The 124,720-nt window shown below is 44.6% G+C and overlaps 1 protein-coding gene across 1 annotated transcript; it reads right to left on the bottom strand.

Moving 5' to 3' along the window:
- Positions 1-6,726: 6,726 nt before the first annotated feature.
- On the bottom strand, positions 6,727-73,009 carry LOC147446213 (psbP domain-containing protein 7, chloroplastic-like). The gene is made up of 3 exons (XM_086525480.1): positions 72,573-73,009; positions 39,495-39,705; positions 6,727-7,082 (listed from the first exon to the last, which is right to left on the bottom strand). Exons 1-3 carry the CDS (start codon positions 72,967-72,969, stop codon positions 6,773-6,775), a joined length of 918 nt encoding a protein of 305 aa, XP_086381606.1. The 5' UTR covers positions 72,970-73,009; the 3' UTR covers positions 6,727-6,772.
- Positions 73,010-124,720: the final 51,711 nt, after the last annotated feature.

Below are 124,720 nucleotides of genomic sequence, written 5' to 3'. Positions count from 1 at the left end.
GCAGCTCACCTCGACTACCACTGGCTGCGCTGCAACTATACTACCTTGCGTCGACCCTGCATTCCACTTCCGCCTACGTCTCTCTCTCTCTCTCTCTCTCTCTCTCTCTCTCTCTCCACGCGCCATCCTGAAGCTACGTGCAAAAATTATTCTTCGCTTCAACGACACTCTCACACGTGGCTTGTCTTTCCCTCTCTCTCTCTCTCTCTCTCTCTCTCTCCCTCCGCATGTCATTTTCATTCACGTTTTGCTTCACTTTTTTGAGGGTATCTCACTAGATACCCCATAATTTGTCGTGCTACCAAGATTGCGGCAACATATATTGGCTTCAAAACAAAAGTATTTACTACATAAGTAGTGCAAGGACACGCTTCTTATGAAGTGCAATGACACTAAGAAAATGCTAAAGGAAAAAATAAGAGAAGGAAAACACAAATGTATGTGATGTGCACTCGACCATGTCTTATATATGGAGATGAAATGTCTTTTGACTTTTCATTTTCCATGACTTTCCATATACATGGGCTTTTCATTTTCTATACTCACTCTTCACTTATGCATTTGAAATGTTTTGAGAGAATTTTTATTTTTTTGAGATTGGGGAGACCTAATCTTGTAATAAAAACTAAACAAGAGATCTATCGTGTGTGTGTGTGTGAGCCCTCAAAGATCTATCGCACGCGCGCGCGTGTGTGTGTGTGTGTGAGAGAGAGAGAGAGAGAGTAAGAAGGGGAAAACAGAATAACCTTTCTGTGGTAGATTAATTATCCCAATTTCTATCACTCGTGTGATAGATTAATTGGCCCAATTCCCTCTTGAATAACTGGTCTTGAGTTCAAGACTTGTCGGATATATCTTTGAGGTCTCTTTGGATCTTTGAGGGCTTGTGCAATCATAAATGGGTTTCAAATGAACCTTATGGGGGGTTCTTATGGGGGGTTTTTCCAATGAGTTGCAAGTAAAAAGTACAAGGGCTATATAAAAAAAAGACTCTTATACGATAAGATATAATGTTATAGTGCATGTGTGTAACAAAAAACATTATCTACAGCAGCATCGAGTATGTCCCCTATGATAGTGAAACAATTGTATATAGCTGGTATCTACAAATTTCCATGATTTAAATCATGGAAGTCAATTAGCTTTGCTAGAACTAGAAAGCATGGGAGAAAGGGATGGTGCTCCACTCAATATGAATGTGAAGCATCTCTCTCTCTCTCTCTCTCTCTCTCTCTCTCTCTCTCTCTCTCTCATGTGCGATACTCATACTCTCGAACTTGCTTCCCTCACATTTTTAGCCATGACATAGACCTAAATACTTTCCTCTCCTAGTCACACTGTGGGGGTTCTCCATTGTTTGTGATTCTCATCACCACAATCCTTAAGCATCAAGAATTACTTATCCACCCCACACATAGTGCATCGCATGTATCTTTGATCCCATAGGTACTATCTGACCTCCAAGGATGGGGACATAAGCTCAGATGACATGTACATGTATGTGGAACAACTATATGTGCATAGTAATGCGGAAGAAATGCCACACATGCAAACCGATCTCCATGCCCAAGACCACTTTGATTTCGAAACGGTTAAAAAAGGCATACAGAAACGTGCAAATGGGAAAGCTCCGGACATACTACACTTGAACTCAGAAATGCTAAAATGGTCAGGTATGAGAGCCAGAGAGTGGATACATAGAACGCTAAACCAAGCCATTGTTCAAGGGCTACCCGAGGATTGGCAAAAGAACTGGATCAAACCACTTTACAAAAAAGGGGATGTAAATCAGCCTACCAACTACCGTACCATTATGGTAGGATCTTGCATGGCAAAGATTTTGGGAAGCATCTTAGAACAAAGCATAAGCACATGGGCGGAGACAATTGAGCAAAAGAACAAGCAGGTTTTCGACCAAAACATAGCACCATTGATCACCTTGTTTCACTCAGGGTATTAATGGAAGAGAGTCGGCTAAAGGGAAAAACATTATACTGTTGCTTTGTAGATTTCACCAAAGCCTTTGACACGGTCCCGAGAATGGGTATATGGAAAAGGATGGAATGCATAAAAGTACCGATGCATCTTAGGAGTGCCGTAGCACGTCTCTATGACAGAGTCATCTGTCAACTAAAAACCCACGAAGGGCTGTCCAAAGCTTTCTCGAGCAACATGGGGGTCAAACAAGGATGCCCTCTCTCCCCTACTCTTTTTGGATTGTGCATTGATCAAATAGAAAGCTTCCTCCCTCGACTAGAAGGGGATGAACCAGCCATCGGGATGCTTACACTTCTCATGCTCATCTATGCAGACGATGTGGCTCTTTTCGCCCATGACATTACAGCTCTACAGAAATTGGTCGATGCGTTACATGCTTTTTGTGAAAATGTGGGTCTATCAATCAATGTAGACAAAACAAAGTTCATGATTGTAAAGACCCGTAAGATGGATATCCACGCCCCCCTCATGTATCAAGGGAAACAAATTGAGAAAGTCGACAGTTTCAAGTACTTGGGGATTGACATCCCGTGCAACTATGCTTGGGGACAATGCGCACATAATAGAATTGACATCGGCCATGCCAAGTACTATCAATTTGAAAACATGTGCACACAAAGGAGTATAAAAAGATGGGAGATAAAAGTGACCATTTTTGAGACATGCGTGGTGCAAGCCATCCTCTACGGAGTGGAAATCTGGGGAGCAAGCATTTCAGCCCACACATAGAATGAAATTGAAAAAATTCAGAAAAAGTTTCTATGTTGGGGGTCAAAAAGACGACACCATACTCCGTGCTACTCTTGGAGACAGGCAAGAGACCACTAGAAATGAAAGCATTGTAAAAAATGTACACGTATATCATGAAGGTCAAAGCGATGCCTACTACTCGAATCCCCCGCATTGCCTGGGGAACGAGATGTGTGCCACAAAAGACAAAGAAAAGAAAATTTCTGTCATCGAGCCTCATACAGGACATTAAGAAATGGTTCGCTAAATGGAATGTAGAGGCATATGTGGACATGCTTATTGAGGAGGGCAAGGAGGGAGAACACATGCTGAATTTTGACATGGCTTTACTAAATAGCCTCCACACCAAGTGAAAGACAACGCAACACCGCTCGAAATTTGAATACTATTGCAAGCATGTCAACACAAAGTATTGGGAAGGCTATAGCACAAACCCAATGGAAGCCCAGGCCCACATACGAACACCCATGCCCCACATAGCACGAAGAGCCATCTCTTTGATGCGCACAAGGTCACATATACTCAAAATAGAAACAGAGGGCTGGCTGAAAATTGATGCTTCTAAACGGATATGCACATCATGTACAATGCAAGCTCCCGAAGATGAAGCACATGTGACATTGGAATGCCCAGAATACGCTCACATCCGGGCTAATTTTCAACCACTTCTAAGCGGTTTTTCTACCTTTGCGGACCTATTATCCAAGACAGACCCCTCCCCTACAGCTCTCAGAACATACCTCACCCGCATACTTGAGCATCAAAAGACACTCACAGGAACACAAAAAGAGAATAACACACACCACACCATACACCCCCGTGAGGGGAGACTATGTATCACTTACAGGTCCCATGGGTCATTTCTGGGGCCCCGCGACGTTAATACCAAATCAAATCTCTCTCTCTCTCTCTCTCTCTCTCTCTCTCTCTCTCTCTCTCTCTCTCTCTCTCGGTAGAGGAGGCGAGTGGTTGATGTGACAATTGCACAAGGGATGAGGAACAAATATGAAACAAGAACAAACTTCATGTATTGGTCATATCATTCCACAACATACATCATGCTGCCTTCTCACCACATATAACATTGCCATTCCACACTCCCGCTTCCTTATTTAGGCCACCATGAATCTTCACCTTATTTTAATGGCTACTTTGAAGATGACATCTATGTAAAGAAACCACCCAAGTTAAAGGAAGCAAGTTTATATAAAGAAATTTGCAAGCCTCAAAATGCGTTATATGGGAATCAATACTTGTGCACCTCTATTTTGCGACAATAGTTTGGAAATAATATCATTTTTTGTTCATCTCATAGAGTACTATGACACTAATCTACTTCAAAAAAACATTTGATGTGTCCCCCCAAGCCCAAATGATTGGTTACACTAAATGTAAGGCATACCTTGTTGGGGTATAAAGCCCAATGTGGTCGCCAAGGTAAGTGGGCGGGTTGCCAGGTATGTACACATATTCTTTTGTAAAAACCTAATAAGAACTCACTATGCTCTACACATTACAGTAGAGCGAGTTCACCATATCGTCGTGCTCTTCTTCTCGTACTCTCTCTCGCGTCGCACTTCCGCTCGTGCTCCTTCAACTGGTATCAGAGCTCAGATCGAGGCTTGGGGCAGCACTGCAGGAGGCTAGAGCCACCAGCTTAGATTGGAGTGAAATTCGACAGGCGAAGACACGGCCCCGAGCCTCGATCTGAGGTCATCTCGACCACCGTTCGGCTTCGACAAAGGTCTGCGCAGGCCATTTTCGACTACGTGGTCTCCGCGGGTGCAGATCCAACTCTGCAAATTTGGGGTTTTCGGCCTACGACTGCAGGTGCTGAGGATATCGACACTCTCAGAGTGTTGATTTGTGGCTGTCTACACATCGAAGGACGGCTCACAGTTCTTGGAGACATGTCACATACGACACGGGAGCATCTACACACAGACTGTAGGCGACATCCACTAGTTCATCAGGTAGCTTGTGTTTGCTGCTTGATATTCCAGATTTCATCCTGACATTGCAGGTACTTCCACATGGGATGTATTGTCAGAGATGATGTATGTCTGTTGAGGGTTTGCTGGCTGTGAGTCACGCAGCAAACAACTGCCGCAGCGGTTACAGCATACAGTGGGAAATTTGTGGATGTATGACTTTGTGGAAAGTCTATGTACTGTCAGATTTACTGCAGCCTTTGTTGAGGGTCGAGTGAGGTTTTATTGAGTTGGGGGATTCTCGAATGTTGAGATCCTTTCGGTGATACAGGTCTTGGAGCGATCCCTCGAGCACCCTTAGATAGGCAACTAGGATGTATTGACTGTGAGTTAGACAGTTGGGATTGCATCTTTGCTTTACTGCTGTTGAGGCATTGTCGCAGCCTATGCTTACAGGACAGTGACAGGACATTGAGAGACAGTACAGGTGTAGGACAAGTTTACCCGCAGCTTACAGTGTCAGAGAGACAGTGTTTTTTGAGCTGTTTTTTGGTCTGTTTTTAGTACACCAGAGCCATTTTACAAAGGAGACTCTGCCAAAATTTCTGCAGAATCTGAAGCTTTCTTGGTTCATTTGACAGGTTGATATTGGTTCAGAGGTCAGTTTACAGAGAAAACTCTGCCGAATTTTTCCCAAGAAAGTAAACTACTTTGAAGCGTAGCTATGGCTGGATCACAGGACACTGCTCTTTACAATATCAAGAAGCTGGATGGAACCAGTTTCCCATTGTGGAAGAAGCAGATTTGGCACATGTTGGTACAAAAGAAGTAGATAAAACCTATAAAGCTCAAAGGGACATGAAAAGTGGTTAAAGTTCTACGATGCTAGTTTGGGTTGGGTTTTTTTTTGGGGGGGGGGGAGGGGGGTTGACTTGCCAATGTGGTCTAATCCCACAATAGACACAATTTATTTTGTTTCCAATAGCGCAATGTAATACTTCATTAGACATCCGTCGGTGCATGCACTATTAGAGTTGTGTTGTAGGGATCAAACTTCGTATGGGCTATAATTGTCTTTTAAAGCACATATAGCTTGACTTTGATATGAAGTCACCTCTTATCTAGGTTATGCCTAATCTTTTCAAGCTTGCTTTGTTATAACCCCACCACAATGTGTTTAGTTAGGATAGCATAGCTTGTTAACTATTAGAAGTGTGATTTAGCTGATAGATGTATGACTTGTACACCGTTAACTGTGATGAACTTTCATTTATAATCTTTGGACTTACACATATAAAATTAGTTTTAGTGTAAAACCACGTAACTCACACTACAAGATGAATTTATAAATTCCACAAACAATGAATATACCATATCAGGAAGTAGAAGACCAAACAGACCAGTAAATCCCTCTAAAGATAAAACAATGGTCAAAGGCCTTTTCACCCAACGAGGCAATATCCATCATGTGTCCAATTGCGATGGCTAACAAGGCGAGTCTCCAATCTATCTAGACAGCTTTCCTAGAGATTGTATGCCACCATTCCAATCTACCTATCTGATAACCCAAGGCTATGTGTGTGAATAGAGAAGGAGTATATGTGTATGTGTACTTGCAAAGTGTACATGTGCACATATGTTGAAGTGAGTCTGAATGCGCATGAGCAAAGTGTGTGTGTGTGTGTGCATGCGTGCATGTGTAGAAATGTATCTAAATGTGTGGCTATCTATTTGACATTCCAAGTAGGGTTGTGGATGGAAAATGAGTATGATTGCATGTGTAAAAATATCTGCATGGAAAGTGTGTGAGCTAGTGTAGAAGTGAGTCTGAATGAGTGGAAGAGTTTTCATTTAACTAAAAAATGTCATTGTACCTGAAGAGCTAGGCATGTAAGGCGCAAAACATGCTAGAACAAAACAGGTAGCTACAATGCTTGCGGTTTCGCTTGGTCTGACATCAAGTATAAAAGACCTAGCAAGGAAATCCACAAAATTGGAAAAACCACTTAATCTCAAACAGATAGATTGGCACCTACTCAAATACACATGACCAAAAAATTGCCATTGATGCATTTTCCAACCAAAGACCTCCTTTACAGCCTCACTTTAAAAGAGTTGGCCATTTCGAAAAATTGCTGCTTGAAATCAGGCCATAGCTTCTCCGGAGTTTGTGCGTTCATCGAGAAAAGCTGCCCATTATATGCAGCATATACAGAGACATTATGCCTTAAGAATGATTGGCCCTGAACTGAAAACTCAAGGTTGTAATACAGGAATCTCCCGCCATTCAATAGGTCCTCCCTTTTCTCAGCATGAAGAAGCGTTGGAATAACCTTTGAGTTACTTGTAAAGCTCTTGAGAATCACATCTCCTGCCGTTTTAGGATCCCCTAACTTGTCGAGCCTGTGAAAAAAGGCTGATATCAAACTTTCCCATAGAACACAAGACTTTACAACAACAGCCCCCCAAAACGAAAAGGAAAAACAGCATTCCACCACTTTTTCTCACTTTATACTTCTCCATACGCGTATGGTGTCTGTCAGTAACCATTTTCCGTAATCACTGCGACTGCATGGCGACCGGTGGAGAGCCGGAAGCCATGGTGGGAGCAGTGATTACGTGGGAATGGTCACTGATGCACCATTCCCTGCCGTCAAGAATCGGGGGGAGGAGGGGGGCCAATTATTGTGAAGGCAGCTAGCCAATCATTGGTCATACAATCATTGGCAATGATTGGGGAGAATTCCATGCACTGACTTGGAAACGTATCGAAAACAGGAGTATGGTATTGAATGTCATACTCCGCCTTCAAAAAATTGGGGGCACATTAAATTCAATCAATTTTCGTCCCTTATGCGTTGTCACCTAAAAATGGACTTATTGTAAGAGCACCTAATTTGCAGGTCAATAGAGAGGCCCTCCTTTTGTGCAGGTCGACAGAGAGCACCATCTGCTCAGCAGAGAGAGCAAGAAAGAGAAGGGAGGCTCTACCTTCTTGGGGGTGCTCCTCTATAGGGGTGGTTGCTACACAATTGCCGTGAGTTCTCTCTTCTCGCCTCGCGATTTATGAGTGTTTGGACTCGGAGTCCCAAGTCATCTACACTCATAGTGTTTGCTCCCTTTTCACGATGGGGAGAAAAGTCGCAAGAGTGGGACTATGTGATTGTGCTCATGAATGCGATGGTGGTCCCTCGCACATCAGGACACACATTCTTGGATTGAAGGGATTTGGGGTTGACAAATTCTATCACCCCCCAAAAGAGGTAAAGGATGTAGTGCACGTGTGGAGGAAAAATTACAAGAGACTAAACTTGATGTTGTGGTTGCAGATTTAGGGGATTTGGGAAACATCTGTAGATTGTCATCTTCTGTGAATGTAGAAGGCTCTTTATCAAAGAAACGAAGAGCTAGTCAAGTGCATGGCAGTCTTGGATTTTGCAAGCAAGGAAGAATGCAAACATTGCCTTACACAGGTTCTGTTATGCGGAAGATATCCCAAGCAAAATCTCCATATTATATGGATATGTTAAGGGCAATTGGGGAAGTGGGTTCCAACTATAAGCCTTCTACTTTCAATCAAATATGAGAAAAGGAATTGGTAAGTGAGGTCAAGGTGCGTGAACAAAAAATTGTATGGTGTGTGAGGAAAGTGGAAGAGGTATGAATGTACAATTGCATGCAATGGTTGGGGTCTGACACTAAGCGGAGGCCTATTATAAATGTCGTGGCTACTTCTAACCACGGATCAATTTTTCTCAAGTCTATTGACACAAGTGGGCAATACAAATGAGGGGAATACATTTCTAGCATTTTGAAGAATGAGAATGTTGTCCAAGTTTGCATGGACAATGCCTGCGGATTGTGTATATGCATGGTCTCTTATTGAAGCAAAATGAACTTCTATCTTCTTCACTAGCTGCACATGCCATACACTTGATTTTCTCTTTGAGGACAAGGACATTGGGAAATTGCCTTGGGTTTTTCTTGTGCTAGATGAGGGTATTAAAAGTGTGAGCTTCATCACAAGGAAGCCCACGATTCTTGCTTTGTACAGGCAGTTAAGCACAAAGGAGCTTTTGAAGCTGGCTACCACAAGATTTGCATATATGTATATTGTGCTTGCCATCTTGCTAGACAAATGAGTGTACAACGGTTTGAGGAGGTTATACCTTCATAAGGTCGGAATATTCTGAACTTCCGAATTATAAGAGGGACTAAAAACACTCACGAAAATACAAAAGTAAGGGACACAAGAAACCAAATTCAACGCCCAGAAAAAAAACTCGATTTGCTACTAAACAAAAGAAACCATTATTTACTTAAAAATTCTTTTAGAAAAGGCATAAATTATAGCAACTTACTTCGCTAAAACTTGAAACATCTACTCAACTTCAAACTAACAAGGATAAGACATCTCAAAGACTTAATCCTGGAAATCAAACTCCACACAACAACTTTTAATCCTGGAAATCCTAATGTAAGCTGAATACTAGAAATGAATACGGCTACGAACCTACCTAGAAGAGGCTAAATATAATCGAAGAAGTATGAAGTTCAAAACTTGACAATATGCGACCTCGAAACCTCAACTTCGCTGATTGTCCAAACACGAAGAATGAGACATGATTTTTTGGCATCAAGTGGTTTAAAGATTATAATCCACAAGTTAGTTGGAAAGAAAACACTCTCTCTCTCACAGTTAAAGGAGCACCTCCCGTGGTTCTTTGCTGTGACAAGAACATTCTATCTTTGCTCCCACTCTCATGTTTTGAAAGAGGATAAAGCACACAGTCTCATAGTCTCTCTCTCTCTCTCTCTCTCTCTCTCTCTCTCTCTCTCTCTCTCTCTCCGTCACTGTCACTGTCACTGTCCGAGGCGAAACCCTAAAACGCAGCGCGCCCTCCTCCTGCTGCACCAGCGCGCGTACATCTCTGCTGAGCTGCACGCCACCTGCCTTCCTCCTGCTGCACCAGCGCACGTACCTCTCTGCTGAGCTGCGAGCCACCTGCCTGCTGCATCGCCATCGCCTTATTCGTGGCTGGACCGCCCCCCCCCCCCCCCCCCAAGCCCGCAGGTGCATTACAGTGCAAACAGCGCGCAGTCACACCTGCAAATTTTTCGGACCTGCAAAATTTTTCGAAAATTTTTCGGACCTGGAAAATTCTTTTCAGAGAGAAGGCCAACCTTCTTCAAATGTTTCTCAACGAAGGCGCATAGTGGAAGAAAGAGAAAGAGGACCTGCACGCAGAGCTACAAGCACTTAAGGCGGACTCCAAAGCACTTGAAGAAGAGGTCTCAGCTCTCAAGCGAGAACTTGTTGATAAAGCGAGCAGTGGACTAGAGGAGGGGGAATTCCAGCCTTCAGTAGGAGAGGAAATCAAGGTCATCAAAGAGCAGGTACGGATGATCAAAGAGGAGGAGAAACAAAAGATGGTAAAGACGTCTTCGTGGATAGATGTGATCACGAAGACGCAAAAGAAGGCGGATGAGGCCGAGAAGTGGATACAAGTCACTAAGAAAGGCAAAGGGAAAGAAACCACATCTGTCCCCACTCCTACAATCATCAACATGACTCTAGACGATGAACAAGGAAGGAAAACTAGAGTTTTGCATATAAGAGTAACCGGTCTAAGAGACCGAGATGATGTGGAAGGGGAAGTTGAAGAACTTCTCTGCATGATGGGTAGTGAGGCTACTCATACAAAGGCATGGAGGGTGGGGAAGAAGACACAAGGCAATGGGGAGACTTCAAAGGGGAGAGCTCTAATCATCCGTTTCTCATCCATGGAGTCAAAGGACTTCTTGAAGAAGCGTCCTACACTAAAGAAAACGGGCATATTCCTTGGAGATGACCTCACTCTCACACAGCTTGCGCATATGAGAGAGGTAATGCCAAAGATTCAAGCGGCAAGGGAGAAGGGAAAGACGGCCTTCTACAGAGATGGCCGGGTTGTGATTGTAGAGCGGCGCTCCACATGACGGTGCGAGACCCATGGGACCACCCTCAAAGTTGCCACGTGGAATTGTAATGGATCTATGCGACTTGATGTGGGTGCCTTTGAGGATAGTTTCAGGGGAAGAGACATCGCCTTCTACTCTGAGACACATCAGGCCCCTGGGCAGTCTATGCCTCACATTAGTGGATATAGATGGGAGACTGCCTATAGACAAGAGACAAGATCAGAGCGCAGAGGGCGAGGATCAGGAGGAGTGGCAGTGTTATTCAGGGAGGAGTTGCAGCCATTGATACATATAGCCCGCAGAGATGAGCAAGCTAGGTACATGTGGGTGAGACTGAGAGCAAAGATAGACAGATATCTTTACATTGCTATTTGCTACTTTCCCCGAGCACGTCAGTGTATGCACCACCCAGAGGACAGTCCCCTTTCTCTATTTTGGATGATGACATATGGGAGTTCTCTAGAGATGGTGACATCATCATTCTAGGGGATTTCGATGCTAGGACTGCCCATCATCAGACAGTATTTTATGATACTTCAAAGGAGATGCTGAGAGAGCTGGATGCTGTAGAGATAGGCCTATCCAGACTATCACAAGATGGAGAACACACTAAGTATGGACGACACTTGATAGACATGGGGACTGCACATGGATTGGCCATCTTGAATGGCCTACAGAGATTTCCCGCTTCAGGGGGTTTTACATGCTTTCCACACAGACATGGAGCCAGCACAATGGATTATGTCATGGCACAGCCGAGCCTCATCTCTAGTATCCAGGATCTCACGGTTGGACCCAGACCTGTTGGTGTGGCAGTGGATCATGCTCTTGTGTCAATGACGATCTCTTTTCAGTTTAGTGTAGCACACAGGCTACGGACAGCAGCCCCTACTCGCTACACCTTCACGCGGGAGACAGACTCTGTATACATAGATGGGATCTACAGACGCCTATGCACAGAGGAGCCAGGGCAACCTCTGGAGGAGCTTACTACTATATTGAAACAGACACTACATGATGCAGCAGCAGAGGCATACCCACATACCCAGCCTGAGCAAAGGCGCCGTTCAGGGAGCATGCCCCATAATAGTTGGTATGATGAGGAATGCCGGGACACTAGAGCTAGACTTCAGAGGGAGGTGCTTTTGGGGGACATCACTCACAGACAGTCACAGATTGACTTCCGACGCCTAGTGCGGCGAAAGAAGAGGGCATTTTTGGCTCGGCTAGAGCAGGATCTATATCAGCTGTTCTTGAGTCAGGACTCACGTGAGGCATGGCGGCTCTTTCAGGAGCACTCTCCCCCCCCCCCCCCCCCCCCCCCCCCGCCATCACTTCTACAGAGGACTGGGGCCAGTACACATCATCTCTGTACACGGTTCCTGAGCAGCCCCCCCTTCCCGACCCTCCCGATCCATGCCCACACACATGTGCTTTTTTCACCGCGGAGATGGTGAGGAAGGCCATTGACAGGATGAGGACTGGGAGAGCATACGATCATGATGGTTTAGTGGCTGAGCATTTCACACATGCCAGAGATCTACTAGCAGAGCTTCTAGCAGTTATGTTTAACCGTGCCATGTGTGAGGGCTTGCCTGATACTTGGAGCCTATCTACTATTGTACCTATCTTCAAGTCGGGAGACCCTATGGAGCCTGGGAATTATCGCACTATCATGATTGGACACACATTGGCACAGTTGTATGCATCTATTCTTGAGCAACAATTGAGTAGATGGGCAGAAAGAGAGGGGGATACGCGCAGCCGGGCAGGCAGGGTTCAGGAGAGGTTTTTCTACTCTTGACCATATCTGGACACTCAGAGCCATCATTAAGGAGGGTAGATCGCGTGGGAGACGGATCTATCGTAGCTTTGTGGATTTCCGCAAAGCATTTGACACAGTGCCTAGAGCTAGATTGATGCGCAGATTACAGCAGCTGGGAGTACCCACAGAGCTCATTTGGGGGGTCATGGCATTATACAGGTCAGTAGTGGGGCAGGTACGCACCTCAGAGGGTCTATCCACACCGATTCACTCCACTATTGGGGTGAAGCAGGGCTGCCCGCTCTCTCCTACTCTATTTGGTATGTATGTGGATGAGGTTTCTGACTAATTGAGAGAGATGGTGATAGAGGTGCACAGCTGGCAGGGACATGGATTCCATTATTGTTATATGCTGATGATATTGTGTTGATCTCCGACTCTCCGGAGGGGATGCAACTTCATTTGGATGCTTTGAATAGGTTTGCTCAGGAAAGTGGTTTGTCCGTCAACCTTGGTAAAACCAAGGTCATGGTATTTAATACCACCCCACAGTGGATCAGGAGGTCAGCGCCAGCATTCACATACAACCAGGAGACTGTGGAGTATACAGATGTGTACACTTACCTCGGAGTGGTTTTTAGTGGACAAGCATTTTCATTGAGGAGGGCAGCAGAGACTAGACTGACCAGAGCCCATGCAGCATTGGGTAGATTGGAAAGGATGTGTTCACAGGTTCAGTTTCAGGAGCCTCGGACGAAGCTCTAGCTCTTTGACACTCTGGTGGCTTCTGCATTGCTTTATGGAGCTGAGATTTGGGGACCATCATTAGATCATCACGGGAGGACAGGCCGCAATGATGGATGGGGGGACATGGAGAAGCCTCTAGTCTCTATGATCTCGCGGCTCATTAGAGCCAAGGCCTCAGTACCACGCGCTATTGTGCGAGCAGAGCTAGCTGCCCCACCACTAGTGGTTGAGGCGCTCACTAGATCGGTCTCCTTCATACACCGCATGTGGGAACTTCCCAAAGACAGATATGCCCGCCTTGCACTTGAGTCCTCTCGACAGTTAGCCATGCAGGGAGATACAGCATGCTGGTACGGGGAGATGACATCATGGTTTCAGGCGCATGGGTTCAGCATAGACAGATTGCCTCCCTTCCAGTACTCACTGGATGCACCCTCTCTGACTCTTACACAATCCGAGATCACCAGGCTTATCCGCCAAGACTTGACTCAGCTAGACACCAGGAGGACATGGATACAGCCAACACAGGAGCTGGGCACGAAGATGGCTTTCTACAGAGAGCATCTCCTCCAGCTTACGGTTGATGGTTTTGTGACGAGGCCCAGATACATGGACACCCACTTGTCTCATGGGATACGATGTGCTATCGGCCAGATACGTACATCTTCACACCAGCTGCGGATCGAGACTGGGAGATACAGCGGAGTACCAGCAGAGGCCAGGACATGCCCCCTGTGTGACATCGAGCCTGAGACAGAGTTGCACTACACATGCCACTGCCCCGTCTACTACGAGATACGAGGCCGCTTCCATTGCTTGTTCAGAGAGGGCTTTGGACCATTCTCCAGAGTCATGCAGTATGAGGATCAGAGATGCTTGGGCTTGTTTTTGCTCTGGCTACGCAGACACAGAGAGAGCCTGATGAGAGGAGAGGCTAGCCAGTCCCAGAGACAGATCACAGATTTCTTTAGAGCTGCCACTGGACACCCGGAGGAGTTACTACCGCAACAGAGCTCGTCATCTCACACCAGAGGCACGCTGATCGACGGAGCGACTGAGCTGGGAAGATCCAGACGCCCACGACTGCGAAGGACTACACAGCATCGGCGGAGGCTGCATCAGAGGATTCGGATCACTTTGGCTCGACATGCATGACGCCCGATCAGACTACTAACCATGGAGGAGATTGATGAGATCCGGCAGCGACCGATGCTGGATCTCTTGTGATCTAGCTATCCCAATTAGCTGCTGTTCACACCTAGTAGTTTAGGATTCCATAGTATTTTATTGTGACATTTGTCATTTCATTTTTGTCATTGTTGTCATCTTGTTACTCTGACTCTGACTTTGTATCAGATCCACCACATTGTAACTTTCTGGTCTCATAGGTCACTTTGGCCTTTTGAAGACGTTAATATAACATTTCACATTTCTCAGTACATAATCACATAGTCTAGAAAAGAATCAGTTATTGCATGAAAATGAACCTCTCTCAGTCGTTCATTCTCCTAATCATGACACACATTTTTTTCATTTTAGAGTTTTGATTGTTCGTAAGGATCATCAAGTTGTCAAATTGCTCCGGGTCGGTACGTGTACACCTTGGAATGACCATTAAGCTAGATGGTTCCAGTCTTGTGAGCAAGTTGGTGGTTTGATTGATTGTGTTTCTAGAAAAGCTAACCCAATTGCAGATACGATCAGTCACGCAGGACCGATCTTGGCTCTCGAGTCGACGTCCACGGTACATATTGAGGAAGTATTTTTTGTTTGTATGATTAGTCAGTATGCATTGTCCGAGTCTCTCATTCGTGACAATCTCTTGTATTTTCGTTACTGTCTTTGTGTGTTACCTTTTCATAGGCAAGTCATATTGCACGATGCACATGAGTCACTCACGGATGAGCACAAATGCATGAAGATCACTCTAGAACAGATGAAGAGTTTGCATTCAAGAAATTCACGATGTTTCATCATTGTTAGTTATCCATTCCATCTGCAGTCATTTAAAAAGCATAGTCTTTTTCTAGTCAAGGAACAAATGTGTATAATATTGCGTTTGAAGTGATTTCAAGGATATTCCTCAAAGGAGATTCTTGAAAAAGGTGAATCCGAGATCGTAGACGAAGTTGAAGCATTGGAGCTGAAGCAGATTATTCTGTGTCGCTTTCGGCGTGGCCCAAAGAAGCAAGCATTGCAGACTTTCCTGAAGTTCAAGTATCGTGGGGCCTACGCAGCAGAGTGGAATGACAAAGAGTTGTTGGCGGACTATATGGAAGCTATACAGCTCGGTACCAGTACCTCACCTTGAAAAGGGGGGGATGAAACGAACACGCGGAGAGGATCTCCCAGCTACACGAACCGCCTACAGACATGCGCCAGACAAACCACCCGACCATAGCCACCATCCGGTAGCACCCTCGTGCTAAGGCCAACGTCTGAGGACGTAGGCGTGCACCTGTAAGTAAGATTGAACTCCCATACCACCCGGCCTCACCTCCTTGAGGTGATGTCGCGCACTCCTAACCTCACGGGCTAACCACTGGCACTCTATCAGTGGGGGCGATAACTTCAAATGAGGCCTTGGCCTCCCATTTATAATAATGGCCGGCCACACTGGCCAGGTTCACATTATGCCCGTCCGAACACGGGACGCCCATCCCGACGACATCTAGACTAGATCCCCTCTCCTATAAGTGAGACATAACATACTTCCCCCCTTAAGAACCATTGATGTCCTCATCAATGAAGTGGGGATACTGAGCTTTCAAAGGTCTAACCGATTCCCAAGTAGCAAACCTTTCAGATTGACCCTTCCATTTAATTAAGTACTCGTCGTAAGCTTTTTGGTGCGAATGACGGTTACGATGATCTAAACTGCCTCTGGTTCTCGAGAAATATACTCAGTTTGCATATCTTGCCATCATACATTTTCCTCGATAGGCATAAAAATGTCGGATTCGCCTTTTTTTTTTTTAAGGTGGCTGACATGAAACACTGGATGCACACTAACAACCGAAGGAAGAGCCAGTTTATAGGCAACCTGACCAATTTTCTTTGTGATCAAGAATGGACCACAATATCTAGTTGAAAGCTTATAATGCTTTCCCGTTCGCATAGTCTTGGAATCCTTGGGTATCTTTAGATAGATCCATTGTCCCACATCTAGAGTCCTTGGAGATCTCTTTCGATTAGCATAAGTAGTAGCTCGATTGCGAGCCATCCTCTTACTATCCTTAGCCAATTCGAGCATTTCTTGCATGTCATACAAGAAATCACGAGCTTGGCGATCCTTGACTTTCTCTAAGCCAATAGCAATCAGGGATTTAGGTTCGAATCCGTACATCAACATGAATGGGCTAAATCCAGTAGCAGAATGCTTGCTACTATTGTAGGCAAATTCTAATTGTGGAAGGTACCGTTCCCAATCAGACTCCCTGTGAGAGACATAAGCTCCAACATGTCCTCTAACATATGGTTCATCCTCTCAGTTTGTCTGTCGAATTGAGGATGATCAGAAGATGACATACTCAACTTCGTTTGAAGATGAGCAAACGCATCTCGCCAAAATTGCCCAGTGAACTTAGTGTCTCGATCATTGACGATATCCTCTGGCAAACCATACAGCTTGTAAAACTGATCCACACATAAAACCGCCAACTCATGGCTTTTTACTGTCGACTTCGTTGGTATAAATTTCGCCATTTTTGTAAGTCTATCAACCACAACCCAAATGGCGTCATTGCCCCAACTAGTATTTGGCAAATTAACGATGAAGTCCATGGAAATACTTTGCCACTTGGCATCAGGGATTTCCAATGGATGTAGCAGGCCAACTTTCCTTAGGCGCTCTTCCTTATTGACCTGACACTAAGTGCATCTCTTCGCATAGCTCTCTATGTAAGAGCGCATCCTTGGCCAATACAAATATTGCTTGACCAATGCCAAAGTTCTCAGGATGCCTTGGTGCCCAGTGCTAGGAACATCGTGGCATTCAAACAAAATCCTTTGTCGAACCTCATTGGTTTCCGGCACGCAGACCTTTCCATTTATGAACATTAGTCCACCTCTAGGCTCTAATGAATATTGTCGCTATCTCGTCTCTCCAGCACAACTCGCTTGGGTCCGGATCACCCAAGCCCGTACACGAGTCATGCCCCACTTCGACTCGTTCCATATCTTGCCAAAATAGCTATCGGAATGACATAGCCCTTGGAGAGAGAGATAGAAATCCGTCGAGATTTCAGCCATAGACAAGGCATTAACTTCAAGAATCCAACTGAGTGCATCCGTAACACGATTGCTGGATCCTTTTCTGTAATGGATCTCAAAGTCAAACTCTTGCATAAGTTTAACCCATTTAACCTTCCGGCCTCTGAGATCACCCTGATCACAGACATAACGCAAAGAGTCATGGTCTGTCCATGCAACAAACGTAGAGCCATACAAGTAGTGCTGCCATTTCCTCAAGGCGTAGACTACGGCGTCCTCAGTTTTACTAAACCGATAGGGTTGCTTTGAGAAAGCCTGACTACCAGCCACTAACTCAATGGCATGATCTACTCCTCTTGAAGGCGGCAAGCCAGGAGATAGATCATCAGGAAAAGCATCCTTGAAATCAGTCATGATTTCTCGGGTAACGTCGGTGTAACAAACTGCTGACGTGTCAAAGCCTAAAGAATGGAGCCAACTTACAAATGCCGGCCGAGGGGCCTAAACCCTAAGAAGAACAAGCAACAGAAGAAGTGTCACAAAGTGATGACGTGGTTGCCCGAGTGCAGAAAACCCTAACCTAATTTCTGCCAGAAACCCTAATTGCTGAAACCCTAATTCTGAAAACCCTAACCCTAAAACCTGCAAACCCTAATTCTATGAAGGGGATCGGGGAGCACCACAGACGGAGAGTGAGAGAGAGAGAGAAGGAGACACACACGATGTGGGTGGGGAGACTGTGAAGTGGCAGCTCCCCCTATACAATATACTCACTATAAGTATAGGGTAACAGTGGGCGGGCGCCCATGACCTGGGCGACCGGTCAAGGCACATAGGCCTTAACCCCAACAACCTCCCACTTAAAGGCCAATGTGCCTTTAAGCAAGATCTACTAGTGTACAACTAATAGAAGGTGAGATATTCTCTCAACCTATGCCCACTGACTCTCGATGAGCTAGTGCATCCGGCTCTACTGATAGACAAACATCCCGCTGCGGAAGCCACACAGAGCTAGCTCCAAGCTCTGCAAATAGTCTACAAGAGCTCATGCACTCCTGCAAGTATCGATCCAATACTTGCAAATCTCCCCTATGCTCTATGCCGAGATCAATCATCGAACAACTAATCAACCCTGCTGCAAATGCTCCCACTGCAGCTGCTATGTCGGGCCTCGAGATCAGCATCTCGTACATGAGGACACCGAACGTTGATGCAACCCTGGCAACCTCTGCCACCTCCAACTCAGAACTCAACTCATGGCAATCCTGTCCCCTATCATAGAGACCATGGCACTCTGACTCCGAGCTCTGGAGTGACTCCTCGTGCCCACCACATATCACATGTGTACCAAGAGTATCCATCTGTCCTGAATCTGCATCAAGCTCTGGCAGAAGCATATCAAGAAATGACTCCACAATAGTCGACATCTCAGCATCCATGCGAGTCATCTCTGTCATCACCTCTGATGACTCATCCTGCTGTGACTCACTAGAGCTGTCCCGCTCTACCTGTGCATCCGTAGACGCAACCTGCACAACAAAGTCACTGCTCTGCACTCCATGCAAAGCATCCTGCAACCCACAAGCAAAAGAGACTCGCCTACTCTCTCGCTCTCTACCTGGCTGCATGATCACAGAGACAGCACCGTCTCTCGCGTGATCCACATGCAATGGGTAACCTGTACCACTCCTGGCACCTCTCGCAATCACTAGCGAACCCAAATGCATCACAAAATCTCGCTCTCGTAGCGAAATCTGACATCCACAATCTCTAAGCTGACCAATCGAGATCAAACTCACTGTCAAATCTGGTACATAGCGCACATGTCGTAACAAGTAAGATGCACCACTCGGTAATGACAATCTCACATCTTCTGCACCTGCTATCGCATGCACCGATCCATCGGTCAAACGTACACTGCCAAGCATCCCGCTAGAATAGCTACAAAACCATGCACGATGCGGCGTGACATGAAACATAGCATCTGCGTCTAGCAACCACTGCGAAGGGAGTGCACTATCCACATGTATAGCATCTCGTGCATAGCTCGAGGTAAAAGTGACATCCCCGTCACTAGTATACTCCGACACTACATCTGCCTCAACTGTCAAAGCAACTGAGTCCATGGCATCACTACATACATCTCTGAGACTGCCATGTCTCCTACGATGTCGCATACGACGAAAACAACGCCGTCTAACGTGTCCAGAATGACCACAATACCAACATGTCACCTGTCGGCGTGCTCGTGAATGTACATGTCTCACACGAGTCCGTGATGACTCAAATCTATCATACATATCATGTAATCTGCGCCAAAGTGCTCTCGAAGTAGTCTCATACATAACAAGAGCATATACAGATTCCGCAAGGTGCAAAGAGAGCGTAGATAGTGCCATCTCCTCTAGCTCCTGCCACTGATCGTCAGACATGTTTGAAGGTCTACCTGCATCACCACTCAATGGTCGATGCAACCCTCGATGTGTCAATGCATCAAGCATACACTCTCTCCATGTCGCAAAGTTTGACCCATCAAACACGCACATCTGTGAGAGGTCACAATCTGATCGATCACCTGTCTCTGCCATGAGCACAATGTAGCAAACTAGAAAGCAAAACCACCTCACCAACAACACCTTGAAACTGTCTACAAATATGGCCAGAAACACAATGTAAAACCTGTGAGACACACTCCAAAATAGAGCTCCCGCAATGTCAATACAAGCCTCGCCTGCTCTAGTATCACACTGCAATCTGTGAGCTAATCACCAAGCCCACACTGTGCGGTATCGATGCATACACACACACAAATCTCCCACCTGCAGAGAACACCGCACGCAAATGCTGAGTGCAACCCGCAATCTCTACCTAGATCACATAAATGATACGCATAAAACTCTTGGGAAAATTTCGCCAGAGTTTCGACGCACAATGGCTATCAACACAAAATAACCATTGTCCTGCAAGCTCAATACAATGAGCAATCAATGCGCATCAAACTACACTCAACATACATGCATAAGCTCTGCAAAACTATGGCAAACAATGCTCGAGATCACAAGACTCTCCCACCTGAGAGCAAACCACTGTCTCAAGCAAAGAAAGATACACAACTCCTCACTCTTGTGAGAGTGGATACAAAAACACAAAACTGTGTCCAAACTGACAAAACCTGTCAAAGTGAGAGTAAACACTCAATCACAAACTATGGCGAGAATCTGGGAAAAATCCGACAAAATTTTCCCTGAAAACTGAGCAAAAAACTCAAGTACAATCTCTACCATAAACCATAACACTACTCAATGCCAATGAGTAGAAATGCTAAAATGGCTCCACATTTTCACATACAATGGCAATCCGCACTCAACGTACATCAACGGAGTGACCGCGCATAAGCAAGCGCCAAAAGATTTGCAATCCGAAAACTTGATCAATGCGAAAACAATGCTCTCAAGAGAGCTCACAGGCACTTGAAAGTGCTCGCCAAAATGCATATATAATGGGCATCAACCATGCGCCATAACCATATGCAAACCATTCGCAAAGACCATGAATCCAAGCACAAAATCGCTGCCAAAGTATCCTGTGAAAACCAGTGAAAGAAGCTCCACCTGTGTGCTCCAAAAACCTGCGTCTCTCAAGAGACCACTTCGGTGGTGTGTAAATGCCTCCGTACTTCGTTGCCCAAGTCTACCAAAAAACCCTCAAACCACAAGCTTAACACAAGCTGCAATTGCATCTTCAGCTCAGAATTTATGCACTCAACATCAAGCATCTCCCGTGCTTCCAAAAGTGCATCAAACTCGCACACAATGCGGCAACAGAAAATCTGGAATTTCTGTATACAGTCAGTCTGAGCTGAATATCAGCAAAATGGTGAGGAATTTGCAAAAAGTTTCTTCTGCAAAGTTGTAGACCACGTCGAAACGGATGGGCCACGCGGACAGAATTCTCAGATCTGCATTCTACAAGGAGAAAAACGAATCTGAAAACAGTGCTGCTGCACACACAGTTTTAGGGCAGCACCTTACACACAATCTTCCACACTCCTTTCTGAGCTTCCACAAGAGCATACATCACTCTCAACTGAGCTCACAAGCTCCCATTGCATTCTCACAAAGCTTCCAAGCTTTCTTAATCTCTCTACCGTCGAGAGCGAGCGAGCTATCGCCTCGAATCTCTCAAAGCCGTCGTGCTCTCCGCGGTCACCATAGCTCTGATACCAATTGAAGGGGATCGGGGAGCACCACAGACGGAGAGTGAGAGAGAGAGAGAAGGAGACACACACGATGTGGGTGGGGAGACTGTGAAGTGGCAGCTCCCCCTATACAATATACTCACTATAAGTATAGGGTAACAGTGGGCGGGCGCCCATGACCTGGGCGACCGGTCAAGGCACATAGGCCTTAACCCCAACATTCTAGAACCTAACCCTAAAACTGCAACAGCGTGGCTGATTTCCAAAAATTGCGCTGGCATGATGACGTGGTAGGCTGTACGGATTTCCGTGATTTACGTTGGCAGCTTTTGACATTGCTTTTTGGCCAGAGTTTGAAAACTTTTCATGTAAACTGCTTTTTGGACCTAAAGCTTTTGATTTTGAAAGCTTTTCATGTAAACTGCTTTTTAGGCCAAGGGCCTTTAAATATGAGGCTAGGGCTCATTCTCTGGCATGCTTCCTGGAGAAGGTGCACAGTCTGGAGTACCGGCTTGTACTTTGATGATGCAATATAAAGAAATACCGAAAGGGGCGCCAAGGTTTGGGGCCAATACTCTCTGGGGTGGAATTCCGCCACTTCGTGTCGCGTGTCGTCTCTCTCTTTCAGTTCAATTGTTATTGAAGTGCTAAAAGTCTGTTCAGTCTGTTCTTTTCTATTGGCACGTGGTGCCCGCCTTGTGACAGTTGGATTCGTCGAAATCCCGAAATTCAAAAGAAGAATATGAAACTTTTCTACAAATTCAATGACACAAGTACCAAGCACTAATGAATCAAACCAAGCAAATGGTACACACTGATAAAAGTCAACATTAGAAGGCTTTGTATCTTTAAACCTTTGCAAAGCAGTAACAATTGGTATTGCAAATCATTATTTACAAAAATCTGATTACAAAGTGAAACAGATACACGAGGCATGTCCTGTTTAACAAAACAAGAGAGTGATGTACATAGTCCATATACAATGTGTCCTGTTTATCATAAAACCATGGAATTCCTAAAATAGCATTTGCTTTGTCTAGGTGCATGATGTGGAAATCCAGGTTCTCTTTGTAATCAGCTAGCTCGAGCAACAAATCAGTAACCATCTGATTCCATACATCCATATCCTCGCCACGAGCCATCTTCACGCAATACTCATGGTCACTGTCTCGCGTCTACAAGCGAAGAACTGCACCAATTTTGCATCCACAAAATTGTGTGAGCTTCCATTATCAAGGAGTATGGTCACGTCATGACCATTGATCTTCCTGGGAAAACGGAGAAGATCGTGCTTATCAAACACTTTGGTGCTAAAAGTACAATTAGTGTATGAATTGTGCGCTAAGTGATGGATTTCAACTTGAATAACATCAAGGTTACCTGAGATCCAAATTTGAACCGAAGGACAACCCTGCGGTTTCTTGGTCTTCTTCTTGGGGCAGTCTTTGATTTGGTGGCCTGTCTGCCCACACCCGAAGCAAGCCCCCTTCTTCACTGCATCAATGACCACAGCGTTCCTGGCTTTCTTCTTCTCCTGAGAAGACCTCGACGGTGATTTGGACCTTTGCTTGAATTGAAGTCGCTTCCTCGAAGTGCCCTCGCCGGATTGGTGGTCTGAACTTCTTTTCTTCTCATAATTCGCTCCATTTGTCAAATGGAACGTCTTGGCCTTTGCCACTGCATCCTCGACGTCAATCGGGGCTTTGTCTTTGATTAAGGCCCAACAGTAATCCTCATGTAGTCACATATACACAGCGTGCGTGGGATCCACCTTATAGAAGGTGAGCGCTTCCTTGAAAACTGTCATGTACTTATCAAAAGATAGAGTCTTAATTCAAAAGCTTCAAGTTCCAAAAGCATTTGGTCCAAAAGCTGGCAGTGTACAAGCTGGCGCTCGCTGCTGCTGCCCCCTCGCTGTGCCATCGCCCCCCCCCCCCCCCCGCCCCTCAAGCGCTGCCCGTCGTGCGTGGGATCCACCTTACAGAAGGTGAGCGCTTCCTTGAAAGCTGTCATGTACTTATCAAAAGACAGAGTCTTAATTCAAAAGCTTCAAGTTTCAAAAGCATTTGGTCCAAAAGCTGGCAATGTACAAGCTGGCGCTCGTTGCTGCTGCCCCCTCGCTGTGCCATCGCCCCCCCCCCCCCCCCCACGTTGCCTCCTGCCCCCTGCCCGCCCGCCCGCGCTGAATGCCCGCCACTGCCGCCCCCGCCATTCCCACACGCTGCTGCCGCGCTATCACTTTAGCCCCCCCCCCCCCCCCGGCCGTTGCCCGCTGTGGTTTTTCTCCGCCTAGTGAGCTACTTGCAATTCGGCCCTCCAGCACTGCGTCAGTCATTGGGACTGTTTTGTGCGCCTCATTGCAGCATCTTCCCGTCGCCTTCTTCTCACGCCACAGCAGTAGACACAGATGGAGGCTGCAGCTTCGCCACAGAGGGACTCGTCAGAAGCCCCCTCGCCCGACCCCGCTGAGCCCACCATTCGACTTGCTCTCTCCCCGAGAGAGCAAGCGAGCCTTGCCGCAGAGGTAGAGCGTTTGCAGGCGACTTCGGTCATCTGCAAGATTCTTGGCACCCGACCTAGCAGAGGAGAGCTGCGAGACCTTCTCCAGGCCCGCCTTCTCGTAGAGGTGGGCAAGATCTTGGATGTCCAGATTCTCGGACGGGGTTACTATCAGATCGAGTTTGAGACCTCTGAGATGGCGTCCAAGGTCATAGCTATGAGTCCACTGGCCATCCGAGCATCACGCGCCCACTTTCGACAGTGGCGACATGGTTTGACCCGGCTTCGGATGTTCTAGTAGAGGAGGCAGACATCCCCATCTCAGTCTGCTTTCCGGGTTTACGGAGGGAGTACTTACCACTTCTTTCTAGGATTGGCTCCGCCATTGGGACTGTCCTGGAGACACCTCGTACGGCAGCATCAGTAGCTGCCAAGGCGGCAGGCATCCCCTCAGTTCGAGTTTTGGTCAGAGATACCCACACGCTCCCGAAGGTTATCCTTCTGCCTCGGGTGAGTGGGGGTTGGTTTAGACAAAGTGTGAAGTACTCGGGCCTCATGAACTAGTGCTTCATTTGCCGACAGATAGGCCATCTAGCGAAGGCCTGTCCACGGAGGAGGCCGCGACCTGCACCACAGCCTCAGCCCTAGCCTGCCAGGGCTGGCCCGCAACCACAGCTAGCGGCACAGCGCACAGATGCAGAGCCACCCTCCGAGCCTGGGGCTCCAGCCGAGGAGGGGTGGCAGCAGGCCCGTGGCTGACGACGCCAGGGGCCACAGCGTCAGCCTGGCACTCAGAGTGGCCCTCGGGTGCCTACTCAGCAACAGTGGGTTCCCACGGGGAACCGCTTTGGTCCTCTTGAGCAAAAGGAGATCCCTGCGCCAGCCCCCACCTCCGCTTCACCTTCCACAGCCTCCCCCCCCCCCCGACTTCCCCCCCCTCTTCCTCATCCTCCCCGCCTTTTGCTCCTGTCACCTCTCTGCCTCGCCCCTCTATCTCTGTCGCCCCATCCTGCCCCTCTTCTCCTCCGCTACCCCCAGCTCCTTCCCCCCCCCCCCCCCCTCCTGCTCCAGTTTCACAGTCTACTCAGGAGACTGGTCCCTCTCTGGTGGCTAGGAGATCTCTTGGCAACGCCTTTGCCATGAGTCGCCTAGCGAGAGAGGGTCAACCCTTCTTGCGGCCCCCTTTGCAGATTCAGACATCCTCCCTTGCAACTATCCCTCGTGGACTGACAAGCATTGACATCTGACGCCGCTGGGACTTCTTTGACTACGGGTTCACTCGTTTTCTCGGCGATTCCGCAGCAGACCATGAGGTAGCCTGCTTCAGGGTCCATGTTTTGTTCCTCGCCACTAGGGAGAAAGAGGGCTTGGACTCAGCAGTTGGTTTCTCCTTCCCCCTTTGTGGTAGGGCCGAGACAGTGGTCCCTCGACTCAGTGGTGGGATGGTTGCATACACAGGTCTTAGAGTTCTCTCACCACGTGGGAGAACTTGGAGTTACAGATATGCTGCAGACTTTGTGGCCATTGGCCAAGTTTGCGGTGACACCCCCAGACTAAGCAGGATGTAGGCACATTGTGGTGTACTTCTTTGCTGATACGCAGTGTTTGCCTTGCTATGTATACATTCATGAGGACTCCAGGACAGAGGAGGTTGCTTTACGCACGGCTCGCTCTGCTTGGGCTTGGGCTTGGGCTAGGCACTCACTGCAGTCACGCCTATCTAGAGGACGCTCGGATGCGGATTACTCCCCATCCAAGCCTGCCTCGAAGATAGCCCATCTTGCTGCTGCGGCAGCATCTGTTCTCTCTCGCTCCCCATGAGGATCGTCTCATGGAACGTGCAGGGACTAGGTGGGCCCTAGTTTCAGCGACAGCGGGGCCGATTGCGTCAGGAGCTTTAGCGTTGCCTTGTGGGAGGAGAGATTGATCTCCTTATGCTTCAGGAGCACCATCTGTGTGAGAGCCACATTCGGCGATGTGGTCAGATTTTGCGTGGACGATATGATACCTTTTGGTCAACTACTTTTGGACCTGGAGGCATCCAGGGTGGGGTATGTATAACTATTGCGGACTCATTGCAGCAGGCCATTGTGGGCAGAGGGATTATTGTGCCAGGCAAGGCTCAGTGGATTACTATGCACGTTTAGAGTGGCCTTGTGGGCTTCCTGAACATCTATGCGCCCAATGTGGCGAGTGCTCGTGCAGAGTTTTGGTCACAGATTGTTGAGTCTTTGCCGCAGGCCGATCATTGGTGTATAGAAGGGGACTTCAACATGTTGGAGGACCCTTCTGACAAGATTGGGGGCAGCCATGCTACTGTGCATGGAGTCAAGTTGGAAGCTTGGGAGAGGTTGTGTATGACTTCGAGGGTCTCGCACACATGGCAGCACTCTGGTTTTGTGAGGTCCCAAGACAGTCTTGCCTTCTCTAGATCGGACTGCAGAGTGGGAGGAGTGAATCTATCGCGGATAGATCGCTTCTACACTAGTGACCACTTCAGTGACTTGGGGGGATCAGTGGGCATCCTGGCAGGGACATCCTTCTCGGACCATGCACCAGTGATCCTCTCGGTGGCAGACAGACAGAGGAGGGGGAGCACGATGCTTCGCATCCCAGAGAGGGTCTTGTTGGACTCAACACTCAAAGAAAGGGTTGAGGCTCTCTGGACAGAGTGCATGGACAGCCAGGTCTCACGTGCAGACACAGTGGCCTCAGGCCTAGCTCAGCTTAGCCACTTTTTTCTTCAGGACTCTCTGGCTCGCCGGGCTGCAGCGAGAGAGGCGGAGCAGCGTCTCAGACGAGGCATTGCTTCACTACAGAGGATGCAGGAGCAGCATCTAGACAGTCCATGGTTGGAGGAGCAGTTACAGCAGGCTCGACAGGAGCTTGCTAGCACAGAGGAGAGGCGTCATGAGTTTTCCTTTCACCGACAGGCATCTCACTGGACTCGGGTGGGTGACAGAGTGACAGGTGCTTTTTTTGAGACAGTGGGACCTCGGCACTCGCATGCCAAGGTCATTCAGTTGAGGAGGCCCGATGGGTCAGTTGCTTGTGAGCCCGAGGATATGCGTGCAGTTGCTACTGACTTTTACCGTGAGTTACTGTCGGCTGAGCCTCAGTCAGAGAGGCAAGATGCATGCAGGGAGTAGGTTTGGGCACAGATAACTTGTCTTGTGACAGAGGAGATGCGACAGAGGCTAGAGATGCCTCTTCAGCTTGAGAAGCTGCACACGGCTCTTAGGGCCCTCCCTCGTGGTAGTTGTCCAGGTGAGGATGGGTTGACTCCCAGCTTTTTCTTGGAGTACTAGGACCTGCTTGGCCCAGATCTTTGTAGTGCTTTTCAATACATTTTGCACAAAGGAGTGATGCCTGACAGCATAAGTGAGGGCATGATCTACCTCATTCCCAAGGAGATTGGCTCCTTGGATGAGATTCGACAGTGGCGCCCTATCACCATCCTCAACTCAGCCTACAAAATTCTTGCCAAGGCTCTGAGTTTGAGGATTCAGCCACTTTTAGAGAGCCTTATACATGGGACTCAGACAGGTTTTGTCAAGGAACGAAGTATCCTTGACAACATCTTTACTTTCTGGGAGGCTTCTGCCCTGGCACGGCTCCGTGGTGAGGACCTAGTAATTCTTCTTCTCGATTTTGAGAAGGCATACGACCGAGTTGACTGGGACTTTCTAGAGGGCACTCTCCGTAGGATGGGCTTCTCAGATGCTTGGATCAGAGGGGTGTCAGCTTTGTACAGACAGGCTCACAGTCAGGTGCTTTTGGCAGGAGGGAGAGGTGAGCGCTTCATGCTCACACGCTTGGTCAGACAGGGTTGTCCTCTTGCCCCCTTACTCTTTCTATTCTATGCGGAGGCGATGAGCAGATTTTTGGTGTCACAGTAGGTTGGTCTTCGGGGCTTAGCACTCCCTATTCGGGGAGATGAGCTACTGGACGTTGAGTTTGCCGATGACTCAGCCTTGTACTTAGATGGCCAGGAGGCCAATCTTCACAGATGTGAGCAGGCTTTGGAGACCTTCTGTTGTGCATCGGGCGCACTGATCAACTGGAGAAAGACAGTGGCTTTCTCGGTTGGTAGTGCTCCTGTGCCAGATTGGATGCCAGGAGAGGGTTTCAGGTGGATTCCCCCAGGGACTACACTTCGGTACTTGGGTTGTCAGGTTGGTTTGGACTTGTCTCCCGAGGAGCAGATTGCTCCTCTTCTCCTGTCCATTAGGAGAAAGCTGTTACATTGGAGCTCAGCACGACTTTCACTGGCTGGTAGAGTAGTTGTTGCCACCAGGTGCTGTTGGCGACTATGTGGTACATCACTTCCTACTGGATCTTCTGGAGTTCTTGTATTAGCCAGGTAGAGAGGCTGGTCAGGAACTTCCTTTGGTCAGGACGTGATAATCAGATGGCCCGAGCCAAGGTGGCTTGGTCGGTCATCACGCTTCCTTGTTCTCAGGGAGGGCTTGGGATCATTGGTCCAGCACAACACAGCAGAGCCCTTCTTGGGAAGTTCATAGTCAGAGGACTTCTCCCAGGTGAGGAGCCCTGGAAGGAGTTCTTGTTGCAGAGGCTTCGTGCTAGGGTGCCTCAGTCAGGAGGCCCTTGGCAACCTTCGACCGAATGGATCTTTACAGAGATGCGCCGAGTTGGTTTGAGCAGGAGATTGGAGGACCGCTTCGCTGTGAGTTTGCTTCGTTCTTGGGAGCTCTTACGACGTGGCCTGGAGCAGCGACAGCCAATGTCCACGGAGGAGCGCCTACGACAGCCCCTCGTCTGGAACCCCATGGTTAGCACTCAGAGAGGCCACTTGGTTGGTAGTCGGCCTCATGTTTCCTGGGGTCCCATGGCAGCAGGTCCAGCGCGCTCTCTAGGTGACTGGCTAGAGTTCGCAGGTCTGTTAGAGGAGGTGCAGGGTTTCCAGCTGCCAGACATGAGAGGGGTGCAGAGCATGTGTCAGGACATCTCAGGGTCAGTTCCAGCTGAGTGGCTCACGCCTCTCGAGCCAGTAGCACCCCGGTGGATGGGACACTTCACACGACTGGAGGTTCTCATTTCAGTCAGGGCCTGCTCAGAGACTGTCCTAGCCCTGTTCTTCGAGCTTCAGGGTGGGGGACGATTACAGCGAGTTGCAGTAGAGGCCCCGCAGGTAGCAGAGTGTTGTTTCTAGAGGATCCGAGTTGTGGGCATTTATGGGAGGACTTGCGTCATAGACCCTGACCCAGCAGCTCTTGAGACTGGACACTGGAGGCTATGGGCTTGGGAGTGTTGTCCACTCGCACGAGTACAGTGGAATCCTGGTGAGTGGCTATGGAGGGACCCCTTCTCTTCTGCAGACCACCCAGGAGTCCCCTTCTTTCAGTACACTGTTCGGTTTGGACGTCATATACTTGCACCACAAAGAGAGGCCCGCCCCGCTGCAGCACGTCATTGGCAGGAGGAGGGCCTCACAGTCGAGTTCTTGGCAGCCTTTTGGCAAAGGCTGTGGGACTCCAGACAGCCGAGGTGCGTCACTTTGTTTCAGTGGCTGGTTGCACACAGAGCTACAGCAGTAGGGAGCTGGCTTGTGCATAGTGGTCTCTCCGCCGCATGTGCAGCCTGTGATCAGTTGGAGGAGAGTCAGCGTCATTGTCTTTGGGACTGTCCCTCGGCCCAGCAGGTGTGGCTACGAGTTCTTCGGCTGATGCCTACTCTCTCCACGGCTAGAAAGTACACTTGGGGGGCAGCGGCTTGGTCCACTCTCACGGGCCTGGCACTTCAGTTTGAGCTATCTTCCACCAGCAGGATGATAGTGATACAGGGGGGGGCGACCTACACTCCAACCTGCTACAGAGCTTACTCCACAGGAGTGGTGCAGTGAGAGAGAGGAGTGTTGGGAGCTCATCAGTGGCCTCACACTTTGGTTCATCTGGCGGGCCCGCTGTTTCCGCATTTTTGAGGCTCGCTTTGTGCCACCAGCAGAGACTGTTCGTGACTTTTGGCTAGAGCTGATCCATACTCTCAGAGGACAGCTTGAGGGACTACAGGGCAGCTCCGACCGCATGCGGGAGCGCCGTGAGGCTTTCCTTCGACTCTGACGCCCTGGGCCTTTCTACACCATTGTTGTAAGGATTCTAGGTGCTAATCCTTAATTAAGTACTTAAACTCATGATTAAGACTTAGAAGACTCTGAACTTAGAACAGCCAGACTTAGAAGACTCTGTGTTTGATTGATTGAAAGTGTGATACAAGGGTTCCTTTCATAGGAATTGAATAGTCATCAGTGAAGAGGCATGTCTCTTTGTGAAGAGACATTACTTCAGGCGAAAAGACACATCCTTTCGGGGAAGAGCTGCAACCATTGGGTGAAGAGTCGCACCCATAGAGCAAAGGGGTGTGACCAGTCGTCGAACGAGTGTGGCTTTTGGCGAAGAGGCACGTCTCTTGAGCGAAGGATCGTGACCATCCAAGCGCAGGGGTTTTGCTTGGCATGGCACTTCGCATATCTGCAACTAGGAGTAGATGTATTGCTGTTAACATAGTCACAATCGTGACATTCCCTCCCTCTTTAAATAAAACCCAGGGTAGTTGTAGAAACTCCGGGAGAAAGAAATGTATTGTTGTTGTGCTTCTGCATCAAAAGCTCTTTCTGTTAAGTCCCACGTCATGGCACTGTTATTGACCATGACTATTTTGCCAAACTGAAAACTAATCATATCTGCAACTTGATAAGTGCCTTTGTCAAAGTCTTTTGTATCTTCGAGCTTTGTCGAAGAAAAGATTGAATCTATATCTGCTTCGAGTGGAATTATTGGAAACTGACTTGAGTTTTCTGTTGAGTGATGACCATTGGTTGAAAATCTATACGGTATTCCATTGGTTTGTCTGGAACAGTAAAATCCTCCTGAAGGGATGTCGTAGACTGAGACAGAGTAGTGTTTGGAGGTATATCCATCTGTAAAGGTTTATCACTGGAACAAATTGTATCCAACGATTCAATTGTAGCGACTGAAGTCGTGCTGCAATAGTCTCTATCTGCTTTATCCTTTGCACCATTGAAGACAAGGATTGGAGTCTTCAAGTTTGAAAAATTATCATTCACCACTGCATTTGGTATCTGTTCAAAAACAAAGACTGTATTCTGCAAGGGCGGTGATGAGGCGACTTTTTCTGCCTGGATCATGGCCATAGAAGGGTTTATGTGCTTGTCTGTTGTCACACAAGAACCTGAATCTTCTGAATCTTCAGCTGTTTCAGCGGGTATTAAGGCTTCCAGTTAGGAAGGGGGAGATTGAGGGAGATGTTTCCTCTTAGACCTCTGCAGAATCCTCTTGCACAAGGAAAGGATCAATAAATCTTCAACTTTATTACCATCAGATAAGAAGACTTAAATGTAGGGCATGGCTCGCGAGGGGGAACTTGTCCAACGTCACGGCATTCACAACCGAGTACTCGAGTAGGGTCGGATATATGTGCCACTAAGTAAGCCCATCTTGATATTGTTGATGATCTGTTGGAAGCTTCATATTGCTACTTTTGTTGCTGATGATTCCAATAAGAAGTTGGTTGCTTAGTACTGTAACATTTCCAAGAATATTCATGCTGAGACTGTTGCTGCTCGCACGAAGGTACTTCGCGTCTAGTTGTCTCTGAGAAACCATGCTGTGGGTGAGAAAATTTTAGTTCTGAAGGCTTATGTTTGAGTGGTTCTTTCTGGTCGACCACTGAAGCGTCGGAAGAAGATGCATGTATTGTCCATGAAGTTGTTGGTTGACTCCGAGAAGGGGTTTGCATTTGCATCTGATCCAAGCGAGTGTGAATCGATGCGAGGCTTGATGAAATTGTTGTCATCTCCTTTTTGAAAACTGCTATCAGGTTCTCGGGTAAAATATTGTCGTCGCCATCTTGTGGTTCGGCCATGCCGACTGTTCAGCGAATTCTGATACTTCGAGAATGGGTAAATCTGGCACAAATACCCTCCCGGAACAGGTTTTAACTTTGGGAAAGGAGAATCTTGCGTGCAATTTGCTGGCAAAATCTCTGTCTTGAACCTCGTCTACGTACGAGAGATATGGGATAGGTACCCCGGACTCATCACCTGGCATGGGTGTGGTTCCGATAGCGTAGAGGGCAACCAGAGCGCCAACGCCAGAAGGACAGCGTGGAAATGATTGCTGCCAGCTTTCATTATTTTTTTTATTGCGTAAAAGGGAAGGGGTGCTTTCACATGAGAGGCTGGCCAATATAACCATTAAATTAAAGGTGCATTGCTGGTGCTTCTTGTTTTTTTAAATATATTGCGCTGCTGGTGCTTCTTGTGTATGAAACCACACGCTTGGTTTTTTTTTTGTTCACGTTAAAAACCCACAAAGGGTTGCAGCGAAGGGTGACCAGCGATCAGCAGTAGAATGCCAGCGTTGAATGCCTGCACTTCAGCAATTGTGCAAGGGGTGGTCAGAGGTGCCTATGGCATGGTGTTCACACTGAATAATGATTGGGCTGCATTAATTAACCTTGGGCTGAGAGTTTTAAAAAAATATCGCTGGCTGTTGGTAGTGTAAGAAAAAAACTCACGAAAGGCTGCAGCCAGCGTGGAGTACAGCCAGCGCTTCAGCATGATAGAGTGCGCGCCAAGGGGTGCCTGGGGAAGGGGTGTGTGCAAGAAGGAAAGGCACGAGTACCACCATGCGAGGGATCCTTAGCCGAGGAAAAAGGCACAATTCAGCCCACTGATTCAGCAGTCCAGCATCAAGAGGCACATCCTTTCGCATGAAGGGGTGTGAATGCGAGCAGGTACTTGTCTGCCAGTGCCATCTCCTTTCACAAGAAAGGGTGCGAGCACACAAGCGCAAAGAGGTGTAATCCGACGAAGGGGGGCGCGCTTTTCGGGTATGCCGCGCACACACACACACAGCTCTTCTGTCTTTTATTTTATGTAATTGGAACAGATAAATTCATGTTACCTCATACCATCAACGAAGAAGTTGAATTCCATCTTTCTTTTGCTTCCATATAACTCCGGGAAGGGGGGGTAGAGTGTAGCGTCAAGGGTGAGAGGCTCACAATCGTAGGGTCCCGGGAAAAATTTTGCTCTGATACCACTGTAAGGATTCTAGGTGCTAATCCTTAATTAAGTACTTAAACTCATGATTAAGACTTAAGAAACTCAAACTGAACTTAGAACAAGACTTAGAAGACTCTGTGTTTGATTGATTGAAAGTGTGATACAAGGGTTCCTTTTCTAGGAATTGAATAGTCATCAGTGAAGAGGCATGTCTCTTTGTGAAGAGACATGACTTTAGGCGAAAAGACACATCCTTTCGGCGAAGAGCTGCAACCATTGGGTGAAGAGTCGCACCCATAGAGCAAAGGGGTGTGACCAGTCGTCGAATGAGTGTGGCTTTTGGCGAAGAGGCACGTCTCTTGAGCGAAGGGTCATGACCATACAAGCGCAGGGGTTCTGCTTGGCATGGCACTTCGCATATCTGCAACTAGGAGTAGATGTATTGCTGTTAACATAGTCACAATCGTGACAATTGTCCAGGGTGTGCTCAGATGGCACTACCGACCACCTGTGTGGCTGTTCCCTCCTCCCATCCCTTGATTTAGCCTCATTGTATATATGTTGTTCTTTCATTGGGAGAGTCTCCCCATCATGTTTGTTGTAGCCCTCTCTTGCAGAGGTGGTTGTAGCCCTACGGGCGTTTTCATTAACTAATAGAAGGATCTTTTTCTCGAAAAAAAAAAAGACGGAGTCTTCATCGAAAGACTCTGCAATTTTGCATAGGCTTTCAAAGGGTCCATCTTGGCGAAATCCTTCTTGAATTTCACACAAAAGTCAGCCCACGTCGTAGGCTTCTCTGTCATGTCGCGCCACCAGGAAAGCGCCTTACTACGCAAATAAGGAGGAATCATCAGAATCCTCCATTCATCATGCTCCCCATGGAGATCGAAATGCGTGGTCCACTGGTATAGTGAATTATTTACGGCCAGCTCCGTACATTCTTTCTCTTCTCCTGAGAAATTAGTAGTTTTGTACAGAATCGTGGCAATACGACCACCTTGTGAACGTCCAAAAGCGGCAACCTGCGTCCGCAATTGCTGGAGATTGGTTTCGCCCTTGGAAATACGTGCAGTCGTCGACTGAGCAGTATTATCTAGAGCAGTAAGCGAGGCGTTAAACCCCTGCACGGCCCCTTCGAGAGAGGTCAAGCGAATGTTCATCTGAACGTTCACGTTTTCCACAGCGGAAATACGATGGTCGAGGCTTTGGAAAGTGCCTGTGATCCATGTGTACAGAGCATGTGTGAACAGAATTTGAATGTTACCAGGTGTGTCATCACGCTGTGCATGCGAGCTGGAGGAATCCATGGCGAAATCCGGTGATAAAATTTGAAATTTCACGCGAGAACGGGCCTTTTCCACACTTTTTGGTTGCAAAAAGTTGTACAGTAAGGATCTCTACGCGTTGGTGTGAGCGTCCAAAGGCGAGCAGGTCATGGAGAGAGCATGTGAGCGCGAGAAAACGGGAGAGAGGAGCGGTAGGAGAGGAGTAGGGAGCTTAAAAAGTGAAGCTCTGTGAAGTTTTCACTCTCTGTAAGAGGTTTATTATCAATCAACAGGCTTCAAACTTTTTTTTTAAAAAAAAAACCCAAAGTTACCTGGCCATTAAAAATGAAAAAGGTCCTTAGAAAATAACTTAATGCAGCAAATCGATCTAGCGTTAAAAAAATTCGACGAAGGCTCCAGGTGTTGCTGACGCGTGGAGCTCTGCAGGTAGCGCACGTCGAGAGAGAAGATTTTTGGCTCGTGGACGCTTGTGTCTAGCATGCAAAAGAGACGCCATCTAGGAGCCAGCGCTGAAAAAAAAACTCCACGTTAGAGAGGTCAGCGCACGCTTTCTCTCCTCCCTAACGCTTGTCTACAGACTGCAAACAAAGAGAGGTAATTCTCTCTCTCTCTCTCTCTCTCTCTCTCTCTCTCTCTCTCTCTCTCTCTCTCTCTCTTCGCTCCACACTGGAGACAATAGAGGAGAGCCAACTCTTTCTCTTTCTTCTTTTCTCTGCGCTTAGCAAAGAGGAAGAGTACAAAGAACACAAAAGGTACTGTGTGCTGAATTCAGTCGTAAATCAGCAAACTAACAAATAACTAATAAAAATTACGTGAAATTGAGGTTGTTCATCCTGAACTGATCCATAGGTGTGCACATGATCCTTCCTGCAGGCAAGCCCGCTTTGATACCATGAAACGAACACGCGGAGAGGATCTCCCGGCTACACGGACCGCCTACAGACACGCACCACCCGACCATAGCCACCATTGGTAGCACCCCCGTGGCTAGGCCCAACGTCCGAGGATGTAGGCGTGCACCTGTAAGAGCAAGCGTCCCATACCACCCGGCCTCACCTCCTTGAGGTGACCTCACGCACTCCTAGCCTCACAGGCTACCCACTGGCACTCTGCCAGTGGGGGTCGATAACTTCAAATGAGACCTTGGCCTCCCTTTTATAATAATGGCCGGCCACACTGGACGGGTTCACACTGTCCGCCCGGACATTGGATCCCAACCCGACGGCGTCTAGGCTAGATCCTCTCTCTTGTAAGCGGGACATAACAGGGGATGTGACGTGCACATCTAACCCTACGTGCACACAAGCTGCACCTACTTCTAGGGTTTAGGACAACATAGAAGTGTTCTAGCACCTTAGTGAGATTGTACGCAGGACGTGCATGTCCGCGCACTTAGAGTAGCTGCATACCCCCTGATTGCACAACACATTAGCACTAGCATCAGTTCCTTGCACCAAGCATAAGCATTTTCACCACACTGGACTATTTTCTCCAGCTACACATGAACCACCTCTTAAAGTTCATTTTATTAAAAGGTGACTTTTCATGCATCCAAATCGTGGGGGGGTTTTGCAGGCTGCTCAACCCAGCCGGTAGCACCTATAAATGCAACCCTTTGTGCACCAAAGTCGAGCAGAGGAGCAGGAAGAAGAGCCTCTTAGAACCAGTAGCACCAAGTACCTAGTGATCAGCATCATCATCAGTGTTCAGCGTTTTGCATCAGCGTTTTCAGTCACAGCAGCGTTTTGCTTCGTCATCGGCATCCCGCCGCAATACCACAGTAGATCAACCATAACCTCATCGCGGTCGCCATCGCGGCCAAGACACCATTTTCAGATTTCAGCCAGCAGATCGGTTAGCATTTTCTAGTTTTCAGCAGTCGTCGTCGCCGACAATAACAAATCAGCCCGTAGCCTCGCAGCACTAGCAAGCTTCCATCAGCACCACCAGCGTTTTCAGATATCAACCATTAGCCGCGACATCGTCATCGTCAAGCATCATAGCATGTAGAACCATTGTACCAGACTTTGTGCAATCTAAAGCAAATACCTCTCTAGCAATAGAGAGGGGGGCCCTTGGAGGGGGGTTTGGGACTCAACATCTGGTGTTCTCTCTCTCTCTCTCTCTCTCTCTCTCTCTCTCTCTCTCTCTCTCTCTCTCTCTCTCTCTGCACTTTCTCTCGCAGTTTCCACTCTTTTGTTTTGGTCGTGCTCCACCTCTAAACCTCATCCAAGAAAGTCGGATGATCAAACAAAAAGTGGTTCTGGGGACATCGTAACCATTTAGCAATCACATCTAGACCGCACTGATCTTTTCACAAATGTCTTGATCTACTAGATCTTGTTACTATCAAATTCATATCCTTTCATTTCCGACGTCTTGATTCAATAAATCTTGTTACTATCAGATTCTATCCTTTCATTTCACATTTCAGTCAAGCAAACCATGCCCATGACTATCCCCACAAGAAAATACATCCACATAGCATGCAGTTCACAAAATCACACACTTAGTTCACACTAAACATAGTGTTTCAATCATTCAATCTAGCTCTCATTCCATTCAGAACTCTTGATGCATCTACATCACTGTGCAACCATCTCATCCTTCCGGAACTCTTGATGCACTCACAACAATATCCAGTCATTTCATCCAGATAGACATCTTGATGTACTAGAATCTCATTCATTTCCCATTTAGTTCTCATTCACTTAGCCGTCACAGCCAGATCTCGCTGATCTCTAACAAATGTCTAGATGCACTAAGTTCAAATCATTCATCAGACAAAATGCTCCAAACATTTTATATTTTTCTACAGGCCTCTAGCAATACACACATGAAAGAGCACATGTCTTTGATTAAATCGAGGAAATTTCCAATTCAGTGCACATACATTCATAAAGTCATTCTGCAAGATACCCTAAATACCCTAAAATCTCAAAGAGAAATATGTGACTTTATTCAATCTAGCCAATCTGTGACAAAGGAGTAAAGTGGCTCCCCTCTTGTGAAGTCCGCATCGCACCATGTTCAACCTGTTGATTCATCGGTAACTTTTGGCATATTGCAATGTCGCCTGTATACTCCCTTTATGCAACTATACATTATTTTTGTAAAGAACAATCTTATTGAGTTCCAAAATGGCTCCAAATGTCTTAGCAGAGAGTCGAAACTAAACACATATAATGACCAAGCTTCTGCTCTCAATACAAGTTTAATTTTATTTGGACACACGTACTACTTTCCAATCCCATTATCTTAAATTTCAAAAAGCTCTGAGAAATTGCAATGAGAAAGGAAGATTAACTCTTACAAATCTTATTGACCAAGGTAAGGTACCATGTGTGCATGTGTAGATGCCTAGTTGCGAGGATACCATCCGCTTTGATACCAATAATACGTAACACGGAAACGCAAAAGTCCTAGGTGTCCAAAGACATTCATGAAGAGCTCTAGAGAGAGTTCATTGACTTAGGAGCACTGCTTATGGATTGACCACCCAGCCACAGGGGGTCCTCTTTTAAAAAGACCGGGCCCTGGCCGTTCACACTTGGCCGGACAAGACCCAAGGCCTTGGTGTGCCATCCAAGGCCCCCTAAGATCCCGTGTGGACTCCACCCCCAAGCTGTGCACGAGCAGTGTGCACTAAGCATCCTACCTGCGCATGCCACGTGTGCTCCATGGTCCGATGCTATTGATGACGTGACAACACGCATCCAATCCTTGGGAGATCTATTCATTCCAAACCTTGGCTTAGCCATTGTGTACTCCAGACGGGGTCGTGACTTATGGATTGCTTTGGACAGACCTCTACACTTATTAGAGGACACACGAGATATGGATGTGACATCAGCAATGGCATAAGGATGTTCCCAAAGTCTAAACCACCACCTTGGGTGGATGGAGACTTACCACTTGACCTTGGCATGACTGTCACAAAATGATGATGTGGTTGTTCACCCGGAAGCTAATAGACTTTAAGTTGTTCCAATTTATAGAGTACCCGTCCAATGGGGCCCCTAGGGACACTAGAAAAGTTACAAAGTAACTAAATCGCGTGGGACTGCTGACGTGGCTGGTTGTACGGACGCCCACAAAACGCGTTGGCTGGCTCACGTGGCATGCTGTACCGCAATCCGCGATTTGCGCTGGCAGCTTTGGAGCACTAGCTTTTGGGCCAGATGCTTTTGAGAAGGCCTAAAGCCTATAAATATGTACTTAGGGGCTCACTTCCCTCAGTTTTGTTGGGAGCACTGATCAGAGAAGAACCTCTGACTTTGTACTTGATCAAGCATTAATATAAAAATAAATACCGGAAGGGGCACCAGACTTTGGGGCCAATACCTCTAGGCACGGAACTAGGTTGGGTTGTGTCGTCTCTCATTAAGTTGTGATTAATATGAAGTGATTTCCAGTTGCTCTCACGTGTGTCGTGCCCGATTTCTGACTTGGGGTGCCCAAGTCTGTTACAATGACACATCTCTTGAGCATTGTCTCAATCTATAGATTGGAGTGTGACTTCAATGCTTTAAACTCCTTTGGGGAGTTTACACCCAAGATGCGGGAGATCAATTATGATAACGCTGCATCTGGAGTCCCCCCGAGATTGGCTTAGATGGTGGTGCAATTACTCTTTTCAACATTGTTTACACTCACCCACCCTCTATAACCTCACAGCAGTCCTATCCTTTGACCTGAACAGAGATTCTCTCCCATCTCATGCAGATTGAGAGCCACACCGAGTTGCAGTTTGGTGGCATTGTTGACGTAGATCGTGTTTTGATTAACCAGAGCATTGCAAGCAAGAGATACAACCAAGATGGCTCCAGTCAAATCGGTCTGGCCTAGATAGATGGTCATTTGTTACAAGGGCCCTCAGCCCAAACGAGATGTTAAATAAAGTATGTCACGCTAGGCATCTTTAAAGGCAAGCACCCAAACTAATCTACCTAGAAAAAAGCACCCCAAATCAAAAATCTTGAATGTTATGCACACACAAGCATATCAAACAAACCAAATGGTACATGCCTTCACCATGAAGCAACAACTAAAAATATAGTTCAAAAGATGATTCATTTGCCTCCCGCAATAGATATCATACCTGAAATCTTGAGGAACAGGTGCAACTATCACACTGACATTGAGCTCTCCACTAGAGCCCGGTGGGCCAAATGCCACAACTGGTTCAACTAAGCTTGAAGTCCTTATGTTTGCTACACCTGCTTCCCCATACAAACGCTGCTTTTCAGCTTTCTCCACAGCACGGTATAATAATCGCTGATCTCCAACCCATCTATCAGGGTAAATAAACTCTGCAAAAGGAATTTTTAAAAACACCTCTCAGGTATGTAGAGATCCACAATGAGGTGTTCAGTAACCTGAAAAGAACCAAATCAACACAACGGGACCATATCATCAAAAAGTCAAAAGACTTTAAAGTTCAACCACCCTTGTTTATTGTAAACCTTGTTTCACTGCAAGTCAATATCTATTCTGTTAATTTGTTAACACAGCTTGGTTGTGTTAAGCTCCTCCCTTGGTTGTGAATCGTTCCACATGTATGTATAAAGAGGGAGGGAAAGAGGGAGAAGAGAAAGGGGGGGGGGGGGTTGAACAGTGGCTTACATGAGATGATGGGAGAGTTGTGTGTTGCCCAAAGAATAAACAAAATGATGAGAGAGAATGTGTGGCCCCCTAGCTGATGCCTCTTTTACATAATATATTGAAAATAGGGACTTTGTTGTCTGGCCTTATTCAACAAGCTTAATCCAATGGTCCACAACTGCTCAAGGAGTCTACTAGGCCAAAAAAGGAGCAAAGGTACCAGAAAAGAAAGTAAGCTACTAAAGCTTTAACTTTGATGGCAATTGGATCGAATTCTAGCCATTGAGGGACATGTAGAACTATATGCTCTAGAAACACGTGTATAGAAAGAGAGAGAGAGAGAGAGAGAGAGAGAGAGAGAGAGAGAGGATATGATTGTAAATTGGAGAATGTCACGTTCACTGTTGTAACCACATCAATAAGCATGCACAAAAGACATGTACCATTTCCCATTGTAAGGTTGTGGCTTGTTCTATGTTGAGCATCCCTAACAAACCAGATGGTCTTGCAACACCCCAAATAACTTTTTACGCATTCAAGCTTTCGAAGAAATGCACACCACAAGCTACACCACCTATATTTGGGATACAAAGAAGACAAGCAAGTTCCAAAGCTGTCACGGAAGTTAAAATGGAAACACATTAAAATGTCAAGTTTCAACTCACAACCTCAATGCATATATCTAGATGAATCCATGATAAGCCCAGATTGACCTTTAAAGGAAAGTGCAAGGTATAGACTCATGGTAGTCATCCACAAGACAATACAACCATCAAGTACATCATGCATAGTGTTGACTAAATACTACGACATCCTCAGACGGGGAGTGGCGGACTTCCACCCAAAGAGAGCATTGGCCCCAAACCCTGGCGCCCCTTTCGGTATTTCTTTATGTTGTTTCAACACGGTACAACTCCCATGGCTCTGCTCTGCATCTCCCACGGGTAGACTACCTGAGTGAGAACCCATGGGTCATATTTAAAGGCCCTTGGCCTCTAAAAGGAGTTTACATGAAAAGCATTCGAGTTCTAAAAGCATCTGGCCCCTAAAAGCTGCCAGCACCTTTCATGGAATTCCGTAAAGCTACCACGTCATCAATGTAAAACGCGGGTGTCCGTACAATGCCACGTCAGCATGTCAACGAAAAATTTGGAGCGTCCGTACTGGCTTGCCACGTCATCAGCTGGCTGCCCAATACTTTTTTGAAGGAGTGTGGGGTCTTGATTTAAATTCTAGTGATCTCGGCCCCATCGAACAAGGTCCCAAAAGTTGGTAAAACTTTATTATTATCACTTGGCCCTTCTTGGCGAGGATCTATAAGTTGGTGGGAACTTCTCCTCCTTCTAGGGTTAAGGCCCCTCAGTCGGGATCTGCAAGTTGGCTCTGTTCTTCAATGGCTTGACACGTTAGCCATTTGTGACATCCCCCCTTCTTGAAAGAAGAGTAATCGTCCGCGATTACCGTATATCTGCAAAACAACTCAAGTTAGCTCAAAAATTTCCAAGGATCATTTGAAGGGACAATCCGTTTTCTTATTCGGAGCTCTTGATATCATGGTCGTTGACTTTTAAAAAAATCTCATCCCTATAAGGAGTATATTCTCATTCAAGATCAAAGCTCTTGATAATTGGGCATAGTAAAATTAGCCATCACACCCAAACCGCACTGATCGGCACGGATGTCTCGATGCGCTAAACTTACATACCCAGGCAATCTCATTCAATTATGAATATTCAGTGGTTGGCACATCACAATGCAACACATATGCATGTTACAAGACATAGAAACATATAGACGCCGATGAACACTTCCCCCCGCAAATAATTCCACGACATGAGTTGTTCAACAACTCCCTCATCACTCCTCCCGCAAATAACCTAAAAAGGTCTAGGCCATGAGATATAGAGGCCTTTTACAACCAAACGCCTCCCAAACCGCAGCCTGCTTCGTTTGGAGGTGCTGAGAGTAACCACTACTCAGACTTCCTAATACTCCCCCCGTGAGTAACAACAACAATACTCCTGTCACAAACTGGTGACGTGGCTGCCCTGTACACACACACACACACGCAGCCTGCTTCGTTTGGAGGTGCTGAGAGTAACCACTACTCAGACTTCCTAATACTCCCCCCGTGAGTAACAACAACAATACTCCTGTCACAAACTGGTGACGTGGCTGCCCTGTACACACACACACACACCCCGCCCCGGGAAAGCTGGTTGAAATGCTGACGTGGCACTACCGTACGAAAGCCTGGAAATCACGATGCAAATCACGAAAATCTGTACGGACAACTGACGTAGCAGTTACGTACGAAAAAAAAGCATCTTTTGCGTGGGTTGTTTTCTACGCAAGAGAGAGAGAGTGCTTTTGGAGATTATTTGCTTTATTTCCTAAGCAAGGAGTTTGTGAGAGGATTGTTTTATTTTTACGCTTTTTATGGCAGCTTTTCGGGCTCTGCTTTTGGCATCCCTTGTAAACCTTTATAAGTGTGGTTTGGGCTCCCACTTCTCAGAGCATCTGGACGCAGAGTCTGAGAGTGAGACCCTCCCACTCCCTTGTACTTTGTTCAACAAATTTAATACAAAAAGGAATACCGAAAGGGGCGCCAATCTTTGGGGCCAATACCTCTTGGCATGGAACTCCGCCAGGCCGGTGTCAAATCTAATTGTGAATTGTTTTGAAGTGAATTCCTGTCGTGTCGCGGTAGATTCTTGGAGTATCCAAGTTTGTTACAGTGGTATCAGAGCGCGGCCGATTTCGCTTCTACCGGGAAATCTGATCCTTTTTACACGGCACTTATGGATTCAAGAGAAGGACAATCGACTTCCTCTGCATCCGGAGATGTGAGAGAGATCATGAAGAAGATTCACGGGAGTATGGCCCGCCTCGGCCTACTCAAGCGGAGCTTGAAGAGATGGAACATCGAAGATTGGTCGATGAGGCGACGAAGTTGATGAGGAATTTTGCAAAGGACCCTAAACTTGCAAAATTTTTTACCCAGACCTCCTTTGACGAGGTGCACTCACAGTGACGGCAAACCATGGAGCCACCCCTCAAACCGGCACTCAAACAACCTCCTACGCCGAGGATGTTTACGAAGCAAGAATTAGAACAGGTGATTGATGCACGGATTAGCCAGCTTTTTGACGCGCAAAACAAAGCCAAAAAGCACGACAAAGAGCAGAAGAAAGGCACTGACTTCCCGGGTTATTTGGATCGTCAATCTACTTTTGCCTCAACAAGAAAGCAGAAGAAGCGTGTGCGATTTGAAGGAGTACCTAGTTCTTCTTCTTCTTCTTCTTCTTCTTAAAGTTCTTCTAGCTCTTCCAACTCGAGTGAAGAAGACAGAAAAGGGAAAAAGCGAAGCAAAAAGCAACGCTTTGGAAAGGGCAAGAAAAAGGCAAAGAAGTCTAGATCTCGCGCAATTTCGGACAGTTCTCATCTTCGAATAGTTCGGACTCCAACGACGACGGATTTTATGCAAGGAAGAAAGATTTTTAGAACGCCAACCAGTATGACTTTCTGGAAGATAAAAGCAAGAAAGTCCGAGAATTTAAAGAAGGCCTGTCAATTAAATTTGACTCGTTTTCTGGATTTCGAGATGCTTCAAAGGCTTTGGCCTTCATACAACAGTTTGACATAGCTTTCTCTGGAGGACATTACTCAAAGCACTCCAAGATTCGGAGGGCTACCTCTTTCTTCAAGGGAAATGCTCGAACTTGGTGATCCACTCTTCTACTAAACAAGAAAGCACCACTTAAATGGCTGAAATTTAAAAGGCTTTTTATTTCTTCATGGCCGACTCAGGAGTATGAGCGCGACATACGCACTACTTGGAACAATCTTTGGATGACCAAGAATGATACATTGGACGCATTTTGTTAGAGATTCTGGAGCTCTTTTCTACTAGCTCCTTCATTTAAGAAGATCTCGTTCAAAGAACAGATTAAGTGGTTTACCTTGGGACTTCCTACAGAGATCCGAGATCATTGCTTAGAGCAAAAGTCAGATTCCATTCAGGAACTGATAAGTCATGCGAAACGGGGTTTTGCCATTCATCCAGGCAATTTGACCTACCCCCCAGATGAAATCATGACGCAAAGGACCAAATAGACTTCGAACAATGAAAGTAGAAAGAAGAAGAGCAACCCAGAAAAGAAAGAAAAGGATGCACGACCCAAGCTTACTCTTCAAGAGAGAGCTAACTATATCAAAGAAGGGAAGTGTTTTGGACGCGGGGAAACTGGGGATATCTCCGCGAAGTGCCCTGAAAAGGCACCGAAAGAACAAAACGACAAAGATGAAGACAGGCTTGAGGGTTCGAAAGCAGCTGAGGAACGTGGACGAAAAGGCAAGATGAAAGCAGGACTGGTTCCAGATTGCATGGATACTGACCCAAGCACAATTGACGAGAGTATAGAAATTTGCCGAGCTTGGGGCAAAGTGAAAGACCAGAAGCCCTGATTTTCTTTGATGGAGGAGCCAAGGCCAACTTCGTTTCACCTTATTGGCGGCGCGGCTCGAGATCACACCCGATTGGATGGGACCACTAGCATAGGCAATTCTAGTGGCACCCGGCAGGGACGTAGCCATTACATCTGTCATTGGCAAACTTCGGTTGCATTGTCAGGGGTATTTGGGGCACGAGGACTTCTACATAATGCCCTTGGAAGGTTGTGATGTCCTCCTGGGAATTCCCTCGTACCATAAGAACAACGCCGTGGTCGACTATCAGGCGAGAAAAGCGACTTTGACTACAGAGAGGGGCCGAACTATTATACTTGATGTAAAACTTAAGGGTGAGTCTGTCCCTATTGTATCGGCTTCGACTGTTTCAAAATAAATGAAATCCAATTTGTTTGTTTACTCGATCTTTTTGAAAGAGTTGAATGATGAACATAGGACGGATTTGTCGGAACTTGATAAAGAACGCCAAGATTTTCTCCACACTCATGTCGATTGCTTTTCAGAGGGCCTGCCAGGCAAGTTACCACCAACTCGTCCTAAGGATCATCCCATTAATCTGACATTGGGAAGCACACCACCGAACTGGCCACCTTACCGTGTGAACCGAGCCCAGAATGAAGAAATTATGAACCAAGTGAAAGACCTCTTGGAGAAGGGTCTTGTCCAGCCTAGTATTTCACCGTACTGCTCTCCAATGTTGTTGGTTTTGAAGAAAGACGAAGTGGACAATGTGCATCGAATATAGAGCTCTCAACAAAATCACCATCAAAAACAGATTTCCGATTCCTAGGATTGATGATATTCTTGATCGACTACAGGGATCCTCGTGTTTTAGCAGGATCGATTTGAAGAGCGGATATCATCAAATCCGAATCGCGCCGAGAGATGTCTACAAGACAGCTTTTTGGACGAGTTTTGGGTTATATGAGTTTTTGGTGATGCCTTTTGGCCTAACCAATGCTCCTGTGACATTTAACCGGATGATGGACAGGATTTTTTGAGAGTACAGACTATTTGTTGGCACTTTCTTTGACATCATTGTTTTCTCCAAGGATGAGGCAGAACATAGAGAACATCTGTTACAGGTCTTTCAGGCATTACGAGATCACAAGTTGGTGATTAATGCGAAGAAAAGTAAATTTTTCCTACCCGAGATACACATTTTGGGACACGTTTTCTAAGCAGTAGGAGTGCAGATGGACCCGGCCTAGGGACGAAAGCATGTATAGGTGGTCCAAAAAGGGGCCGTCTTGGACACTCCTTTTTTAAGTAGTTTTGGGGAACTTCTGAGTCTACATTTGCTTTTTGGGGGAGGAAACTCAATGATGAGTAATGAAGATGGAGGGAATTTTAAAAAAAAGAGGGGTATGCATTTTTTATCGCCCCTGTAGTTCTTAGACGTGTTGGACGTACGAGCACCCCCTGTGTGTCTCCTTCTCTGCGTGGGCACAAAGCATACAGGTTTAGGGTATCTGTCACAAGACGGGCACCACGAGCCAATAGAAAAGAACAGACTGAGCAGACTTTTAGCACTTCAATAACAACTGAACTGAGAGAGAGAGAGAGAGAGAGAGAGAGAGAGAGAGAGAGAGAGAGAGAGAGAGAGAGAGAGAGAGACAACACGCGACACGGAGTGGCGGAATTCTACCCCAGAGAGTATTGGCCCCAAACCTTGGCGCCTCTTTCGGTATTTCTTTATATTGCATCAATACAGTACAAGCCGGTTCTCCAGACTTTGCACCTTCTCCAGGAAGCATGCCAGAGAATGAGCCCTAACCTCATATTTGAAGGCCCTTGGCCTGAAAAGCAGTTTACAGTAAAAAGCCTTCAAACTTAAAAGCATCTGGTCCAAAAGCAAAGATAAAAAGCTGCCAACGTAAATCACGGAAATCCGTACAACCTGCCACGTCATCATGTCAACGCAATTTTCGGAATTTTGCCACGTCATCAGTTTGTGTGTGTGTGTGCAAGTCCTGCTTTATTTTAATCCTTTGTCACTTGGGGCCCCATCGAACAGGGTCCCCATAAGTTGGTAGGACTTCTTCTTCTGTTACTTCTTCTTCTTAGGGTTTAGGCCCCTCGGCTGACATCTGCAAGTTGGCTCCATTCTTTAGGCTTTGACACGTAAGCAGTTTTTTACATCTCCTCTTCTTGAAAGAGAGTAATTGTCCGCGATTACAGCATATCTGCAAAACAACTCAAGTTAGCTCAAAAATTTCCGAGGGATAATTAGTTTGCTCTTTTTAATAAGGAGTTAGCTTCTCCTTTCTGCTCTTTTGATCAAGGAGTTAGCTTCTCCTTTCGGTTGTTTTGATCAAGGAGTTAGCGTCTCCTTTCTGCTCTTTTGATTAAGGAGTTAGCTTCTCCTTTCGTCCAGATCGGAACTCTTGATATTCCAGCATAGTAAAATTAGCCATCACACCTAGACCGTACTGATCTTCCACGGGTGTCTTGAGGCACTAAAATTACATACCGAGGCAATCTCATCCAATTAGAAATATTCAATAGTTGGCACATCACAATGCAACACAAATGCTCACAAATGCATGTTACAAGACATAGAAACATAAAGTCGCCGATGAACGCTCCCCCCGCAAATAACCATCCAGGTCCGGGCCATGAGCTGTTCAACCACTCCCTCCTCCCGCAAATAACCTAAAAAGGTCCGGGCCATGAGATATAGAGGCCTTTTACAACCAAACGCCCCCCAGACCGTAGCCTGCGTCGTTTGGAGGTACTAAGAGTAACCACTGCTCAGACTTCTTAATACTCCTCCCGCAAATAACCATGCAGGTCCGGGCCAGGAATCACAACAACAATTATTTTACAAGCATACTGTAGACGGCTGGATAATCACCATGTGGGAACGTGCTCTTAGAAGATGGGCAGCGAATTACTTAGTAATTACTAGAGTAATTACTACAGTAAACCCGAAGTGTATAAATAGGGCCCATTACATCATTATCGGGTGGACAATTGTTATCACTTGTATTAGCGCTTTGGGCTATAATTGTAATTGAGCATCAGTGGCAGTGTTGTCGGCTATACTTTCTCTCTGTAATCATATTCGTTGTAATCTTGATCTGTAATCTCGATCATGGTATATATTTCAGTGATACTTACTTCTCGACCAGTCTTCTGAATCTGAATCTGAATCTGAACCTTATTCTAGTCTATGAGTCTGATTCTCATTTCAGCATCCACATTTCAGTCTAGTCTCTGACTTCTGTTTAGTCTGCTGTCTGAAATCTTCCCACACTAGTAGCTGAAATCCTTCAACACTGGAATTAGTTGTCTCAAGAGATCAGCTCCAATTCCATTTTGGCGATCACGGTGGCTCGAGCTGAAGCTCGTTGACTGAAAGACTCTTCTCCCAGTTGAAGTTTTCAGCAATGGCACCAAAGTCCAATCGTGGCCGGAAATCTACCAATCGTGTGGACCCCATTCTTGAGGAGTCAGGAAGAGAGTCTGACCCCAAGCAAGAGAAAATGACCGACACTGAGGCTCAGGAGGAGCATAGTCAGGCTGAGAAGGCGCAGGACTCACAGCACTCCAGTCGTTCTTGACGCCGACGGGCACAACGGGAAGCACGAAAGGCAAAGAGTTCCAAGAGTTCTCAGCCTCGCCAGAGAGATGAGCATACCAAGGGTAGAAAGGGAAGTCATCGTACTTCTAGCAGACAAAACAGAGAAGATACTGATACTGAAACAGAGACAGAGATTGATTGGGATGCCGACACTGACAATTGCAAGAAGGCTCCCAAGCGCCATTCTCAAGCCAAGAAGAGAAGTGGTGGGATCAACAGTAATCGAAATGATTACACAACTTCCCTGAAGATTTCCTTTCCCATATTCAAAGGAGGGAAAAAGGATGATCCAGATGTTCACATACAAGCTTTTGAGCAGTATGCTGAACTAAAAAACATTGATGAAGATGATTGGGGAGAACATTTTCCACAAACCTGGAAGGAGGCAGCAAGGAAATGGTATTACCATTACCTTGCATGCCAGCTGAGATCATATAACAAATTACTTAAGGCCTTCAGGTTGGAATATTCTGACAATCGAGGGGACGAGGATATTCTCTGTGAATTGGATCAGATCAAACAGAGGAATTTGTCAGTTCACAGCTATGTAGAAAAGATAAAAGAACTGACCAGGCAGTTGCAAGAACCGCCATCTGAGAAGAGATTGAGGGCATGGTTTCTGAATGGGTTCAGAAGCAAGAAGCTTAGCGAACAAGGAGTACCAGCCCCTACAAAAAAATTCAGTGATCTGGTCCAAAGGGCATTAAAGCTGGAACAGCAGGCTAAGAAAGAAAAGAGCCACAAGAAGCGAAGGACCAATAGCAGTAGTTCGGCTACTGAAGCTTTTGATTCCAGTGCAACGTCCAGCAGCTCCGAGAGCAACTCCAATGAACGGACAAAGGAGAAATCAAAGAAGGGATCATGGACCAAGAAAATTGAAGAAATGGCTAGGCAGATTGCAGAAATTAGCCACAGAAGACAGTCGGTCCGAAAGATGGAGACTTCGTGTTCAAGATGTAAATCCAAGGACCACATCTCCACTGAATGTCAACAATGTACCTACTGCAAGGCCTTTGGTCACCTATGGAATAATTGTGGCATCAGAATTCACCATTTTAAGAAAGGAAAGGATCTATCAGTGGTTGCCTACACTGAACCAGTGCAGGTAGAACCAATCAAAGTAGCTCAAGAGGAAAGACCAGGTACCAGTGGTACTGGTCAAGGACGTGGCAAATACCAACCAAGAATGGGCAGAGGAAGAGGAAGAGACAACTTTTAGACCAGGAGTATGAATTGCTATACCTGTGGGAAGTATGGTCATTTTGCAGCCCAATGTCCAGATGCACCGGTAACAACTGCTACTGAGGCTAAGGCACCAGAGCCAGTCCCAGTCAAGGTGGTTACCAAGAGCAAAGAAGTAATCATTGAAGAAATTCCAGACATTTCAGAAGTACCAATCAATCCTAGCAGCAGTAAGTGGGCTCAACAAAGAGAAGTTTGGAAGGCCAAAGGGAAAGAGAAGGTGGTAGATGAGTGGCAAGAGCAGCGGAAACTAGCAGCTAAAATCACAGAGGATTTAGCTAAGAAGCTGCCAGAGCAGCCAGAAAGTTCCGAAGCTAGAGTCATTCAGAAGATACCAGCCCAATCGACTGATAAAGATCAGTCAGTACCGGCCATGACAGAGACCATGCTGGCTGTAGTACATGGACTAACTGATGAAATGGGAGTGGATGGAAAGGGTAGAAGTACTGCTAAAGAATGGCAGTGTGAAGACACCAGTTCTTCAAGCTCTGACAATCAGTCTGACCAAGAGCGGGAGGAAATTCATGTGAAAATTTGTAATAGAATCCAGAAGCTGATTGTAGAGCTGGAGGATATAAGAAAGTCCTTGCCTGAGGTGGCCAACTTTATCAAACAACGTAGGAAGACAGAGGCAGAGGCCAGAACAGTGGACCTGACGGCTGTCCGGGATGATGAAGTTCCACTTATTCAGGTAGACTACAAGGTCAGGAAGCAGTGGGAACCTCTCTCAAGCGTCATACTGGATGGAGAAGCAGGAGTCAACATAATGGGAGCCCATCTTCAGCAAAGAATGGGTATCACTAACATGAAACCAGCACCATTCAAAGTAAGAATGGCAGATCATCGAGTCGTACAAGCGACGGGTATGATTGAAAACATGCAGATAAGAGTTGGGAGGGAGAAATTCAAAACCAGTTTCCTAGTCTTGGATGTGAAGGGAGCATATGGAATGCTACTAGGCCGCCCATGGTTAAGAACAGCACATGATGTTCATGACTATGCAAACCAAACTTTGACCATAGAAGGGGCCAGCGGCAGAATCAAATCCAGACTAACAATACCAGGAGCTGGAAAAAGGAACTGAGGCCGAAGGAGTTGTGTCAGAAATACAGAGCCAAGAAAATTGAGCGAATGCTAGCAACTATGAACATATTTCCTTTGGTAGAAATCGATTTGAATGCACTCCTGCTGAACAAAGAGCAAGCTGACAAGCAGAAGAGACAATTCCCTGATCAGTTTACTGAAGTCAATGCAGGGGAAAGAACAGTTCAGCTAACTGGAAGAATGGAGGAATCGGCTGATACTGGTATAATGAAAGAACCAGTATGTTATGAAAAGTACCCACTGGATCAAAATAATGATTCAGAAATGAATGGACCTTCTTGGGACTACGCTGAAGAATCGACCAAACGAAAAGGAGGCGGACCAAACTGGTTGCTTCCAGATGATCAGGAAGTAGAGCAGTGGAACCTGGGATCAGAGGAAAATCCTAGAATGATCAAAGTCAACAAGCACCTGAAACCGGCAATGAAGGAAAAGGCACGGAAAATGTTCCAGAACTATTATGATGTGTTTGCCTGGGAACATACAGATTTGAAGGGAGTAGATCCTGAAGTCTGTCAGCACCGAATACCACTGAAACCGGATGCTAGACCAGTAAGATTGCAAAGATACCGCATGAACCCCAACTATGCAAAGAAGGTCAAGGAGGAGATTAATAATCTTCTCAAGGCTGGGTTCATTACCGAACTAGCAAGCAGTGATTGGTTATTTCCCATAGTCGTCGTTCCTAAAAAGAATGGAAAATTAAGAGTTTGTGTAACTATAGGAAACTAAATGCCCAGACCATTAAGGATCCATTTCCCTTACCATTTACTGATATGTTGCTTGATGAGATCGCAGAATATGAGATGTACAGCTTCATGGATGGTTATAGCGGTTATAACCAGTTACAGATTGCTCCTGAAGATAGGGCCAAGACCACTTTCATCACTGAGTGGGGAGCATTCATGTATCTGGTGATGCCTTTTGGCCTGTGCAATGCACCAGCTACTTTTCAGCGGTGTATGATGGAGATGTTTAATGAATTTCTTCATCGGTTCCTCGCCATTTTCATGGATAACTTTACTATCTATTCAGATGAGGACCAAAACCTTCTATTCCTAGAAATGGTTTTTAAACGTTGTCAAGAGAAGAGGATTTGTTTGAATCCATTCAAATCGGTGTTTCTAGTATGGAAGGGACAGCTATTGGGACATGTGGTTTCCCGCAATGGAATAGAGATGGCCAATGACAAAATACAGTGTGTCCAGCAAGCTAAAGCACCCAGAACTGCTTCAGAGTTGAGTTATTTCTTGGGTTATGTGAATTTCTATAGAAGATTTGTACACAAGTTTGTTGCTCAAGCAATACCACTATATGAGCTTACAAAGAAGACCAGTAAGTTCAACTGGATTGCTGAGTGTGAGGAAAGTTTTCAGAATTTGAAAAAAGCCATTACCAGTAAACCAGTCCTTAGGCAGCCGAATTGGGATATTATTTTTCATGTACATGTAGATGCTTCAGAATTGGCAATGGGGGCAATATTAGCTCAGCGAGATGGTAGAACAGACTATCCGGTCTATTTTGCTAGTCGCAGATTCAGTCAGGCTGAACAAGGCTATACGACTACTGAAAGAGAAGCTCTCAGAATGGTTTTTAGCGCTACGAAGTTCAGGCATTACTTGTTGGGAAAATTATTCCATTTTTATGTGGATCATCAAGCTCTTCTGTTTCTGATTAACAAAGTCATTATTCAAGGCAGGCTAATCAGATGGATGATGTTCCTTATGGAATTTGAATTCAAAATTTTTCATAAACCTGGCCGAAACCACTGTGGAGCTGACTTTCTTTCCAGAAGTACGGAGGGATATTCAAAATCACCTCTGAGAGATGAGCCAGTGGATGCTGAGTTATTTCAGTTAGAAGCAGAAGAATCAATGGATCCTGAATGGTATGATATTTATCAATTCCTTTCCCAAGGTGCCTTTCCAGAGGATTGGAAACAGAATCACAAGAAAGCTTTGATTATAAAAAGCCTGAAATTTACCATCTTCGGAGGAGTACTTTATCGACTAGGTGTGGATGGTATACTTCGACGATGTGTCCCTATGGGAGGAAGAATGCAAGTGATTTCAGAAGCGCATAATGATGAGTCTGGTGGACACTTTTCCAACGAAGTAACCTACAAGAAGATTCTGCAAGCAGGTCTGTGGTGGCAAACACTGATTGCTGATGTCAGAAGTTTTTGTAAGACTTGTGACATATGCCAAAGAATGGGCCGACCAACAGCTGCAGATATGACTCCATTAATGCCAATACAACCATTAGGAGTATTCATGAAATGGGGATTGGATTTTATGGGACCTTTTAAGAAAGTGACTCCCAGGAAGAACAAGTACATTGTGATGGCTACTTGTTATGTTACCAAGTGGGTTGAAGCTAAGGCTCTTCCTGACAACACACCCAAGTCAACTGCAAGGTTTCTGTTTGAGAATATTGTCTGCCGATATGGATGTCCAGTAGAGATTGTGACTGATCAAGGCACACATTTTATCAATGATACTATGGAAATCCTATTGGATATGCTTTCAGTCAAGCATCGGAAATCTACTCCTTACTATCCTCGATGCAATGGACAGGCTGAAAGTAGCAACAAGACAATAAAGACTATTCTCACTAAGGTGGTGCAAAAGAAACCAGACCAGTGGGATTTGAAGCTTCAGACTGCTCTATGGGCTTATAGGACAGCTTATAAGGTAACTACGGGAATGACACCATTCAGAATGGTGTATGGTACTGAAGCTGTGGTTCCTATGGAGTTTGTCATCCACAGTCTGAGAATGGTTGTGAAGTATGGATTAGACTTCAACCATAATCTTAAGAAAAGGCTGGATGAACTAATGCAGTTAGATGAACTTAGGCAAAGAGCTATATTGGAACAGGAGATTGTTCAACAAAGAAGGAAGCATTGGCATGATCGCCGAATTAAAGTTCGAGAATTCCAGAAAGGAGACTTAGTGCTTCTCTATCAGTCTAGATTGGGTCCAAAGAAGCCGAATTTGAAGATTGTCTGGGCAGGACCTTTTGAGGTCGATTGGGTCTTCTCCAATGGCACAGTCAGATTGAAAGATTTATCTGGACTGATGTTGCCGGGAGTATATAATGGAGCAAAGATCAAACTTTATTATTCAGAGACCAGAGAAACTCGGTTGGAACAAGGTACTAAGGAACTGGAGGTTGTTGATCAAGAGATACTGGAATCAGACGTTTTTGGTCTTTTCCATGTGCAACCAGTTCCAGCTTCAGAACCAGTACCAGAAGAACCAGATCAGGCTGACCTAAGAACCAGTACCAGTATGGTCCAGCCAGAGTGGGAATCAGTTCAAAACCAGTATGGACACACTTTCCAATTTTTAAGTGGCCAACGGTCATGTGGTATGCTAGTGGTAATTATTACAAGGATGGGTCACAGTCTTGTCCAATGCATGTTTGCTACGACAGCAACGACGCACACAAGTCTAGGAGCGGCGAGTGGTGGAGCTTTTATGGCGCGAACACGTATAACAGTCAGGAGAGTTAACATTTTTCCTCATAAATCTCCTGCGCGACGCTTTTCTCCTGTCAACCATTCGCCATCGCCGAGCTCCGAGGTTTCTTCACTACAGCCGCAAACTTCGACCTCTGACGAGACAGCTGACTGTCAAACAATCTTGCTAGCGATACCACGAAACGGCTTCGACACAAGTAAGTCATCTTCTCCTTCGCCTGTTTCATCGTCCTCGACTTCACAGTGTATGGGTAGAAGGAAACGCTCAGAAAAGATGCAGGAAACTCTTGAAGAAACCCAGGCTATAGTTGTTGAGGCAAAGGCAAGCCTTCCCGTTCTTCCATACAGTAAAATCCAACGATATGTATTCACTGATCACGCAATGACTCTGCTACAACTCTGGGATCTGCGAGTTGTGTTGCAAGCTACAAGGATTGCTTTTGATTCAAATATCATCAAGCAAGTTCTTACTCCTTTGATGTTGAAACTAGCAGTGCTATGGTAAATAGCAAGAAGGTGTCAGTAACACCAGAAGCCATTGCATTTGCATTTCGGATGCCTAATGAGCCCAAACCGTCTGTGGCAACTGCGCAGCAAGTCAGTATCGCTCTGAAGGAGGATGAAACGGCTAGAAAGAAGCGCAAGGCAAGTGCTCAAGGAGTTCCAGTAGCAGGACCGGAAGCCTCAGCTGCTACAGGTTTGTAGCCGAAGCAGTAAGCCTTAAGAACAACCCAACATGTGTCAGAAAAATTGTTTGCTATGCTGTTGGCCAAGATACTTGATCCACAAGTCCATATCAACCTTTGTCAAATACTCTCGCATAATGTACTCCAACAGACTGCCAAGCTGAAATCTCAAACTGTTTTCAAGGCATGGTATGTCTGGCAATTCCTGTATTTGGGCTACTGCTGCAGATGTTAATGAGTAGGTAAAGAAAGCTTGGAGTGAGCATCCCATTTCTGAACCAAAGAAAATTGAACTGTCATCAGACGACGAGGAAACAGACAGTCAAACGATTTCCACTGACCTGAAAAGGAAAGCCACTGCAGAAGAAGCTGGCAGTTCAAAGAAGCCAAGAATCACACTGACAAAAAGCAATGAATTTTTGAAGCAAATAGAAAGCCAAGTTAAGGCAGTAAGCACTGAGAAAGCTGAGATGAGTAAAACTGAGCAGCAATTTGCTCAGAAGATTGTGCCTGATCAGCCAGTTGTCAAAAATACAGTTGCTACTGTATTTGGGAAAGATCATGTCAAGCCAATCACTGTTGAAAAGATACCAGACCAGTCAAGGGGACAAAGGCAAGAGTCAACTGGACAAAGGGAAAGGTCCAGCGTTCTCAACTTTGTCTGGTGGAGTCCCTGCCATTACTGAAAATCCTCTACAACTAGTAAAACGGGATAAGTTACAGCAAATGCAAACTGAGAAATTAAGAGGGCATCTTTTGCTCAGCAAAGCTGATTATGCAACTTTACCCTACGTGGCTCCAGTGGCAATATATGAACCTGTTGATTCTGAACCAACTACGGTCAAAGACAGATGTTCAGTACTGATACAGTCTTCTTGGAATACCATTGCCAGTTGTATGGGACAATTGGTGGAGGCTGTTGGATCAGAAGACGAAGTCAAAAAGCTTAAAGCTGACTTGGCAGAAGCACAGCATCAGATTGAAACACTCCAAAAAGCCCAGGAAATGCAGAACATACAACACAGGATACTAGAAGCTCAATCAGAAAGGACTCAGGAGTTGTTGAACAAAAAGTTGGCTAAGGCTGAGTCTGAAATTATGATTATGAAAAGTCAAAGGAATGAAGCACTGAGAGCTGCCGAGCGAGCTGAAACAATGCTCAAGATGAAGCGGGCAGAATTCAGAAAGCTGCTATTGCACCATACAGCTTTGAAGCGTTCGTTGACTGACAGATACATCTACAATAGCTTGTCTTAAATTTTAAACCCCCCAGGCAATGTTGTTTTTGACTTAGAAAATTTAAAGTCCTTGATGGAAAGTATGCAGAGCGATTTGCAGGACAAGGTGGGTGAGTTCAATAATGCTCTGATGAACCAAGCTATAATGGATTATATTGAGCAACAGACTTCCCCGGATGAGGATAAAGAAGATCAAGAAGATGAAGCTGATCAGGAGGAGGATGATCAAGAAACTGGGCATACGAAGGACGACGATGATGCCCCACCACCATCTCCACCTCCAGGACCGGGTACTGGCGGGACAGAGCCAGATGAAGGAGGCCAGTCACAGCCAGATCAAAATGAGAGTCAGCAGGAAGGACAGGATAAAGAGCACCAGTCGGGTAATCAGCAGACTGAAGAGCAACAGCCCCCCAGTAACACTGGGAATCAGCCAATTGATCAGTCCCATCACAGCAGAGAGGCTAAAGGGAAAATGAAAGTTCAGGATGAGGGACCAGTGACTGATCATCAGCATTCACTGCAGCTCATTACTCTGAATAAGCAACTGAGACATCAACAGGCTTCCATCACCAGACAGTATCTGGAAGATGATGCTCTCTGAACTGACTTGGAAAGATTTCAAAGACTATATGTGGGAGCCAGGGAAATGGTAGAACATTGAAAATCAGCTGCTTTCCATGATAAAGAAGCTTGTAGACTACCTGCGCATCCCAGTACAGTCCAGTTGTTGGAACGAGTTCCGGAATGGATACTCAATGCTAATGAAAAAGTGGCAAACCCGCACTGGCAAAGGCAGTCTACTGCAGATTGTCGGTCTTTGGCTCTAGAACTGGAACTTCTGCTGGGTAACAAACCAACGTACCGCTGCATGAAGGATGTTAGGGTACAACTCAAGGAAGTTCTGGTACAAATGCAAGCTGCCAGAGGTGTTTAAGATCACAGAGTCAAAGCCATCCTTGAGGACCAGACAGCCACTAGCAGAGGACCTCAAACGCGAATGTCAATAGAAGCACGGGCAACTGCTCTCCGAACCCTGTTCTAGCTAGTGAGAATCACCAGAAAGATGATGCAGCAGGAGAACCAGACTATTCTCAATTTCCTGGAATTTGTGTCTGATTCTCCAGTTCTCTTGTATGCTGTTCCAGCAAGAGAGACTGAGCTACCAAGATTCTTTTCAGCACTGTATCCTCAACATCAAGAACCAGTTGATCGACTCACATATTTCAAAATAACTGATGAGCTTCAGGATTGGTATAAGCAATCGACTGTGGAATGGAAGACTTGGCAGACATTGCTCAATGATGCTCTCCAAATCAATGACATTCAGGCAATGAAAGAGGAGCTGCATAGGATTCAATTGTGTATGGGCCAGTGGAAGATTCAGGTCAGAGGATTGACCAGGATTACTAATCAGTCGCTACAGCTTACGGTCGAATCTTCCAAACTGCCTGAGAAAGACATTGCAGCAAAGCCGGGTCTAGCACCACAGTACAGGGAGATGGCTGAGATTCTTTTCGAAGCTTGAGTCAAAACAAATCAGCCTCTTCCAGAAGGATGGATCCATACTGCTTCGCATTGTCATAAGCTGGCCAGAACTAGACTGAGTAACGGCAGGCGTACACTCTATGATCCTGACACCAAAACCTATCATTCTCTCACGCCTTATGAGGTAGAGATGACCACAGACTGGCGGGATCAGCTTGAGCAGGAGGCCATTTACGGACTGATTCAGAAGGAGAATGCTGGTGCTGAGACTTCTCAGGCACCATCCCGGTCAAAGAGCAAAGGCAAAAGGAAGACGGCCCAATGGAAGGATACTGGGTAGTTCCATCTCAGAATTCAGTGGCGACTTTTCTTCTCAGCAGGCAGGGAGAGATGACAGCTCTACCTTGGCCTGATGACAGCTCCACCTTGGCCTGGTGAGAGCTCCACCTTGGCCTTTTCCGCTGCCTCCCACAATCCTTGGTCCTTCTTGAACTCCTACTCGTAATCTTTGAATGGCCATTCTCTATGTGGTCAAGCTGGCATCCCAACATCAGAACCAGACGATGGATTTTTCAGTCTCACATCAGAATCAGACGGGAATTTTTCAGAAATTTTGGAATCTTGCCAAAATTCAAGAAAGAAGGGAAGGATGTAGACGGCTGGATAATCACCATGTGGGAACGTGTTCTTAGAAGATGGGCAGCGAATTACTTAGTAATTACTAGAGTAATTACTACAATAAACCCGAAGTGTATAAATAGGGCCCATTACATCATTATCGGGTGGGCAATTGTTATCACTTGTATTAGCGCTTTGGGCTATAATTGTAATTGAGCAACAGTGGCAGTGTTGCCGGCTATACTTTCTCTCTGTAATCATATTCGCTGTAATCTTGATCTGTAATCTCGATCATGGTATATATTTCAGTGATACTTCTCGACCAGTCTTCTTAATCTGAATCTGAATCTGAATCTGAACCTTATGCCAGTCTATAAGTCTGATTCTTATTTCAGCATCCACATTTCAGTCTAGTCTCTGATTTCTGTCTAGTCTGCTGTCTGAAATCTTCCCACACTAGTAGCTGAAATCCTTCAACACTGGAATTAGTTTTCTCAAGAGATCAGCTCCAATTCCACATACAACCAAACGCTCCCCAGGCATCGGCCTGCGTCGTTCCGAGATTCAAACAATACCAAAACAATATTTCTCACTTCTCCACCCAGGAGTAAAAATCACCAATCATTGAAACGAGTATTACAACCAGAGTCAAACAATTCACATCGGCACCAAGACAGGTTCAAAACAGATACCATCCATTTCAAACAAATTCCAAACAGGATCACCAAACAAGTCTCAAACAGATTTCATACTTAAAAAGCAATCTCGACATCAGTCGAGCTCGAAAAGTTGGCTGACTTTCCATCCTGAAACCTGCACCAAAAAATTAGGGTTAGGTTCATTCCATAGGGTCGTAGCTTTTGGACAAACAGTGTTTCTTTGGCGGCGATGGTAGTCCCAAGATAGCAATCGCACTCGATCTGCTCGTGAAGAGACATCTACTGGGAGATGTCGAGAAACTTCAAGTTATAATCTGCTAGGATTACGCCTCTTTCGGTATTTCTTTATATTGCATCAACACAGTACAAGCCGGTACTCCAGACTTTGCACCTTCTCCAAGAAGCATGCCAAAGAATGAGCCCTAACCTCATATTTAAAGGCCCTTGGACTAAAAAGCAGTTTACAGTAAAAAGCCTTTAAACTTAAAAGCATCTCGTCCAAAAGCAAAGCTAAAAAGCTGCCAACGTAAATCACGGAAATCCGTACAACCTGCCACGTCATCAACCAACACAAAACGCGGAAATCCGTATAGCCTGCCACGTCATCAACCAACGCAAAACGCAAAAATCCGTACAGCCTGCCATGTCATCATGCCGGCGCAATTTTCGGAAATATGCCGTACAACTGCCACGTCATCAACTTTGCGTGAGTGTGTGCGAGTCCTGCTTTATTTTAATCCCTTTGTCACTTGGGGTCCCATCAAACGGGGTCCCCATAAGTTGGTAGGGCTTCTTCTGTTACTTATTCTTCTTAGGGCTTAGGCCCTCGGCCGACATCTACAAGTTGGCTCCCTTCTCTAGGGCTTTGACACGTCAGCAATTTGTTACATCTCCCCTTCTTGAAAGAGAGTAATCGTCCACGATTACGCATATCTGCAAAACAACTCAAGTTAGCTCAAAAATTTCCGAAGGTCATTCCAAGGGACAATCAGTTTGCTCTTTTTGTTAAGGAGTTAGCTTCTCCTTTCGTCCAGATCGGAACTCTTGATATTCCGGCATAGTAAAATTAGCCATTACACCCAAGACCGTACTGATCTTCCACGGGTGTCTTGATGCACTAAAATTACATACCCAGGCAATCTCATCCAATTAGGAATATTCAGTAATTGGGACATCACAATGCAACACAAATGCTTACATATGCATGTTACGAAACACAAGAAACAGCGCCGCTAAGCACTCCCCTGAGACAAACAGTCTGCGGTATGAAGCTACTCAACGACTACCTCGTCACTCCCCCCGCAAATAACCTAAAAAGGTCCGGGCCATGAGCTCAGAGGACTGTACAACCAAACGCTCCCCAGACCGCAGTCTGCGTCGCTTGGAGGTTCAAACATACAACCAAACACTCCCCAGGCATCGGCTTGCGTCGTTCCGAGGTTCAAACAATACCAAAACAATATTTCTCACTTCTTCACCCACGAGTAAAATCACCAATTAATGAAACCGGTATTAAAACCAGATTCAAACAAATCAAATCGGCACAAAGACGGGTTTAAAACAGATAGCATCCATTTCAAACAAATTTGAAACAATACTTTCTCAAACAATGTTCAAAAGTATCTAACTAGAAAACAAGTAGAGAGGACCGAGGTCATTCAGGGTTTTGTTCGGACAACCTAACTTTGAGGACAACGGGCTTGCCCTTCTGCATCAAAGTGATGGTTCGGTTCCGGACCTCGAGAGTTGGATCATTCTTGTCGTGCCAGGGCATGCCCAAGAGAACGTCGCAATTGCCCAACTTCATAATGTAGAAATCGGCTTTTCCATGATAATCTTGTATAGTCACTGGAAGTGCACCAATGAGCGGTACCACTTTCTGAGTTTGCCCCGTGGCTAGCTCAGCTTCAATTTCTCCACCCTCTACATCATAATTAAAGTGCATCTGCTTTAAGAATTCTGGATGGATGAAGTTCTCCATAGCTCCAGGGTCAAAGGGTCAAAGAAATAAGGGCTTTCAAGCCGTTGACTTTTGCATAAGCTCTGCATAATTCGTTAAAACTCTCGAGGTGTATACCATAAATATCGAGTACTAGTCCAATAGCAAGTCTAGCCTTCTTGGCCGGAGGCGGCCCTTGGGATCTGTTTGTTGTGGGAGCAGAAGGTTGCACTGAGGACGTCGAGGCTCGCTCAGGACATGTATTGAACGTATGCCCTGTTTGGAAACATTCAAAGCATCGGCCTTCTTGTAACAAGCCGTCTCATTGACGTGTCAGACGAGGCCGTTAAGGTTGGTTTTCACGGGATTCCTAAGAATTTGTTCGTTGTTGCCGGAGTTCTGGTTAGTGACCGGAGGTTCTTCTGTGGTAAACTCGAACTTTCCTTTCATGAGCTTATAGCCGACCGCGGCATGGTCCATAAGCTCCTGCATGGTAGAGACTTGCTTGGAGAGAGAATATTCCTGCAATGGTGATGGTAGCCCAATGGTGTAGCACTCACACTGGTCCTCCAAGGGAATGAACTTAAAGGACACCGGAAGGTACACGTCGAGAAACCTTTGGTTGTAGTCGTCCATGGTTTCAGTGGCAAGCATTTTCAAGTTGCCCCACTCTGCCAAAATCCGAACTTCAAACATCGAAGCAATGTAACCACATCCAAAAACTGTCTCGAAAGCTTGCCAGGTCCTTGGAGCATGCGGTTGTGTCGTGATTGAACTCCACCATTGCATAGCATTATCTTTAAGAAATCCCGCTGCTCGAGAAATCTTGGATTCTTCTGTATAGTTCCCCAAAGCATAGATGTTGTCGAATTGCTGTAAAAACTGCAATGCTTTCTTGCGATCTTTCACCCCGGAAAAAGTGAAAAATTTGACTGTCGTGCCACCATCTTTGAAATCTTTGGATTGGTTAGGCGCATATCCAAGGTATGGATAATAAGGGTATCCATATGGGCTCCAACCATTGTAGCCTGGTGGCGGTGGTGGTGGAGGTGGGGGCAATGGCGGTGGCAAAGGCGGTTGCACTGGATCAGGGTCAGATGGTTGCACCATATTCCTGAAGACTCCCCCAATCGGAACAGACGGCTAAGAAGGTTGCCGGTTGAAGCTCTTGTACTTTCTGGTGCCAGAGGAGAAGGTACCACCTGGGGTATCAGAGGGGGTAACATGTAGCTCAATAATTGTTGAAAACTTTGTAGCATCGGAAGATTCTGCTGAGGATGCCGCAAAAGAATGTCGTGAAGCTTGTTGAGCAGAAACTGCAAATATTCTGTTGATTCCATGAATTCCAAGTCTTGGGTTCTTTATGGTTGTGATGAAGACGGGAGCGCGCCCGATGCGCGATGAAGACGCAGTGTAAGACACAGTGATGAAGACGGGAGCGCGCTAGATGCGCGATGAAGTAAGGGTGGGAGTGGCTAATAAGTCCGGGTTGGAGCGCGAAGATACCTCGAATAAAATTCCAATAGTTCAATCTGCTCTTTTGTAGGACCGGTATGCTTTCAAAAAAGCACACGCCTGATGCTCTGATACCACTGCCAGGATCAGAAACGCGCTGAGACACGTCTACAAGACAGCATTTTGGACAAATTTTGGGTTATTTGAGTTTTTTGTGATTCCTTTTGGCTTAACCAATGCTCCTGCGACATTTAACCGGATCATGGACAGGATTTTTCGAGAGTACAAGCTATTTGTTGGCACTTTCTTTGATGATATCATTGCTTTCTCCAAGAATGAGGCAGAACATAGAGATCATCTACTTCAGGTCTTTCAGGCATTACGAGATCACAAGTTAGTGATTAATGCAAAGAGAAGTGAATTTTTCCTACCAGAGATACACTTTTTGGGACACATTGTGTCAGCAGAGCAGAAGTGCAAATGGATCCGGCCAAGATAGAGACTATCCGTGATTGGCCCGATTTGAAGAATGTCCATGAAGTTAGAAGCTTCTTGGGACTGTGTTCGTACTACAGGCAGTTCATTCGAAAGTTTGTAGAGGTTGCTTCCCCTTTGCATATCTTCAAACAGAAAGGAGTCCCTTTCTCGTGGGGACCCACAGAGGTGACTGCCTTTCAGACTTTGAAAGAGAAATTGACTACGGGACCTGTTTTGACTCTACCGGACTTGCAGAAGTCTTTTGAAGTATATTGTGATGCTTGTGGTCGTAGTCTGGGTGCGGTCTTAATGCAAGAAAGCCAGTCATTGCTTATGAGAGCCGATTGTTCTCAAAATGACAGCACAAATTTATGAGAAAGAGCTTTTGGTGGTTATCCATGCTCTTACTCAGTGGGCGGCACTACCTACTCGGAGCAGATTTTACTGTCTTTACAGACCATCAAAGTTTGCGCTACTTCTTGTCACAGAAGCAACTATCGGAAAAGCAGATGCGTAGGCGAACATCTTGTCACAGTTTCACTTCCAGATTGTCCATGTTCAAGGACATAAGAATTTGGTGGCAGATGCTTTGTCTCGGAAGCCGTTGGTTCTGGCTATTTCCGCGATACAACCTAGGAGCTTCGAGGATATGGTCGACTAGTATGCCACAGATCCGGATTTTGCAGACGTTTTCACAAGGATACGGGATGGGGAGCCAGTAGCGGGATATTCCATTCGGGATGGCTACTTAATGAGGAAAACCATGTTGTGCGTTACACAGCCGTTGAGGGAAAAGGTTATGACTGAATGCCACTGTCCGCCTTTTACGGGTCACCACAGCATTGCTACCATCTTGAAAGGGGTAGAGAGAGAAGGTCAAGTTTTGACAGGCATAAAGCACAGGGATTGTTACAGCCTTTTAGCCATACTCACCCGCCCTTGGAAAAGGACTGCAATGGATTTCATCTCCAGAGAACACAGTGTGGGCATGACTGTTTATTGCCCAGGTCTTCAGATTACATGGCATGCCTGAGAAGATTGTCTCCGACAGGCACCCCAGGTTCACGAGTTTGTTTCGGATGGCTATTTCGGAGAACATAGGCACGCGGTTGCAGTTCTCGTCATCGTTCCACCTGCAGACTGACGGGCAATCAGAGATTGTTAATTCAGTGGTGCTGGATTTGTTGAAGTCTTCTTTGTTGGATCAGAAGACTACTTGGAAAAGGTTTTTACCTTTGGTGGAATATGCCTACAGAAACACATTTAACTCTTTGATAGAGAAGGTGCCATTTGAGATTCTTGAATTTGCTACGAAGGCTTCAACCTTCCTTAGCACGAAAGATAAGATTTTTCTTTGAAGCCGACCAATTCACGAGGGACTTGGTCCAGAAGGCTTTGCTGAAATTTCGGGAAAAGACAGAAAAAGGCAGCAGATCGCAATTGTCCGATTTGAAATTGAAGGAGAATGATTGGGTGCTCTTACATTATGGGAAGGCACTCTCGAGAAAGAAAAAGGAGCGGCTTCTTTGAAAGCTTAGCATGAGATACTTTGGACCTTTCCAGATTTTTCAAAAAATAAATGATATCTCCTTTGGACTGAAGCTGCCAGAATACTTGGAGGATTCACAATGTTTTTTATGTGAGTCTCTTGAAGCCTTTTGAAGGCGATGTACCCGATGATGGGAAGCCAGATGTGCAACCTGAATTGGACGAAAACGAGCAGATACTCGTTCCAGAACAAAAATTGGCACAGAAAGAAAGAAAGAAGGTAAAGCGAACTGACGGTTCTTGGTTAAATTCAAGACCTACTTCGCCATGGATGCGAAGCAAATGGAGAAGGAAGACCTAGCAGATATTCCTCGGAATATGAATCTTTACCTTGAAGCTTTTGGTTTAGCATGGTCTATTCCAAATGGAACCCAAAATTCAGCTTGGCCGAAGATCTGGTGCAATGGGATGCACAAGAAGGGAGTTACTCCGCTCCTTTGTCAATAGATGCCTCGATTTTTGAAGACTAGAGTCACTGATGTCTCTTTGAGCTTCAGGGATACTGAGAGCTGACAGTATTCTGTTGGATGACTTTATGAAATGGAATTCCGAAAAATATAAAACTGACTTCTTCTTGACTTGTTTAAGTGCAGGAATTGATAGATGAAATGACTGCAGCATTTCAGTCTAATTGATCTCGAGTATACATGGTTACAATAGCGGTTAGTCAATTGGGCATCGATGAGGTCCCGACTGGATCTAGATGCGATTGCTAGCTACATTGCCGATAAATCATGGTCTAAGATCCGAATGAATGTTGAATGTCCTGTGATGTCCTGTGATGTCGTGTGATGTGACTGTCAATTGGTACATGTGCTAGATGTGTGTTCCTAGTACGTAGGTACTAACAGTCAGTGTCTGCTAAGACAGTTTATGCCCTCTGTCTGTTTTGCAGGCGTAATCGAGGGCGATTACAATGCTTTCAAGAGGGGGGTATGTCACAAAGTGATGACGTGGCTGCCAGAAACCCTAATTCTGTTGAAACCCTAACCCTAAAACCAGAAACCCTAATTTTGATGAAACCCTAACCCTAAAACCAAAAACCCTAATTCTGCCCTAACCCCAACCCTAACCCTGATTTGCTGGACATCAACATGATTTATGGAAAGCTGGGCAGCTTTTTGGCCTTGCTTTTTCTACGCAAATTGCTGAGAAAGAGAGAGAGAACCTTCTTTGCTTTATTTTAGCAAGAGAGAGAAAGAGAAAGCCTCTTTGCTTTATTTATTAAAAGAAAGAGAGAGGAAGAACTTTTGCTTTATTTGCCAAGCTTTTGAGCTTTTGATTTTCAGCTTTTGGGGCTTTGCTTTTGGCAACCCTTGTAACTTTAAATAAGTGAGCAGGACTCCCACAACTCAGAGCATCTCGACGCAGAGTCTGAGTGAGAGCGTCTGCCCGCACTCTTGTACTTTGAACTCAGATTAATACAAAAAGAATACCGAAAGGGGCGCCAGTCTTTGGGGCCATTATCTCTAGACACGGAACTCTGTCGGGCCAGTGTCGAATTAAATTGTGAACTGTGAACTGTTTTGAAGTGGTTATTTGGTGTTGTCGCGGTAGATTCTTGACTTGGAGTGTCCAAGTCTGTTACATATTCTCTGCGTGCGGTTTTTGCATAGAGCAGAGCGCCTTTCTCTCCTTCTCTGTGCGGTGTTTCTACAGCACATTCCCTTTCTTTCCTCTGCACGCGGTTCTCTGCTATGTGCTCTCTCTCTCTCTCTCTCTCTCTCTCTCTCTCTCTCTCTCTCTCTCTAAGGATAGAGCCTTCTCGCCAGTTAGGTGTGTGTGAGTGTCTGTGACATGTTTGGTCTTGTTGATGCCTGGGCTCTTCATAATGTATGTTCATGCGTTGAGCTCTTTTTCTTCAGGTTTTCTTGATCCGGCTCTGTGCCCACCAGTACACAGTCGAGCAGAGTTTCCCAAGCAGTTCACAGGCTGCTTACGTGATTACTAGGCGGCAAAGAAAAGGGAACAAACTTCAACAAAGAGAGAGGCAAAGGCAGCAGACTTTCTGTGCTGACAAGCGGAAGGATGTCCAGCTTGATGAGAAGCAGAAAAGGAAGATTCTTCGTGCCATGTCAAGGTGCTTGGAAGAGCAGACGCAAGGATTGACAACCAAACTCCAAGGAGAGATTTTTGAACCGTTACTCCAACAACCAGTATTTTGCAACCTACAGAACTCGGCACATTCTATACAGAGAGCAGTTCTTTCCAACATTCGCAACACCTTGTCAGAAGTCAAGGTCCCGCACTCAACCACGGAAATGCTTTTCAAGAGGCCAACAGCGATGGCATGCATTAATTCGAGGGACTAAGTAGATGCACGTCTCTTACAGATAGAGCAGTTGCAAAGTCGTTGGGCATACATAGAAGAAACATCGGTTTTGCGAATGCACGACTCCATTTAGAGGATGAGAACAATTCTTTTCCAGTCTTAGCATGTCAACGGCAAGCTCATCATTCTACAAACATCACAGAGGACATTAAGGAGGTTGTGTTTGGTTTCTGGACAGCAAAGACCCGAGTCTCTCCGAACAAGAAGGACATATGCCAAAGGCGTATCCGCAGAAAGGCTGTTCTTATGCATCCATTGCATTTACTGGATCATCCTCGGGTATTATCAACCACTTCTAAGTAGTATATTGACCAATGTTCACCACTATCAAGCTGTCACAACCACAATCAAACTGTAAAAAACCAATGTCAAGTAGTATAATGACCACTGTTCACCACTTTCAAGCTGTCAAAACAACTGTCAAACTGTAAAAAACCTCTGAGAACTGAGAAAACAATTGAAAAGTGGTTGAATCCCCCTTCAAGTACTTTGCAAAGCAGGTGAAGTACTGATAGTGATTTAAAGTACCTAAAATACTGTTTTCAACCACCTTAGTGTGGAAGCTTGTACTTTGCAAAGTGCTAATGTGCAGGGACAGAAGAAATTGGTGGCAGATACTTTGTCCCGGAAGCTGTTGGTTTGGCTATTTTCGTGATACATCATAGGAGCTTCGAGGATATGGTCGGTCAGTACGCCACAGATACAGATTTTTGCAGATGTATTCAGTTGAATACAGAATGGGGAGGTAGTAGCGGAATATTCCATTCGGGATGGCTACTTGATAAAGAAAACAATGTTGTGCGTTACACAACCGTTGAAGGAAAAGGCTCTAACTGAATGCCACTGTCCACCTTTTACAAGTCACCACGGCATTGTTGCCACCTTGAAAGGTGTGGAGAGATACTTTTGTTTGGCCGAGACTCAAGAAGGACGTGGACAATTTTGTACGCAGTTGCTTGGTATGCCAGAAGGTCAAGTTTGACAGGCATAAAGCACAGGGATTGTTACAGCCTTTACCCATACCCACCCGCCCCTGGAAAAGTTTTGCAATGGATTTTATTTTTTATCTCCCGAGAACACAGTGGTCACGATGGTATTTGGACTGTTTTTAACAGATTTAGCAAGCAAGCTCATTTCATTCCAATGAAGAAAACAATCAAGCTGGATCAATTAGCGAGACTATTTGTGGCCCAGATCTTTAGATTACATGGCATGACTAAGACGATTGTCTCTGACAGCGACCCCAGATTTACGAGTTTGTTTTGGGAGGCTATTTGGGAGAACATTGGCACGCGGTTGCAGTTCTCGTCATCGTTCCACCCGCAGACTGACGGGCAATCTGAGATTGCCAATTCAGTGGTACTAGATTTATTAAAGTCTTACATCTCGGATCAGAAGACTCAATGGGAAAAGTATTTACCTTTGGTGGAATTTGCCTACAATAACATGATACACTCTTCGACGGGGAAGGCGCCATTTGAGATTATTGAAGGTGCTACGAAGGTTCGCCCTTAAGGCCTAAGCACGAAAGATAAGATTTTCAAAGCCAACGAGTACATGCGTGACTTGGACACGGCTTTTGCCAAGGTCTGCGAGGCTTTGTAGAAATCTCAAGAAAGACAGAAAAAGGCAGCAGATCGCCATCGTCGCAATTTGAAATTGAAGGAGAACGATTGGGCGCTCTCACGTTTTGAGAAGGCAAGCTTGAGAAAGAACAAGGGAAAGGAGAGGCTTTTACCAAAGCTTAATATGCAATACTACGGAACTTTCCAGATTTCCAAAAAGATAAATGATGTCTCCTTTAGACTAAAGCTGCCCGACTCTTGGAGAATTCACAATGCTTTTCATGTGAGTCTCTTGAAGCCTTTTAAAGGCGATGTGCCCGAAGATGGGGAGCCTGATGAACAACCCAAAGTGGAAGAAAACGAGGAGATCCTTGTTCCGGAACAGATATTGGCACATAAAGACATAAAGATTAAGGGTAAAGCGATAAGGCGGTTCTTGGTTAAATTCAAGAACTATCCTGCATTGGATGCGAAGTGGATGGAGGAGGAGGACCTAGCAGATACTCCTCAGATTGTGAATCTTTACCTTGAAGCATTTGGATTAGCATAGTCTATTCTAAATGGAACCCCGAACTCAGCTTGGGCGGAATATGGTGCAGCGGGTATACACAAGAGGGGAGTCCCTCCACTTCTTTGTCAACAGATTGCCTCGATTTTTGATATTAAATTCACTGATGTCTCTTTGAGTTTCAGGGATACTGTGAGCAGACAATATTCTGCTGTATGACTTTATGAAATGGAATTCCAGATAATATGATACTGATTTGTTTCTGACTTGTTTAAGTGAAGGAACTGATAGACAAAATGACTGCAGCATTTTGCTCTGAACGATCTTGATAGACATGGTTGCAATAAGGATTAGTCGATCGGGCATCTCTGAGGTCTTGAGTGGATCTAGATGGGATTGCTAAATACGTTGCCAATAAATCATGGTCTGAGATCCAAATGAATTTTGAATGTGATTTGTCATGTGATGTCCTGTGCTATCAAGTGATGTCCTGTGATGTGACTGTCGATTGGTACATGTGCTAGATATGTGTTTCTAGTGCGTCAGTACTAACAGTCAGTGTCTACTAAGACAATTTATGTCCTCTGTCTGTTTTGCAGGCGTAATCGAGGGCGATTACAATGCTTTCAAGAGGGGGATATGTCACAAACTGGTGACATGGCTACCCAGTGCACACACACACCCTCCCTTGGCAAGGACTCCCAGACATAGTTACCCGGAACGCGGAACGGGAACGGCAACGGGATCCCCGCGGAACGGGGGAACGGCTAGGGGTCCGGAACGGGAACGTCGCGGAACGGGAGGTATAAAAAACACCCAAATAGTGCAATTTTTAGCTCCTTGTGTTTAAATACAAGGAGTATTAGAGTGCTTTGACTCTAATACTCACAAAAAACTCGTTTTGAAGACCATTCAACCTTGCTATGACTAGATGATGTGAGAGAGAGAGAGAGAGAGAGAGAGAGAGAGAGAGGGAGAGATTTGAGAGAGTGGGAGGGAGAGGAAGAGAGCTTGAAGGCTTGAAGCCTTGACCCTTGAGAGAGTGAGTATTGAGAGGGAGAGATCTTGAGAGTGAGAGGGAGAGCTTGAGCCTTGAGGATTAGCTTGTGAAGAGAAAGGGGAAGGGGGGTGCATTTTATGAGTCCTTGAGGCCTTGCACACTTTCAAAAGAAGCCCAAACATTTACTTCAATTTTTTCAATTTTTGCCAAATTTGTTTGTAGCCGTTGGCCGTTCCAGGGGCATTCCGGAACGGTCCGAGGGCGTTTCGGAACGTTCCGGAACGGCCATTCCGGTTTGCATTGGCCACCCGGAATGTCAGACATTCCGGGACGTTCCCGAACGTTCGGGAAGAGAACTGCCCCCCGGAATGCCGGAACGGGGGCTAGGGGGCGTTCCCCGGTAACTATGCTCCCAGAAATGCAAGCTGAATGCTGACGTGGCACTGCCGTACGGTTCTCCGGAATTTGCGGCGGAAAACACGGCACGTTTTGCGGAATTCAGCCACGTGGCAGCAGCGTACAGACGGCAGCTTTTGGGCGTGCTTTTTGGCTACACAAGGCATAAGAGAAAGAGAGAGAGCTTTTGCTTTATTGATTGTAAGGCTTTTGATTTACAGCTTTTGGGGCTCTGCTTTTGGCATCCCTTGAAAAACCTTTATAAGTGTGGGCAGGGCTCCCACTTCTCAGAGCATCTGGATGCAGAGTCTGAGAGTGAGACCCTCCCACTCCCTTGTACTTTGAGTTGCAGATTAATACAAAAAGAATACCGAAATCTTTGGGGCCAATATCTCTAGGCACGGAACTCCGCCAGGCCGTGTCGAATCAATTGTAAACTGTGAACTGTTTTGAAGTGAATTCCTATCGTGTCGCGGTAGAATCTTGACTTGGAGTGTCCAAGTCTGTTACAGGCACCCACCTATCACAAGGGGCAAGGTTAAAAAATCCAGCTATTAAAAATTACCAAAAAAGAGTTATAGCTCTCAAGGAGAGCCCTAATTTGTTGAGAGAATTTCTTCAAGTCACGCAAGGTGTCCTCACCAAGAATAGTCAAAGTCCTAACAAAGCTAGGCTTTGAATAGTTGAGATTTGGGCCTAAGCTCTACAGTGTGGTATTTTTCTTGTGTGCACATAGCTCTTCCACAGGATTGCTGGATGGGTTTCTTACAAGCTCTTGGCCTCTGAGACAATCGGTAAGGCAAGGATGTCCTCTCAATGCTTTGCTTTATGCGATCGCTACTAACCCCCACTTTATGCATTTGAATTTCTTCACTTCCACTGGTAGATTGCATTGTCGAGCATTACTATCTGGGCAACGCTTTGTTGGCCAGGCTTATGTATATGACTCTTTATTTATGCCTCGCAATCACTATGATGATGTGGAGCAGATTATGCATACTCTTCACTTGTTTGGATTGGAGACGGGCCTCAAGGTTAATTTTCATAAACTCAAGTTATTACCTTTGAAGGAGTATGATCAGCATAAGCTATTATGGGCAGGGGAGATTGTTCCTCCACACATCATAGTTCACCATTTGAGTTATCCACCCGCTTGGAATGCACCAGCTGCGTAGAAAATGGATTGGGTTCTCCAATGTCTAGATTCCAAGTAATTGTCTACTTGGCCACTACATATGCATTTCAGGATAGTCGAATGCATTCTCATGGCTTATGTGCAGTTTTACTTACCTTTGTTATCTTGGTCTCGGTTGCGCTTGCAGTCCCTTATGTCTAGTATTTTGGAGCATTTTTGGCACACCTCGCCTCCCAGGAAGGGTCTCCGGTTGTTGTCTATGGACAAGTTGTGTTCTTCCAAGCGCATTGGAGGGTTGAATATTTTGGATTTGCGAAGTCATGTTCTGGCTCGGAAAGCTACGCTATTGCCAGTCTCGGTGGAGCCGCAACAACCCTAGACACTATGGTATCACATTTGTGTGCGCATATTATCACACCATCCTTTCGTCATTGGCAGCCAACATATTGGGAAGTCATTTTTGGGAAGCTTGATGATGACAACATTCCTGGCTGTCCTTTCACTTCATCTCTCATTGTTGATTGGAAGGTTATCACCTCGCATTTGGAATGCATGGTCGTCAATCCTCTCTCGGCAACTCCCTTCGATCGAAGAGCCTACACTGGAGCAAGGCTTTCTCTTTGACATTGGTCCAACGGTCTCCTCGCCAAGCATATTTTCTTTCTCAAAAAGAAATATGCCAAGTACATTAGGTGGTGGACGACACGGAACATGTTATTTTCGTTCTCTGATCCGGAGTCTCGGTTTTTATTGGGACTCCATTATTCTTTCTCTTTGGCGGGAGATTCGAAGGATGCTTGATGATCTCTCACCTATTCCTCCTTTGAATGTGAACTCCCGCCGCTCTGATTGGAATCTTGCTGATACCAGCCTGGAATACATTTCAGTCGACAATGTTAATGCCCTCTTGCAATCTGATGCGTGGATTGTGCATCATGATAATCAGTTGTGGTCTCTCTACAAGTCATCTTTAGGGTGGAAACGAACATTGTCTAGCATTTGGCAGAGACTTCTCCATCTGAAGGAACGTATATTCTTGTGGCGTTGCTTGTGGGAGCTCTACCTGTTGGCAGCATATTGCATGCACAGCATATTGTGCCTTCTCGTTATTTGTCAGATGTCATGAAGCCGAGGAGACTGTGCCACACTTATTGTGGGGATGTCGCTATTCCAGATCCCTCATTCGACAGGTGTCAGTTGTTCTTCAACTCCATTTTCCTTTCGACACTTCTCACAGACGATTTTGGATTTTTTGGATGCTTCAGTTCCCGCAGTCTCAATTTGTGTTCCTTTTTGGTTCGGTCAGATTTTGGGTTGTGTGGGTCATTTGGCACCATTGCAACCTCTTGATGTTTCAAGGCAGTGACCCATTTCCCTACTTCAAATTGTCGCTTGGTCAAGCGCTATATTTGCCTATGATGCTGGGGACATTACTCTCGATGCCTAAAGGATTTACTTTGTCTGTTTTTAGCCTTCGGAGCCTCATGATGCTGTATCTCTTCTTCTTTGTGGGTTTTCCTTGCTTGAAGGTTTCCCACTTGTACATTATATCAAGAAGATTTACAAAAAAAAGTGAGTGTGGTGTGTGCGACATTAGGAAGAAAGAAAAAGTGTGTGTGTGTGCTTGTGTGTTGCGACAACGTACCAAAATTCTTCTCGAGGCATCTCTTGTAGCCATTGATAGGGTAGACCACATCCAGTTTCAAGGACCGTGAAAGGCCAGTATTGAGACTGAGGAGGAAGCTTGTGATGCCAGCGAGATTTCCGCCAAGGGCGACTGCAGTGGATGTGGAGAGACCAAGTAAAGCACGCCGACTAAGAGAGGCAACGGCCAAGGGGACGTCTGCCGCAGCTGCAATGTCACCTTGTCGCCCTTCTGTCTCGCCCGAGGAGCCATGTGAAGACGCCCTAATAGAATGCACGGCTTTACCTGCAGATACGGAAATGTGGGTGCTCCTGCTGCTGTTGGCTCGGGTGGCGTTGTCAAGGTTAGGGGAAGCAGGCACAACAAAATTGCTGCCCAGCAAATTGCAAACTGCCATTTTTCAATCATACATTGGATAACTCTCAGGACCAATTTCCAAATGTTGAAGCATTGTGGACCATTGGATAATTCTTGTTGAGTAATGCCACATGGCAAACTTATGATGGTAAACCTTTTTCCTTCCTACTCTTCTAAAAGAGGCATCAACTAGGAATCGTATTATGTGAGCCATTGTGACTTGGTGGTTAACATTAGTATGTTCAACGACAATAGTTACTCTATGTGCATCAATGGGTAGGGGTATTGTAATTGATGTCTACTTCTTGTTGCCATTGGTATATTGATGGCCAAAGATTCAAAACGCTTTGCATTAGAAAATATCTTTGTTTTTTCAAGCTCAGTCAAGAGAACATTCATCTTTTGTCACGAAAGTCCCTATCCACATACTACATTCAACCCATTTGGCAAATTTTCCCCTTCCTCTTTCATTTTTCTTCTTCATCTTTTATTAGGAAAGTCCCTCTGCACAGTCAACCTCTTTGACAATGTTGGAAGGGGAGATAGGGAGAACGGTAGCTTGCTTCCAATTCCCAATTTTGCTTATCAACATTTCACCATCCCTTCCAATTACCAAGTACTCACACACATCTAGACTATGACACACACACACTCTAAGAGCATAGAATTGACAAAGACAAGTTGTAAGAGGGTGTAAGAACATGGAAGAGAAGATGTAAACTTAATTAGGGAGTACACAACAAACACGAAATAGCTTAAGAGAGGGGAGATGGAAAATTGAGAGCATCTACACACGAAAGGCTTAAACTCATAGCCCCGAACTCTACTGCACCTCTCTTGTGGAGTTTGGTATTTAATATTTTGATTTATTATTGGTGCCTAAAATTAGAGGCTCCTCTTTTACACTTTAGTTATGAGTGGTAGACACTACTTATTGCACGACCCTCTTAGCGTGAGTTCTCAGTGTCCTATTTACAAAGAAGCCATAGTGGCTTATTGATAAAAGATCTCAAATACTATGTTAGGATAAAATGACTGAGAGAATTATTTTTTACCGGCGCCTCCTCATCAACTCCCAGAGTTCCAATCTACAAACCATCATGCACTCACTGTTAGTAAAATTCAAATAGATAGCACATAATTAACCATTAAACCACTTATCCCAATTGCAATTAACCACATGCAACAGGAGGGTGCCCAGTCTCATAACATCCCTTTCACCAAGGATAGAGATTGTCCTCAGTTGCTCACTAAAGAATCAACGGGACTGTGAGTGATGGAAAGTGTGGAGGAGGTCTGGAAAGTTGCGGAAGGGTCTTCGGTTGTTGTGTATGGACAAGTTGTGTCCTCCCAAGCGCCTTGGAGGGCTGAATATTATGGATTTGCAATTTCATGTTCTGGCTCAAAAAGCTACGCTATTGCCAGTCTTGGTGGAGCAGCAACAACCCTGGACACCATGGTATCACATTTGTGTGCCCATATTATCACACCATCCTTTGGTCATTGGCCAATATATTTATAAGTCATTTTTGGGAAGCTTGATGGCCACATTCTTGGCTGTATTTTTACTTCATATATCATTGTTGATTGGAAGGTTATCATAATCACCTCGCATTTGTAATGGCATGGTCGTCAATCCTCGCTCGACAATTCCCTTTGATCCAAGAGCCTACACTCGAGCGAGGCTTTCTCTTTGACATTGCTCCAATGGTCTCCTCGCCAAGCATATTTTCTTTCTCAAAAAGGAATATGCCAAGTACATTAAGTGGTGGACGACATGGGACATGTTATTTTGTTTCTGATGTGGCGTCTTGGTTTTGATTGGGACTCCATTATTCTTTCTCTTTGGCAAGAGATTCGAAGGATGCTTGATGATCTCTCACCTATTCCTCCTTTGAATGTGAACTCCCGCCACTCTGATTGGAATCTTGCTGATACCAGCCTAGAATGCATTTCAATCGGCAATGTTTATGCCCTCTTGCATTCTGAGGCATGGATTGTGCATCATGATAAGTAGTTGTGGTCTCTCTCCAAGTCATCTTTATGGTGGAAACGAACATTGTCTAGCATTTGGCAGAGTCATCTCCCTCTGAAGGAACATATATTCTTGTGGCGTTTCTTGGTGGGATCTCTACATGTTAGCAGCATATTGCATGCATAGCTTATTGCGCCTTCTCGTTGTCTCAAATGTCATGAAGCTGAGGAGATTGTGCCACACTTATTGTGGGGATGTCGCTACTCCAGATCCTTCATTCAACAGGCGTCAGTTGCTCTTTGACTACGTTTTCCTTTCAGCACTTCTCACATATGATTTTGGATTTTTGAAATGCTTCAGTCCTCCGCGTAGTTTCAATTTGTGTTTCTTTTTGGTTGGGTTAGATTTTGGGTTGTGTGGGCTATTTGGCACCATTGCAACCTCTTGATTGTTTCAAGGCAGTGACCCATTTCCCTACTTCAAATTGTCGTTGGTCAAGCGCTACATTTTGCCTATGATGCTGGGAACATTACTCTTGATGCCTATAGGATTTACTTTGACTGTTTTTAGCCTTTGTAGCCTCATGATGCTCCACCTTTTGTATCTCTTCTTCTTTGTGGGTTTTCCTTGCTTGAAGGTTTTCCACTTGTAAATTATATCCCAAAAAAAATGTGTGTGGTGTGTGAGACATTACAAAGAAAAAAAAAGTGTGCGTGTGTGATGCGACAACATACTAAAATTCTTCTCGAGGCATCTCTTGTAGTCATTGATAGGGTCGACCACATCCAATTTCAAGGACCGTGAAAGGCCAGTATTGAGACTAAGGAGGAAGCTTGTGATGCTAGCGAGATTTTCGCCACGGGCGACTGCAATGGATGTGTAATAACTTCATGAAGATGACAATTCTCTCTCTCTCTCTCTCTCTCTCTCTCTCTCTCTCTCTCCCCCCCCCCCCCCCCCCCCCCTTTAGATCTAGACTTGTTGTATTGGTTTGGATTGTTCTTTTGACAATAAAAATTCTCTTCTCCCCCCTCCCCCACTCTCTCTCTCTCTCTCTCTCTCTCTCTCTCTCTCTCTCTCTCTCTCCGCATAGTTTCCTACGATGTTAAAACTTTCTTCTTCATCTTCTTCTTCTTCTTCTCTCTCTCTCTCTCTCACACACACACACACTGAATCGTTGATGTCTATTAGAATGTGAGTTGGAATTTTCTTCTTCTTCTCTCTCTCTCTCTCTCTCTCTCTCTCTCTCTCTCTCTCTCTCTCTCTCTCTCTCTCTCTCTCTCTCTCTCTCTGTGTGTGTGAGTACCACACACTACTAGAGTGCCCTCAACTTTTGGTCACATCGGAACTTGCTTCCCTCACATTTTTAACCATGACTTAGACCTACACACTTTCCTCTCCCAACCACGATGTGGGCTCTCCATTGTAACTCACATCACCACAATTTTGGAGGATTGAGAGTCACTCATCAGCCACACACATACTACATCACATGTAACTTTGGTCCCGTAGGGCATATTTGACACCTGAGGATGATAATAAAATCTCAATCTCAATCTCTCTCTCTCTCTCTCTCTCTCTCTCTCTCTCTCTCACACACACACACACACACACACACATCCATGTTGGTGTTCGACCCTCCAGTTACCCTTTCTCACCCTCCATCAATCTTTCTCTTCCTATGGGCAAATGAAAACCCAAAAGGAACTACAACCTCTCTCTCTCTCTCTCTCTCTCTCTCTCTCTCTCTCTCTCTCTCTAAGAAGAGGGCACCAAAATAACCTTTCTAATTGCAACTCCCTCTTGAATAACAGGATTTGAGTTCAAGACTTTGCTTGAGATTGTTTCTACGACACTAAAACTTCTCTCTCTCTCTCTCTCTCTCTCTCTCTCTCTCTCTCTCTCTCTCTCTCTCTCACACACACACACACACACACACACACACACACACACACACACACAAAATAAGAAGAGAGCACCAGAATAACCTTTCTAATTGGCTATCACAACTCCCTCTTGAATAACAGGACTTGAGTTCAAGACTTTGCTTGAGATTGTTTCTACGACACTAAAACTTCTCTCTCTCTCTCTCTCTCTCTCTCTCTCTCTCTCTCTCTCAATAAGAAGAGGGTACTGAAATAACCTTTCTAATTGGTCCATCACAATTCCCTCTTGAATATGAGGTCTTGAGTTTAAGACCTCACTCGAGATTGTTTCTATGGCGTTAAAATTTATTACACTCACATACTCTCACTTTGTCTCTCATGAACTCTCGTATTCAATACTTGTTGGGTAGTAGGATTGCCTCCAACGATCTAAAAAGTTTGCTTATTCCTTTCTCTCTTAATTATCTCTATTTTCCCCCTCTCAGTTTTGAATTGAAGACTCATTATTAGCTCGCTCTCTTCTCCCTCTCTCTCTCTCTCTCTCTCTCACACACACACACACACACATATGGAATTGTAATTGGAAGCATTTCATACAAATCGTCTCTACAAAAATGTACATGTACCTACAATTGTGACAATTGATCCTTGTTGGGAAATGATAAGATTTCTTCTTCAGTAAAGTAAAAAAAGTCTCAATTACATAAAGGTATCAAAGCCATCAATGCCTCTTTGCGCAAGAAATTTTCAAGAGTTCTATGATAAAAAGCATATCTGATAAATCACATTTTGGTTCTATAGAAGAAATGCAAGAGTATGTGCCTAAAGAAAGTTGTAGGCCCAAAGCTTACAATTTTTTTGTTGACATCTTTATTTGGATATCCAAGTTCTGGTGGTAATAACCACCTAAGCTCATAAGTCCAACAATTCGCATTTCCCTTAAGTGGACCACCCTTCCTCTTTTTGGAGAACTTGAAATCACATTACATACACCCAACCCCCATAGGTGGAGGTAGCCCGACTCTTAAGGTGAGTCTTCTTGGCCGGATAAGGTTGGCCAAACCACATAGGAAACACCCCTAAGTGCTAGAACATGTCTTTGAGTAATCAAGGGCTATTGAACCCCCTCTTGTCTTTGAGCTCATAGGCTATGACTCATTTCCCTTAAGTGAACCACCCTTTGCTTTGGTTATGCTAAAAAATATGACCATGATAGCCAATAGTGTAATCATTTCAATCTACCACAACAATTTCATCTCCTTTGTTGTTTGCAACCTCACGTCCTTGAAGCTATAATCAAGACTCTATCAATGTGTATTAGGATACTTCATCTTTGGCTTTCCATAGTCTTTCCCTCGCAAGGCTAGCATGTCTACAAACTCCAACACCGGCCCTTTTTTTAATTAATGCACTATTGAAGGCCAAAGTAGTGAGTGCTAGGTAAATAAAGCATTTCTCATTGTAGAATTATGAACTCCCTTTTTTCCTAAAATGGTATGTGGTTGGTTTTCGATGGCTATCAAGTTACCAGGAAATATATATATATATATATATATCTCACTCTCACTCTCATGCCTCTCTCGGTGCTCCACACATAGGTGAACCTCTCCTCTTTGTGCATAGCATATGCTTGAGGTGGCAAGAGAGTGACCATGGATGTACTGAGAATCCAACTTTTCAATGTTTGTCATGCCCTTCTATTTTGGGGCTTTTGGAGACCTATGTTTGTAATATCTACATTGTCGGGTTGTTTAAAGTATCCCACCTCCCTATAATGTATACATAAAAGTATACATTTTGAACTATTAGTAATCCTCTCTAGTTAACTCACATGATACGATGCACATTTTAAAATTGATCGCCCCACAAAAATACGGGGTTAGTGTGTTTTTAACTAGCTAAAATTGCAAAACCTACCAGATTTCAAGCTTTCCTTGAAGAAAACTCAAAAAGTTTTTCAAGTTTTAGTGCAAATACCGACAATGCTTCAAATTTTGACCAAAATTTTACAAAAGCTTGTTATATGTGACCCATGTGTTTATCAATTTAGTTCGATTAGGAAAAATGTTCTAGGTCAATAAAGTGTTTCTTGTCGTAGAGCTAACTCCCTTTTTCCTTGAAACCATATGTAATGGCTTTTGGAGGGTTGGGAGATTGTTGGAGAAACTAACTAACTAACTAACTAACTCTCTCTCTCTCTCTCTCTCTCTCTCTCTCTCTCTCTCTCTCTCATCAGTGCCCCACGTGAAGGTGTAACAAATATAAAAGGGGCATCCTTCTTCTCTTTGCATAGCTTGTCCTTAGGGTGGCAAGAGAGTCACTATGGATGTATCGAGCTTCAACTCTTCTATATTCGTTAATTCAATTTTGGGGCTATTTGAAACCAATGTTCACAAAAAATCGAGGTATAGTGTATTTTTAATTAGATAAAATTACAACATCCAAGCTATATTCCAAGAATGGCTCAAAGAAAACTGGAATAATTTTGCAAGTTTTGGTGTAAACACAGACAATTCTTCACACTTTGACCTATAACCCAGAAAACTTTCTATTGTGCTCTTATTTATTTCCATTGTTCGCAAAAAAACGAGGACAACAAATCGTTGGACTCTCATTGTTGAATCATCGAGCTTGCTACAGTTTATTAATGCAATGAAAATGTGGAAGACTTTGTGCAACGCTCCAACACCTCAATGAATGGCACATCGACTTTGTCTCTCATACACACACAAAGGCAACGTCTCTCTCTCTCTCTCTCTCTCTCTCTCTCACTCACACACACACACACACACACACACACACACACACAAAACATGAGCGTATGCATGTAGCTGTTTTAGCTTCAAGCGCCAAGGTCGAACACCATTTACAACATGGAAGGTCCGTGCAAGCGTACAAAGAGAGATTCATTGGGAAACACGTGGAAGGGAGTTCTCTATGGCCTTCAAAATGCAAAGAAGAACCACCCTTCAAAAGGCTTTCAAAAACAAAAGTAATTTAAGGGTTGGAGTGAAACTCCATGGCCTTCCAAAGACTATAAATATTATAAAAATAGATGGAATAGTAAGTTTTTTGACTTTACATTCCCATATCAAACTCAAAACTCATAATTCTTTTCATTTTCTACCATTTAGAACTTACGCTTCACTTTTGCATTTCAAATTAAATATTTCTTAAGGTTTTCTTTGGAATGAACCAAGTGTGACACATGGAGGATCTCTCCTTCCTTGAAAATTTTAAGCTCCATTATTTATAAATATAGATATGGATATAAACTATAATATAGATAATATAGAATATAGAATATAGACATAGATGATCTACTAAGTGCTCTGTCTATTCATCCTATCTTGTTTTGAAACTTTGCATCACCAAAATCCACTTGGTCTTCAATTGACAAGTGCTCCCCCCTTCATCGACATAGTAATGAATGGGCAAACTCATCGAGTGTCAACAACTAACTCACATGTCTCCCAGCTACAATTTTTGTTTAATGGACCCCGATGAATGTTCTACTTTCACTCAACAGGGGGAAAAAATGTTTTCTATTTGCTACTAGGCTTACTAATGCCAATAATAATATCTCCATAAACTAGGAGAAGTATTCTTCTAAAGCCTTATATTCCTCTTTTCCTAGTGTACAGATTGTCAAAGAGATTTGTCCATGCAACAATCTATAACCCTTATATAAAAACTTCTAGGTCAGCTATAACTCTACTTGTGCAAACAAAAATTAGTAGGATTGCAAAGGCAAAGACATGCACAAAGGCTAAAAACCATGAAAATCTCATTGCAACATAAACTTTTTGCCACATGTAGTAGTGCTTCCCAACACATGGATCTATAAGGAAAATCAAACTCAACATGGGAACAGAATGCATTGATTGAGTGTTGCCAAAAGCTACACAATCTGTCTTACAAGACAGTTGACGGCTACATAGAGTGGCCAAGGAAGTCCTTCAAGTTCAATTTATAAGGCTCAAAAGATAATCAAGGACCTTCCTAGGACTTTCTAACAATTCTTGAGAGCACAAATGCTCCCCAAATTGAACATTGTTCATGCTATACACATATACACCTTTGTAAGAAGGTCAAAGTCAATCCAAATGGAATCATGTCCAGGTGGTTAGTAGGAAGACCTATAATGCAACCCATAGAGCCTCTTCATTTAGCACCAAGGATCTCAAAGATGGCTATAAGGGCCTACCTAGATTGAGGTGATTTGCCTTGTTTAAGTGGGTGTTTGTCAATGCAAAACATAACCTTGAACATTCTTGTGCAATCCTAGCTAGAGAAGTTGCCTTTGTATCGGTGTGTAGGTCTTCCAATATGAGGGCAATCACCACTTGGACTATTGTGATGTTCATAAAGGATTCTCTACCTAAGGTTTGGCTCATAGTAACATTCTGTAGCAAGTATCCATTATCACTAGAAAAATGTTTTCATCAACTTAGTTTATCACTCATGATAGAAAATTGTGTGTGCAGTGCTTTTCATTAGCACTACAATAGATCCCTCTTATTAGTTGTACTTCCCACTTCTTACATTTTGCCTTTAAAGAGTCTACCAACTCACTTCCTCAATTTTGAGAGGTGTAGAGACTTAATAATTGGTAGCGTACAAAGGGCATCAATTACTACATTATATCGGCTCTCGTACTCTTGAAGAATATATAACCGTGAGGTTTTATTAGTGAATGCTTGATGGTCCTTTGATCAAACATGGATGTTCTAGTTGTCAAACACCACCCATATTGCATAACAGGGAAGTGGCATCCCTCATTTGTAAAATGCATGGGACCCCTTTCAAATGCAAAGTATTGACTTTGAGCTTAATCCAACTTTTTGCTACAAAAGCCAAGGGTCTACCATCTTATAATAGCCTTAGCCCAACTATTCTATTACCAAAAGTAGCCTCCACCACTCATGAATGAGGGTATAAATGGCTAGTATTGGAAAAGTGGGTGAAGTACCTTGAGATTATCATAGGTACATTACTATTATTTCTTGTAGTAAAAGCTCATTTCTTGAACTTTGATTGGTCACTCATAGGCACCACAATTTTGGTGTAATCCTCAATGAATTTTCTATAAAATTCAACCATCCCATGAAATATCTACAATTTTTTGAAATAGGTGGGATGATATCAATTAAGAGAGTCCTCAATCTCAACAACAATAGGCAATAAATGTCACATGCTTAGATAGTGAATTTCTATTTTCAAGAGAGCACCAGTGCTAGAAAAATATGTTTTTCCTAATCGAAAAAAATAAGGGCAAACTTGAAATCCTACCGATTTTTAGCTCAAAATTTGAAGCTTTTGCCAGTATTTACACTAAAACTTGTGTAAGTTTGCCAGTTTTCTTCAAGGCAAGCTCAAAATCTAACCGAGATTTTATGATTTTAGTCGATTAAAATACATTGTACCCCGGGTTTTTTCTAACACGGGAGAGCACTCTTGCTCTCTACCATTAAGGTGTTCTTGAGAAGAAAACCCAAGGACAAGTGAAGTAAAGTCAAAGTGCTTTGTGTTGGAAGCACTTAGAGATGATTCATAAACTATGGATAGAATGATGGTAATATGGCATGTTTCACAATCCAAACCTCTATCTTGGGATTTTAATTGGAAAAATAAGGGAGGAAATTGGTGGGTGAAAGCTCAAGGAGAGAATAGAGAGGGGAATTGTGGGCAAGTGTAGCCAAGGGTCTAAAAGGTTATTGAATGCACAAGTTAGAGTTTGCATGATGGAAAGGGTGGGGCAAGGGTTTGGTTTTTTTAAGGTGTTGGGATTGGGGCTTTGGATATTGATGTAGAAGTCTATTTACCCATTCAAAAATGTGACATTGTTTGTGTTTCCTAAATCGACAAGGGTATAACACAATTGAAAGTTTTATGGGGCTTAGGTTTGCAAGTGAGGTTGATCTTGGTCCGGAAATTTGTAGGGGAGAGAGCTGGCGCAATAATAGTTTTCCTCCCGCTCTTCCTATTGGAAAACCCAAGTATTGCTCAGGTGTAACCTCTCTAAGTCACGGGAAAGGTATACTTTGGGTGAGATGAAAATTAAGTAAAGAATGGGTAAGAGAACAAGGACTGAAAGATGTTTGTTACTTGACATGGAAAAATGAAAAGTTGAAGCGGGGAGAATACCTTACTCAATGAAGAGGTTTAACAAGAGGTTAGAATTTATAGAGTTTGGAGATGGTGAAGGGGGAAGGTATCTTGAGAAGATAGTCGAATGATGTAGAGGGTTTCGTAGTGCAAAGAAGAAGAAGAACGAGACCAAGCAACCATTTCTCCTAATTCCTCATGTCGGTTCCAAGTTTCTTTCTCTCTGTGTGTGTGTGTGTGTGTGTGTGCGCCTTCTCCAATCGTTGGCATCTCTCCCTCCATGCACTTGTCGACTCCCTCCATTTTTCCCCGCAAAGAACAAGAGCATATGGCCAGATTCCAACTAAAGAGACGTTTCCAAAATTGTAGGCACATTGATGTATTGACAAAAGGAGACATCACAAGAAGATTTAGAAATTTTCTCATGTAGGAAAACGGAGTCTTTTCCAATGTTTTTCATACAATGAAAAACATCAGCTTGAGAGGCACCGCATACCTAGCTAGGTACGATTGGGGGCAGGGGACCATCGGTCCCCCCACCGGACCGGCACTCCCCTAGTCCCAATCGTACCTAGCTAGGTATGCGGTGCCTCCCTCACAAAAGCTCATGATGTTGAGGTAAGTCACAATGTGGGAATTATTGTGAGAATTTGTCCAAAACTTCTTGTGTGCATGAGGGTTGAGAAGGTGTATAGGTGAGGCAAGGTGTTGTATATCATGGCATGGTAGAAAATGGGTAGGATTGAGTGTACGCGTGGAAAACCCCTGTTTTTTGACTTGAATGCAAACCAATGGTGGAGGAAGGCACACCTTAACTTGGCCTTTTATTGGTGGTCATTAAGGGCAACAACCATGATAAAAAAAACCCCAAGTGCAATGATTGAGAAGAAGTTCATAAGTACATGCATTAAAACGAGATTTAAATGCTCCAGATTGTGGCTCCTTGAGTGAAAAACTTACTTACCAAAAGATGAGACCTAAGTGTATTGTGGCCACGAGACTAGTAGATCTCTAATTCCAATGAGTCGAACAAGGTCCAGAGAAAGCCGGTGGTTGAATTCAATGGTTGATTGGTCGGTGGTCGAAAGTCTTTTGTCGATGGTCGAATTCAATGGTTGGTGGATGGGTTTTAAGCGGATTTGTCTACTCAAGGGCGACTACATACGGACGCATGAAAGAGTTCTACTTGGATTTTTGTACACAAAGGTGACTACACACGATTGTCACTCATGAGACAGGGCAACCCATTTTGGCATATAAAAGGAGGCCGCTTCTTGGTTTCCACTTTTTCAAATATTACCCTAACACTCTATTCCTTCGACCTCTTTACCATCTTTTGATGTATAATGTCCGGTGGAAATAAAATGTTGGTGTTCCTCCTTCAAACCCCTAATCAATTTGCACTTTTTGTTGTTGAGCCTCTCTTTAAGTGTTTTGGGTTTTTTTTTTTTTTTTTTTTTTGGGGGGGGGGGGGGGGGGGGGGTTTGGTGTGTTTTGGTGTTCCTCTTTCAAACCCCTATAAGGGAAGTATGTGCCACTTCCCCCAACTTGCGAGCCTCGTTTTCATGTGATTCTTCACGTCCCTTGTATTCGGCACTTTCTTATGATATTGATCATTCGCTCGCGTCCCTCACTCTCGTGTTCCTCTTGTGTTCCGTTTTCAAGTTGCGTTCTTGTGTATGCGTTTGCTTGCCTGCAGGTCCCGTTTGCAACGCAGGTGAGCCGGCGCGGCCTCTTTTCACCGACGCCCCGAACGAGGGCGTCACACTTGGTATCAGAGCTTCGGCTCGAGTCCCCGCCGACCCAACGTCGGCCCGTGGCCCGTGGTTGTCACCACGTTCTCGGCCCGTTTGCCCCGTTTGGCCACGTTTCTCCGCGTTCTTGGCCCGTTTTGCCCCGTTTTCACCACGTCCCTTGCGTTTTTGCCCCGTTTTGCCCCGCCCCTTGCGTTTTCTCCACGTTCCCCACCCTTTTTCGCCGTTTTGCCCCGTTTGACCCGCGTTTTCCGCGTTTTTGCCCCGTCCCTTGCGTTTTCTCCACGTCCCCCAATGTTTTTCATCGTTTTGTCTCGTTTGACCCGCGTTCCTTGCCGTTTTGCCCCGTTTTGACGCGTTCCTCCACGTTCTTCACCGTTTTTCAACGTTTTATCTCGTCTTACACCGTTTGGGACCGATTTTCATCGTTTTTTACCCGTTTTCCGCGGTTTTCGTCGTTTTGGACCTCGTTTTGCGCTGTTTCATCGTTTTTCGACGTTTTCAAGCCCGTTTTTCGCAGTTTTTCAATTTTTGACATTTTTGAGTTTTTTCTCGGCTTCGGCCATAGGAATACAAAAAAAATGGTTGGAAATCAAGAATGTGACGAAGGATACAGGACCGAGCCTAACCTCAATAGAGACCGCAAGAAGAAGAAGGAGACGAAGCGCCAAGATGACCAAGAACTAATGGAAGAAAGACTGGAGGCACGCATCATGGCCTCCGTGGAACACCAGATCAACCTGATGTCTGCTAACCTGGGCGACCTGATTCAAACACAGCTAGGCCGACGACACGAAGACCGCCCAGGCACAAGCAATGTTAACACCCGACGAAACACACAAAGGCGACCGCGGCCCGGAAGGCTAGGGACAGTCGACGAAGATGAAGACTATCCGGATGACCAAAGTGAAGGGCGCTACTACAGCCCTGAGAGAAATCTAGAAGATGAGAACAGACTGGGAAAATTCAAACCCATTCCCCCAGAGAAATACAAAGGCCACCGTACCTCACTGGAACTCAACAAGTGGTTCAGAGAGGTCGAAGACTACATGCAGTGGAACAACATAGGCAGACGCAGATGGGTGCAAGTGGCCAAAACCTTCCTGGCCGACGACGCCTATGTATGGTTCCTCACTGAACAGCTATCAAAGCACTGGGAGGACCTACAAAGAGACATGCTCAGCTACTTTGTCCCAGAGAATGAGGGCAACAAAGTCAGAGATTCGTGGCGCGATCTACGCCAGGACGGCCACATATCAGAATACATTGTCAAATACCGTTGACTCATGCTCCAACTCCCATTGATGCACACAGCAGACAGGCTACATGGGTTCCTGTATGGCCTTAAGCCCTGGGCCCGTCGAGAGGTAGAAAAACAGAATCCCAACACCTGGGAAGTGGCCGCCAATATGGCCGAAAAGCTACGCGACACACGTTATACACTAGGTTTGTCTCCAAATAACCCTCGCCCCAACCATTTTTCCCCCACGGTCTCCAGCAACTGGGCTAACCCACCCGCCGGGGAGGTCGCGAATTTATAACCAATAACAGAAGCAATGACCCACGCCCACCACCACCCAATGTCAACCCGGGATTAGGCCGCGAAAATGGCGCCTTAGTCCCACGCAGCTTTTTTGCTCGCAATTCTTATAGCAATACTTACAACGACAACAATAACCAGCCGCACCCCGATCGCATCTGGTGCAGTGACTGTAGAATCGCCCATGGACCCAACTACGCATGTGTCCGCAAGAGAAATCAGGCATCATCCTCATCTAGCAGGGTCAACACCCTCCAAATAGAAGAACCACCCTCCCCCCCCCAACATAAGAATCGAAGAAAGGGATACCCCTGTTGCTAACCAACAACCACGTATTGGAGCGGTATCCCTCCACCCTCAATGCATGGCGGCAGCTATCACGGACATCCAGAACCTGTATGTCCAAGCAACAATTGGATCACAGCCGCAATGGATCATGGTAGACTTAGGCGCTACACAATTTTCTATCCCCGTAGTGCGCCGCTCGCCTGGGCCTGCCTCACCACCGTAAATGAAACCACTGTCAAGTTTGCCCAAGGAAAGGATAGCAATGTCAAGGCAGCCCGTCAAGTCATGATTGAGATGGGTGAATTCACATGTCGACTTGACTTCATAGTGGTACCAATGGACGACTTCGAGGCAATCATTGGTCTGTCCTTCAACGACAAGTATCTCATTGCACTCCTAGGCATGAAGGTGGACCAATTGCTTCTGAGCAATCAAGGCAAAGCAGTTACAGTCCAAGGCGCTAGACTCACAACAAAGCAAGCATTCACACGTCAGGCGCATCTTCAAACCAATCCCCCCCCCATCAACCGCAACGACCCCGCTCAGTTAGCAGCAATGAAAGGTAAACAAAAAGTCCCAGAGACATCTTCCCCCAGACTCAATCTCATGAGTGCAAAGCAAGCCGAGAGGGCTCTCAAGAAAGGAGCTCAAGTTCACCTATGCATCATGCAAGCAAAAGAACAGCCCACAGCAAGGCTCAACTCCATCACCCTCGAACAGGCCAAAGTGGGTGATCCCTCACTTACCCCCATTCTCCAGAAGTACAAAGATGTCATGCCCCCAGAACTTCCCCCCGGCCTACCCCCTCCACGACAAATTCAACATGAAATTGATCTCATCCCCGGGAGTACACCCCCGGCCAAGGCCCCCTACCGCATGAATGACACGGAGCTAAAAGAGCTCAAGAAGCAACTCCAGGAATTAGAGGATCAAGGCTTCATCCGGCCCATCAGCTCTCCTTTTGGGGCCCTAGTCCTGTTTGTCAAGAAGAAAGACGGCTCGATGCGACTCTACGTGGATTATCGGGCCCTCAACAAAATCACTATAAAAAACAAGTACCCAGTTCCCCTCATGGAAGACCTCCTGGACAGACTACAGGGCGCCAAGTACTTCACGCGCATCGATCTCCGCTCAGGCTATCACCAAGTCCGCATTGCCCTTAAAGACATTGCGAAGACCGCCTTCCGCACACGCTACGGCTCCTGGGAATGGCTTGTCCTGGGTTTCGGTCTCACCGGCGGTCCTGGCACTTTTTGCACGATAATCCATGATAGTTTCCGCGACATGATTGACGATTTTCTCATCACTTACATTGACGATCTTCTCATTTACAACAAGACCTTAGAAGAGCACCATAAGCATGTCGCCGCAGTACTCCAGCGCCTCCGCGAACACCAACTTTATGCCAAGCTGGAGAAATGTGAGTTTGCTGTCCAGAAAATCGAGTTCCTCGGTTTCATCGTCACGTCCGAAGGTATAATGATGGACCCCAAGAAAGTTGATGCCGTCATCAAGTGGGCCCCCCAGACATCCATCAAAGAAGTCCGCGAGTTTGTGGGTTTCTGTCAGTACACACGCCGCTTCATCCGCGACTTCAGCAAAATTGCCGCCCCACTTACAGAGATAACCAAAGGCCACAAACCCTTTCAGTGGACCTCCAGAGCAGAAGAAGCCTTTGAGAACCTGAAGATAGCCATGTGTAGTACCCCCGTCCTCCGACTACCCGACTTCACCAAACCATTTGAAGTTCATACAGATGCCTCCGATGGTGCCATTGGTGGGGTCCTCATGCAAGAGAATTAGCCCATCGCCTACGAGTCCCACAAGTTCACAGATGTAGAAACAAGATGGACCACACATGAGAAGGAAATGCTCGTTGTCGTTCACTGCCTCCGAAAGTGGCGACACTATGTCCAAGACAAGCACACCAAGGTAAACACAAATAACATATCCCTCAAGTACTTCCAAACACAACCCAAAATAACCCCCAAGCATGCCAGGTGGCAAGATACACTGGCAGAGTACGACATCGACATCATCCACAAACCTGGCACCACAAATGTCATGCTAGATGCCCTCAGTCGAAGACCCACCCTCACCGCCATCTCCACAGCAACCAGCACCCTACGCCAACGCATCCTCGACGCTCAAAAAGCTGACCCCGCTGTCCTCCGAATGCTCAACGATCACATCTCTGGCAAAGCTGCCCTGGGCCTCTTCAAAGTCAAAGATAACCTCTTCTACGCGCATGGCAAAATCTACATCCCCAATGATCCAGAGCTAAAGAAAGACCTCATGTGGGAGGCTCATGACTGCAAGCTAGCTGGACATGGTGGCCAGAAGAGATCTTACGACAAACTCCATCAACACTACATGTGGCCCAAAATGAAGGATGACGTAATCGACTACGTGTGCACCTGCCCAACCTGTCAACTGGTCAAAGCTCAAAGAGTCAAGCCTGTCGGCCTCCTCCACCCCATGCCAACACCCTCCCGGCCTTGGGACATGGTAAGCATGGACTTCATCGTCGACCTCCCCCCCTCCCACGGCCACACTACCATCATGGTGGTCATCGACTACTTCACCAAGCAAGCCCACTTCATACCAGCAAAGCCTCCCATCACCGCCTACCAAGTCGCCAAACACTTCTTTGCCAAAGTCTTCAAATACCACGGCCTCCCCTTAGCCATAGTTTCAGATCGCGACACCCGTTTCCTCAGTGACCTCTGGCGCGAGCTCTTCAAGCTGCTAGGCACCCAGCTACGCTTCTCCTCCGCCTATCACCCTGAAACCGACGGTCAAACTGAAAGAGTCAACCAAGGCATCGAAGACTACATCCGCAGCTACGTCAAGGCCGATCAGAAGGACTGGTCCGAATACATGGACGTCCTGGAATTCCACTACAACAACTCCACCCACAACAGCACTGGCTACACCCCCTTCGAACTCTCCACAGGTAAAGAAGTCATCACCCCTCTTGCACTGGCAACCGGCGATGTGCATGCCCAGGATCTGGAATGTGAGGAGTTTCTTCAACAATGGCAGACGCGCATGCAAAATGCAAAGAAAAGCCTCGAGCAAAGCAAGGTACGCATCGCCAAATACGCCAACCAAAAGCGACGACCTGCCGAACTCTTCAAAGAAGGTGACCTGGTCCTCGTCAGCTCTCAGAATATCACCCTCCCTCCAGGCCTCTCCCCGAAGTTCAATCATCGCTACTATGGTCCATACAAAGTGCTCAAGTCCTTCAACGACGTCACCTTCAAGCTGGAGCTCCCACCACACATCAACATCCACAACGCTTTCCATGTAAGTTTACTCAAAAGATTTGTGCCGGATAACACCTATGGGCGAAGTCTCCCTGAATATGTAAAGGATGGCCCGCCACATGAGCCGAAGGCCATCCTAAAGTCGCGCTTTGGGTGCCGGGGACAACTCTTCTATGTCAAATGGCGCAATCGCCCCATGACGGAATGCACTTGGGTACCTGAAGAAATCATGCTTCGACTCGGAAGACCCCTTGTGCTGCGTTTCTACAACATGCCCACTGAAGAGGAGGACAACACACTACATGAAAACAACATAGAGTAGTCCTCCCCCCCACTTGTAACTATCATCACCCTAGGTAGCTAGACATTTTTGGCAACACTTCACTCCCCCCTTGTAAATATCCGCCCCAAAACCTCGGCATCAACTTTTGTATCGGCACCTCTCAAAACCCCGGCTTGACGTGGGCGTCAAGCTCTCTCAACCCGGGGGTGTATATAAGGGAAGTATGTGCCACTTCCCCCAACTTGCGAGCCCCGTTTTCATGTGATTCTTCGCGTCCCTTGTATTCGGCACTTTCTTATGATATTGATCATTCGTTCGCGTCCCTCACTCTCGTGTCCCACTTGCGTTCAGTTTTCAAGTTGCGTTCTTGTGTATGCATTTGCTTGCCTGCAGGTCCCGTTTGCAACGCAGGTGAGCCGGCGCGGCCCCTTTTCACCGACGCCCCGAACGAGGGCGTCACAACCCCTAATCAATTTCCACTTTTTGTTGTTGAACCTCTCTTCATCCCATTCTACTAAGCCTCCCCACTTGTACATTTTAAGGTAGATAATTTAGGGAACCATTCATGGCCAGTACATAACTTAGAGTACAAACTTAACCAAAAGAGTTTTTGCAAAATAGAGATTAGATTTGCTTAAGTTGTTTAAGATTTCTCTTAAGTCTGTGTTGGCTGGCTCAGAAAGGTCTAAATGGCAAAGTTTGTGCGAAAAGTGGGCAATGATCGACTTATGGGATGTTGGCCCATGGAATAGCACGCTTGGGTTCACTTACACAAGCCTTTAGTACGCCCGCACTGCCTCTAGACAGGACACATGCTATTGCTCGCACCAAACTGACTGGATATTGATGCTGATGGAAATGAAGGTAGTCCCAACAACAATCCTCTCGGACCACATTCCTCTACACATTCAATTTAAGAAGAATAAAGAGGAGGAGCAGGCCCCAAGAGGTAAAAAAAACTGTTGGTCACAAGGGCACACCTTTTCAAACACCCTCTATTCAGGAATATTGCCAAGAAAGCACTGGGTAAGCTAAAAAAAGATGTCGACCTCAACAAGCACAATGCGTGGGACCTCTTTCCTCGGAGCATCTAGAAAGCAATAAAAACCTCGGGCCCCCGAATCAAGGAAGCTAGGGAGGATCACCTGTTGCATCTTTCAGCAGAGGTACAATTGCTTACTGTTATAAAAGCCAATGGGCATGCTACTGAGGGCGAACACAAACGATGGCTTGAATTCAAATCGAACCTCGCTAATGAGCAGGTAGAAGATATCAAAAAGGCTAGACTTCTCTCTAGGGAGATTTATTTGCAACCGGAAGCCTCCAATCAAGCTCATTTTTTTAGGGCTCTAAAAATCAAGAAGAGTCGGGTGCATGTCCGCTTGCTCGATGATGAGAAAGGGACAGCAGTTCATAACCAGGATGAAACTGCTGGTATGATGCTGAGCTATCTCAGTCAAATCATTGGACGACCGGAGACCCAGTCCCAAGAAGTGGAGGAAGCCAGAGGGACCTTACTAGAGAGTGTTAAAAAGGAAATTCCCCAATCAGAAGCTAATAGCTTGGAACGGGCATTTTCCGAAGAAGAATGTTCACTAGCATTGCAAGCCCTTGGCAAGGAAAAGTCCCCTGGTTGGGATGGGATGACGGTGGAATTCTACGCAGAATTTTGGGATGATCTCAAGGCCCCAATCACAAGTTTGGCCAATAAAGCCATGGTCGAAGGGTCGTTGGAGACGAGTGTGAAGAGAGGGCTTATCAACCCCAACCCAAAACAGATCTGCTGCTCTAAACTTCAACATTGGCGCCCTATAACGATGATGTCGGTGGCCTACAAAATTATAGCTAAAGCAATGGCCCTCATACTAGCCCCCTTACTAACCAAGATCTTCTCCCCCCATCAACATGGTTTCATTAAAGGAAGGTCCATATACGATAACATCTTGGCAACAATGGTGGGCATAGAATACGCAACTGTCACAAAGCAGGAGTGCATTCTGTTGCAGTTGGACCTAGACAAGGCCTATGAGAGAATAACATGGACATATATAGAAGCCACCATGGAAGCTCTAGGCTTTGGGCCGCACCTCTGTCGGATAGTTCGTGTAATGGGGGCTGGAAACCAGTTAGAGCTCCTATTTAACGGTAGAATTGTGGTTTCTTTTGAGGTTAAAAGGTCTATTAAACAGGGATGCCCTCTTGCCCCCCTACTTTTCTGTTACCATATACATGTGGTAGTGATGTGTGTGAACACACTAGGACCGCCGGGGCATTTTTTCCCTCTTTAGGAGGTTTTTTCCCCCGTGCATTGTATATACGCCCATCACTCTAGGGCTATCTATCTTTTCCATTGTACACTAAGTAACATACTCTCTATTGTGTGCCTTGAGCTTCCTTCGTCTTCTCCAAGCTGTGTGTGTTTCTCTGCAACCCTAATTCCAACAATTGGTATCAGAGCAGGTCACGTCCACCCGGGCTTAGTCGCCAGCTGCTCCAGCACACGCCTCCTCACTTTCTCCGATTTCAGTGAGCTTTGGCGAGCGTTCGCAGGTCGACAAATATTTTGGGAGAACTCGAAGAGCTGGGACTGCTCAGAATTTTGATTTGGGCTCATTTCGGCCTCCGTTTCCACTACGGGCAGTACTGCACAGGCTATTTCGTCATTTTGTGCAGATTTTCTGTCAGTGCCGTTTTCTGCATAACAGGTGCCTTATAGTCTTCTACGGTTTGTGCTATATAGCACAAGTTGTTCCCGCTCCATTTCTCCTGTTTTCGGGCAGTTTTCACATCAGGTGCAGCATTTACCATGGCTGACAACAACAACACAGATGTGTTCAAGATGTTTGCTGCTGAGGATAGGTTGGATGGGGACAACTACCCTATGTGGGCTTATTTGATGCAACATGTTCTTGTGTCAAAAGGTGTCTGGAACATTGTGCAGGGCATTGATGTACGTCCTGGTTCTGAAGATGTAGGCGATGTTGAGGATGTTGCAGGTCTTGCTGCAAGGATTGCAGCTGTTAGAGTTGTTTTGCCTACGGCAGAACAAGGTCGTTGGGATGTTAAGGATGCGCAGGCTCATGCATTGATTGCGTTGTCTGTGAAGCGCACCATTATTCCTCACATCCGTTCAGCAAAATCTGCAAAACAAGCTTGGAATATTCTAGCAGGTCTTTATGCAAGCCGCAATGAGGCTAAAATTGCTTTGCTGCGTAAAGAGCTAGAGTCGAAGATTATGCATGAGGAAGATGATATGGACACTTTCCTTGCTAGTGTCAAGGATATCAATGAGCAACTCATTTCTGTAGGTGAAGTCATTTCGGACAGTTCCCTTGTGCAGACTGTTCTTGATGCCTTACCAGATTCCTACCAGACTTTTGCTAGTACTTGGAGACTCATGACCCAAGGAAATCCAGAAGTTGTCAAGTTTGATGCATTATGCACATTGCTGTTGCAAGAGTCACTTTCTAGAAAAAACAGGACTAGGCAGCGTGCAGTTGAACAGGCTTTTATTGCTTCTCAAAGAAAGGGTGGTAACAGTAATGCAGCCACTTCTTATGGTTCTGCTGCGAGTGGCAAAAATTCTGTTCCTAATGCTTCTGGTGGCAGCACTTCGTCTGGCAATTCTGGTGATAAGGGCAAAAAGAAGATGCGTTGCCATTATTGTAAAGCCAATGATCACTTGATCAAGTCGTGTCCTAAGTTGAAGGCCAAAGAGGCTAAGAAGAAAGAGGGTGGTTCCACTGCAAATGCTGGTTCCACTACAAATGCAGCCATTGTTGAGTCTTCTGTGAAAGGAGATTGTGATGCTGATATTGATGCAGAATGGGCTTTTAGCGCAGAGTGCACTTACAATCCTGTTGTCCATGATGCATGCTTGTCAGTTGCTGCAGATTCACATGTGTGGTATTTCGACAGTGGTGCTACAAAGCACATTACCTCACATCGTGAATTGTTTACTTCTCTCGAGTCTGTCCCTCATGGGAATTCAGTCACTTGTGCCAACAACGCCTCTTATCCAGTTCAGGGAGTTGGAAAGATTGTGCTCACTGCTGCTAATGGCAGTTCCTTCACACTTGTTGATGCACTTTATGTACCTGGGATCAAGAAGAATCTCTTGTCTGTATCCGCACTTGCTAGACTTGGACTTGTAGTCAAATTCGTGGATGACAGATGTACAGTTCATGATCTCAGTTTTGGTGATGAAATTGTTGCATCTGGGCTTTTGTGCCGCGGGCTGTATAAGCTCACTTTGTATGACAAGTGTGGACAAAATTTTGCAAATGCTGTTGCAGATTCAAGGGCTATTTCAGATGCAAAACTTTGGCATGCACGTTTTGGTCATGTGAATTTTGCCAGTTTGCTGCGTTTGCAGAAATCTGATATGGTTGCTTCTTTGCCGCCTCTTGAAGCACCTGTCAAACATGTTTGTGAAGGCTGTATTTTGGGTAAGATGCAGCGTTCTAAGTTTCCAAAGGATGGTTCAGTTCGGGCCACATGCAGGTTGCAGCTTGTGCATAGTGATGGTTGTGGGCCCATGCAAACTCCGTCCTTGGGCAATTAACTTTACTTCGTGACTTGTATTGATAATTACTCCAGGCATGCATGGGGATTTCCGTTTAAAGCGAAGTCCGAAGTTTTTATGTGCTTCAAACAAATCTTAACTATGGCTGAAAATGTCTCGAAATGTACTATGGGCACCCTGTGTTCCGATCGAGGGGGGGAGTATATGTCTCATGAATTTAATGCATTTCTGGCTAGTCGTGGGACAAAACACCAATATACAGTGCTTTATACACCTCAGCAAAATGGTGTTGCTGAGAGGAAAAATAGGTGACTGACGGAAATGGCACGATGTATGGTCAAAAGTCAAGCTTTGCCGCATTCTTTTTGGCTTGAGGCCATCATGTGTGCCACTTATGTACTTAACAGGTGTCCTACGAAAGCTTTGCAGTCTATTACTCCATATGAAGCTTGGCATGATAGAAAGCCTTCTATTGAGCACATGCGTGTTTTTGGCAGTTTGACATATGCGTTGGTGCCACAAACACAACGTAGAAAATTGGATGATAAGGCAGTCAAATGTATTTTTGTTGGTTATAGTGCTGAAAGCAAAGGTTACAGGTTGTATCATCCGCAAACAAAACGTATTCTGGTTTCACGGGATGTAGTGTTTGTGGAAGATTCTGTTCAGCCCTTGCTGTCATGTACTAGAGACAGTAATGTAAGCTCACAGGACATTTATGACACTTTGTTGCCTCTTTTCAGTGGTGGAAATACGAATGTAAGTTCCAATGAGGCAAATGTACAGCCTATGGGGGTTTCTGAAAATTTTTTAGAACAGCCTATTACTGATGCAGATGTACATGATGTACTTGATGAGGAAAGGGCTGAAAATGAGCAGGCTAGAGGTATGCCAAAATGGCTGGTGCACACATTGCGTGACAGTAAATTGGATGCACCTTTATCTAGTCGTACTCGTTCAGGCTCTCGCCATGCATCTTATGCATCAGATTGTTATGCTTTGGCTGTGTCTAGTTTACATGATGTTGAGGAGCCTCTGTCTTTTGATGAAGCACAAAATTCAGAAAATTGGATTGTTGCCATGAAATCAGAATATGATGCACTTATAGAGAATGACACATGGACTTTATGTGATTTGCCTCCTTGCAAAAAGGCCATTGGTACGAAGTGCGTTTACAAGTTGAAACGCAAGCCGGATGGTGAGATCGATCGCCATAAGGCTCGACTTGTTGCAAAGGGTTATGCACAACAAAAAGGCATAGATTATGAAGAGACTTTTGCTCCCACTTGTCGTATGACTACTGTGCGTTTTCTATGTGCATTGGCAGCTCATTTTGGTTGGGATGTACATCAATCAGACATTGTTACTGCTTTCTTGAATGGTGACATATTTGAGGAAGTTTATGTAACGCAGCCTCGCGGTTTTGTCATAAAAGGACAAGAGGACAAAGTGTGCAAATGTAAGAAGGCTTTGTATGGGTTGAAGCAATCTCCTCGTGCTTGGTATGAGAAAGCTGACACTCATTTGGTTAAACGAGGCTTTCGTAACAGTCCAACAGAAAGCACATTGTATGTAAAGCGTGAGGATGATGTATTTCTCATTGTGGTTCTTTATGTTGATGATTTGCTGATCACTGGACCAAATGAGAGACATATTGCTGAATTTAAGGCTGATTTGAATGCTACTTTCAAGATGAAAGATTTGGGGCTGTTGCATCATTACTTGGGTATACAGTTTAAGCAGTGTGATGGTGGTATTGCCTTGTGTCAGAAAAGTTACATAGAGACATTGCTATGTAAGTTTGGACTTGAGGATTGCAAACCTATTGCCACTCCCATGGAAACAGGTTTGAAGTTGAGTCTACATGATGCTGGCGATCCTGCTGATGTCACTCTTTACCAAACTGCTGTTGGCTGCTTCATTTATGTATGCAACACGAGGCCAGATATTCAGTTTGCAGTCTCGCAGGTCAGCAGATTTATGCATAGCCCAGGGTCTAAGCATTGGCAGGCTGTCAAGAGGATTTTCCGCTACCTTAGTGGCACTTTACATCTTGGCTTGTTTTATCCCAAGGGGGGATCATTGCCACCAGATTTACATGCTTTTTCGGACTCAGATTGGGCTGGTTGTTTTGACACGCGAGTGTCCACAAGTGGTTTTTGTTTCATGCTTGGCAGTTCATGTATATCATGGTTGAGCAAGAAGCAACCTACTGTGCCCACTTCGAGTTGTGAGGCTGAGCACGGGGCAGTCTTCACAGCTACGGTTGAGTGTGTATGGCTCAGACGCCTTATGGGTGACTTGGGTGTTGGACAGGACACTGCCAACACTATCTACACTGACAGTCAGAGCGCATTGGCAGTTGCGAGGAACCCAGTTTTTCATGCTCGCACAAAGCACATTGAGGTGCATTACCACTATGTCAGGGAGAGGCTCTCAGCAGGAGAGATCAGCTTGGCTTATGTGCCAACACAGGACAACCTTGCATATCTTTTCACAAAGGCATTGTCTCGTGAGAAGCTTGAAGCTTTCCGCAAAGCTTTGGGTTTACTCCCCTTTGTGGACTGATCCTGTCCTCAGGGCATGGCACTTCCCTTTACTCATGTGCCAGCTCTCATTCAGCGCATCACTCCAGGGGGGATTTGTTACCATATACATGTGGTAGTGATGTGTGTGAACACACTAGTACCGCCGGGGCATTTTTTCCCTCTTTAGGAGGTTTTTTCCCCCGTGCATTGTATATACGCCCATCACTCTAGGGCTATCTATCTTTTCCATTGTACACTAAGTAACATACTCTCTATTGTGTGCCTTGAGCTTCCTTCGTCTTCTCCAAGCTGTGTGTGTTTCTCTGCAACCCTAATTCCAACATTTTCGCCATAGGATCACATCCTTTAATCACGACGCTCAAAGCTAGTGCGGAACGCGGGGAGGTGCAAGGCCTTGTTCTACTAGGAAATAGACAACTCCTGGCAAAACTTTTTACAGATGATTCTCTCCTCTTCTTGAAGGCATGCCCCCAGGTCATTAGAAAAGCTCTAGAGATTGTACAAATGTTCTCGGTAGCTTCGGAGTCCCAGTGTAATATAGAGAAGTCAAGGATGATTTTCCTATCAGAAAATGACTCATTTGATCCTTCTGTCTGGTCAGGGGAGATTGTCACAAAAGGAAAGATCTTTAGACATCTGGGAGCCCCCTTGGGGGTGGATGCAAGTCACAAGCAAAGATTCAAGTGGGTATTTGAAAAAATCAAAACAAAAATGAGAAGGTGGGAGTATGCTCTTCTCCCATTCCCAAGTCGGATAAAAGTGATGAATGCCTTCATGATTCCTTATATTGCCTTCACTAGCCCGCTTCTCAAGATGGCTAAGTGTCACTGAAAAGAGTTCTTAAAACCAATAAAAACATTTTTATGGAAAAATAACACGAAATCTTCCAGGCCATGGCAATGGGCCAGTTGGGAATCGGTTGCTCGGCCGGGGAATCAAGGAGGCCTCGGGATTCTGAACCCTGTGACCCATGCAGAAACTTGTTGCGCCAAATTTGTTGTTTCCTTGGCTAAACAGGATCAAGTTTGGGCAGTTATGATCAGAGATATGATAGAAGAAGCTCTACTTGGCTCGAAGGGAGGAAAGTGGAGAGGGGTGGAGGTTCATGACAAGCTGCTTGCCCCGGCGTGGTCTACATTAAGACTGGGGGGCAGCTCAGGAGAATTGGTAAGAAAATGCAATAGAGTAGCAGGAGTCTTAAAGTGGGGGGAAGAAGCCAGGTACTTCAAGAACTCCATCCTACATTGGTCCCCCTGGCTCTCCAAAGTTGTAGATCCGCCACAAACTCCCTATTGGATTGTGACAGCAAGGAAGCTGAATAATAAGGGTCTCATCCGACTTGAGCACTTCTTGGACAATGTCAACAAGAGTTGGAAAACCATTGACCTTATGATTTCCCAGTACCAACTCAATAGCTTGGAGGTTTTGCTTGTCCACAAAGTGATGAAAGAACTTGACAATCTAGTGATGCCAATCTGTGACTCGGAGTTGGACTGGAAAGCATGGAAATGGCCCGGAAGCAGTCTCTTGGGGAAACCCCATACCAAAATCATTTATCAGACAATGATGCAAAAGAAGAATTGGTCTAGCCCCCTTAATAAGCTATGGAAAAAGCAATGACCGGAGGAAAGGTGGGAGCATGTAATGGAGAACATATGGAATCCAAAGGTTCCATAGTACATGAAGGTTTTCTTATGGAAGGTTATTTGGGGTGCTCTACCGACGGGTGTGAAGATTTAGGAGAGAGGGATTGGGTCAGATCAATGCTTGGGGTGCAGGTTGACTAGTGAGGATCTGGCCCACCTTTTCATGGACTGCCCAGCTATAAAAGGCCTTGTAGGGAAAGTATGCAAGTGGGTCCAGAGAACATGGAAAATTAGGTTTTTCAAGACTGACCTATGCTTTGGAGGTAAAAACTCAGGTAGTCCTGCACTCCTCATCAGCACCCAGATTGTCAGATACTTCTTCTTTCATGAGGTATGGCAAACAAGGAACTGCCGCGTTTTTGAAGGAGGATTTGAGGTGGCAAGCTTCGCAGAAATTATACAGGAAAGAGAAGTGCTAATATGGGCACTCGGGCGCAAGCATCACTCTGAGGATTGGTCTAGGACTACTTGTGCCTTGTTGTCAGTAGATGGAATACCTGGGACGGGAGCAAACCTTGGCCATCGGTAGGAGTGGCTGCCCTAATAGCGGGTGTAATTATGATTCCTGGATGTTGTCATGGCTTAACATGAGCATGACAAAACCTTGTAATTTTTTTGGCTGCTGAATATAATTCACTCACAATTGTGAGTTTTGCTAAAAAAGAAGATTTCTCGTAAGTAGATCCAAGAAAAATGATGGAGTCTCTCACTATACAATCTTGGAACGTAAAGGGAGTGAAGACCCGAAAGAAGAGTACCCTTTTCTGGGAGGAGATAAAAAAGGAAAAGGAAGTCAACTACTGGGCCATCGAGGAACACCACTTGGATGCTCATAGCAAGAGAAAGTAGGCTCTAGGAAAGAAACTTGTTTTCTATGGAGAAGGAAGTAACGGTTTTAGTGGTGTCCTTAGTATTGTGGACAGGGAATTGGAGCCGAAGCTGGTTCTGAACCACCCCTCCGGCAGAATCCTAGGAATTAGAATCAGATGGGAAGGGCATCCCTTCACCATTGTGAATGTGTACGGCCCTTGCAATGCAAAAGATAGAGCTAAACTATGGATGCATCTTAGAGATACTCCTCTAGAAGGAGAGTGGTTGTTAGTTGGCGACTTCAATATGGTGGAAAAGAGCAAGGACAGAATAGGATCCTATGGTATGCTGGCCGTATCGAAAAGGACTAAATGGCAAAGTTTGTGCGAAAAGTGGGCGATGATCGACTTATGGCAAGTTGGTCCATGGAACAGCACGCCAGGTTTCACCTACACAAGTCTCCAGTATGCCCGCATTACCTCCAGGCTGGACAGATGCTACTGCTCACACCAAGCTGACTGGATACCGTCGATGCTAGAGATGAAGGTAGTCCCAACAAAAAGCCTTTCGGATCACATACCCTTGGACATACATTTAAAGAAGAATAAAGAGGAGGACCAGACCCCAAGAGGTAGGAAAAAGCTGCTAGTTACAGGGGCGCACCTATTCAAAGATCCTCTTTTCAGGAATTTAACCAGGAAAGCACTGGGTAAACTCAAAAAAGATGTCGATCTCAACAAACACAATGCGTGGGACCTATTTGCTCGAAGTATTCAGAAAGCAATCAAAACCTCAGGCCCCCGGTTTACAAAATCTAGGGAGGCGCACCTTCTTCATCTGACAGGTGAGGTACAACGGCTTACCTCCACAAATTCCAATGGGCTTGCTACTGAGGAAGAGCACAAGCAATGGCTTGAAGCCAAAGCTTGCCTGGCTAACGAGCAATTGGAAGATATCAGAAAGGCAAGGATTTCTCTACAAGGAAACTTCCTTACAACCAGAAGCCTCTAATCAAGCTCATTTTTTAGGGCTTTGAAAATCAAGAAGAGTTGGGGCCACGTCCACTCGCTCTATGATGAGAAAGGGATAGCAGTTCATAACCAAGATGAGATGGCCGGTCTGATGTTGAACTATGTTAGCCAAATCATTGGACGACCAGAAATCCAATCCACAGAAGTAAATGAAGCCAGAAGGACCTTACTTCAGAGAGTCGAGAAGAAGATTCCCCAGTCAGAAGCTAAAATCCTGGAAGGGGCATTTTTCGAAGACGAATGCTCACTAGCATTGTAAGCCCTTGGCAAGGAGAAGTCCCCTGGTTGGGATGGGATGATGACAGAATTCTTTAGAGAATTTTGGGATGATCTAAAGGCCCCAGTCACAAGTTTGGCCAACAATGCCATTGTCGAAGGGTCGTTGGAGATCAGTGTAAAGAGAGGTCTTATCAAACCTATCCCCAAACGGTTTTGTTGTTCTCAACTAAAACATCGGTGCCCCATAACGATGATGACAGTGGTCTACAAAATTGTTGCCAAGGCAGTAACCCTCAGACTAGCCCCCTTACTTAACAAGATGATATCTCCCCATCAACATGGGTTCATCAAAGGAAGGTCCATATACGATAACATCTTGGCAGCAATGGTAGGTATTGAATACTCAACTTTCACAAAGCAAGAATGCATTTTGCTGCAGTTTGACCTGGATAAGGCTTATGATAGAATAACATGGACATATAAAGAAGTAGTCATGGAAGCTCTGGGCTTTGGGCCTCGCCTATGTCGTCTTATTCATGCACTAGGGACTGGTAGCAAGTCAGAGCTCCTATTCAACGATAGAATAGTGGGCTCTTTTGAGGTCAAAAGGTCTATTAAGTAGGGATGCCCTCTGCCCCCCCCCCCCCCCCCCCCCGCCCGCCGCCGCCGCCGCCGCCCCCCCCCCCCCCCCCCCCTTCTTTCAAAAAAAAAAAAAGTTGTTTAAGTAAAGCCAAGAAAAATTGGCAGCACAAATTCACAACACATAAGGTGTCACATTCTAAGCATTCAACCTCTTAGGATTCACTAGTCTTGTTTCCACACTGAAGACATCAAATAGATTATGTCTACCTTGCTTACACTTCACCCATTTAAATAAAGACTTTGTTCACACACTATACGAGTGCACTTTTTTGGATTCTACCGAAAGCAGAAAAGGTAGAATAAGTGGTAGCCAATGAGGCCTATTCAATAGTATTTCAAAGAAAAGGTCTTGTTTAAGTCATCCAATCGAGGATCAAAGTGATCGACATATGAAAAACTCATAATATTTGAGAAGACCATTTATGGTACATTTTCACTAATAATGGCACATTGGAGCAAGTTCAAGGTATTAATATACAACAAAAAAATCAAGAGGTAGTGGGCACACTTTATCATTCACGAGTGAGACTCCCTCCGCCTTCGACGGAGTGGCCGCCTGAAGCTCGCTCATAAGTACGCATAAAAACACTCTCACTCTCTCTCTCTCTCTCTCTCTCTCTCTCTCTCACACACACACACACACACACACACACTATATTTGGTAAGAGCGAGTGAGACTAGTACTGCAAGTTTCCATGCATGGCTCGAGTAGGTTTAAGAATTGATGCCACTTAAAACTTAATAAGATTTCTATCACCAAGTGGGTAATTCTATCATCTGAGGTCCCTCTTGAGTAACATGCCTCAAGTTTAGTACTCGTCGGATGGATATTTGAGGTCTTTTGAGATTGTTCCTACCACACCAATGGACCCTCATTTTTATCCGAGAGAATAAAGATGACACAACATATGAGGATGATTATTCTTACCTTGAGGACTTCAAGGTTGTTGGCTATGTTGGACAATACTGCCCGGATAGTACTACTCGCTCAAGAGATGAGGCCTTATCTTGGAGGAGGCCCCTTATCTCTAGAAACCTTAAGGACATCACGGTTGCTCGTTGTATTGGACGGTATTGCCCGCTCAAGAGGTGAGCCTTGCTGTGTTAAATGGTACTGTCCGCTCAAGAGGTGAACACTATCTTGGAAGAGGCCCCTTATCTCTTCAATTGAGCGGGTAAATGTGCACCCTTATGATGGTCTACTTGCCATGTAAAGCAGGTGGACATTGGGGTGGAAGGTAAGATAGTGTGCAACCTATTGTGCATCTACAAAGTAAACCTTGCTTTGCCTAGCTATATTTGGAGAGAAAACCTCCTTCGCACTCTTTTAAAATTGCCAATTGATGAACTATCTTTTAAAATTGCCAATTGATGAACTATCGAACAGAAAGCTCAGACCACTGGAGATTTGCCCATGAATAGTTGCACATAACTCCTTACCCAATAATATTCTGTTTTCATTATGAATCCTCTATAAGAATAAGAATACCAATGTAAGGCATACACAAACTTTGTTTCTTCTAGTAACTTAGAGTGATGGGTGTGAAACTTAAACAATAAAGAAAACTAACCTCTTTCATGCTAACACAATATGTCAATCTCCTTACATGAGCTTAATACTCTAGCTTAAGAATAAGAATACCAATGTAAGGCCATCCTACTTCGCAATCCCTTTGAAGTGCTTCAAGAAAAGAAATCCCTTGACCATTGAACCTCCAAATTCTCCTAGGACCACAAATGCGGAGTTCGGGCAGGGGTCAAATGTTGAAGAGTTTGTTCTCCTCTCTCAATGATGGAAGTCTTGGCTATTCAGTCATGGAACATGAAAGGTTTGAAGACCCGGAAGAAGCATGCCCTCTTCTGGGAGGAAGGAAGAAAGGAAGGAAGTTAATTGTTGGGCCATCCAAGAACATCATCTAGATGCCCGTAGCAGAAGAAAACAGGCATTGGGAAAGAAACTGGTGTTCTATGGAGATGGCGTGGACGGGTTTAGCAGAGTCCTCTCTATTGGGAACAAGGATCTGTAGCCCAAAGTGATTCTTAATCACTCCTCTGGGAGAGCCTTAGGAGTGAGAATCATGTGGGCTGATCAGCCCATCACTATAGTCAATATTTACCGCCCTTGCAATGCAAAGGACAGAGCCAAATTGTGGATGCACCTTAGGAATTCTCCTATTGAAGGAGAGTGGCCACTGGTTGGTGACTTTAATATGGTGGAGAAGAGCAAGGATAGAACAGGCTCAGCCAGTTTGTTGGCAAGTACTGAAAAACTAAATGTTGGGTCTCTGTGAGAAATGGGCTATGATGAACCTGTGGGAGGTGGGTCCCTGGAACAGCACGCCGTGCTTCACGTACACAAGTCTACAATATGCTCACATAGCTTCCCGACTTGAAAGGTGTTACTGCTCTCACCACGCTGATTGGATCCCTTCGCTACTGGAGATGAAGGTGCTACCAACAAAGAGGATGTCATACCATATACCATTACACTTGAAGCTCAAGAAAGTCAATGGGGAGGAGCAAACCCCCAAGGGAAGTAAGAAGCTACTTGTTTTTGGGGCACACCTATTCAAGGACCCCCTATTTAGAAGTCTTACCAAGAAATCTTTGAACAAACTCAATAAAGATGTTAATCTTGAATAACCTAAATCTTGGGACCTCTTTGCTCGAAGCGTTCAAAAATAAATCAAAAGGCTCAGGTCCCCGAATGAAAAAGGCTCAGGAAGAGCGCTGGAAGCAGCTCGAAGAAGAGGTTGCTAGTCTGATCTCCAAAAAATCTTCTGGACTGGCCTCCGAAGAAGAACATAGAAGGTGGCTAGAAGCGAAAGCCAACCTGGCTGAGCAGCAACTCAAGGAAGTTAAGAGGGTGAGACTGATTTCTAGAGAGACCTTCCTCCAGCCAAAGGCCGCTAATCAAGCACATTCCTTTAGGGCCCTGAAAGTCGAGAAGAGTCACGGCTCCGTCCACTCGCTCACAGATGAGAATGGGGATGTTAAACAAGACCAAGACGATATGGCTAGGATGATGCTTGATCACCTTAGCCAAATCATTGGCCAACCAAAGAATCGCTATCAAGAACGTGATGAAGCCATAGCGACTTTACTCGAGAGTGTCAAGAGGAAAATTTCCCAGCGTGAAGCCAATCGTCTTGAGACGGCCTTCTCTGAGGATGAATGCTCTTTTGCCTTGCAAGCTCTTAGCAGGAGAAGTTCCATGGCTGGGATGGTCTGACCATTGAATTCTTCAAGGAGTTCCAGGAGGACAAAGGTCCGGTTACGTGTATGGTTAACGAGGCTCTGGTCAAGGGGTCCTTGGATCCCAATGTAAAAAGAGTGCTTATCAAGTCTATCTCAAAACAAGTTTGTTGCTCCCAGCTAAAGCACTGGCGTCCCATAACTATAATGTGTGTGGCATAAAAAATCATTGCCAAGGCAGTCGCTCTTAGACTGGCCCCCCTCCTTGACAGAGTCATTTTCCCTCATCAGCACGGGTTTATCAAAGGAAGGTCAATCTATGACAACATCCTGACATCAATGGTTGGCATTGAGTATGTGGCTTGCACGAAGCAAGAGTGCATTCTGCTTCAGCTAGATCTAGAAAAAAATTATGATAGGATTGTGTTGTCCTTCACTGAAGATGTCATGAGAACCCTGGGCTTTGGGCCGCACATCTGCCAGCTTATACACACTCTTGGGGCGGGTAGCCAATCTGAGCTACTATTCAATGATAGAATTGTGGGCTCCTTTGAAGCCAAAAGATCAATCAAGCAAGGATGCCCCTTGGCCCCTCTACTATTTGCTATTGGATCGCATCTTGTGATAACGATGCTCAAAGCTACTGCTGAGCGCGGTGAAATACAAGGGTTAACTTTGACCGGTAAAACGACCAGCTCCTAGCCAAGATGTTTGCGGACAACTTCCTTCTCTTCTTGAAGGCCTACCCTCAGGTGCTCAAGAAGGCTCTTCAGATTGTGCAGACATTTGTTGTGACTTCTGGGCTGAAATGTAGTATTGAGAAGTCTAGACTGATCTCCCTTGTGACTCATTTGACCCATTAGTCTGGTCTCGGGAGATTGTTTGTAAGGGAGGGATATGATTGATAAGGCAAAAATCTGCTCTGAAGGTGGTCATTGGAAAGGGATTGAGGTGCACGACAAGCTTTTAGCCCCGGTGTGGGCTAGCTTAAGATTGAGTGGCACCACGGGAGAGCTAGTGCAAAAATGCAATAGAGCAACAGGGGCACTGGAATGGGGTGAGTTCACCAGATATTTCTAGAACTCCATCAAGTACCAGTCCCGGTGGTTGTCTAAAGCTGATGGGGTTCTCCTGAATCCCTATTGGAGAGAAACAATAAGAAGGATGAACAATAAAGGACTTCAACCATTGAGTAACTTTTGGGATAGAAAATAGCAAGTGTTGGAAATACTCTGACCAGGTGGTTGGCCAATTTCAACTCAACAACATTGAGAAGCTACTGGTCAACAGGGTTGTTGAAGGCTTGGACGGTGTTTTGATGTCAATCAGTGAATCTACATTTCAGTGGAAAGCTTGGAAATGGCCCATGAATAGCTGATTCTCTAAGCCCCATACCAAGGCCATTTATCAAGTGTTAATTCATAAAAGCTAATTGGTCCCTTTAAACAAGCAGCGGAAGAAGCAACGATTGGAGGCTCGATGGGTAGAGGTCAGGAAGAACATTTGGAATCCATAGTGGCCTCAGTCTATGAAAATATGTAATGGAAATGGCCTATGAACTTTGAGAATAGTGGAATTAAGAGAATTAGAGTGAGCATTTTTTGTGAGATTACTTTGAGAAATGGAGGGTGAACTTAATTGATGGTAGCAACATAAACATAGTACTTAATTAACTTGGCATGAACAATACTTTTGCAAGAGAGAGAGTATTAGAGAACATGACAATAGTTGAGGACTGGATTTACTTGGAGCCGGCGGTCCCCCCTTCAAAAGGCGTTTGTAGTATAGATTCTCCCATTAAGAGAGACTTGTTACAATACAATCTTTGTGTTCCTTGTGATCTTGGTGATGCTATGAAGATGGAAAGCTTCATGCATCACGAGCTTAACATAAACTTTGCAAAAATCATTAACTATCCCAAGCCTCAGTCCCAAGGCCTCAAACACCTTCGAAGGTGGAGAGAGCTAGCGAGGAATGAAGGTAGGGAAGAGGAAAAAGAATCATCCATAAGAGAAATAAATAGTTTCTCACTTATCATCACTCTTCTTGCTTAGCATAGCATAATATCATAGTAATGAAGATGAAGAAGATGACAAGCTTAAGCATTGAAGCATGGCTCTTGCTTGGATTTGCATTCCATAGCCAATAGTGTTGGTGTAGGCTCTCCACTTCTCAACAAGCTTGGAGAAGGAGATGGAGCTCTTGCATTTTTCACTCCACACAATGAGAGAATGCGTGTATGTGTGTGGGAGAGTATACCCCCCCTCTCATGCCTAGTCCACGCCTCTCTCTCTCTCTCTCGTATTATTTTATTATTTCATTTGGATATGTGTCCTCTTTTTCCTCTTTGAGAGAAAGAACTTAATTATTTATTTTTATATATCTAAATTCTCATTGGACCTCTATAAACCTATCCAATAGCATTCAAACACATCATGAGGGTCGCATGTGGAGGATCATTTGAACATGTGTCTTTTATGCTTATTAAGTCATTTGGTTGAATTGAATACTTCAAGGACTTAGTCAATCAAGCATGGCAACGTTGATGCCTCTTGAGACTTATCTTTGAATTGAATACTTCAAGAACTTTAGTCATTTAAGCATGTGAGAAACACCTCAAGCTTTTGGGTAAGGTTCCCACTAACACTTAGGAATCCAACAAGCACCTCATGCTTGGGTAGGATTCTCACCTCAAGGTCAACTCTAGCTTGCCTAAGGTCAAAGGACTTTTGAACACTAACTTGGAGGTATTTAATGAAGCTAACCCTACGGTCTTTAAGCTCCGTTAGATAGCATTGCTCTTTAACATACCATCTCTCATTTGGACCCCTGTTAACCTTGGCCCCGTGTTGAGACAGATCCATAAGCACATGTCTATATTCTAAACCTTGTTCCCATTTATTCTCCCACATTAAATGATCAGTTTAATATGAGAAAATCATTTGGGTTGGTTAGATATTAGATTTTATGGCATTACCTCTCTCTTGAAATCATAGTCGTCCTCGACTATGAGATGGAAGAGATAAAGTCTTAGTCATTAGTCTACGTTTCTTAGAGGGTAGAGGATCCATTTTCACTCTGCCACATCATTCCAAAATGGATGACTAGTCCATTTGGTGCTTGGGAGACGTAGCTACCGCAAGCATGTATGCTCTTTAGTCCATATCATACTCCCAAAGTAGAGTGACAAAGTCTACTTGGTGTTTGAGTGACGTCGTCATCACAAATATGATTCTAAGTATGCATACTATTTAAATTTGTGCACAAAAGACGATTAGTCTTATAAGTCAAAAACATTGTTCATTAAGAAAGCATTTACAATTGCTTACTCCATGCCATAGTACCTTGTCTTCATGCCGAAGGATAGCTTCGGGTTGTAGCATCTCTTCTTGAACTTTGATTTTCCGGAGGGTCTTCAATAATTGGTTCTATTGGTGGCTCTCCTTTGTAGGGCTTAAGTAGGCTCACATGAAAAGCATTGTGTATGAGACAATGGTTGGGCAACTTGAGTTGACAAGCCATGTCATTGATTGGCTTCAAGATTTGAAAAGGACCATAGTATCTTTTTGCTAATTTAGCATGATACTTTTGATGGCCGGTAGGATTTTTGCCCGTCATTTGCCTCAATCGAGCCTTGGCAAACTTAAGTAAGACCCAATCATTTTCTTTGAATATTAAGGCCCTTTTGTGCTTGTCAGCAACAGCTTTTTGCCTTTGTTGAGAGATGGATATAGCCTCCTTAACCTATTTAAAGGATTCTTGTAGGTCATGGCTATACTCATCAGCAGCGACGATCTTCCCATGTACTTTAAGTAGCAAGTGACTTTTAGGTCTTCCCTCTATGATCTCAAAAGGTGCTTTTCCTGTAGTAGTATGGACAATATTATTGTACGCATACTCTACAAGGGGTAAGTACTTCTCCCATTGTGATCGTCGATCTACTTCTATAACATAAGTCTTTAGTAGATCGAGTATCGTAAGATTAGCTATCTCACTTTGGACTCTTGTATGTCCACTTTCATGGTAGGCCAATAGAAATCTGTCTCTACTCCTCGAAGAGTAGGTTGAATGCCTTTATGTCCCGCATAGGGAGGAGCATGGGATTCATACATGAATTTCTCACGAAGAGAGTGGGTAACACATAGCCTATTTCCATGGAGAAGATAACCATCCTGCAAGGTGAATGGTTCCTCGTTTTTCCCCAAAGCAAGGGCTGACATTATGTCTTTAAAGTCAGGGTCAATAGCATACTCATCTATCATAGAAGATAGATCATTGTGAGTTGCTATAGACACAGCATTAACTTTTGGTCGTCGTGATAGTGCATCAGCGACTTGATTGTGCTTACCAGCAATGTGAGCAATATGAAAATTAAATTGCAACAGAAAATTTGCCCACCTCATTTGTTTGTCGAAAAGTTTTATTTGCGTCATGAAGTACTTGAGACTTTGATGGTTTGTTTGTAAAATGAATGGAGTCCCCAATAAATAGTGCTTCCATGTGTCTAGGGCATGTAGAACAGCTAAAAGCTCTTTCTCATAAATGCCCAAGACTTGTTCATCCGTATTGAGCCTTCGGCTCTCATAAGCTATGGCATGCCCTTCTTGAAGCAAGACTGCTCCAAGGCAATCACCACAAGCATCATATTGGACCTTAAATGGCTTTGAGAGATCCGGAAGCATGAGGACTGGTTGAGAGGTAAGCTTCTCTTTGAGCTTGTCAAAAGCTTTTTTCTCCTTAGCAGTCCATGAATACTTAACATTCTTCTTTCTTAAGTCATGTAATGGTCCTGCTTTTTGAGAAAATTTTTCTATGAAGCGTCTATAGTATGCACATATACCAATAAAGCTTCTTAGCTCATATCGATTCCTTGGATTAGGCCATGCTTTTGTTACCTTTAGCTTCGATGAATATATACGGATACCATCTTGAGAGATAATATGACCTAAGTATTGAATCTCTCGAAGGAAAAATTTGCTTTTCTTTTGGTTGAGAAAAAGCTTGTTCTCCCTCAATGCTTGAAAAATCAATTAGAGATGTTGCTTGTGTTCCTCCAAGGACTTAGAGTAGATGATGATATCATCAAAGAACACTCCAGAGAACTTGAGGTAGGGTCTAAATATTTTCTCCATCAAACGATTGAACGTGGCAGGTCCATTGGTCAAGCCAAAAGGCATGACTAGATATTCATAGAGACCAAATGTTGTACGAAACGCGGTCTTTAGGATATCTTCCTCCACTATCCTTATTTGATGATAGCCACTTTTAAGGTCAATCCTACTGAAGTAGGTAGAGCCTTGTAGCTTATCAAACAGATCTTCTACCCGAGGTACGGGAAATCTATTTTTGATAGTGATGTGGTTTAGTGCGTGATAGTCCACACACATGCGGTATGTATCATCTTTCTTTTTCACTAAAAGGACTGGAGAACAAAAGTGAGAGGAGATAGGCCTCACCATCCCTTTGTCTACCAATTCTTGTACTTGCTTCATAATCTCATCTTGTTCAGCTTGGGAAACTCAATAAGGAGGCATGTTGGGCGGTGAGCTTCTTGATAGGAGCTCAATTCGATGGTCATCATCCCCTCGTTTTGGAGGTAAGTCCATAGGGATATCATCGACGAACACATCTTGGAATCCTTTTAGAAATTTAAACAAGTTTAACTCTTTTTGATTCCTACCATTTTCATTTGATAAACCATTAGCGTCATTAGTGGATTCTTTGACAAAAATCATGTATGCAAAAATTGAGCTTTTCATTGACTTGTCAAAAGCTGGTGAATTTACAAGTGGTATAGTATGACCAGACTCATTAGCATCTATATACATGTTCTTTCCCTATAGGTGAAGTAGATTCTCCTTTCAGGGAACTTCATGTTGATAGCCATGCAATCAAACCATGGCGCCCCTAGGATAGCATCCTCATGTTGGAGAGGAGAGATGAAAAAGTCTTCTTTGTCAACATAGCTTTGGACATGAAGCCTCAACTTCCCAATCAAGGGAGTAACGGAGGCTTGCTTTTCCTTGAAAGCCATGTCAGCCGTTACAATATCTCCCATCTCGAAATCTTGAATGCCCAACTTGGTGGCCAGATCCATTGATATGAAGTTGTGAGTAGAGCCAAGGTCAAACAAGATGAAGGCATCATGCTCCCTTACCTTTTCCCAAGCATAGGAGAGAGATGATACTTTGCAATGAGCATCCACTTTTGGAGCTTCTATGGTGGAATCCCTAGGAGTCCCATTGCGAGCATTTTTCTTGGGGCAAGAAAGATAGCGATGTCCTTGCTCCCCACACTTAAAACACTTATGGTCCTTGCGAAAAGCTTCAAGCTCTTCATGAGAGAGTTTTTTTACCTTTGTAAACTCCCTTCTCCTTGGACCTATTGTTGTTGTTGTAGGAAGTGCCTTGGGAAGAATTTTGGGCATTGGTTTTCCCCTTTGCATCATTTTTGTCTTTGTTTTCCATGGGTTTGACATTCCATCTAGTCCCTTTTGGAAATTGATGCGGGAAGCAACCATGGTGTGGTGGATTACTTCAGTGATAGAACCAGGCCGTTGGGAAGTAACATACTCGACCATTTGTTCAGGTAATCCCGCACAAAATTGTTACTTTTTCTCAGTGAAGTCTATCTCTTGAAAGACATTAGCCTTGAGATGTAAATCCCAAAACTTGTCCACATATTTGATAATAGACTCATGTGAGAGAAGCTTCAAACTGTGCCATTCGGTAAGTACTTTGTTCTTTGCATCGCTTGCAAGGAGTTGGTTCATGATGGAAACCCGTAGAGTTTTCCATGTCTTTGGGGCTTCATCGTTCCCACGAAGGCTAGCCCACCATTGACGAGCTGAATTTTGGAAGTGCATAGCTGCATCGCGTAGCTTGGAGGACTCCGTGAAGCCCTCGTTTCCAAAGGCCACATCAAATTGCTGAAGGCCAATACTTTGTCGGTGGCACCAAAGGTGCCATCATAGGTGAGAAAAGAGATACTCTTTCCTCCCTCTTTGAACTTCTTGAGCTTATGTGATCTTCTCCATGCAGGGTATGATTTGCGATGTCCTCCCCTCTTGTATTCTCTAGGAGAATAGCCATAGCTTTCATCGGGAGAGAAGGAAGGTGAAGAAGAAGGAGAAGAGGTGACCTCCTTCTTGACCTTTTCTTCCTTTGTTTCGTCTCTTCCCTTTCGGAGTGACGAGGAGAAGGACTGTGTGTTGACCGTTTCCTCATGGGAGGAGCTGGCAATCGTCTAGACTGCCGTCTTCGTGGAGCCACATCTTCACAGGAACTTAGGGATTCATTACTTTCTTGTTCTTTGGATTCCTCCTCTCATATGGGACAGAGTCTTCTTTTGGGGGTCTCATCAAGAGGCCTCCTAAGCTCTCTCTCCTCTTGGAGAGAAAGGAAAACCCCATAAGCACGAAGTTGTTGAGTAACTTCGGCTTGCAAAGTAGGGTTGCCCATAGCTTGATGCAACCTAGTAACAAGATCATTGATCAACATGGGGGCATCATCATTAGCACCTTCATGTGAAAAATCAAAGTTATCAATGTTCATTCTACTCTCTTGGTTATTGTCAGCCATGCTAATTATACTTATCTGTTTAGTTAGTGTATTCTTTGGCAACTCAAAACCTTAGTTGCTACTCCTCTTAGCCTTTGAAAATAAGCAATTAAGTATCTACACCCACGACTCGAATTGGTTAATTATAGAGAGTAGTGGGGTGGGTCTAGCAAAGCAAAATTATCGAGGGATAGCTCCTTTCGGACTTCTTATGGCTCAATAATGGTAAAGCCGTAGGCAAGTCTAAAAAGACTCCATTATTAAGACCAAAGCTCCCGAGGTGTGCACCATATTCCACATAGTGGACTCAACAAAACCGATAATAGATCCCAGTCCCACTTACCCTAATATAATTAACAAAATCAACCATTAATAGTCTATTTAAGGACCTCTCTTCTTAAGTAAGAAAAGAGAAACCAAATGCTCTGATACCAATGTAATGGAAATGGCCTATGAAAAGAGAAACCAAATGCTCTGATACCAATGTAATGGAAATGGCCTATGAACTTTGAGAATAGCGGAATTAAGAGAATTAGAGTGAGCATTTTTTGTGAGATTACTTTGAGAAATGGATGGTGAACTTAATTGATGGTAGCAACATAAACAAAGTACTTAATTAACTTGGCATGAATAATACTTTTGCAAGAGAGAGAGTATTAGAGAACATGATAATAGTTGAGAACTGGATTTACTTGGAGCCGGTCCCCCCTCCAAAAGGTGTTTGTATTATAGGTTCTCCCATCAAGAGAGACTTGTTACAATACAATCTTTGTGTTCCTTGTGACCTTGGTGATGCTATGAAGATGGAAAGCTTCATGCATCACGAGCTTAGCATAAACTTTGCAAAAATCATTAACTATCCCAAGCCTCAGTCCCAAGGCCTCAAACACCTTCGAAGGTGGAGAGAGCTAGCGGGGAATGAGGGTAGGGAAGAGAAAGAAGAATCATCCATAAGAGAAAGAAATAGTTCCTCACTTATGAGCACTCTTCTTGCTTAGCATAGCATAATAGCATAGTAATGAAGATGAAGAATATGGCAAGCTTAAGCATTGAAAAATGGCTCTTGGTTGGATTTGCATTCTATAGCCAAGATAGTTGGTGTAGGTTCTCCACTTCTCAACAAGCTTGGAGAAAGAGATGGAGCTCTTGCATTTTGCACTCCACACAATGAGAGAATGCGTGTATGTGTGTGGGAGAGTATACCCCCCCTCTCATGCTTGGTCCATGTCTCTCTCTCTCTCTCTCTCTCTCTCTCTCTCTCTCTCTCTCTCTCTCTCGTATATTTTTATATTTCATTTGGATACGTGTCCTCTTTTTCCTCTTTGAGAGAAAGAACTTAATTATTTATTTTTATGTATCTAAATTCTCATTGGACCTCTTTAAAACCTATCCAATAGCATTCAAACACATCATGAGGGTCGCATGTGGAGGATCATTTGAACATGTGTCTTTTATGCTTATTAAGTCATTTGGTTGAATTGAATACTTCAAGGACTTAGTCAATCAAGCATGGAAACGTTGATGCCTCTTGAGAGTTATCTTTGAATTGAATATTTCAAGAACTTTAGTCATGTGAAAAACACCTCAAGCTTTTGGGTAAGGTTCCCACTAACACTTAGCAAGCCAACAAGCACCTCATACTTGGGTAGGATTCCCACCTCAAGGTCAGCCCTAGGTTGCCTAAGGTCAAAGGACTTTTGAACACTAACTTGGAGGTCTTTAATGAAGCTAACCCTACGGTCTTTAAGCTCCATTAGATAACATTGACCTTTAACATGCCATCTCTCATTTGGACCCCTTTAACCTTGGCCCTATGTCGAGACAGATTCATAAACACATGTCTATATTCTAACCCTTGTTCCCGTTTATTCTCCCACATTAAATGATCAGTTTAATATGAGAAAATCATTTGGGTTGATTAGATATTAGATTTCATGACAATTTTTTTTTGTGGAAGGTACTTTGGGGGGCCTTGCCAAGAGGCGTCAAGATTCAAGCGTGTGGTATCGGGCCTGATAGATGTTCAGGGTGTAAATTAGCTAGTGAAGACCTCGGCCATCTTTTCATTGAATGCCCGACTATTAGAGGCCTTGCAGGAAAGATGTGCAAATGGATACAAAGGACGTGGAAGATAGGATTTTTCAAGAGGGATTTGTTCCTTGGTGGCAAACAATTTCGAAGTTCTGCACTTTTAATCTGTACTCAAGTTGTCAGATATTGCTTCTTCAGAGATATCTGGAAGGCCAGGAACTGTCGTATCTTTGATAGCGACCGCTCTATGGCTAGCTTCTCAGAGATTGTTCAAGAAAGCAAGGAGATAATTTATATGGTAAGTAAAAAGCATAACTCGGATGATTGGCTTAGGACAACCCTCGCCATCCGCTCGAGTCCTGCTTTGTAAAAGTTTGGGATGTTCACAATTGTATGCCTCAAGGTACTTGTAACTAAGTTCAGTTGTTACCCTCTGTCCCTCAAAGCTCGGCCTAAGCTATTGGTGACTTTTTAATACAATCGCTCGCTCACAATTGTGAGTTTTGGAAAAAAGAAAAAGAGTACCAATGTAAGGCATACACAAATGTTCTTTCTTCTAGTAACTGGTGTGAAACTTAAACAATAAAGAAAACTAACACCTCGTTCATGATACACAAGCTTAATACATAAGCTTAATACACAATTATGCTTTGCTTAGAAATTTCCACCAAAACGCTGCCATATCATACACATATCCTGAAAGATGTGCACTCCAAGAAAACATATTCTCTCTCTCTCTCTCCACCTCTCTCTCTCTCTCATCCAAAAAAAAAACACACACACATAATTCACTCTATGGTTCACAAGAGTTCAAATTTTTAACTGATTAATAACTATCTTAGATATAATTGCACCAATACTTCTCCAGTAACTTTTTATGTTTATCAAGATGAGGGTGAGAAACATGGCGTATTAAGCACAATGAGGAACACTGGAAACATTGGTCCCATTGAAAATGGAGAATGCCGCGGGAATCAAACGTAGTTTAATCACATGAAAAAATGAAAATTTGAAGCCTCCAACACGGTTATACACTACCGAATATACTCGTGTCCACATGGACATATGAGATAGACACAAGAAGATTTAGAATTTTTCTCATGTAGGAAAACGGAGTCTTTTTCAGTGTTTTTCATACAATGCATAACATCAGGAGCTTCTGTTCGAGAGGCATCGCATACCTAGCTAGGTACGATTTGGGGCAGGGGACCACTGGCCCCCCCACCGGGCCGGCGGTCCCCTGCCCCAATCGTACCTAACTAGGTATGCGGTGCCTCCCTCACAGAAGCTCCTGATGTTGAGGTAAGTCACAATGTGAGAATTTGTCCAAAACTTCTTGTGAGAGAGAGATCCATCATATGTGTATACTTATTTGTGTGTGTGTGTGTGTGTGTGTATCTATTCTTCTGTGTGACAACCGTGTGTGTGTGTGTGCCAATTGTTGCATGTGTGTGTGCGTATGTGTGCGCACGCGCCAATTGTTGAGAGAGAGAGAGAGAGAGAGAGAGAGAGAGAGAGAGAGAGAAAGAGAGAGAGAGATTACTTGTAGCTAGTTATATAGATATTGATATCAAGAACGCTTCTAAGGGAAGAAGATGTGCACATTATCAAATGGTGCTGCCATCATGTACAACATTTAAAGAAACCCTGATAATAGTTGAAAATGAGCAATCACTTGTTGTTGATGAGATCGTTTGTGGTTGCACCTTCTTGCACACTATGGGCAGCTTTGGCCAAGGAAGAAGTGAGGATCTCAGATAAGCTTAGCTCCCTTGCATGAAAGCTTGAGAGAGAAGAAGGGGTGACAATTTGCCCATGCGTATTGAAAGAAAGTAGCATTAGTGTTGAATTTACTCCAAGATGGCAGGATTGCAATTCTCGCTTGGAGCTTCCCTTGTTTGAGAGAAATGAAATGTTATATTAACATCTTCAAAAGGCCAAAATGACCTATGAGACCAATCTGTTACAAAATGGTGAATCTAATACCATGTCTAGGTACAAAAGAACTAGATACTACTACTGAGAGAGAGAGAGAGAGAGAGAGAGAGAGAGAGAGAGAGAGAGAGAGAGAGAGAGAGAGAGAGAGAGAGCCCTTGCCCTACAAGCAACTGCAGAAATGAATGCAGCAGAGCAACCCCAAATGGCAGGTACCGGCAGGCTGCTCTGCTACATTCATTTCTGCAGTTTCTTGTAGGGCAAGGGCTCTCTCTCTCTGCGCATTCTGTTGTGTAGGTTGATTGACAAAAGCTCCCTTGCAATGGCAACTCAAGCTATGAAGGTGGGTGCACAAGTTGGGCCAAAAGCGACAGGTCCATTGCAGAGAGAGGCACGCATGGTCATCTTTGATTAAATAAATGCACCTTCTCTTCCATGACCTCGTAGTGAACTTACCTTTGAGTTGCTGGATAATAGTGGGTTGCGAGGTCTGATGCAGCATGAGGATGTGCGTGGGGCCTCGAGCAGAGGGTTGTGCCTGCCAGCCAAGTTGTCAGCAACCAAAAGTAGCAAGTCCATCGTGGATCAAAGCACATGCATGCAATGCAAGGGTTGTAGTTTGGTATCGTGGCAAGTAGGGGAGGCACATTGTTGAGTGGAGAGGCTTGCTGCAAGGGAGGGGAAGCATCATCCACTCATGGTTGCAAGCATTTGCAACCAAGTTGATGGTCACCTCTTTTTTTTTAATATAATACTAGCTTGCGCGACCCGCCTACCAGCGGGTCTCGCTCGCTCTTACTATGACACAAATTAAATTGATGACACATATGGTATTCATAAGTTCTGCTTGTATGATCTTAATTAGTTTTTTTCATGGTACACACACACACACACACACACACACACGCAAAGAGCGCAACATGGATTTCATTCCAAATAGGAGCCAATAGTTTTGTTACAAAAAAGAGGCTTCTTGATAAGAGAGTAATCATCAGAAACATAAGGGATAAAACATAACAAATACCAACCCCAAAAAGAGATCACCATAAAACCAAACCCATTGTAGAAGGCATCATTTAGGTTGAAAGCGAAGCTTGCGATAGACACGGGTTCGCACCCGTAACACCTAGAGCCCAATGTATGGTACACTTCGTCCAAGCCGCCTTGCAGTATCATCGACAATATACATTCTCACTTTCCAATTCTCTCCTTCAAATCCAAAGGAAGGTAATGCATTTATGGGCCGTTGATACCCAACTCTCTAAGAGAGACATGACCCCGTCCTGTTGCTTCGTCTAGCTCTAAGGCAACATGATAGTATCCTATGTCCTAAATAGCATGTGGACTCATATAGACCTACCAATAGATGGGCTGGATAATAGTGTTTTCTACAAAAAAGAAAGAGTATGTTAAGAAAAATCCAAGCCTATTGCAAGACATAAATAATAATAATTCAAAAGCCATACCTTATGACATCAAAGTCTTCTAAGATATGGACAACATCATTTGCAGGTATGGGTCCCCTCCAAAAAAGTGGATCTATGCTTCATACAACACGATTAGTATGTTTTAATCATTCAAACTTTAAAGTGAGGCTCATTTTCTGTAAAGTTTCAACAAATTACCTCGAATATATTCAGATACCCTATCGATTGTGTATTTGAGTGTAGATCGGCTAGCCATCTATAAACAACAACAAAAATTAGGATTACTATAAAACTTCGTTTAACAAAAAGTTAATGACAAAGAGTAATGCATGGATGAAAGATAGTATGATACCTTAAACATTTCTGACCTCTAACACTTCTTTGTAGACAATGTTTGGGCTACAAGCCATTGGATTTGCATTGGAATTTGCCATCGATGTTTGACTACCATCTATCAAAATCTTTATGTCAGTAGAAGAACGCACGCGAGACATTGCTACATAGAGCTAACCATGAGTAAAAACAGGTGTAGCAAGGTACAAACCTAAGAATCCAAGTGTTTGACCTTGTGCCTTGTTGATGGTCATTCCGAATGCAAGTCTCACAGGAAATTTTCTGCGCTTCATTTCATAAGGTAATCCTTGAGAACCTGCTATGATAAAGTCGATCCTTGGTATGAACACATTGTCTCCAACATGAGAACCTGTGATTACTACCGCTTCAATGACCCTGTGATAAAAATGCTTACATATCAAATTTGTAGATAGATATATAAATTGTGAATTTTGTTGTACTAGAATTGGAAAGTACAAAGCATCTCATATATCCAAGCTTTAGGGGATGTTACTTTAGGCCTATTTAGGTAAGATTGGGGTTAGGAGATTAAAAAGGCTACTTCAAAAACATCAACAGATAGTGGATCAGGGTTACATGAATTGTGCGTTTTACTATATTAAAATTGGATGGTGTAAGAAGTGCATGTCCTTGCTTTAGAGGACTTTAATTTAGTCCTATTACCTAATTTTGGATCAAGAAATTAAAAATGCTATTGCAAAAATTGGAGAAAATTAGTTAAGGATGAGATGACATATAAAGTATTAAGTATAGGGCCTGATTCACCTCTTGTGATTTTGATTCTCAAAAATGCACATTTGTAAGGACCCTGTTTATGAGGAGAAGCCATTATATGTGAGAATAATCACTCGTGTAAAAAACAAAAATTCACACCCCCAAAATATTCCTTTGTGTAAGAATATTCTGATTGAGCGGTGGCCGAAAAGTGACCAAAAAACAATCTATCGGTTGGCCGGTGGTGGGAGATCTTTGGCCGATGGTTGAATTCAATGGCTAGTGGACGAGTTTCAGGCAGACTTATCTACTCAAGGGCGACTACACATAGGTACATGGAGGAGTTCTGCTTGGATTTCTCCACACAAGGGCAACTACACAAGGTTGTCTCTCATGAGAGAGGGCAACCCTATTTGGCCTATAAAAGGAGGCCTCTTCTACAGGTGCATTGAAGGGTGTGTGAGTTGGTGAGAGTGAAGCAAGGTGGGAGTTCCAAAAAGGGTTGCTAATCCCTTTATAACCCACTTCTAGTTTGAATTGCAAAAGCCATTAAGTGGCTACTTTCTCGTGGATGTCGCCGACATTGGATGAATCACGTATATCGTGCTTGCTCTCTCTCTCTCTCTCTCTCTCTCTCTCTCTCTCTCTCTTTTGGTGAAGATTATCTCTATCCATTAAGTAAACCACTCCCAAGCTGCAACCCAACGCCATATGCTTATATAGACGAAAAAAGAGATTGTACTATTTGTCTTCATGAGACGCAACAAGGGTCGAAACACATTGACCATGCTTATATTATCTCTTTCCCTCCTAAATTTTCAAAAGGCACTTTTTTGGATCTATTGGAACAGATGGCGTGTTTCATATTCTATTACTTTCTCACAAATTGGTTTTTGAACAAGTTTACAATGCATATTTCAATATTTTGTTTGTCCAATCTTTGCATATTCCTTTCCTTGATATGCCCCTTTAGTTTTGTTGTTATTATCTTCCTCTCGTACTATTTCTTATACTTCTCTCTCTTTCATGATGGGTTTGGGCATCAATATTGTGCATTTCATAGGCGCTTGAATCTTGCATGTGCCTCTACATCTCTACCAACTAGTGTCTCATTGTCTCCTTCCTAGCCCTCTCATCCAACTTGCCCCACGATTCTACTATGGATCACTTGCATTTGATTGCAACTATTATCCAGAGATTCTTCACATGTCTCTAATGCACACATTGATGAGTCTTTTTTTAAATGTTATGGTCATGTGAAGGGTCATCATTTTGTCATATTGTTTGATACAGGCAGTATGCATAATGTGATTGGTGACTCTCTTGTAGAGAGAGCCCGCATGGAGCTTAGCCAGACAACTCCTCTCGAGGTGTCGGGCTTCACTCCCGGTAGGGACTCTCTCATTACACAAGTGTGCTTTGATGTGTTATTCACTATTCAACAAGCTTCCTTCCATAGAAAATTTGTGTGTCTTCTCTCTTAGGATGGGATATGATTTTGGGCATTAGATAGTTTCGTGAGCATAACCCTCTCATTGATTGGGCAGACAATACGCTCACCCTAAATGCAAAAAGTGACTCTCCCATGATCATTCGTGGTGAGGAGGGTCTTCATTCTGTATCTCTCATTTCACATGTGTAGGCAAAGAGTGAATTACAAAGAGGAGCACAAGTAGCATTCATTTATGCCTCTCCAGTCACTCAGAGCCTCACGGCTCTAGAAAGGTATTCAGATTTGTTTACCAAGTATGAGCACCTCGTCCACCCCATCTCCCTCCCGAGCGGCCGGAGGACCATCGCATCGAACTCATGGAGGGGACACAACCATTCAGTAAGGATCCCTACCGTTTGAACAAGACCCAAGAAAAAGAATTAGAGTGGCAACTCACGGAGTTGGTGGCCAGAGGACTCATACGCCCTAGTGTAAGTCCTTTTGCTACTCCTATTTTATTTGTCCGCAAGAAGGATGGTTCATCTCGTTTGTGTGTTGAATACAGGGCTTTGAACAAGATGACCGTCAAGAACAAGTTTCCGATGCCTCACATTGAGTATATCCTCGATAGGCTCACTGGACCAAAGGTTTTTAGCAAGGTTGATCTCAAAAGTGGATACCATGAAGTAAGGGTATTCAAAGGCGATATCTACAAGACCGCCTTTTACACAGAGCGAGGGCAGTGAGAGTATGTGGTTACTTTGTCACTTTTCATGTAAAGACAATCCTATATTACACTTCAAAATACTCTTATATCCTTCACCTACAAGTAGGAAATGGGCTTGCCTCCTATGGTGGCTGCTGTAATTGGCAATGTTGGTGGGATCACGCTATTAGGTGGCTCCTTATTTAAGATTCAAGCAAGGTAAGCACCCAGTCTTACTGCTTCTTGATGTTCCATAATGGCCCTTTAGCACACAACAATCTAGGGGTTGCTACCCTATTCTATGTACCTCTTTGCCTCACTCAATTTACAGGTTATCATAGTCTAGGCTCATGTTACCTACCCTTACCACCTTCTTCTACATCACTTTTTATTTTTACACTATAAAGGAAAGAGGCACTCTTATTTCTACCTACAACTCCTACAAACATGATGCTCATAGAGTGCACTAAAGCTATTGCTCATTGGGTGTGAACACAATATCCTGGATATATGTAACTAAAGCTATCACCTTGATTCATCTTTTCTATCCATCTTTGTTCCCCTTAGTCTTAGCTTGGCCTCTTGCTATGTATGTTCCCTTCTCCTCTGGTTTCAAACCAAAAAATTTCTACCCTCTTTATCTACTACATGAGAAGCACTAATGGGGGCCTCAACTACCCTCCAATGGTTGCATGAAGCAATGTGGAGTAGTTTTCTCTCAAGATTTTGCAAGTGGGCCGCTCTTGAAGAATATTGGCAAAACCAATCTTCACTATGCTAGTAAACATCCCAAACCCCATGGAGTATTGTGTACCCTAGAGGGCCAAGACCCTTTGCCTTCATCCAACTATTTCACTTTAGCTATGTCAATTGCAGGTCAATCTATTTTATTGTGTTACATATTTCATCACATGTATGCCCCTTACCTCCAAAAAATCCTTGGTACAGCTTTTTATGGGCTCACTTTACTAATCTACATTCCTAACTCATTCATGGCCAGTACATAATTTAGAGTAGCTTAACTATATGCACAAACTTAACCAAAAGAGTTTTTGCAAAATAGAGATTAGATTAGCTTTAAGTTGTTTATACTTAAGCTTCTCTTAAGTAGAGCCAAAAAAAATTGGCAGCACAAATTCACAACACAAAAGATGTCAGATTCTAAGCATTCAACCTCTTAGGATTACTAATCTGTTTCCACACTAGATACATCAAATAGATTATGTCTACCTTGCTTACACATCACCCATCTAAATGAAGACTTTGTTCACACATTATATGAGTGCACTTTTTTGGATTCTACCAAAAGCAGACTAGGTAGAATAAGTGGCAGTCAATGAGGCCTATTCAATAGTATTTTAGAGCAAAGGCCTTGTTTAAGTCATCCAATCGAGGATCACAATGATCAACATACGAAAAACTCATAATATTTGAGAGAACCATTGTGGTACATTTTCACCCAATAATGGCACATTGCAGCAAGGTCAAGGCATTGATATACAACAAAAACATCAAGAGATAGTGGGGCACACTTTATTATTCATTGTGAATTTTGTTGTACTAGAATTGGAAGGTGCAAGCGGGTCACATCCATGCTTTAGGGGATGTTATTTTAGGCCGATTAAGGTAAAATGGGGGTTAGGAAATTAAAAAGGCTAATTCAAAAACATCAACAGATAGTTGATCATGGGTTACATACATTGTGCATTTTGTTATATTAAAACTTGATGGTGTAAGAAGTGCATGTCCTTGCTTTAGAGGACCTTAATTTAGTCCTATTACCTCATTTGGGATTAGGAAATAAAAAACGTTAGCGCAAAAAATGGAGAAAATGAGCTAAGATTGAGATGACATGTAAAGTGTTAAGTATGGAGCTTGATTCACCTCTTGTAATTTTTATTCTAAAAAAGCACATTTGTAAGGTCACAATCATGCGTGAGAAAAATCACACCTAAAGACCAAAAATTCATATCTCTAGAATATTCATTTTCGTCAGAATATTATGGTCAAACGGTGGCCAAAAAGTGACTGAAAAATGGCCAGCCGGTTGGCTGATGGTCAAAAGTCTTTGGCCGACGGCCGAATTCAATGCTTGGTGGATGAGTTTCAGGCAGACTTGTCTATGGCTACACATGGGTGAATGGCCGATTTCTAAGTGGACGTCGCCACTTAAGGGAGACTACACATGGGTGCATGGAGGAGTTCTACTTGGATTTCTCTACACAAGGGCCACTACACACGGTTGTCTCTCATGAGAGAGGACAACCCATTTTGGCCTATAAAAGGAGGCCTCTTCTACACACAAAATGCAATAAAAAGATGCATTGAAGGGTGTGTGTGAGTTGGTGAAGTTGTGTGAGATGGTGAGAGTGAAGCAACATGGGCGTTCCATAAAGGGTTGCTAATCCCTTTGTATCCTACTCCTAGTTTGAATTGCAAAAGCCATTAGTGGTTGCTTTCCTGTGGACATAGCCCATTGGATAAACCACGTATAGTGTGTGCTCTCTCTCTCTCTCTCTTCATTATTATCTCTCTTATGTTTTAGAATTATCTCTATCCATTAACTAAACCACTATAACCTCTATTTAGCTACACCTTTGCTAATAGCAGTGCAATGTTTGCTTGTAGCTAAAATATCTTAAGGAAAATATTTCTTGAATTGAGTGGGAGTAACTTCAGAGAAAGGTAAGATCAAGATCGAGAAGTTCATTATGGCAAAAAGCACCAACACAAGAAGATGCGGATTGAAGACTACCTCTACCAAAAGGATCTTATGTTGCCACTATGCACAAAGAATCTCAAAACAATGGCAGATAAAGTGTGGATCCTCCTTCACTAGAAGGCATTGGGAATAATCTGGCTATGCTTGGTGTCAACGGTGGCCTTCAACGTTTCAAAAGATGAAGACCACAGAACACTTGATGAAGTTGCATCACGGCCTCTATGAGAAACCATCTGCATCCAATAAGGTATTTCTCATGAAGCAATTGTAAAATCTAAAAATAGCAAAGAGTGGTTCGGTTGCAGACTTAAATGACTTCAACACCGACATGAAGGTCAACTTTGACAATGAAGTGTGATCTCTCCTTATAGTATCGTCTTTGCTACATAGTTGGGATAGCCTTTGTGATGGCTGTTAGTAATTTTATCTTAGGCACAGATACTCTCAAGTTTGATGATGTTGTGGGTGTTCTCCTAAGCAAAGAAATGTGAAGGAGAAGCACATGTGAATCATCAAGTGATGCACTATCAATGGAAACAAGAGGAATGCAAAAGGATAGGTTGAAAAAAACATCGGCAGAAGCCAATGTGGCAAGTAAAGTAGAGCAAGATGCTCTAAGTTTTTCACTAGACAATGTGTCCAATTCTTGGATTGTCGACTCTGGAGTTTCATTCCATGCAACATCACATAAGCAACATTTCCAAGATTACACCAAAGGTAATTTTGGGTATGTGTACTTGGGAGATGATGAAGCTTGTGAAAAATTCAAAAAAGATACATTTTGTGTAAAAATTGCAAATGGAAATGAATGGAAGCTTAAAGATGTTAGGCATGTTCCCTCTCTTTGCAAGAACTTGATCTGTATAGGTAAATTGGATGATGAAGGTCATGACCTTGTATTTAGAAACAAATATTGGAAGATCTTGAAAGGATCTTTGTTGGTGGTTGCAAAAGGAGAAAAGGTTGGTACACTATATTTGTGTACGGTGAGCGTGCAATCTTCAACTTGTGCAACAGCACATAAATCAATGGTGCAGTGTCGCATTATTGGCTTGGACATACGAGTGCCAAAGGAATGCAAATCCTTCAATTAAAGAAGCCTCTACTAGGTTCATAAGAAGTGGACATAGAGTTCTGTGAGGATTTTGTTTATGGTAAACAATGGAGGGTAAAATTCTTAAAAGTAAAAAA

This window comes from Adiantum capillus-veneris, chromosome 12 (genome assembly GCF_014529385.1).
Source record: "Adiantum capillus-veneris isolate H3 chromosome 12, ASM1452938v2, whole genome shotgun sequence".
Lineage (NCBI taxonomy): Eukaryota > Viridiplantae > Streptophyta > Polypodiopsida > Polypodiales > Pteridaceae > Adiantum > Adiantum capillus-veneris.
Note: the sequence above shows the minus strand (reverse complement) of the source record. Positions and strands in the feature narration are given on the sequence as shown.

Coding starts and splice junctions, on each gene's coding strand:
- LOC147446213 (XM_086525480.1), bottom strand. CDS start 72,969: ATGGCAGTTTGCAATTTGCTGGGCAGCAATTTTGTTGTGCCTGCTTCC. Junction 39,706..72,572: donor ATGCCTCGAGAAGAATTTTG/GTACGTTGTCGC, acceptor TTCCTTTTGCAG/AGTTTATTTACCCTGATAGA. Junction 7,083..39,494: donor CCTGTTCCTCAAGATTTCAG/GTATGATATCTA, acceptor CTTTTTTCACAG/GCTCGACAAGTTAGGGGATC.